Below are 144,179 nucleotides of genomic sequence, written 5' to 3'. Positions count from 1 at the left end.
GTTCCTAGGAACCGTGTGATATTATTGGTCACATGGTCAGTATGGGCCAATCAGACGTGAGAACCATAGCCAGGAAATTGGCTGCTATCCCTGTAATTTGGCAAAATGAGCGAGAGTCTCCGTGAGAGATAGGGCCTGATTTTAACCATAATTCTTGGTCGAGACTGGCCAGGTCAAAATGGCGGCCACCAGGGTCACGCTTACGGACTGAATGGAGACATTCCGCAAAGTGGTCACACATCATCCCTGTGCTCACTTGACCTACATTGGCCCTCAATTAAGCAACTTCTCCATTTAAAAATTGTCATCCTTGTTTTTAAATCCCACCATGGCCTGGTCTCTCCCATCCCCTGGAATGTCCTGAAGCTCCTAGCCTTCCTCTAATTTTGGCCTGTTGAAGATTCCTGATTTTAATCGCTCCACCATTGGTGGCCGTGCCTTCGGCTGCCTGGGGCCTAAGTACTGGATTAACCCCACCCTAAACCTCTCCAGCTCTCTCTCTCCTCCTTTAAGGTGCTCCTTAAGACCCACTCTTCAACCAAACGTTTGGCCATCTGACCTAACGTATCCCATTGGTTTGGTGTTTATAATGCCTCTGTGAAGCGCCTTGGGACATTTACGTGAAAGATGCTACGTAAATGTTGTTGAATGCTGTTGCTGAATATATCAAAAGAGGAAATTAAATCCTCAATTGAACAATACATTAGTCTTGAGCAGTGTACCTTACTCTGAAACGAAAAGGTTTAGGTAAGGATCACCCTGAAGGATTCTAAGTCAGTTTCTGTTACCATATTTGGAACTGAACAGTGAAAACCACTCCAGTTGCTTGCCTCATTAGAGATTGAGCAATTTTTGCTTTAGGTTTACTTTAAAGGTGTATTCTAGGACCGTAAACCAATAGGCTGACGCATTTCAAATGTTGGCTGAGTACCAACTCTCAGATGCTTCTTCCTTCCTACCCCTGGTTTGTCCCCCTTGTCCTCACTTTCCACCACACCCGATTCAAAGGATCATCTGCCACTATCTCCACCACCTCCAGTGTGATGCCACTACCCTACTACCAAACACATCTTCCCCTCACCTCACCTCCCCTGTCAGCATTCTGAAGGGACCCTTCCCGCTGCGACACCCTGGTCCACTCCTCTATCACCACCAACACCAAACATCAAGCCATTGTTTCCAGGACTGTCACTGACCTCATCTCCTCTGAAGATCTTTCCTATATTGCCCCCAACCTCATTGTCCCCCAACCTCGCAAAACCCCCTTCTACCTCCTTCCCAAAATCCAAAAATTGGGCTGACCTGGTAGACCCATCATTTCAGCCTTTTCCTGCCCCACCGAACTTATTTCTTTCTATTTTGACTCTATTTTCCCTCCCTTTGTCCAATCTCTTCCCACTCACATTGGGGATTCTCCTGAAGCCCTACGTCATCTTAACAATTTCCAGTTTCCCAACCCTAAACACCTCCTCATCACTGTGGACATCCAATCTCTCTGCACCCCCATCCCCCACTGGGATGGTCTGAGGGCTCTCCACTCCTTCCTCGAATGGAGGCCTGAGCAGTCTCCATCCACCACCACCTTCCTTTGCCTGGCTGAACTTGTTCTCTCTCATTGAACAATTTTTCGTTTAACTTGTCTTAATTCCTCCAAATAAATGTTGTTGCTATAGATACCCACATGGGCCCTAGTTATACCTGTCTTTTTGTGGGGTATGTGGAGTGTTCCTACTCAGGCCCCCTCCCAAATCAAGAACAAGAAATAAAAAAATCCCTATTTCTGGTACATCAATGACTGCATCGATGCTGCTTTCTGCTCTCGCCTGGAACTGGAAAAATTGATCAATTTTGCTTTCAATTTCCACCCTTCTCTCACCTTCACATGGTCCATCTCTGACACTTCACTTCATTGACTTCTCTGTCTCCATTTATGGGGATAGCTGTCTACTAATATTCATTATAAGCCCACGGACTCCCAAGCTACATTGATTATACCTCCTGACAACCTGTTTCCCGTAAGGATTCCATTCTCTTCTCCCAGTTTCTCCCTATCTGTTGCATCTGTACTGATGATGCTACCTTTCACAACAGTGCTCCTGACATGTCTTCCATTTTACTCAACCGAGGAATTTCCCCCCCGCCCCACCCCACTGCTACCCCGGTACTGTGGTTGACAGGGCTCTCACTGGACTTTTCCTCTGACCCCTTCCCTTCCTTCCCAGAATCACGATAGGGTTCCCCTTATCCTCACTTTCCACCCCACCAGCCTCCACATTTAAAGGATCATCCTCCGTCATTTCCACCACCTCCAGCTTGATGCCACTGCCAAACACACCTTCCCCTCACATCGCCTGTCAGCATTCCGGAGGGACCATTCCCTCCCCGACAGCCTGGTCCACTCTTCTATCATTGCCAACACCTCATCCCCTTCCAACGACACCTTCCCATACAATCGCAGGAGGTGTAACAACTGCCCTTTTACCCCCTCTCTCTTCACTGTCCAAGGCCCCAAACACTCCTTCCAGGTGAAGCCGCCATTTACCTGTACTTCTTTCAATTTAGTCTATTGTATTCACACCTCGCAATGATGTCTCTTCTACAGTGGGGAGACCAAATAGAGACTGGGTGACAGCTTTGTGGAATACACAATCACAAGCATGACTCCAACCTTCCAGTTGCTTGCCATCATCTTGCCCTCACGCTCGTATTTCTGTCCTCAGCCTGCTGCAACGTTCCAGTGAAGCCTAACGCAAGCTCGAGGAACAACAGTTCATCTTCCGACTGGGTGCTTTTTACAGCCTTCTGGACTCAACGTTGAATGCAACAAGTGCAGACTGTGAACTCTGACCTTCATTTTGATTTTATTTTTTGCAAGTGCCAGTCTCTATCTTGTTTTCTGTTTTGCTTTCACGTAGAGTTGTACTTCATGCTGCCATTAACACTTACTTTGGACCAATGCTTTGTTTCCATATTGCAACCATTTTCACTCTTTTTGCCTTTTGGTCTATGACATCTTTGTAATTTAATCTCTCCCTCCCTTGAACCTATCCCTGACTTTCCCTTTGTTCTAACTTGTCCTCCCCCCTTTCTGAACAGCGTCAAACCCCCTCACATTTCTGCCTCTCTTCAGTTTTGAAGAAGAGTCATATTCGACTCAAAACGTTAACCCTGTTTCCCTCTCCACAGATGCTGCTTAGTTTGTCCAGCACTTTGTTTTTATTAACAATAATCATGTCATGAGTTAGGATTAATTTTATATCAAAGATATGTACGAAACTAATGATGCCTCGTTCCAATTTTTCTCATTCGGGTACGATTGCCACTTCTAATTCATTTCCAGACCTCCACAAATCATTATAATGTGGTCTTTCATGGTCATGTCAAGGTAGCTGATGACATCAGCCATGTGGTTTCTTGGATACAGGAGCAAACAGAGAAATTTAGCAAGAGGAAGAGAGGTTGCAAGTAGTGGTTATAGTCCTTTGAAGTATGTCAATATAAAACTGAAAAGTAAAATAACCTTTTTTGGAAATCTTATGTAGAAAAGTGAGTGCATTGAGCGTTGTATTTTGAGTGTTGCTACTACATAGAACTGTATAGAATTTACAGCCTAAAAGAGGCTGTTCATTCCGACGGGTCCATGCTTTGCTTATACTCCAGACGAACCTTCTCCCGGCCCTTTTCCTGAACACTATCAGCTATTGAGCTAATTAGTCCCTAGGAACCATGTGATATTATTGGTCACATGGCTACTATGGACCAATCAGAAGTGAGAGCCATAGCAAGGAAATCGACCACTATCCCTGTATTTTTGGCAAAATGAGAGAGCGTCTCAGTGAGAGATAGGGCCTGATTTTAACCATAACTCTTGGTGGAGACTGGCCAGGTAAAAATGAGGGTTACCCTCTCAGGATTCAACCCTTTCCCAATGTCTCCCATATTCTACAGATGCGGGGAGTGCCTGCCTAAATGTAGAAGGGAGCCTCCTAACTCACCAATTAGGGCCCCGATGGCATTTTACCTGGCGCCTGAGCGGGGAAGTCACAGTGGCTTTACTGCCAGTCTGAAGAATGTCAGTAGCTTGTATGGAGGCCAAAGAAACATCCAAAGATTTTCTTTGTGATGCCCAGGAGGGAGGAGGAATGCTCCTTCACTCCCCACAAGGAAAGCTGGGACCTCTCCTGCTTTGGACTCCCTACCTTGAGATCTGCCCAAAAACCTCTTACTGCCACCTACGCGAAGGTCGGTGGGCTGCCAAAGGAGGCCCAATATTGCTCTGCACCCTCTTGCCATCCTGGTGGCAAGTGACCTGGTAGAACTTAAATAAAATCTGGTAGCCATCTGGTAGCCTGTGGCAGGAGAGAAAGTAAGTTGCCGATTTTCTTTCCTTTATTCGTTCTTGGGATATGGGCATTGCTGGTTACCTAGTTGCCTTGAGAAAGTGGCGTTGAGCTGCCTTCTTGAACCGCAGCAGTCCAGGTGGTGTAGGTACACCCACAGTGCTGTTAGATATAATATTCTTGGTCTTGCTGTGCTAAAACAGAGTCTGCTGAGGTAAAGAAAACACTAACCTTATTGAGAAACATCTTTCAGTGGCTTCATTTTGCCATGAAGTTTGCAAGAGAGAGCAAGGTGTGTTGCATCACTTCCTGTGATGATGTATACTGTCTCATTTGCATATCACATGGTTAGAATTAACCCTTTATACTACACTAGGGAGGGAGTTTAACCCAGTGACTGTGAAGGAACGACGATATAGTTCCTTCAAGTGGCTTGGAGGGGAATTGCAGGTGGTGGTGTTCCCATGCATCTGCTGCCCTTGTCCTTCTAGCTGGTAGAGGTCATGGGTTTGGAAGGTGCTGTTGAAGGAACCTTGTTGAGTTGCTCCAGTGCATCTTGTAGATGGTACACACTGCTGCTACTGTGCGTCAATGGTGGAAGGAACGAATTTTTGTGGATGGGGTGCCAATCAAGTGGGCTGCTTTGTCCTGGATGGTGTTGAGCTTCTTGAGTGTTGTTGGGGCTGCACTCATCCAGGCAAGTGGGGAGTATTCCATCACACTCCCGGCTTGTGCCTTGTAGGTGGTGGACAGGCTTTGGGGAGCCAGGAGATGAGTAACTCTCTGCAAAATCCCCAGCCTCTGACCTGCTCTTGTAGCCACAGTATTTACATGGCTTAGTCCAGTTCAGTTTCTGGTCAATGGTAACCCCCAGGATGTTGATAGTGTGGGATTCAGCGATGACAATGCCATTGAATGTCAAGGGGGTAATGGTTAGATTCTCTCACACTCCTGACTTGTGCCTTGTAGATGGTGAACAGGTTTTGGGGAGTCGGGAGGTGAGTTACTCACCTGTTGGAAACCTCTGCTGTTAGGTCCACCCCATAGATATAGAAAGAACGAAGGATAAAGGGAAAGATGAATGACTAGAAAGTGTGAGACTAGAAAATTAAGTTTAAATAGAGATCAGTCATGATTTAATTAAATGACAGAGTAGGATCGAGTGGCCAAATGGCCTAATCCTGTTTTGATTATTGAGTCATATTAGGTCAGTTCACAATTAGCACAGAGCCTTGTCAGCCTTATCCCAACCACTGTTAGGGAGACTCTGCCCTGACAACTGTGCTGCCACCATAGCACTGATTCACATCCCAAAGCAAGGTGGCCGGGTCTTAGTGTCGCCAACACTGGTTGGATGTATCCCTGGAGATTTCATCACATGACCTCCCCCTTCAACTGCCATTGGTCACCCAACATGTCAATCTTCACAGTCCTTCACCATTACCCGAAAGCATCAATTCTGACTGTTTGCCAAACAGCTTTAAATTTTCAATCTACAGCACTTTACAGCTGATAAATGAAAGTAGTCAAAGTAACTTAGTCAAGCACCATTTTCTTCAGAGCCCCTACGATCTTTCTTCTTGGTTTTGCTCACTGCAGTGTCCTGGACATTAATCTTCAGTTTCTGAAGACTCAGGACAACCCCAGCGGCATGGCAACTCTATAATACTCGGGCACTCTTTCAGCTTTGCGTTACTGACGGCGCTGACTGTTACTGACACTCACTCTCCATCCTCATCGGAAATACAGGCATTTGCTGCATGCAATTTTCTGACCATTAATTTACAAGGCCCCCCCCACCATGGCTGGTGTGACCTTCAATATTACCCCTTAAAGCTGTGCACTGATAGTCAGAAAATGCCTCTGAAAAATATGCATCAGTGCGCCGCTAGGTCCCAGGGCTTATTAACTAACAGAGACCCATGAAACATTGTCAGTGAAATTAGGACCTTTCTGGCAAAACGAAGTTCATTAAGTCGGCATCCCATGCCATTCTATCCTACCCCTGCCATCCCCTCTTGCCACACTCATGCCATCCCTCTCACATCATCCCCATCCCTCATTCTACTCCTCCCTGCATCCCCCCCCTCCCATGCTGTACTCCCCCCATGCTGTCACCCTCCTCCCATGCCGCTCCCCCATGTTGTCACCTCCCTCCCATGCATTCCCCCCTATGCCATCCACCCCATGCTGTCACCCCTCCCCCTCCCATGCCACTTCCGCATGCCACCACCACTGCGCTGTCCTCCCAAGATGCCAACCCCTCCCCCACCACCCCGGTACACCCCTCCCCCTCTCTTGTAGTGTTTGTTGAGGTTGTTATGAAAGGTTTTGTGCCTGTGGGATAACAGTTGATTAATTAGATATATTAAAACTTTTATTGTAACATTTGGGGGCCTAGTATACCTAGACACCAGCAACAAATGCACCCCCTAAAATTTTTTTTCCTTATTCTTTCATGAGATGTGGTCGTCGCTGGCAAAGCCAGCATTGGGTGCCCATCCCTAATTGCCCTTGAACTCAAGGGGGCTTCTCAGCCATTTCAGGGGGTCAAACCACATAGTTGTGGGTCTGCAATCAAATGTAGGCCAGAGCAGGTAAGGATGGGCAGATTTCCCTCGCTAAAGGACCTGGGCCAGATGGGGGTTTTGAACAACAATCGATGATGGTTGCTATGGTAACCATTACTGAGACCAGCTTTATATCCCAGAGTTATTCATCGAGTTTAAATTCCACCGGCAGCCGTTGTGGGGTTTGAACCCGTGTCACCAGAGAATTAGCCTGGGCCTCTGTATTACTCATCTAGTGACATGACATGACCAATCAAAACAGTCCAGACAGACAAAAACTGAGCACTGTTATGAGTATTATTATAGATTGTAGACGTCTCCACCTTGCTTGTACAAACACAACTATACACCCGGACTAGGAAACCTTTCATTCAGAACAAAAACCCGCCAACTAAAGTGGCCCTCGAAAAAAATGCAGCCTTTGTGGGAGAGGTCACAGTGGTTAGCTGGTTAACTTCCAATTGCTTACAAGTGGTGCAGTAAGACAGTACGTGAGCCTTTTAATTGGAAATTCGATAAACCCCTCAGGTAAAATGTGAACTGCCTGGAAAATGCAGGATGGAAAAGCATTCAGCGAACGCCCGGCAGCTCTGATGCTAAGATTAGACGCGTGTGAATCACACGGTGAGAGGGACTGACTTTCCTATAGAAGCAGTGAGATGTCAGCGCTCCCCTTCATTTCCTAACCAGAAGTGGCAAAGGGGGAATGTGTTTAAAAATGATATATCTTTAAAAGAAAAAATGATCAGTCTCAATGAAACAGAAAGCCTGGGGTGGGCGGGGGGTGGGGAAGACTCCAGCAGGAATTTTCCAGCCCCTCCCCCACCGCGGTGGGGCCAGCGAGGGGCCGGAAGATCCCGCCGGTGTGAAGGGCTTGGAAAATTCCCGATTTCCAACTTTGCAGAGGACAATCGAGCGATAGCGGGAGAGAAAAGGTAGTGATTAAGCGACACTAAAGTCGACTTTTGAAAGTGTGTCGATTGTCGGAGGGGCGATTTATCCCCAGGGCTGACTGAATAAGAATGGATAACCTTTGGACGTTTTGTTTACAACTCGAGCACTATCTGGTATGAATTCAGCCAGTCTCAAAGATTGCCTTATTGGAGTCATTTTGTTGGTGATAAGGGAGATAAGAAGATGAATGTGCACTTACATCACATCTTTGGCTTGCCAAAGTGGTTTACAACCAGTCGATTACTTTTTTATTAATGCAATTATTGCTCTGTAGTATAATAGAGGAACCAACCTGCACATAGGAATCAAATGGATGATGCGGTTTGGAGGAAGGAATGTTGGCCACAATGCCAAGACCCCACCCCACATGTATAGAAAATGCAAGCCTTTTCGATCAAACTCCCTGCTCATCTTTAAGCAGCACTTTGGGGTCTTTCCTGACCAGCAAGTGAAGAAAGGATGATAGAAGAACATTTATATAGGGCCTTTCACAACAGGACAACCTGAAACTGTCGACAGCCAATGAGGTATTTTTTGTCACTGCTATAGTTTCAACCACTGACTGTGAGCAAGGCCATTAGCAGTGTACTAATTACAGCAAATGTTTTGATTGTGCTTTTTAATAGACTGAAAGCCATGGACTAGCACATTTAACACTACCTGTGCGTAGTGTGCCATGGGAATGAAAACCACTATCAAAAGTTAAATGGAAACATTGTCAGGGTGAAATTTTTGTGTCTTACATTTCGCCATTGCTGATTTTAGTCTTTGGAAAAATCTGTTCAGAATCAGACTCTCCTCTTTCTTCCTGGGGCACTCTTGCCCTCTTTCCCAAATACTAGTCCTGCTTGTTCAGCTGGGGTCGGTGTTGCTGGGGTGTGTACATGGTTCTTTGCCAAATTCCTCAGCTTAGGCAGCAGGCAACCTGCATTTCCACTACAAACCTGAATCCCCTCGGGTCAATACGTTACAGCTGAATAAATACTGCCAAGCTTTAGTGTCGCTGTTTAGTTTGTAATGTAACACGATCAGGGATATGTTACAGAGATGCAGCTAATGGTTTTCTCTCACATGCATATGTGGCATTGTTACTGAACCATTACTGGAATAGACTCCCACTCGGGGACCTAGACTCGTAGTATCTTATTTTAATCGGCCTTAAATCTTTTTTGGGTCAGCCATGCACAGAATCCATCACTGCATTCAGCATTCCCTGAACCCCAAGAGCCCTGGTAACTTGCCGGTGAATCGACAAAGGAGAGAGTGTTACCATGGCTCTGGGGGTTGGATTATGAGGAGAGATTGCATACATTGGGCTTGTATTCCCTGGAATATTGAAGATTTAGGAATGATTTGGTTGAGGTTTGTAGGATTTTTGAAAATAATTGATTAATTAGATTGGGAAAAACTTTTTCCACTGGTTGATGGGTATGGAATATTTCCATACAGAAAGCCAGGCAGTGAAGGATGTCACTGTAGGTAATCAATACACACTTAAGCTTCTTATTCATAGAGATACACATTCCCTCCATGAGTGTTCTAACTGACCAACCCTAGTTTCATTTTGCTCCTATTTATAGAAGCATAAGTGAATCCTCAGTTAATGCCCACCACCTCTAAACAATTAAACGCAATTAATAAACCGCTAGCAAAGGAGAGAGGGCTACTGACCATGCCGTAGCTGACACACTATAGGAGTAGTTTTCAAAAAGGAATTGGATAAATTCTTGAAGGTGAAAGCTTTTAAGGGCTATGGGGAAAGAGGAAGTAAGAGTTGGGGAACCCTTTCAAAGAGTTAGCACTGTAGTAAAAAGGGTTAACCTTAAATATGCAAATATATAGTCTACATCATCAGTGACATAAGATCACATGACAACAGAGCATGGAGAGAGAGAGAGAGAGATAGCTCTATATAGAGCCTCGTGCTAAATCTGAATTGTACGTAGTGTTCTGGACAGGAGGGGAGGATGAATTTAAACAGCCCTGATTTCTCCTCTCACTACCCGTTTTTAATTTCTGATTCCCCCCTTTATAAATGGTGGCTTGATTTCCACAGCCCTTCAGTTTGGAGTGATCCAATCCTTTATTAGTGGAATAAGGGAAAGAAGGGGTGCAGGGCAAGACCATGATAAAAATAAGAGTTACGGTTTCACGTGAGTCTAGAGTCCAGAATCAAAATTCCGGTGGCGTATTCCTTCAGAGGTTAGCAGGCTGAAACTGTTGCAGGGTGATCCGATTTTCCAGAAGCCAGGAGTTCCATGATGGGAGAAGGCACTTGGAGATGCATTTGTCTTGAAGGCACAGATGCAGAAGCTCCAATGCTCTAGTAGTTCACAGTTCCAGATGAGGGCCAGACGCTTTACCCGGACGGGGCTCTTTCTGCTGCTACCTGTTAGATGATGAAATGATAGACAACCTGGGTTCAGTTCCACACAGCAATATTACAGATTTGAGCAGCTTGGCGGGGTGGGGGGGGCGGGGGGGGGAGGTCATGTGACAAACCTCCCACTTCTTCTCCTGGGTGTTGGACAAAGGATGTATTTTCCCATGTCTGGAATCTTGAGGTGCTTATTAGAGGAGCCAGGGTCTCTCTTGTCCTTTGCAGACTTACCATCTCCTTTGGCTGGTGCTCTGCCTTAGAAATGCAAAGGGTGTGGGTGCATTTCTTTGGAATTTGATTGTCGGCAGTCACAGAGCGCATTAGCACTTCTTTAAAGATAATGAGGTCTCTGCTGGTTCCTGAAGGTTAGAAATTCCTCTGGTATGAGTCATGGTTAGTCAGCCTTGTCTATTTTTAAAATAAGAGTAATAATTTTATAAAGTGGCCAGGTTGATGTGTATCATATATATATTATATATCTTCCTTCCTGTCTTCTGGTCGGGATAGTAGTGTTATGTTCAGGTTGAGTTTACCAACAGCCTTGCTTTGTCTGTAAATGCAGACAATGAACAGCTCCATCTAAGAGTGACAGTGATGATAATGGGACACAGGCAATGTGAGCTAAATGGCCAACTTTTGAAGTGTCAGTCTGTGATTTTATAAACAGTTACGTTCAGAGCTGTGCATTTTGCTTCCTGACCATAACATAACACAGTTCTTGTACATAATCACTAAATCTAGTAGCTTGTCATACGTGGTCACATTGCCTCAGGAGTCACCTAATCAGAAACACTTTCAAAGAACAACGTCAGCATTTTTAAGAAAATTTATGCTTTGCCAAGTTTTATTCAATTTAACCTTCTCCCTACAATTCCAACTCAATGTTGACATAATGTGAATTCAAATCAGTAACCATACAGCACCAAAAGAGGCCATTCAGCCCATCGTGTCCAAGCTGATTTTAGTGCTATCCAATTAGTCCCACTCCCCTCTTCTGTCCCTGAAATTTTTTTCCTCTTCAAACATTTATCCAATTCGCTTTTGAAAGTTACCATTGAATCAGCTTCTATCACTTTTTCAGGGAGTGGACTGAGAACCCAACAAACTAATGGAGGGATTGCAACATCAAAACTTGGATGCGTTTGGTCAGGTGAGCGGTTAAACTGTTAAAAGCCTGAATGCAAATCCCAGCAACCCCCCTCCCACCCAAAGCACCCACGTCCGGTTTTAATGGAGGTGGGACAGTGGGCAGGCGACCAAACCATCCCAAGGGGACGGGTTAAAACTTTAAATATTATAATTAAGCTGAGAACTGGATCCAACTTGTCTGCCTGGGAAACTCTCTGTTGTTGGGTACCAATCCTCCACCCTACTGATCTCCACCTCCAACCATCTCCCTGAGGTCTACGATTCCCCCAATCCCCTAAATCCCCCCCAGGCCTCCCTCCCCACCACAGGACTCTGATGTTCCCTCACCTCTGGGCCATGATTCCAAATCCCACCCAGGCCTTGGATCCCCCCCACCAGGCTTGTCATCCAACCCATATGCCTCAGATCCGCCCCCCACAAACTCCTGGACCGTGGGATCTGACCAGCACCCCCCTCAACCCTGAGACCTCAGGATTGCTTCCCCCATTTCAGAGTTGGCCCCCTGTTGTGGAATTGGTCCCCAGTGGGGGTCAATCTTCTCTTCCTTTTCCCTCCCCACCTCCCAACCTGATGGTTGTCCCCATTCCCTTGGCACTGTGGTCCTAGCTGGACCTCCAGCCTCCTATGCCTGCTACCCGCTTGACTAGATGTCGCGACTAGACTGATTAACAGGCTGGATTCTGGGTTGGAAAACCATTCAGTGGTGTTAAAATCCCACAGTCTGCAGGGGGTCCCCCAGCTTCTGGGTTCCCCCATGCCTTAAAGATGTTCCCCGTTTCAGCCCAACCCCCCCACCCAGCCCACTCCTGGCGGGTAAGATGAGTCCAAAATTCAGCCCAATGAATTTAAAGGAGAGATTGTCATTAAGGCAATGTCTAGTACGCTAGATACAGAGTAAGGGTTGATCTACTTTGCCCTAACAATGCCCCATCCCCCTACCCAACTCCAAAACTTTACAAGTGGGAATGGTTTGAATTTTCCCTGTCCGGGTGAAGAATCAGAGCAAAAGATTTCTTCAGCCTTTTAAGAGCCTCCCTCATTAGCTTTGACTCAGATTTGTTAGCAGGCTCTTTGCAGGCGGCATTGCATTGGCCAACTCTCCAGGAATATCCTGGCGCCCGATGATTAATCTCATTCCAGCAACAGGCGAGAGAAAGATAGGAACATTAGCAATGTATTTTTTTCACTTTCTCCCATACAGGGATGATAGCTTTGTGATAATGTTACTGGGTTAATAATCTAGAGACCTGTATTAGTGCCCTAGAGATATGAGTTCAAATTCCAAAAGCATAATCATCATGAAACTAATGGATTGTTGTTTTAAAACCCATTTGTTTCGCTAATGCCCTTTAGGGGAGGAAACCTGTCGTTCTTACCTGGTCTGCTCGGGCCTACACGGGAATCCAGAGCCACAACAATGTGATTGGCTTTGACATGGCCTAGCAAGTCGCTTGGCTACTACAGACAAAAGCACTCACCGTGGGTGTACCGACGCCAAATGAACTGAGCTGTGGTTCAAGAAGATGGCAGCTCCTTACCACTTTCTCAAGGGCAATAGGGGATGGGCAATTAATACTAGTCTTGCCAGTGATGTCAACAAGTAGGAAAAGAACATTTTTGTTTGCTGGTTATAAAAATATGGAATGGTGGGGTGTGGTGGGGTGGGTGTGAGTGGAGATGGGAATGTGGTGTAGGAGGTGAATATGTGTTTCACTGACAGTCAGTGATCATCCAGTCAGGTGATGTTGAGTCTGTTTACTTTCAAAGTGGCTAGGGAAGGTGGTAGAAAAGATGTATGTGATGGCCGACCAATGGTGGGAGTGTGGGGCAAAATTCCCTCCAATGGTGGGAGTGTGGGGCATTGTTCCCTCCAATGGGGGGAGTGTGTGGAAATGTTCCCTCCAATGGGGGGAGTGTGGGGCAATGTTCCCTCCAATGGGGGGGAGTGTGGGGCAATGTTCCCTCCAATGGGGGGAGTGTGGGGCAATGTTCCCTCCAATGGGGGGAGTGTGGGGCAATGTTCCGTCCAATGGGGGGAGTGTGGGGCAATGTTCCGTCCAATGGGGGGAGTGTGCAGCAAAGTTCCCTCCAATGGGGGGAGTATGTGGCAATCTTCCCTCCAATGGAGGGAGTGTGGGGCAAAGTTCCCTCCAATGGGGGGAGTGTGGGGCAAAGTTCCCTCCAATGGGGGGAGTGTGGGGCAATGTTCCCTCCAATGGGGGGAGTGTGGGGCAATGTTCCCTCCAATGGGGGGAGTGTGGGGCAAAGTTCCCTCCAATGGTGGGAGTGTGGGGCAATGTTCCCTCCAATGGGGGGAGTGTGGGGCATTGTTCCCTCCAATGGTGGGAGTGTGGGGCAATGTTCCCTCCAATGGGGGGAGTGTGGGGCAATGTTCCCTCCAATGGGGGGAGTGTGGGGCAAAGTTCCCTCCAATGGGGGGAGTGTGGGGCAATGTTTCCTCCAATGGGGGGAGTGTGGGGCAATGTTCCCTCCAATGGGGGGAGTGTGGGGCAAAGTTTCCTCCAATGGGGGGAGTGTGTGGCAATGTTCCCTCCAATAGGGGGAGTGTGCAGCAAAGTTCCCTCCAATGGGGGGAGTGTGGGGCAAAGTTCCCTCCAATGGGGGGAGTGTGGGGCAATGTTCCCTCCAATGGGGGGAGTGTGGGGCAAAGTTTCCTCCAATGGGGGGAGTGTGTGGCAATGTTCCCTCCAATAGGGGGAGTGTGCAGCAAAGTTCCCTCCAATGGGGGGAGTGTGGGGCAAAGTTCCCTCCAATGGGGGGAGTGTGGGGCAAAGTTCCCTCCAATGGGGGGAGTGTGGGGCAATGTTTCCTCCAATGGGGGGAGTGTGGGGCAAAGTTCCCTCCAATGGGGGGAGTGTGGGGCAATGTTCCCTCCAATGGGGGGAGTGTGCAGCAAAGTTCCCTCCAATGGGGGGAGTGTGGGGCAAAGTTCCCTCCAATGAGGGGAGTGTGGGGCAATGTTCCCTCCAATGGGGGGAATGTGGGGCAATGTTCCCTCCAATGGGGGGAGTGTGGGGCAATGTTCCCTCCAATGGAGGGAGTGTGGGGCAAAGTTCCCTCCAATGGGGGGAGTGTGGGGCAATGTTCCCTCCAATGGGGGGAGTGTGGGGTAAAGTTTCCTCCAATGGGGGGAGTGTGTGGCAAAGTTCCCTCCAATGGTGGGAGTGTGGGGCAATGTTCCCTCCAATGGGGGGAGTGTGGGGCAATGTTCCCTCCAATGGAGGGAGTGTGGGGCAAAGTTCCCTCCAATGGTGGGAGTGTGGGGCAAAGTTCCCTCCAATGGGGGGAGTGTGGGGCAAAGTTCCCTCCAATGGGGGGAGTGTGGGGCAATGTTCCCTCCAATGGGGGGAGTGCGCAGCAATGTTCCCTCCAATGGGGGGAGTGTGGGGCAATGTTCCCTCCAATGGTGGGAGTGTGGGGCAATGTTCCCTCCAATGGGGGGAGTGTGGGGCAATGTTCCCTCCAATGGGGGGAGTGTGGGGCAATGTTCCCTCCAATGGGGGGAGTGTGGGGCAATGTTCCCTCCAATGGGGGGAGTGTGGGGCAAAGTTCCCTCTAATGAGGGGAGTGTGGGGCAATGTTCCCTCCAATGGGGGGAAGTGTGCAGCAAAGTTCCCTCCAATGGGGGGAGTGTGGGGCAATGTTCCCTCCAATGGGGGGAGTGTGGGGCAATTTTCCCTCCAATGGGGGGAAGTGTGCAGCAAAGTTCCCTCCAATGGGGGGAGTGTGGGGCAATGTTCCCTCCAATGGGGGGAGTGTGGGGCAATGTTCCCTCCAATGGCGGGAGTGTGGGGCAATGTTCCCTCCGATGGGGGGAGTGTGGGGCAATGTTCCCTCCGATGGGGGGAGTGTGGGGCAAAGTTCCCTCCAATGGCGGGAGTGTGGGGCAATGTTCCCTCCAATGGGGGGAGTGTGGGGCAATGTTCCCTCCAATGGGGGGAGTGTGGGGCAATGTTCCCTCCGATGGGGGGAGTGTGGGGCAATGTTCCCTCCGATGGCGGGAGTGTGGGGCAATGTTCCCTCCGATGGGGGGAGTGTGGGGCAATGTTCCCTCCAATGGGGGGAGTGTGGGGCAATGTTCCCTCCAATGGCGGGAGTGTGGGGCAATGTTCCCTCCAATGGCGGAAGTGTGGGGCAATGTTTCCTCTAATAATTTTCTTCCGTATGCAGAATGTGTTTTATTTGGGGCACCAGTATCCAGGTATTGTGTGGATGTGCATCACCTGTAGAATCAAAAAACCTATAATGTATATTTTTAATATTTATTTTTAAAAAGTCACCATAGGTATTAAAACAAGTAATAATTAACAAAGTTCACTGCTAAGGATGTTAATTCGATATGAAATCGAATAAGAAGAAAATGAACATTGTGAAATTTTCAGTAGCCTTTAAGAATTGTACATGGAGGCATAAAACAAAATGATCCATTTTCTTGACCTAGGAAGCAAAATGGCGGGGATTTTCCATGCCCATCGGCACGGGAATATGGTGCGATCAGTTTCACGATGGCGTGAAACCAGATTGTGATGGTCTGCTCAGCTTGCTGCTGGTGGGCCACACTCTCTGCCATCGGACGCCGGGAACCTCACTGTAATACGTCAGCATGTCAATATTGGGCCAGCCTTCTGGAATTGTCCCCTCCCAATGGATCGTCTGCCCACGTCGGCGGGAAACCACACCAACGTGTTTCACAACAGCACATAAGCGACGTGCACCTGCTGGGCTGCACTTCACTCGGGACTTCAAGGTATGTTTTTTTTTTCATTCACCGGATGTGGGCTTTGCTGGCCAAGCCAGCATTTATTGCCCATCCCTAATTGCCCCTTGAGAAGGCTGCCTTCTTGAACTGCTGCAGCCCCTGTGGTGTAGGTACACCCGCAGTGCTGTTAGGAAGGGAGTCCCAGGATTTTGACCCAGCGACAGTGAAGGAACGGCGATATATTTCCAAGTCAGGATGGTGTGTGGCTTGGAGGGGAACTTCCAGGTGGTGTTGTTCCGTGTGTCTGCTGCTCTTGTCCTTCTAGGTGGTAACGGTCTGGGGTTTGGAAGGTGCTGCCTAAGGCTGTGAGTCAGGCCGTTGCTTGACTAGTCTGTGAGACAGCTCTCCCAGTTTTGGCACCAGCCCCCTAGATGTTAGTAAGGAGGGCTCTGAGGGTTGACAGGGCTGAGTTTGCCGTTGTCGTTTCCGGTGCCTAGGTTGATGCCGGGTGGTCCATCTGGTTTTGTTCCTTTTTTGAGACTTTGTAGTGGTTCGATACAACTGAGTGGCTTGCTCGACAATTTCAGAGGGCATTTAAGAGTCAACCACATTACTGTGGGTCTGGAGTCATATGTAGGCCAGACCAGGTTAAGGATGAGAGATTTCCTCCCCTAAAGGATATTGGTGAACCAGATGGGTTTTTACAACAATCGACAATGGTTTCGTGGTCATCATCAGACTTTTAATTCTAGATTTTTACTGAATTCAAATTCCACCATTGGAACCCAGGTCCCCTGAGCATTACCCGGGGTTTCTGGGTTACTAGTCCAGCCACAATACTGCCATCGCCTCCCTCTGCACAGAGAAAGAGGGGAGAGGCGGTGAGTGGGGGAGGCGGTGAGTGGGGGAGGCGGTGAGCGGGGGAGGCGGTGAGTGGTGGAGGCGGTGAGTGGGAGGGTTGCTAACGACGGCAAGGCTGGAGGATATTGGTGAGATGGGAGAGGCAGCGAATGACAGGGTTGGCAAGTCGGGTGAGCCCTGGCTCACCACTTCCCTCCCCTTTCCTACCGCTTGATATCTTTCTGGAGCCCAGCTGATTCCGAATGCTTAAAAATACCAACTCTTAACTTAGCAACTGTCAATAACTTACCTCTTGCCCGCCTTCAGCTCATCGCCTCTCCTAACTCACCTGAACCCTCTCACTCACAGTTTCCCTCCACTTGCTCCCTCCATTCTCGTGTTCTGGGTCCACACTGGATCCTTACCAGCCACATCTCCGCTGGGATAACATCACTCGAACCCGGAACTGCGCCTCAGAAACTAATATTTGCCCCCCCAAAACTCGCTGTTCCTCAGAAACTACTCACCGGTTTGCAGCGAGTAACACAAACTCCTCGAATGGTGGCGCCTTTTCTCTACCATCTCCAGTTTCTAGAGCTCTCTGTCCCCCTTCAAGGGCGTGTAAAAAACAATTTATAGGGGCCACGCACTTAAAACAAATTTACTGTGCCCTCCAAAATCAAAATTAGAGAGAACATTGGGTTTAAGTTCCACTCTAGAAGCCTCAATATGAAATCTAGGCCGGCACTCCCAGCGCAGCGCTGAGGGAGTGCTACCCTGTCAGTAGATGTGGTCTTTCACATGAGATGTCAAACTGGGGCCCTGTCTGCTCTCAGGTAGGCATAAGAGATCCCGTGGCACTATTTAATAGTGGCACTATTTGCTCTCATGGCACTATTTGATAGAGGAGCCAATATTTATTCTTCAGCCTACATCACTTAAAAAACCCCCCAGATATATTGTCACTATCTCACTGATGATAGTGGGAGATGGCGGTGCACAAATTGGCTGTCATATTTCCTATGTTACAGCATGTTCCTATGTTCCACGACGCTTTTGACCCAAAGTGCAGAAGACGTCATCTACACTGAGGTCTGGGATGTGTTCCAGTTCTGAAGAAGACTCATATTGGCCTTGAAACGTTAGCTCTGTTTCTCTCTCCACGGGATGCTGCCAGACCTGCTGAGTTTTTCCAGCATTTTCTGCTTTTATTATCTGGTATGTGTGGTTTGGTTGTGGAACCATCAGCTGTAGAGGGTTTCACCCCCTTGGCATTTTGTACCCAACTGCTTGGCTATGCAGAGCCTGCAATGGTGCAGTGAAACAGAGGAGACGGATTGCCATCAGTTTGGCAGTATTAATAGGAACGTTGTTTGGCAAGGTACCCGGGGCTGACAATTTAGGTTTACCTCCAGCGCTCACAATCGCTAACATGACTGAGATTTACACTGAGAACATGCTGGACATGTAACACAGGCAATTGTCACAGATCCAGGTATCCGTTAATGTAAATGAAGGGATTGGTAGCCAGGATATTTTATTGCTGCACTCCTTGAATTTCTGGGAAATTGGGCGCAATTCCCTGTGACCTTCCAACCATCCATTTTAATGGCAGCAAAAATAGCCAAGGGGTTGTGCAGTCTCCTGAGGCCTTGGCGTCCAGCAGGAACAATGAAGGGGGATATCCAGCTTTCCTCTTGGTTATGGGCCCTCTGGTTTTGCATAGAATGATCAGCTAATCATTTGTCCCTTCACCGGGGCTTACCTGACAATGGCGTAAGTCACAAAGTAACCCATCATTGTGCCACTTAAGCAGAAAATGATCGTGTTTGCTTCCCTTCTAGGCTTGTCCTATTCATGTCCTATTCAGACCGTGATTGTCTTAAATCGTTATCCGATATCGACTAAAAAGACAATGTGAACTAACCAACCACCCCTTGCCAATTGGAAATCAGATGAGTGGGATGGTAGTGAAGACTGAGATTTTTAAAAACTAATTTATTGGATGTGATTGTCGCTGGCTAGGCCAGCATTTTTTACCCACCCCTAATTACCCTTGAGAAGGTGGTGGTGAGCCACCTTCTTGAACCACTGCAGTCCATGCAGTGTAGGTACACCCACAGCACTGTTTGGAAGGGAGTTCAAGGATTTTGAGTTCTGCCTCAGTGAATAAACAGCAATATAGTTCCAAGTCTTGGCTTGGAGGGGAACTTGCAGGTGATGGTGTTCCCATGCACTTGTTGCCCTTGTCCATTCTAGATGGTAGAGGTTGTGGGTTTGGGAGGTGCTGTTGAAGGAGCCTTGATGAGTTGCTGCAGTGCATATTGTAGATGGTACACACTGCTGCTACTGTGTGTCATTGGTGGAGGGAGTGAATGCTAAGGCGGTAGATAAGTGATCGAGTGGGTTGCTTTGTCCTAGATGGTGTCGAGCTTCTTGAGTGTTGTTGGAGCTGCAATCATCCAGGCAAGTGGAGGGTATTCCATCTTGTGCCTTGTAGATGGTGGACAGGCTTTGGGGAATCAGGAGATGATTTACGTGCCACAGAATCCCCAGCCTCTGAACTGCTCTTGTAGTAAATATGTAGTGTATGATCGGTCCAGTTCAATTTCTGGTCAATGGTGACTCCCAGGATGTTAATGGTAGGGGAAGGAGTGATGGTAATGTCATTGAATGTCAATTAAAGGGACACTGATAGATTCTCTCTTGTTGGAGATGGTCATTTCTTAGCACTTGTGTGGCACAAATGTTACTTGCCACTTATCAGTCCAAGCCTGGATATTGGCCAGGTCTAACTGCACGCAGGCATTCAGATTTCTTCTCTCCTTTCCGACCTCATGTTGACTACTTTCCATTTGAATTTGCAGGCAATAAGGACATGGATTCTTAAGCCGAGGAGGAGATTTTTGGAGGCGGGACCACAAGCTTGTTTTAAAGAGTTGGGATTTAAGGGCGCAACTTAAAAAAGAAACAAAGAGATGGGGGGAGGGGGAGGGAAAGGTGGGGGGGTGGGAGGGAAGGAATCCCAGAGTGTAGGCCAGGAAACTGAAGACTCGGCCACTACAGCTGGTACAAAGGGAGGAGTGATGGAGGTGACTTCTCCGGAGGCTGGAGTCAAGAGGATGTAAATAAATAAGTAAACGGTTCACTGGAAATTTAGCTCCTAATTTAAACTGAATTAATGGTAATATTTTCTGGAGCCCCTTATTTAGGCACTATTGAATCTCAGTGAAAATAATTGTGGGCCAATCTGCCTCAAGGCAGCCCCTTTTAGTCTTTCTAATGACACGTTATCCTCTGGTTGGGATAATCAGGCCCTATCATGTCTTGTTATTTAAACTATCAATTAAATTGTGATTTATGGCGCATGATCTCTGTTGGAGTCCTCCAATTGCCGGAAGGCTCTGTGCCTGCATTATTTTTAAGCTCTGTTTACTACTTCCCATTAAAGGAATACTGACATCGATACAGAATATATTACTGTGCCAGGTCCGAAAACAATAATGCAGTTGGCGATGTATTCTTACTCTTGGCTGCGACTGTCCCTATAACAGTATTTAAGAATAAACAGCCTCCCTCAGCCCAATTTACAGAAAGATAAACCCGCTGCCATGGGAATTTGTTCTGACAGGCAATACCCTTAGCCGAACGTTCAGTGTGGCCTATTTTCTCTCTTGCGATTCCCCCCTAGGAAGCCTTGACACAGATACCCGAGGAACTTTATTCTTCCGGTTGTGATGCTCTGGCTGTAGAATGCTCAGACGGCTGTCTCATGAACACTCGCCTCAGTGATACGCTCCTGCCGCTGAGTCAGAAGGCTTGAGCATGCAGCAGCTCCACTTAAGCTTGGCACCAAAAGTAGGCACGTTATCCTTTGTTGGGGAAGGATCCTGACCGCCAACGGAAGCAAAGTCAGTGTGGAGTAGTCAACCTGTGTGCTGCGGGCGGGCTAATTGTGGGGCAGTGTGACCTCCGCCCCCTCGCTGGGGAGGACCTCTGATGCCCTGGGCATCAGAGCCAAAAGCGCATTGGTGGGTGATGCCAGGACGCGAGGAGGAGGAAGAAGGCCAATGGATCTCGGAACCAGGTAGGCCTGGGATCTTGGGCAGGGTGGACTTGGGCAGTTTAGGGAAGGGGGCAGGGGGTGGGGCGGAGTGTTTTAACTCTTTTGGAGTCAACCAAATAAACTAAAATAACAAAATGAAGGACAAAATAAACGCAGCCCCTAAATTAGGGTAGTGGCAAAACCAAAGACAAAATTTGAAGAAAGGGCGGAGTGTTTTATGGAATAGGTGGGTAGGAAGAAAGGGGGTACTATCTTAGTTGGGGAGGGCGGGGGTCAGCCCCCTGGATCCACGAAGGGCAACCCCCAAAGATAGTAGCCCCCCCATTCCTTCCCACCCTTTGAAAAAGGTTTTTAGAAAACTGACCAGTCCACTCTGTCCGTATTATGGTGCGGGCAGCGTATTATCAGGGGTAATTGTCTTGGTAAAAAGCTCAATTGACCCTTGATTAGTTATTTAAATATGGCTGGCTGGCTGCCTATTTCCCTGTGTTATTGGGGGTGAGCTCTATCTATGGGACCTGGCCCCCCCCATATCCACAAAGCGCAGGGTGGGGTGGTGGGGTGGACATCTGCATCATTTTATGTGCACACCCACCCCACCCCCACCCTCCCCCCGGCTAAAAACACGGGGGGGCACGTAAAAGGCAGCCCATTGGCTAGAATGGTCCTCTGCCCTCTGGGGTTCAGGCGATCTCATTACAGGTAAAATTCTGAGAGACCTTGACAGGGTAGATGCTGAAGGAGTGTTTTCCTCTGGCTGGAGTCTACAATTTGGGGCATAGTTTCAGGGTAAAAGGTCAGCCATTTAGGACTGAGATGAGGAGAAATTTCCTCACTCAGAGGGTTGTGAACCTTTGGAATTCTCTAGCGGTAACACCACTGGGCGAGTAATCCAGAGTAATCCAGACTGATGCTCTGGGGAAATGGGTTCAAATCCCACCACGACAGCTGGTGGAATTTAAATTCAATCAATAAATCTGGAATTGAAAGCCAGTCTCAGTAATGGCGACCATGAAACTATCATTGATTATTGTAAAAACCCATTTGGTTCACTAACACCCTTTAGGGAAGGAAATCTGCCGTCCTTACCTGGTCTAGCCTACATGTGACTCCAGACCCACAGCAATGTGGTTGACTCTGTATTGCCCTAGGAAGCCACTCAGCTCAAGGGTAGTTAGGGATGGGCAACAAATACTGGCCTTGCCAGCGACCCCCACATCCCAAGAAAGAATAAAAGAAAATAGCACCTCTGGTTCTCTCAAAGCACTTTAAAGCTAATGTTGTACCTTTGAAGTGTAGTCATTATTGTAAATGTTGGAATTGGGCAGATAATTTGCATGTCCAGACACAGCGCTGTTATAAAGGCAGGTTTTAGTACTGTTGGTGAAGGATATATTTTAGCTGCAATCTTCTGTTCTGGAGGCTAAGTTCGGTGCCAGTTGTGGAACTGGGTGGACAATCCTGCACTGGACAGTTCATTACATAAGCACCGCGAGGAGCTCACCGATTCCCATGGCGGGGGTGGGCAGGAAGTCGCCATCCCCACCGTTACCTCATGTGGTCGAAGGTCAAGGTGCCATATTTAAAGCACACCCGGACAGCCCTCACTCCCCCTCCCCGGACACCCCTCACTATCCCTCCCCATCTGCCTGGCCATTGCTCCACCTTTCCCTGTCAGTCCTTCCTCCCTTCCTGGGCCAATGCCCATGCAGCTTGCACTGTCACCACCCGGTTTTAAGTGTAGGCTGGCATTTACAGACGCTCCCCAAAGGGGACAATGCGGCTGCAACTCACCATTAACTGTGGAAGAGGTCAGTCTTGCCAGGCACACGCGCCTTATGTGCAGACGTGAAAATAAATGTTCGAATTTGTCGTTGGCGGGGAGCTTAATTTGGAAGGGGGGCGTAATTCTGGCCAGCTGGTCTTTTAATGAGCATGTGTGACTTGCTAAGGCAGGGAAAAGGGCTTCCTGACATTGTTCACTGGGAAGCTCGACTCACCTATAACCCCACCTTTAAAGTCCCGAGAACATCATTCCTAAAGTTCATCCCGCAGTCGGGAAACTGATTTTTGGGCTCACACCAAATGAAGCTTCCCCCGCTCACCAAGCTTCTCGTTTCTGGAAGATTCTGCCCATTGTCTGGAACATCGGGGATACATCCACTGCTATCCTGTGAAATGGTGCCTTGGGAACACTTATGTCCACCTGAGAGGGTAGATATAGCCTTCGTTGGCACCTCTAGCACAATCTCAACGCTGCCCCCTAGGGTTTTTCAGCCTAGGTTTTGAGATCAAGTCTCTAGAGTGAGGTTTGGACCAACAGCATAAAGGACCAAGGGAGGTGTGCCAGGGCAATTGGATGAATGGATGGTGGATGAATGCCAACACTCACCCTTACGCCATGTGCAAGTCTGAGGGCACTTGGGATGGTGATGGAGGAAAACTGTCTCCGCAGGTTCAGGTTTAGCGGGGGGGGGGCGGCGGCAGTGCCTTCAGCTGCTAGGAGACTTGGGGCCAACTTCCACCATAAGCACCATGCTGCCCCTACTGCCCCTACTGCCCCTGCTGCCCCTACTGCCCCTGCTGCCCCTGCTGCCCCTGCTAGTGAGGGCTACCCTCACCCTTGTCCTTTAGGCTGTTACTGAGAACTGTCCTTTCCTTTCCTACAGATTAGCAACAGAATTTAGAGCTCTCTAACATTTTTCAGTTCTGACTTGAAACATTAACCCTGCTTCTCTCTCCATAGGTGTTGTCAGACCTACTGAGTATTTTCAGACATTTTGCATTTCACTATCCGTTCTCCAGCGACTGCAGTATTTTGCTTCCCTCAGCCTTCAATTCTAATCTCTGCTGAACACCCTAAAGCCCAGTTTATGGTTGGAGGCTAAATTTGGTTACCTGTATCTTCCCTTGAGATTTTCCTACCAAGCTCCAACTTTATCCAGCCTTCCTCTCCTCGCTATATCTTGCGCCTCGGGAGTATTGAGTATATATATTGAGTATCCACTTCTTATTCTAAGTGTCTCTCATCCGATGTCCTCTTGGGATTGTGGAATATTTACAGCGTAGAAGGAGGCCTTTTGACCCATCATGCAAGAGAAACTTAGCTAGTCTGACTCCCCTGCCTTTTCCCCGAGACCTACAAACCTTTTTTCCTCAGATAATTGGCCAATTCCCATTTTGAAAGCCACCATTGAATCTGCCTCTACCACACACTCAGGCAGCGCAGTCCAGACCCCAACCACTTGCTTCTGGTTCTTTTTTGTCTATCCCCTTAACTCGGTGTCCTCTGGCTCTTGACCCTTCTGCCAATGGGAACAGTTTCTCCCTTCCCACTCTGACTAGGCCCCTCATCATTTTGAACACCTCCCTCAAATCTCCCCTCGACCTTCTTTTCTCTAAGGAGATCAGTCCCAGCTTCTCCAATCTATCAAAAAGTACCTGGATGAGCACTTGGCACGTCATAACATTCAAGGCTATGGGCCAAGTGCTGGCGAATGGGATCAGATGTTTCTCACGTGTCGGTGCAGACTCGATGGGCCGAAGGGCCTCTTCTGCACTGTGTGGTTCTGTGATATCCACACGACCGAGGTCTCTCATCCATGCACCCATTCCCGTAAAACATTCCTGTGCATTTCCTGGGAGGAACTCCTGCTCTGTGGCCAGAAGGTCACTGGGAAGAACGGTGGAAATCCTGTTTACACGTGGAGCTTCTGGTAAAGTCACGACAATGGATCTGAGGCAATTCACGGTCCTTTTATCACTGATCTATATTCTCTGCCTTCACTTTGATGTCGCGCAGTTTTATCAGTAGCCTTGCATTTTAGAAATCCCATTGGGGATTTCAGGAGGAACTTGAGAAACTTCTCTCAAGAGAATGCGGAACTTGCTACCACATGGAGTAGTTGAGAAGAATAGCATTTAAGGGAAGTTAGTAGCAGATGAGGGAGAAAAAAATATAGTTATAAGGATATAGAATGGAGTTTTAAAAATTTATTCTTTCATGGGATGTGGGCAACACAGGAAAGGCCCGCATTTGTTGTCCAGCCCTAATAGAACTGAGTGGTTTGCTAGGCCATTTCAGAGGGCAGTTAAGAGTCAACCACACTGCTGTGTGTCTGGAGTCAAATGTAGGCCAGACTGGGTAAGGGTAGCAAATTTCCTTCCCTAAAAGTGGAGCAGATGGGTTTTTACAACAATCAATGATAGTTTCAGTTACCATTACCGACTAGCTTTCAATTCCAGATTTGTTAATTGAATTTATTTCCACCAGCTGCCATGGTGGGATTTGAACCCTTGCCCCTAGAGCATTAGCCTGGGTGTCTAGGTCACTAGTCCAGCGACATTACCAGTACACCATCGCCTCCCCATGGAGTAAAGTGCGAGGAAGCTCGTATGGAGCACAAACACTGAATAGACTCGTTGGGCCAAATGGTCATGTTTCTCCACTGTAAAATTTGATGTAATTTGTGCTCCAGATGATGACAAAGTTTTGGTCTTTGGACCTTCTGCACAATCTTACTATTAAATCCTTCAACAATGTGTATGAGTTACCTCTGACTTCCAAGAACACTGTGTAATTTTTGCACTATTTGCGTTAGCAAAATCAAATTACCTCAAAACCGAGGCCAACATGATCAAAGTGCAAAACAAAAATTGCGCAATGATACGCACTCAGTGTTGCCTTGACAGATCTGGAGACATTGGAAGCAATGGCTTCCTTCCAAGTTTCCAATCATTTTTTTCTTGGGAAGTGGATGACACGGGCTTTTACTCATCCCCAGCTACAAGCAAATGAAATAATACTCCTGGAAAGAAAGAGAAAAGACACTTATGTTGAATGCGGTCCTTCATTGACTTCCTCATCAAATAACTAAATTAAGGAAAAGCGTTTAGGATGTGTGGACAAATAACTAATAAATATCGATGTTGCTGCTTAATTACAACAACTGCAACTTGTGTTTATATAATGCCAATCGCCAGAGATACTTTGCAGGAGAATTATCTAAACAAAATTTGACAGGTGACTAAAAGCTCGGTCAAAGAAGTTGGTTTTAAGTAAAAGCAAAATACCGCGGATGCTGGAAATCTGAAATAAAAACAGAAAGCGCTGGAAAAACTCGGCAGGTCTGGCAGCATCTGTGGAGAGAGAAACAAAGTTAAGGGCTCGAACTTTCCAGCTTCCCCTCTGTGACGGGTTCTCCTGTGGCGGGACCGGACGATCTTGCCGGAGTGAGGAGCCGGAAAATCCTGACCAATGTTTCGAGTCCAATATGACTCTTCTTCAGTCCTGAAGAAGTCATACTGGACTGGAAATGTTAACTCTGTCTCTCTCACTCCACAGAAGTTGGTCTTAAAGATTGGTCTTAAAGGAGGAGGGGGGCGTGGGGGCGCGGAGAGGTTTAGGAAGGAAATCCTAGGGTTTGGGGCCTAGGCAGCCGAGGGCACAGCCTCTAGTGGAAGGAACGATAAAAATCAGGGATGTGCGAGAGGCCAGAATTGGAGGAGCGCAGAGATCCCATATGTGTGTGTGGGGCAGGAGGAGGTTATGGAGCTAGGGAGAGATGGGGCCATAGGGGAGTTTGAAAAGCTCAGGAAGCAGACTGGGCACACAACGTGGGTTAAAGTAAGTGATAAATATTGACTGTTGCTGATTGCTACTTATCATTCTGACATTCGAATGCAGGCTTATCAGAAAATCCTAATGTACTCAAACCTACAGTTCTTTCAAGGCCAACTTCAGCCTCTGCGTGTATTGTGTTCACCAAACTTATTGCTATTTGTGGAAGTCCTACTACAATAACATATATCAGTATGAGCTTACTGAGGGAAACAGATTATTTGATTGCGTAACTAATGTTGATTTTAACAATTCCTGTATACTCACTTACTGGTTAAATGTAACGAAACAAGGAATCTGAAAGAAGCCAGTCAGAGGACAAAAGGGAAGATTTATATTTATACAAAACTTCTCACAACTTCAGGCAGTCCTAAAGCATTTTAAATATTTTTGAGGTGCAAATATTATTGTAACATAGGAAACTTGGCAGCCAACTTGTGCACAAACTCAATGTCATCATGACCAGATAACCTGGTGAGGTTGGTAGAACTTTACATTCAGAAATGTAAATGTGCGGAAGCAGTTTATATACAGTTATCATCTTGACGGGGGTGTTGAGGGAGGGTTGGTGGGGTGGTGTTGAATGCCTGTGATTACTAACCCATTTGAAGAGAGGTCCTTTAACCAAAGTAAGATGAGAATCACTGGCCTAAATTATGTGCTCAGGTCTCCGGAGTGGGATATGAACCCATATCCTTTCCAACAGTTCTTTCACTGACAAGGCCAAACAAGCACCTCTATCTATAACAACACTAAGTGTTGTGGGGAACTTCAGGGGATGCTGCTTCCTTCTTAACTGTTAAGCTCCGAGGCAGGATTTAATAGCATTGGAAGTGTAGCCTTTCAGACCAGTTGTAGTGAACCTTGAACTTCCCCACCTCCCAACTGGGATTCATCAACTTCCCACAGCCCAGGTATCGAGCCTCTAGCCTTATTGATTTGCATCACTTGGTCATCATGAGAGGCACAGATTAAGTTCATGTCCATGTAAATTGGAAATGCTTCTTTCGCAAACTGCCTCATTGTTCAGGTAGTGGTTCAAAGTTCAACATGCCATAGACAGTGGTTCAAAGGTCAATGCATCAGAGGGCAGCAGACAGATGGGAATGCCACCATCTGGAAGTCCCCCTCCAAGTCACTCACCATCCTGACTTGGAAATATATTGCCATTCCTTCACTGCCATTGGGGCAAAATCCTGGAACTCCCTCCCTAACAGCACTGTGGGTGTACCTACACCACATGGACTGCAGCGGTTCAAGAAGGCAGCTCACCACCACCTTCTCAAGGGCAATTAGGGATGGGCAATAAATGCTGGCCTAGCCAGTGGAGCTCACATCCCATGAACGAATAATAGAAAAAAACCATTGACAATGGTTCAAAGTTCAACATGTCATAGACAGTGGTTCAAAGGTCTGCACCATTGACAATGGTTCAAAGTTCAATATGCCAGACAGTGGTTCAAAGGTCAATGCACCACTGACAGTGGTTCAAAGTTCAACACACCATAGACAATGGTTCAAAGGTCAATGTAACATTGACAATGGTTCAAAGTTCAAAGCGCCAAAAACAGTTTTAAAAAACACACCTGTTCAAAAATGAATGTGGGGCAATCATATTTTAACTTGATGCTGTTTTTGTAAGACTTGATAAGGTGAATCAGGAAGGACTACGTCCACTAGTCAATGGGTTGGACATCAGAGGGCATCAATCCAAGATCACCACCAAAAGAACAGTGAAGAGGCTGTTAGGAATGGTTAGGACATGGAATGCCCGATCAGGAACAATGGTTGATGTGGAATCTATAACAACTTTGAAAAAAGAGGCGGATAAATATTTGAACTAGAAATTTTCAAACACTACAGAGAAAGGAAAGGAGAATGGGGCTTAGAGCTAGCAGAGACTTGATGGGCTGAAGGGCACTGTGAAAATTTAAGGGCTTGAAACTGCAGCTGACAAAAGGTCTTCAGCATCGAAAGGAGCAAAAGCCTAGCCTCCGAGGAGCATTGGGCCCAATGTGGAGGAATCCCCAACAAGCCTTCTTGACATGGTGGGGAGGGTGGATTGAAGACTCACACCCTACCTTGCTCACCCCACGCCTCCCCCACTCCAACCCCTGAGCTTCTTGGCGGGTGCAACAAGAGTCGTTCCCACGTTCCAGTCTCCCGCTGAGCGATCCAGCTGCCCTTGGCCTTCTCTGGTCACCTGGAATTTTGGGACCTGTAAAGATTCCCTTATTCCCCGGAGAAAGAAAGACTTGCATTTGTGTCAGCAGTTGGGGACACAGAGCAGAAAAAAAAGTATTTTAAAATTGAAAATAAAAGCATGGGCGTCTCAAAAAAAGATAAAACATTTCGATCGGCTTAAAGTTAATTGCTTCAAAGTTGCACCATCAATACATTTGGACTTGTGGTTGAACCCTTAAGAAAATCCAAGTGTTGTGTACTGGCTGTGACACATTTCAGATTGTCCTGGCTTCCTCTACCCTGCTGTGAAATGTTATTTAAATGTTATTGATGCAATCTGTTTCCTGGCAATGTCAATTCTTTTGTGTCTGGTTATTTTTTGCATCAAACTCGCACTGCAAATTCAGAAACAAGTGTTCAGAAGCAAAGACAGAAACCTCCCTTTGGGTGCGGACCGTATTTTCAAGGTCTTTCTCTAGAGCAGGTGTAAAATAGAGCTGGACACAGAAAGACAGACTTAGAATCATGGAATCAAATAGTGCAGAATGAGGCCATTTGGCCCATCGTGCCCATGCCAGCTCTTTTAAGCTTTCTCTAAAGGGATGGCCATTGCGTTGCCAATCACCCAACAAGGCAGCATCACAGGTTGTCCTGCGTTTTACCAAGTTGGCTGGGAAGTGAAGGATGGAGGTAGAGCCAAATTTTTACACACCAATCAGCTCTTACTTACAGAGCTGTTGAAAACGTGTATCTCCAAACCCAACAACTACAGTTTCAGGTCTGCTCCACAAGGATACCTCTTTTATAAACCAATTTAGTCCCTCAGTTGAGAGAGACGCGCCTGTCCTCTTGTAACAAAAAGAAATGAATGGATGCAAACTTTAAAGGAAACGTAATAACTTGAATTAAAATGTCATTCCCAGTGTCTGTAGTAATTATAGTCCTAATAGACATAAGACTGTAGCTTTAAGAATAATCCTGTGTTGTAAGATCACATGATCTGTGTAAACCAATGAGTTAGCAGTACAGGGAACCTCGACTAGAGAGTTCATCTTTAGTTATAGAGCTTGATGCACGTGTGTAGTTGCTGCTGCTTTCTTGTAAATAAAGTTAAGTGTGTCCACTAAGAAAAGTTGTCTGGAAGATCAACTCTGTAACAAACTGGCGACGAGGATAAATCAGATTCGGTGCTGTACCTCACCCAGTGATTGTAAGTATCTAAGTTCATTAAAAAGAAAAGAAGATATACTCATCCAAAATGCCAAAGTTTGGCAGAATCGATCCCTTTGAGCCAGCCACAAGTGACTGGTCTCAATATATAGAACGTTTTACATTCTACTTTCAAGCAAATGAAATATGGGGGGTTGGGGGGGGGGGTGGGGGGTGTGGGTAAAGGAGAACGATTCTCCTGTGTATTTATGGGAGCAAGACCTACAGTCTAATTCAAAGCTTGACAGCCCCCCAGTGCCCTAGATTCGAAGACCTTCAGTCAATTAGTGGACCTCGTTAAGGGGCATTTTCAACTCAAGCCCTCAGTCACAATGCAGAGGTTCAGGTTCAATTCATGGAATAGAGCCCCAGGGGAGACCCTTGCTACCTATGTGGTGAAATTAAAACAACCAGCAGAATATTGTGATTTCGGTGAAATCCTGAATGACTTGATCGGGGATCGTTTGGCCTGTGGCGTGCGGGAGGTTGCTGTTCAGCGAAGATTGCTGGCTGAAGTGGATCTTGGTTTTAAGAAAGTTATTTAGAAATAGCGCTTGCGATGGAAAGTGCTGTAAGGGATTCAAAAGTGCTTCAAGGTGCGCGAAATGGCGTCATTCTCCTAGTTGGGTGGGAACAGTCAGCTGAAAGCGGCGTGAAAAGCTGGGAGGCCGCCACGAAGCGGGAAACATCCCAAAATTGAGAGGAAACAGCTTAGCAGCGAATTTGAAAACTAATTTTTATCAACTCGGAAACAGTCATGCTCCTAACGATTGGCAATTTTAAAAAGTAGAATGTTATTTTTGTCACGGAAATGGGCACATAATGAGATGGCGCAAAGCGAGATTTCAACAGGCTTCCAAACAATAATCGAAGTCCAATGAAGTCTATAGTGTGGAAGAGCCAGAAGCAACCAATTCTGACATTTATTCATTATTCAACAAGAAAGCTGGGAAGACAGAGGCAATAGTTGTCACAGTGCATGTGAATGGTAAACCCTTAAAAATGGAAATAGACATGGGTGCTTCTACCACTGTAGTAGGAGAACACACTTTCAGATATTTAAATAAAGGTGATCATCAATTAAATTTGGAACAATCATCTGCCAAGTTGAAAACGTACACAGGTGGAGAAATCCAGGTAAAAGGTATCACCAGAGTAACTGTTCATTATAGACACCAATCGGCACAGCTCCCAGTGATGGTGGTAGAAGGTGAAGGGCCAAGCCTTCTAGGTTGAAAGAGATTAAATTAAGCTGGTCCGAAATCTCCCAGTTGCGAGCAGGGGGACTGCCAGAGCTGCTGAAAAAATACGACACCCTCTTCAAGGATGAACTGGGAAAATCCAAGGCCTACAGGGCAAGATTTACCTGGACCCAGAAGCAACTCCTCACTCCTTGAAAGCAAGATGGGCACCATACGCCCTGGGAGAGAAGGTTGACGCTGAGTTGAACCAGCTAGAGAGGCTGGGGGTCATAAAAGCGGTTCAGTTCTCAGAGTGGGCAGCACCCATAGCCCCAGTCCTAAAACAGACCAGACCATCCGGATCTGTGGGGACTATAAACTAACGGTCAACAAAGCAACCAAACTGGACAGGTACCCTATTCCCAAGACTGAAGACCTCCATGCCAAACTAGCAGGAGGGACAACGTATACAAAGCTTGACGTGAGTCACGCATATCAGCAACTTGTGATCATAAACACCTACAAAGGATTATATCAATACACACGCCTGCCCTCGGTGTTTCCTTGGCCTGTACCAGTTTCCAGAGGATGATGGAGAGCTTGTTACAGGGACCTCAAGTTATGGTCTACCTGGACGATGTACTAATAACTGGATTGACAGAAAAGAAACACTTGGCTAATCTAGAGGAAGTCCTGAAACGATTTTTAGAAGCAGGAGTGCGCCTAAAGAAGGAAAAATACACTTTTCAGGCAAATGAAGTTATTTATTTGGGCCACTGGGTATGTGCCCAAGGGTTACACCCGGTTGACGAGAAGGTTAAAGCAATCAGAGAGGCACCTGCACCTAAGGACGCCTCTGAACTTAAATCATTTTTAGGTTTGGTAAATTATTATGGCCGATTTCTACCAAATTTACCAACAGTTCTAGCCCCTCTACACTCACTGCTAAAGAAAAACCAGCGCTGGGTTTGAAAGTCACCCCATGAAAGTCAAAAAGCTCTTACACTCTTCAAATTTGTTAGTGCATTATGACCAGATGAAGGAATTGGTGCTAATCTGCGATGCGTCCCGCTATGGAATGGGAGCGGTACTATCTCACAAAATGGACGATGGTACAGAGAGGCCGACAGGATATGTATCCAGGATATTTACCGATAAAGGATATTCTCAGATCGAAAAGGAAGGTCTGTCGATTACTTTTGGTGTAAAAAAATTTCCACCAATACGCGCAAGGGCAACACTTCACAATAGCATCAGACCACAAACCACTTTTGGGTCTGTTTAACGAGGAAAAGGCAATACACACATACATAACCCATAGCTTCTGCACGAATTCAAAGATGGGCCCTAATTTTGGTAGCACATGAATACACCTTTGTTCATAGACCAGGGATTCATATAGCCAATGCCAATGCCCTAAGTCACCTTCCTTTTCAAGAGAACAATGACCATGTCCCAAGAGCTCATGTTAGTGATGAATTTCCTGGATTCTTCACCAGTCTGTGCCAGGCAGATAAGAAACCGGACGAATCATGATCCAGTCCTGTCTCGAGTGAGAGACCAAGTGTTAATGGATGGTCCCAGGAACCAGTCTCTGATGAATTGAAGCCATTTTTCAACTGAAGACACGAAATGAGCAGTCAAGATGGTATTCTATTATGGGGTGCACGAGTAGTAGTTCCTTCACAAGGAAGGGAACCACTCTTAGTAGAGTTACACAGTGCCCATCCGGGAAGCTCATGAATGAAGACGATAGCGCGAAGTTATATTTGGTGGCCGGGAATGGATGGCGATATTGAGAAGGTGGTTAAACACTGTGTGCAATGTCAACAGCTACAGAAGTTGCCGGTGGCAGCCCCATTACACCCATGGGAGTGGCCTGGTAGACCCCGGGTGAGATTGGCACATAGATTACGTTGGCTCTTTCCTTGGAACCATGTTTCTACTGATTATAGATGCTCATTCCAAGTGGTTAGATGTTTATGAGGTAAAGTTGGCAATGTCAGGCGCTACTATAGAAAAACTACACCAGAGCTTTGCCACTTATGGATTGCCAGAGGTAATCGTCTCTGATAATGGTACTGCGTTTACTAGCGCTGAGTTTCAAAGATTTGACAGCATCACTGGTACCAACCATGTGAAGACTGGACCGTACCATCCGCCATCTAACGGACTGGCGGAAAGAGCAGGACAAACTTTTAAGGCGGGAATGAAAAAGTTAACAGGTGAATGGTTGGAAACTAAACTTGCTCATTTCCTATTTCACTACAGAACAACCACCCCCCCCCATCTCCCCTCACACTACGACAGGCGCAACACCTGCAGAATTAATGATGAGGCACTGTCTTCGAACAAGACTAAGCCTGATACTTCCCAATTTGGAGGGGAAGGTGGAGAAAAGTCAAGGGAGCCAAAAAGCGACTCAGGATTTGTATAGTTGTGAGCGACAATTTCCTGTCGGAGAAGCAGTATATGTAAGGAATTCCGGTGGAGGAACGAAGTGGTTACCTGGTAAAGTAAGCTCTGTGACCGGACCATTGTCCTATCACGTGGAAGTGGAAGGCCGGATCACCCATATGCATGTGGATCGTTTAAGAAGAAGGGAGATACCCCAACAAAATGATGTTCCACCTGTAACCATTGCTGAACCTGTGATTCCTGTTGAAGTTGCTCAGTCAAGGATAGACATGCCCGATGTCTCTGTCGGAGTGGAAGACACTGAACTGTCTGTGCCTAATGATGTATCTGATGTTAACGCGGTTCCAGAGAACATGGTTCCTGCCAAAGAATCGGAAGTCATGGAGCTGCGACATTCCACACGGATCAGGAAACCCCCTGAAAGACTGAACTTGTAATTTTGTGACCTGTGTAAATATTGTAATGTCATGAGATAAATATCCTTGTAAATACAAACTGTACAGAAAAGTTAAAGGGGGAGGAATGTAGTAATTATAGCTCTGATAAACGTAAGACTGTAACTTTAAGGATAATCCTGTGTTGTAAGATCACGTGATCTGTGTAAACCAATGGGTTAGAAGCGCGGGAAACTCTAGTAGAGAGTTCATCTTTAGTTATAGAGTTTGATGCACACGTGTTGTTGCTGCTGCTGCCTTGTAAGTAAAGTTAAATGTGTCCACTAAGAAAAGTCTAGAAGATCAACTCTATAACAATGACACCGCAGTCCTCCTGGTGCTCAGCAGTCACAGAAGGCCTCAAATGTATTAATGGATACCACATACTTTCTCACCACTGGGTCCAGATGTAACTGAGTGAGTCAGTCAGTCAGCTGTTCCTATTTACACCTTTGAGTACCAAATGAACAAAAAAGTTAAGTAAAGGACCATCCCAGAAAGGGGTGCTGTAAAAATAAACTTCAATGGTAACTTAATAAAATGTCATTATGGGTGAAGATGATGCACTCGAGGCCCTGTAGTGTCCACCAGTCGCGGAAGGCTTTAAGTGTACCGGTGGACACCGCATGCCCCCTCTCCAGGGATACCCGGGCGTGGATGTAACCACGGAAGAGAGAGGCAGACAGTCGGGTCTAATGACCCCCCTCAACTGCTCCTGCTAATGGCCACTTTAGCCAGGCACAGGCGCAGGTTAAGCTGCTCCTATACAATCTCTTTGGGAAACCAATCAAGCAAAAGATAAGCTAATTAAAGTGACAGCCCCCTTAAAGGGACACTGTGACAAAAAGACAAAAATTTAAAGGAGCCTCAAGTAACTAAATTAAAATGTCGGGTTTGGATGCTGATGAAGCTCTTCTGGCTAAGCTGCTCCTATAAATTGGGGCATAAGTGAACCCCCCAGTTAGTGGCCACCAAGCTCAACCACAATTGAACACTCATTAATACGCAATAAACATCCTGGTGTCTGTCTTTCTGAAATTGGAAAGCATCAAGGCAGGTTCAGCTATCCTGGGAGATGCAGTTACTGAGAGGCGCTGGCAGAGAGAATTCCCAGGTTAATAGGAGGACAGCAGAGGAGCAGGAACCGGGTGCCATCTTTAATCATGTTCACTGTTGTAGAACCCCGCTGTTTGGCAGTGTTCTCCGCCCAGTCCTACTTCTGGAAAAGTGGCGATTGTGTTATAAGTAACTGCGCTAAGTATTGTCGCCTGTGACGCGCCATGGCTCAAGAAAGTCCATAAAGCTTACTAAGCCGAATAAAACAAAGTCACTAACTCGTTGATATGTTTATTTCACATATGGGGCTGAGTTTTTAGGCCCTTGCTGAGGATGGGTATGGAGGCAGAAATTCCTAATAAACCAGTCGGCGTGCTGGTTCCCCTGGCTCCGTTCCACCCCACCCCCCCACCCCGGGTCATTTTCCTGGAGGCGGGATGGGATGGCATGGGATAGGATGGGGGGAGGGGGTGTGGTAGGGGCAGTGGCAGGGTTACCCACCTGCCAGCGGCTGGTGGCCAACTCACTGTCATTGACCACTTAGGGCCAAGTGTTGGAAGCCCAACTTGGTTTTTCCATGATGGTGGTCTGGTTGCTTGATTTGTTTTTATTTTAAATTTAACAAAGTTGGAAGGAGGACGCTGCCATCTTGGGGCACCCTCTTCCTCACTTACCTGCCATGGCAACCTGCTGCCTCCCTGATACCCTCCCTCCACGGGATCCACCTCCTGCTGTGTTGACCCAATCCCTATTAAATTGTTGACCACTCAACTTTCCTTTGCCGGCCTCATGATAGCTGACGTTATAAATGGTCTGTCTCCTCACACGTGCCCTCTCCCTTTCAAAACTGTGTGGTCATCCCCATCTTGGTCAGAAAACCCAACCTTGCCCAGTGTCACCCATATCCAGAGAACTCAAAAGGGTAATCGAGATCGCATGAGAAAGATCTAAATCTCTGTGTTAGGCATCAGCCCTGGTTCAATGTGCAATGGCCCATGGCTCCATTGTTGCAGTCTCACCTCTGAGGCAGAAGATTGAGGGAGGCTGCACTGTTAGAAATGCTGTCTTTTCGGGTGAGGTGTTAAACTGAGGTCCCATTGTCCTTTCAGGTGAATGCAGTATACTGAAGGAGAGCAGGGGAGCTCTCCCCAGTGTCCTGGCCAATGTTTAACCCTCAGCTAACATCACTAAAAACAAATGGCCTGGCTGTTACCTCATTTCTGAGTGGGACCTTGCTGTTAGTATACCGGATGGCACGTTTTCAGCATTATAGCATTGGATATTCTTTGAAAAGTACTTCAGTGGCTGTCGAACACTTTGGGGCATCTTGAAGTTGTGAAAGGTTCTATATAAATGCAAGTCCTTTATGTATTAATTAGCTGGTCCAATTTGTTTGTTTGGAATGTTACAACCCTGTCCTTGATCACACTAAATAACACCCAGCTGGAAGTGATTCGCAAATTCTGCTGCCTTGGACAGACTGCCTGGCTCTTGACACAGAACTACACGTGTACACACACACCACACACACCACACACACACACTGCACACACTGCACACATTACACACTACACACACCACACCACACACACTGCACACACTGTACACATCACACCACACACACTGCACACATCACACACATCACACCACACACACTGCACACATCACACACATCACACCACACACACCACACTACACACACCACACTACACACACCACACACACCACACACACACCGCACACATCACACACATCACACACACACCGCACACACCACACCCACCACACCGCACACACTGTACACATCACACACTACACACACCACACACACCATACACACCACACTACACACACCACACTACACACACCACACACACCATACACACCACACCACATACACCACACACACCACACACACCACACCACACACACCATACACACCACACCACATACACCACACACACCATACACACCACACCACACACACCACACACACCATACACACCACACCACACACACCACACACACCATACTCACCACACCACACACACCACACCACACACACCACACACACCATACACACCACACCACACACACCACACACACCATACTCACCACACCACACACACCATACCACACACACCACACACACCATACACACCACACCATGCACACCACACCACATACACCACACAGAACACACCACACACACCACACACACCATACACACCACACCACACACACCACACACACCACACACACCACACCACACACACCACACCACACACACCACACACACCACACCACACACACCACACCACACACACCACACACACCACACACACCATACACACCACACCATACACACCACACCACATACACCACACAGAACACACCACACACACCACACCACACACACCACACACACCATACACACCACACCATACACACCACACCACATACACCACACAGAACACACCACACACACCACACACACCACACCACACACACCATACACACCACACCATACACACCACACCACATACACCACACACACCACACCATACACACCACACCACACACACCACACCACACACACCACACACACCACATACACCATACACACCACACCACACACACCACACCACACACACCACATACACCACACCACACACACCACACCACACACACCACACACACCACACACACCATACACACCACACCATACACACCACACCACATACACCACACAGAACACACCACACACACCACACCACACACACCACACCACACACACCACACACACCACACCACACACACCACACACACCACACACACCATACACACCACACCACATACACCACACACACCACACAGAACACACCACACACACCATACACACCACACCACACACACCACACCACACACACCATACACACCACACCACACACACCACACACACCACACACACCATACACACCACACCACACACACCACACCACACACACCACACACACCATACACACCACACACACACACACCACACACACCATACACACCACACCACATACACCACACACACCACACACACCACACCACACACACCATACACACCACACCACACACACCACACCACACACACCACACACACCATACACACCACACACACACACACCACACACACCACACACCACACCACACACACCACACCACACACACCACACACACCACACCGCACACACCATATACACCACACGTACACATACACAAAGGAGCTACCATCATTGGCTGACCCACGAAATGTGCCTGACTCACAGGACCAGTGTACTGGCCTATGACACCTGTATTCTCAGTACCTTGTTGTATGGCTGTGAAACGTGGGTGACTCACAGCTATCAAGAGAGGAAGCTCAATAACTTTGCTGCCTGGGGCACGTTCTGGGAATCTCATGAAAATCATTGATGTGGCAGCCCTCTCAAAGGGCGGAGCTCCCAAATATGTTGGCAGTCACCGAGCAGAGGCGACTTTGCTGGATCACACGTTGGAGGATTGGAAAACAGTTACATACTGAACGATTTCCTGTATGCTGAGATGGTCAGAGCCAGCCAACCAGTAGAACACAAAAAAGCTCCGGTTCAAGGGTGCTTGCATTAGTGAAGGCCGTAAGCATTGATTTTCACACCTAGGAGGCGTTAGCTGATGATAGAGGTAAAGGGGAACATCAACCATGTGTTGCCATGGCGATCAGTGCCTCGAAAACAGGCGTCAACACTGAAAACAACCATCCTCACTGGCACCCGGTAACCACTGTGGCAGAACCTGCATCTCAATGATTGGCCTCTTAAACCATCCGCAGAAATGGACCATATGGTAGCCAATCTCCAATGACTATGGTTTGCTTCATGTCCACCAGCTTATGCAGATGGAAGGATGTGGCTGACTGAAACTCAAGAACACAAGAGATAGGAGCAGGAGGCCCATGGAGCCTGCTCCACCAGTCGATACAATCATGGCTGATCTTGGGCTCCAACTCCACTTTCCCGCCCGCTCCCCCTATATTCTTTAACTCCCTGAGAACCCAAGGATCTGTTTATCCCGGCCTTAAATGTGTTCAACGATGGAGCATCAACAACCCTCTTGGGGTAGCGAATTCCAAAGATTGACAACCCTTTGAGTGATGAAATTTCTCCTCATCTCAGTCCCCTTATCCTGAGACTATGCTCCTGTGTGTTCCAAGGCATTAGTGTTGACCTGAACACTGACGTTACTTTAAAGCTCCCCACCGACCCCCCACCCCCACCGCCACAGTTAGCTGTGTTGGGAAGCCTATTTTATTAAATGGCAAACACAATGAGCGGTTCAGCACAGGATGAGCTGTACTCAGCTGTACCGTGGCCATGACCCCAGAGGCCTGAAAGCTGATTATACAGCTATCTCACTGGTATCCTTTTACGCAAATGGATTGAGGCTGTTTTAAGCCTCGAAAGAGATCTGGGAGCCTTGTGAAGCAAGCGCTTGTCATGCCCGATTACAGTGCACATTGTCAAAGCCCTACAGAGGGACAAATTTAAATAACGATGGAAAGCAGTGCTAAGTAGACAGTGGGGTCAGAAGATGCAGAAAGTAATGCATTTATATAATGCCTCCCATGACCTCAGAACAACCTGAAGTACTTTACAACCAATCAAATACTTTTGAAGTGTTATTATGGTTGGCCTGTGACATTGTAACACAGGCCTCATTTGATTAAGATTGGCGTAAGGAATACAATGACCTGGCCAGCGCAGTTGAGATAAGTATCTTATTTTTATCCCTCTTACTCTCTGCTTTGCCCTGTACTACCTGGGGCCTGAGCACTCAAAAGTCACTCACTTCCCATCAGTTAATTTCCCCAAACACAGCAACACATTTCAGTGAAATCTCCCTCCGTTGCCACTGGTGTGACTCTGCCCATCCACACAATTACTCCCCTCACTTCTGCACCCCTATGTAATCTGTCACGCACTAGCCCATGGTGTAAGGCCTTCTCCCACTCTCCCGCTCCTTCACTCTCCTCTCTCAAACGCTCTCCCCATTGCAGCTCTCTCTCTCATTATCCAGTCCCAATGGGAGGCGGAGCAACACGACCAGAAGTTCACCAATGATGCGTTGAGGCCCCTGTACCGATATCGCACTTAAAACCCCAGTCGCTGGGCTAACCATAGCAACCAAGAGAATGGCCTGAAAAAGGCTAACTAGCAGCGTACCTGAATGCAAGTCTGGATCCCCTTAAATCATTCTGATGCAGACTCCTGGCTATTGGAGGCAACATTTTCTGGGCGGGTTTGAGGATCAAACTCGAGGAAAGGGTTCTTCAAGAGGCTATACTTGATAAAGGGCCCCGTTGTTTTGAACTGGATCTCTGGACTGACCCCGACATCTGATTCAATATGGCAGCTGGCACACCTCTGAGGGAGGCTGACTACAGGAGATGGTGACCCAGAAGTCAGCTCCCTAACATTCATTTCACACCCACAAATTGGTCACCGCTAGACTGGATTTTTCCACCAAGTCTCCACGTTAGGAGGCCCAGGAGGAAAAGTGACCTCAGTTGGAACAATTTCACTTCCAAGCTATTGCTTCAGGTTCTGCTGGAATGACCTAAATGCCCCTCGGGAAAGGGAAACTGCCCCTACTTGGTCTGGTCTACCCATGACTCCAGTCCTACATGGTTGATGTTTAGATGCCCTCTGGGAAAGGCTGAGATGAACAATACATCTTGCCTTACCAGGAAAAAGAATACAGCATCCATCCTCACAGGAGTGTCTGTCTTTCATCCATCCTTGTTCCGAGGGTTGGCTGCACTAGGAACAATCTTTCTCCACTTCTCCGCCGCCCTCATTCCTGTCCCATAGAGAGGCCAGCCCACATTCCGAAATTATCCAGGCCATCTTGGGTCTCGCTTATGCACGTTTTCCAGATGTTTTGCCTTGCGCTATCTCTTTTTCCAAACACTTTTACATTTGTAAAAATGACTTGTTCTCTGGCAAGATCAACATTTAATGCCCCATCCCTAATTGCCCCTTGAGAAAGTGGTGGTTGATAGCTGCCTTCTTGAGCCGCTGCAGTCCATGTGGTGTAGGTACACCCACAGTGCTGTTAGGGAGGGAGTTCCAGGATTTTGACCCAGCGACAGTGAAGGAACGGCGATATATTTCCAAGTCAGGATGGTGAGTGGCTTGGAGGGGAACTTCCAGGTGGTGGTGTTCCCATGTACCTACTGCCCTTGTCCTTCTAGGCGGTAGAGGTTGTGGGTTTGGAGGACACTGACTAAGGAGGCTTGGTGAGTTGCTGCAGTGCATCTTGTAGACGGTACACACACTGCTGCTACTGTGCGTCGGTGGTGGTGGGAGTGAAGGTTTAAGGTGGTGAATGAGGTGTTGCTCAAGCAGGCTGCCTTCTCCTGGATAGTGTTGAGTTTCTTGAGTGTTGTTGGAGCTGTACTCAACCAGGAAATTGGAGAGTATTCCTTAGTACTCCTGACTTGTGTCATTGTACATACTTACGACCATATGGACATGCAAATTAGGAACAGGAGTAGGCCATTCGGCCCCTTGAGCCTGCTCCACCATTTGATAAGATGGTGGCTGATTTGATTGTGGCCTCTACTTTCTTGTCTACCCCCTGGTAGCCTTTGACTCCCTTGTCAATCAAGAATCTATTTAGCTTAGCCTTAAAAATATTCAAGGATCCAGCCTCTACTGCTCTCTGGGGCACAGAATTCCACAGATCCTCTGAGAGAAAAAAAATTCTCATCTCCATCTTAAATGGGAGACCCCTTATTTTTAAACTGCATCCCCTAGTTCTGGTCTCTCCCACAAGGGGAAACATCCTCTCAGCATCCATCCTGTCCAGTCTCCTCAGGATTTTATATGTTTCGATAAGATCAACTCTCCATCTTCTAAACTCTAATGGATACAGGCCCAGCCTGACCAACCTTTCCTCGTAAGATAATCACAGAATCACACAGTGCAGAAGAGGCCCTTCGCCCATCGAGTCTGCACCGACACGTGAGAAACACCTGACCTACCCTACCTAATCCCATTGACCAGCACTTGGCCCATAGCCTTGAATGTTATGACGTGCCAAGTGCTCATCCAGGTACTTTTTAAAGGATGTGAGGCAACCCACGTCCACCACCCTCCCAGGCAGCGCATTCCAGACCGTCACCACCCTCTGGGTTAAAAAGTTTTTCCTCACATCCGCCCTAAACCTCCTGCCCCTCACCTTGAACTTGTGTCCCCTTGTGGCTGAGTAATACCTTCAATTCAGGCATCAGCCGAACAAACATTCTCTGAACAGCTTCCGATTCTGTTATATCCTTTCTTAAGTAAGGAGGCCAAAGCTGTTCACAGTACTCCAGATGTGGGGTGGAATTTTCCACCCCTCCAACAGTGGGAGACGTGGCAGGCGAGGTGGAGGAGGGGGGAGCAAGATTTGGCGGGAGGCCAAAAATCGGGTTTCCCGATGTTGGGAAACTCTCGGCTTTCATGGTGGCTAAGAGACCAGCCAAGTGTCCTGCAGATTGTCGGGGACCCCATGGCGCTCATTAAAAGCCCAGCACATGGGAATCTCCAAATTTAGCGTCCCGCCGGCAGGAATCTAGAACGTTCCGTTTCACGACCGTACTCCTGGTGAGGTAGGCGCCTTCCCGGGCTTTCAGGTCACCGGGCACTGCTTACCACAGGACATAAGAGCAGAAGTGAGGCCATTCGGCCCATCGAGCCTGCTCCGCCATTCAAATCATGGCTGACAAGTTTCTCAGCCCCGTTCTCCTGCCTTCTCCCCGTAACCTTACGCCTTCCTTTCACGCGGTCGCTGAGAGATATCGACTGCCTGCGCCAAGGCTGGGCACGGGGGAGGGGTGAACCTGAGCCGGGAGTGTGGGTGGGGGGTGGGGGGTAGGTAGGGTCAAGGAGCAGAGTGGAAGAGTGAATGGCTGTCCGCTTAAACATGGCGGCCGGACATTGGGGGCCTGTGAGGTGGCGACGGGGCGGCCACTTCCTGCCCCGGACCCCGCCACGAGATCCCACGTGCCCCCTCGCGGCTGCATGATCGACGCGCTGAGTGGTGCCAGGCTCTCTCGCACGCGCTCAGCCGCCTGGCTGCCCTGCTGGGGGTGGGGGGCGGGGTCACTCCGGCCGTCGCTTACGCCCTTCCGGCCCTGGGACCTCCAGGGCCCGAAAACCCTGCCCGCCGCCGTCAACCGGGCAACAACTGCGGCGGCGTTTACACCCCTATCCCCCCCCCCACCTCGCGTTAAAACGGCGACTTCCCGCCTGCCCTTCCGAACCGCCGCAAACTTAAAACCTTCCGCGACGCGCGCGTCACGCCGGCCGTTAACCCTTTCGTCGCCTCGCTCAATCCCGCTCCAGCTTCGGAAGGCAGCCAGGAACAGTAAGAGAGAGCATTGTGGACTGTGCCGAGGTGAATAAAAATAGAACGACCGTCTGGGAATAAGTGTTGATCGCTGGGAATGTCATAATTCAACCCTTTCCCTCGCAGAGAAACGGGCTGAACAATGATTTCTTGTTTGTCGTTGATTGAATTCAGAGGGCGGAGTCTTGGTGCCTCTCCGACCTGGGCTATGTTGTTTGACAATGTTTCGACATTTCCAGGACAACTTCTTAATTTTTTTTTAAACACATCCTGTTGCGATTCTTTTTTTAATCTTTTTATTCCTGCATCTCAGATATTCTCACCAACGTTCCTCGTGGGCTATTTCCGAACACTCCCACCATTTCAGGCATTCTTATTTTCGTTTTTTCCCAGGCTAATCCTCCCCAAAGGGTTCCCACTCTTCCCACGTCTGGAGCGGAAAGCGAGCCATCATCCCCCACCCCCCCACCACCGAGTGACTCATTCGGGACGAGGTCACGGAGAGTCAGCTCAAACAGGGCCGCTTGGAGCCATCCCCGAGTCCAGCCGGCTCCCCGGGGCCGGAAAATGACGTTTGCCTCTTCCTGAGAGATTCCCGCGTTCCTTTTCCCAAGGCCCCTGCAAAAAGAACAGTGCCGAGGTGACGCGGAGGGGAGCAAGCGACCGTTCCCCCAGCCGGGACTCCGTCTTGCAAAGCGAGCCGACGGGGGACAGAACTGCAAAGACCATTGACAAAAAACCCGTGCGTCCAATCTCACTCCACCCCTGATGGCCCGAGCCCGTGTCTCCGCGGGACTCCATGTCTCCGCTGGTGGAAGGAGTCAGTTGTTACTGGGCATGTATTCTTATACCATCTAATGGACTGGATCTCATGGGTGTTGGGGGTAGAGGGTGGGGGTGGAGAACATGTTGCGCATTGCTCACCCCTACCCTCCCCAACCCCTACCCTCCCCAACCCCTACCCTCCCCAACCCCTACCCTCCCCAACCACTACCCTCCCCAACCCCTACCCTCCCCAACCCCTACCCTCCCCAACCCCTACCCTCCCCAACCCCTACCCTCCCCAACCACTACCCTCCCCAACCACTACCCTCCCCAACCCCTACCCTCCCCAACCCTAACCCTCCCCAACCCCTACCCTCCCCAACTCCTACCTTCCCCAACCCTAACCCTCCCCAACCCCTACCCTCCCCAACTCCTACCCTCCCCAACCCCTACCCTCCCCAACCCCTACCCTCCCCAACCACTACCCTCCCCAACCACTACCCTCCCCAACCCCTACCCTCCCCAACGCCTACCCTCCCCAACCCCTACCCTCCCCAACCCTAACTCTCCCCAACCCCTACCCTCCCCAACCCCTACCTTCCCCAACCCTAACCCTCCCCAACCCCTACCCTCCCCAACTCCTACCCTCCCCAACCCCTACCCTCCCCAACCCCTACCCTCCCCAACCCCTACCCTCCCCAACCCGTACCCTCCCCAACCCCTACCCTCCCCAACACCTACCATCCCCAACACCTACCATCCCCAACCCCTACCCTCCACAACCCCTACCCTCCACAACCCCTACCCTCCCCAACCCCTACCCTCCCCAACCCTAACCCTCCCCAACCCCTAACCCTCCCCAACCCCTACCCTCCCCAACCCCTACCCTCCCCAACCCCTACCCTCCCCAACCCCTACCCTCCCCAACCCGTACCCTCCCCAACCCCTACCCTCCCCAACACCTACCATCCCCAACACCTACCATCCCCAACCCCTACCCTCCACAACCCCTACCCTCCACAACCCCTACCCTCCCCAACCCCTACCCTCCCCAACCCTAACCCTCCCCAACCCCTAACCCTCCCCAACCCCTACCCTCCCCAACCCCTACCCTCCCCAACCCCTACCCTCCCCAACCCCTGCCCTCCCCAACGCCTACCCTCCACAAATCCTACCCTCCACAACCCCTACTCTCCCCAACCCCTACCCTCCCCAACCCCTACCCTCCCCAACCCTAACCCTCCCCAACCCCTACCCTCCCCAACCCCTACCCTCTCCAACCCTAATTCTCCCCAACCCCTACCCTCCCCAACCCCTAACCTCCCCAACCCCTACCCTCCCCAACCCCTACCCTCCCCAACCCCTACCCACCCCAACCCCTACCCACCCCAACCCCTACCCTCCCCAACCCTAACCCTCCCCAACCCTAACCCTCCCCAACCCCTACCCTCCCCAACCCCTACCCTCCCCAACCCCTATCCTCCCCAACCCCTACCCTCCCCAACTCCTACACTGCCCAACCCCTATCCTCCCCAACTCCTACTCTCCCCAACCCCTACCCTCCCCAACCCCTACCCTCCGCAACCCCTACCATCCCCAACCCTAATTCTCCCTAACTCCTACCCTCCCCAACCCCTACCCTCCCCAACCCCTACCCTCCCCAACTCCTACCCTCCCCAACCCTAACCCTCCCCAACCCCTACCCTCCCCAACCCCTACCCTCCCCAACCCTCCCCAACCCCAACCCTAACCCTCCCCAACTCCTACCCTCCCCAACCCCTACCCTCCCCAACCCTAACCCTCCCCAACTCCTACCCTCCCCAACCCCTACCCTCCCCAACCCCAACCCTCCCCAACCCCTACCCTCCCCAACTCCTACCCTCTCCAACCCCTACTCTCCCCAACCCCTACCCTCCCCAAACCCTACCCTCCCCAACCCCTACCCTCCCCAACCCTAACCTTCCCCAACCCCTACCCTCCCCAACCCTAACCTTCCCCAACCCCTACCCTCCCCAACCCCGTTGCAAGGGTCGCCTGGCAGCTGACGCACCAAAAAGATGCCCGCCCTGCAACCAAAACCCGCTGCCGGGGGGGTCAGACAGGCTGAGGGCGGAATTTCACCGCCCCCCCGCCTCCTCCCGGCAGGATTTTCCAGTCCTGCCGAAGTCCAATGGGATTCCGAACGGCTCCCCCGCATTTTACGGACCCCGCCCCGCCATGACGGGACCGTACAAATCCCGCCCTGAGCGTGGGACGTCCACCCCCTCAGCGGGGAGGAAGTCCCGCCTTCGAGTGCTCCCGGTTGGCCGGTAGCTCTACCCGTCTCGGCAGCGCCTGAGCTGAGCCGTGGGCGCTGCTTGGGCTGCAAACTGGCCCGTGAGGCCATGGCGTCTTGGACTCAGGTCAGTCGGGGATGGGGAGGGATGTGGCAGCCTTGGGGGTGGTGGAGTGGGGGGGGGTGGTGGGGGGGAGGGGCAGAGTGGGATGGCCCTTTTTGGAGGCCAGGATGGGATGGACAATGGCTGGGGTGGATGGGGAGGGGTTGACAAAGATCTGATGCAGATAGGGAAAGAAAAAACAGAAATAAGATCGGAAAATGTAAACCCGACACTGAAGTGCAAGGAACTGGTGGAAGGAAGAGGTTTGGATGTCTCAGACGCACCATTGAGCTGAATGAAAAGCTTCGCACGTTTGCAAAATGGTTTGAAAATTAAACAGCAAACAAATGTTTAGCTGAGGTGCTGAAACAAGTGGAATCTGTGAAACGTATACATCCAACAAGAAAATGGCAGACACCAGGGAGGCCGAAAATTCGAGCCCGCTCTAGGAATGAACGGAATTCACGTTCCCCACAGGAGGAGCAGGACAAACGCACAGCGCGGAATCGTCCCAGATTTGCACTAACTGTGGTTTAGCGGGCGGGAAAAGAACACTTTTCCCGTCGGCCGCAGCGTTGGGGGTTTTCGCGCCGCATCGTCCCAATCCCACCTCATTAATCACGCATTCCCGGGAAACACGGCGTTTCAATAGCGGGCAGACTCTTGCTCACCCGCCACGCCATCACCTTGCTGCTTCCTCACCCCGGGCGCCATGTTTAAAGTGTAGCCGCTTCCAGCCCAGGGCTGCTGCAAGGAAGACATGGCCCCAAAAGGCAAGAAGACTGCAGCCCCCAGGTTCAATGACGTGTCCCTCGAGCGCCTTTTGGACACCGTGGAGGCCCCGCTGTGATGCCCTCTACCCCCATTCTGGCTGCAGGAGGGGCAGCGGCATCACCAGTCCAGCTTAGGAGACAGTGTCAGTGCCAGTGCCCTGTAAAAGAGGACAGCCACCCAGTGCCGCTACAGGGTGAATGGTCTCATCCGTTCTGCCAGGGTAAGTCACTCCTCTCATCTCTCTCAACTCACACACAATCACAAACCCATCTCACATCCACAGGGATCTCACACCCCAAGGGACAACACCACTAACTCTCACACACACCCTCACATCTCCATCAGGCTCATACCCTCTGGAGCTCACATCCTGTCCATGTCTCCGCTCACCACACAAACATTCCACCCAGTGCCATGTGTCCTGCTCACACTCTCTCCATCTGTTTCCATGCAGGAGAAGCTGGCTCACATCAGTAGGAAGTGATCCCAGACCGGGGGGGTGTGGAGTGGCCAACATTAGGCCCCTCACTCACTTTGAGGAGTGTGCCATCGTGCTGACCGGTGAGGATGTGGACCGTGCCTGCGGTGATGGTGAGTTCAGCGGCGAACACCCTCGTGAGGATCCTGCACCACATCATCCCTCTCTTCCTTTGGGTGCACGAGGGCCCAGGCCTGACTCCTTGAGGGGGAGGAGCACCTGGAGGGACTGCTGGGGAAGAGGCATCTATGAGGCCTGGGTCAGATGACGACTCTCTGGATTTGGCCTTCCAACTCATCCTGGAGAGTCAGCAGAAGGCGGGGGAACATCACCCAGAGCTGTTGGAAGCCCTCAACAGAGTGGCACGGAGGAATGTGTCTGCCTGCTCTCTGATGAAGCGGTGCCCACATGTGCACACATGGAGGTCTCCATGGGGAGAATAGTGGTGGACACCATGGAGACCCCGGTCTATCAGAACATGGTGGTGTGTGCGGACCTGCAGTGCATCCGGGTAGCCATGGGTGAGTTCCTGCAGTGGTGATGCGAGAGGGAGACGGGGCACCTCAATGTCCCTTTGCCTGTGACCCCCTCAACCTTGTCCTCAATCATGACAGAGGGAACAGGTGGCCCACAGGACAACAGCCAAAGCAAGCCGGGGCCCCCCAAGGCCTCGACTCGCCAGAGGACGCACACCGAAGTCAACAGGGGCACAGGGCCAACTATTGCTCAGGCTTTCTCCACTCCTGCTGCGGATGTCAGGGCAGCACCTAGTAGAGGTGGTAGGCCTAGAAAAGTTAAGAATTTCTGATCTCAAGTGGTTGCACAGGTGAACACATTGTGTCACTTTATAACCTGGAAATATATTCACTTTCACTGAATAACGTGTAATGGTGTTTTTGAGCTTCATTGACAGGCTTCACAAGTCCTCCCACTGCATCCACCCCCACTAGCGGTTCAGCTTCATGCAGCCGGCCCATGAGTGATTCTGGGGGCAGGAGAGTGTGTGAGGCAGGTGTTACGATCGGGATGGGAGGAGTGCACAAATTCTCAAGCCCCACTTCTCCGCAGGCTGTACCATTAATTTAAATGTTTAATTTTCTCACCAAAATGTCCTATTGTGTACCTGTAGCTCTCCTGTACCCAGGAGAAAAGAGACTCTGGGCCAGGCTTCTTTCAAAAAACTCAGAACGATTAATTTATTTTAAAACAAGACTTCTTTTAACAAGTTGCCAGGACTGGTTAACACACAATTGTAATCGGGAAGTATAACCCATCTATCTCTTCCTAAACAACATTCCTCCAGCGCACACACAGATAAACAAAGGACAAACAGATAAGAGTCTCTCTGCACAGATGGGCTTTGGAGGATGGGCGTTAGAAAATAAAGGATAAAGTCCGCTGGGTCTCGACCTTGAGTTCTCTTGTGTGAAGATGCCTGTACATTCTCACCACTGGTCTCAGCTTTGCAGCTCCAAATGCAGACTGGTTACACTCAGACGAGGGTTCCCTGGCTACAGGTTGATAGCCCCACACAATTTTAGGCAAGGTAGAGAGAGAGAAAAAAACTTACCTTCCAAACAAGCAGGTTCACGACTTCAGATTTTTTCCCTCTCTCCCACGTTTCTGCCTTTTTTTGGTCTCCCAGCTTTTCATTAATTAAAGCGTTTTGCAGCTCAACACAAACAAACACCACCTCCTTCTCGAGCACCACGCAGGTCAGCTGATTTTTTTTTGGGAAGAAGCCGGCTTGTTTACAGCTCCAAGGTGAACTTATGACTTTCTTAGAGAAAAAAAATCCCAGGTTAGCATCCAGGTCATGCCACGTGCTTCCATTTTGTAAAAAAAAACCTTCAGTCTTGAGAGACATCATCTTCATGCTAACAATCTCCAACACATGTGGATCCTTCCTGCATCTGTCCAGATGCATTTTCAATGCTGCCCGCTGGGGTTCTCTGTCTGTTGTCCGTCTGAGCTGACCCGCATCTCCGCCCACCCACTGACCTCACCCCCATGCAGCACCTGATCTCACCCACCACCAATCTCATTTCACTTTCAGGTTTGGACAGCCTGGTGCGTCTAACATTCTTCTTCAGCCCCCCTTCTTTCCCCTCCCCCAGTCACCGACTTCCTTTCCCCCATCACTGTTGACCCCCGCCCCCGGCATCATCTTCCACCTCCCCGCCATCGCCTACCAGCCACTACCCTTTTCCTTCGGGGATGTCCGGGTGAACGTGCATGTTCCCTTCCTTCCCGAAAATCCCACCCCCACCCACATTCACCTCCCCAACCTCCTCCTTCACACCCCCAGGGTCTGTGCCTGCCTCCAAATCCCCGCCAACCACCCTCACCCTCCCTTGCTACTGCCTCACTCTGTCCTTGATCAATCTCACCGTTCCCTCCTACCACACCCACCCTCAGTTCGCTCCCCAGCAGGCAGTCATGGGCTCAACAGGCCCCTCCTTGACATTCCCCCATCCGGACTCCTTCACCCCTTGGAACTCCTACCCCCACTGACCTTGGAACTCTTTCCCACCCCACACCCCCCCGCCCCCACCCCACCTCCCCAGTTTCCCCCCACTTAGTCCTTCCCCCTTCCTAACTCCTTCCTCCACCCCTACACCTTCACCCTTCCTGACTCCTTGCTCCAGTCTTACTCCTTCCCTGTTCCCAACTCCTTCCTCCAGTCTTACTTCTTCTTTGACCCTTATTCCTTCCCATCTCTGGACTCCTTCCTCTCCCTGGACTCCTTTGCCTCTTTGAACTCCTTCCCTTACACCTTCCTCCCCATTACACCTACCTCCTCCCTTACACCTACCTCCCCAGCTGTCATCTTCTCCCCTGTTACCTCCCTCTCCCCATTGCCCCTCCCACCAACCCCACTCACCCCGACAGAGTGGAGGAAGGAGTAAGGGTGGAGGAAGGAGTCAGGAAGAGGGAAGGGCAGAGGGGCCGGTGGGGGGGATGTTGGGGAGGGTGAGTCCGGGGGAGGGGATGGGGGTGGGAAAGTGTTCCACGGTCGGGGAGGGGGGGAGGAGATCCAAGGGGTGAAGGAGTCTGGAGGGGGGAATGTCCGAGAGAATGTGCAAGGGAGGGGGTCTGTTGAGCCCATGGCTGCCTCCTGGGGAGCGAACTGAGGGTGGGCATGAGGGAATGGTGAGAATGATCGAGGGCAGAGTGAGGCAGTAGGGTGGGAGGGTGAGGGCGCAATGGTATCAGTAGAAGGGCTGGTGAGGGTGGTTGGCGGGGATTTGGAGGCAGACACGGACCCTGGGGGTGGGAAGGAGGAGGTTGGGGAGGTGAATGTGGGTGGAGGAGTGGGATTTTCAGGAAGGAAGGGAACGTGCACGTTCACCTGGATGTCCCTGAAGGAAAAGGGTTGTGGCTGGCAGGTCATGGAGGGGAGGTGGAAGATGATGCCAGGGGCGGGGGTCAACAGTGATGGGGGAAAGGAAGTCAGTGACTGGGGGAGGGGAAAGGTCAAGGAAGCTGAAGAAGAATGTTAGACGCACCAGGCTTGCAAACCTGAAAGGAGAATCGTGGTGGGTGAGAACAGGTGCCCCCCTCCCAGCCTCACCCCCACCCCGACACCTTCATTCCCCCCTCAACCTCACCCTCCCCCGACACACCTTCCTCTCCCAGTCGGTCCTAGACCTTCCTCTCCCACCCCCCGGTACATCTTCCTGTCCCAAACACAGCTGGACCTTCCTTTCCACCCCCTCGATCGTCGTCCCTTGTGAGCAGGACCTTCAACGGTAACTTTCCACCTTCTGTGAGCTGCTTCGCGGTGGAGCCTTGTCCATGAGAATCCGCCCAGATTCCTCCAGGGTCCCAGTGCTGTTGGGCACTGATTTTTGGCCTTCTTGCCATATTGCATGCTCATGCCCCTGAACACGCCCAACACCAGCGGGCACGGAAGATTACACCCACAGTGTCTGAAAAAAGAGTTATTAATGAAGGGAAATGCAACCCAAAGGAGTGCCGAAAATGAATCAAATGGAGATAGCCAAGAACCAGAAACACAGAGCACTACTACCATTCCTCCAAATGTGACAGACTGTGATGTGATCTGTCAAGCTTCAGGGCTGTCTGAATTTATAAAGTCAGAGACTTGAGGTGGGGGAGAAGGGAGAGCAAGTAAAGGTTGTATTATAACGCTCCATTGGAAAGGAGAGAAGTTTTCTTTGGAGAAGAAAGGGAGATGTTGTATGATGTTGTATGTGCCTTTGTAACATAAAGGTGCTCGGCAGATCAAAGGTTAATGTGGGACTGGAGAATAACACCACCCACGGTATGATGTATAGAGTCACATGGTAATAGGCTCAGAGAGAATAGACTAGAAAAAACACTCTGGAAGCAGCTTGCATGAAGGTAACAGCACCATGCATGACAGTAACCTGGGATCTGTAAATAGTTAAAGACTAACAATAAACAGTTCATGTTTAAATATAGAAGTCTACACCATAATACAACATGCTTGGTGCTAACACCAAACTGCAGCAACAGAAAACTGATCCAGTGAAGTTGACTTTCCTCCTGAGACAGTCCTTGCTACTTTTCAGGTCGCGTTCCATTGTTGAACATCTACTCTATTCAGCTGGGGATTAGCAGCCTGCAATGCCCCGTGGCAGCAGTGTGTACCATCTACAAGATGCAAAAACTTGCCAAGATTTCTTCGACCGCGCTTTCCAAACCTGTGATTTCTACTACCTAGAAGGACAAGGAGGAGTGGCGCTTGGGAGTGCTACCGGCTCCAAGCTTCCCATCAAGTCTCACGCCATCCTAACTTGGAATTATACTGCCATTCCTTCATCGCTGCTGGGCCAAATTCCTGCAAATCCCTACCCAACCGTACTGTGGGTGCATCTATACTACACGGACAACAGCGGCTTAAGAACTTCTCAAGGCAGTTAGCGAGAGGCAATAGATTGCTGGCCTTGCCAACAATGCCCCGACAATGAATTTTAAAGAATTGACACGTGATTAATAGGCTCCATTACTTATTGATAGAGAGCTTCAACTTGAAGAAGGAACAAAGAGTAGGATTTTCCAACCCTGCCAGCGGCAGACATTGGCATGGACAGGAAAGTTTGGAGAGTGAATTCAATTGGCTTTTGACTGCTCTCCAAATTTTCCCGTCCTGCCAGCGATGGGGCCAGAAAATCCCGGCCGTACATTTATAAAGCCCCTTTCACGTCCCCAGGACACTCCAGGGCGTCTCGCAGTCAGTGGATCAACTTTGAAGATGAGCCACTGAGGTTAAACCCAGCAGCTAATTTGTGCACCGTGAAGAGCAATAGAAACTTTAAGACAGGGCACAAACTGAGCTCTCAAATGCCGTCAGGGTCAAAATAGAAAATTAACTGCGTTCGTGCACAAGGCTCCCTTTGCTGGAAGGTGACCCAGCCTGAATTAGGATTAGGCCAAATATCGATAGCCACACTGAAATGAATTCAGGGTTTGAATGTGACCTGGTTTAAAATTCCTCATCCCTGTTTACAAGTCCCTTCAAGTCCTCCAAATAAAATGCCTTCAATGCCGTACGCTGTCCCTAAAATACAGGAGCAATCTCTTCCAAAATTTTGACACTGAGTCACATAAGGAGGTGTCAGGTCAGATGACCAGAAGCTCGGCTAAAGGGACGGACTTTAAGAAGCTTCCTTAAGGAGGAAAGCGAGACTTGAGAGACTGAGATGTGGAGGCAATTTCAGAGCTTATTGGACTTAGGCTCGCCTGAAGGCACAGCCGCCAATGATGGAGTGATTGAAATCAGGGGTGCAGGCGAGATCTCGGAGAGTTGGGGCTGGATGAGTTTGAGAAACAAGAGGACACACTGGCTTCCTTAACCTTCGACCAGGCAGATAGTACGCTCTTTGCCAGCAAATGGTGCAGGGAGACAATTATAAAGCTGTTACAACACTGTCACATTCCCACGGACAAAACCAGTCTGAAGCCAAGCAGATATCTGACCTACACCACATGGACTGCAGCGGTTCAGGGAGGCAGCTCACCACCACCTTCTCAAGGGGCAATTAGGGATGGGCAAAAAAAATGCTGGCCCAGCCAGCGAAGCCCGCACCCCGTGAATGAATTAAAAAAAGAAACACTCTGGTCAAAATGGCACCTCTGCTTCAGGTGACCAAGTTGATTCAGGTTGAGACAGGTAGAACCCGGAGAGCAGTGAGTGGTGAAAGAGTTAATGGACTGAATTGTATATGGAACGCATACAGCTAAATGTCACAATTCAGCCTTCCTGTTTAACCTGCCCGCAGTTCCTCAAAGAGCAATTGCCCATCAGTCAGGCAAACTTGACTTACAAATGACAGGGTTTTGTCTATGAATCATGAGAGGAATTGGAATTCAGTCTTGCCTTCAAGGTGAAGGGCACTAATTTACCCCTCAGGACTGCGCAATTTTCAAAAGCGCATTTTGATTTTGCCTTTTCTGGATTAACATGTTGCACAGAAGTTGCTGTTGAAACTCACTCCTCGCTATCTGTGAGCGGTATTCACTCCGAGCTTTAGCATCCAGATTAAATGTGAAGTTCCCCCAAGAGCAGGTTGTGCTGTGCGTTGTGAATGCAAGCTGAGTCTGTGCCGTCTATCCTCAGGGAAAAGTTCACTGGAGCTCAATTCCCAGCTCAGTTCCTTCCAGTTCTCTGTAAACTATGTCGCTGTGAAAGGAACAGACAATGGCGTATCATCGGAAAACAAATCCCGCACTGTCCTGCTAGATTTTGTCCCTGTCTTTATTTCAGCAGGTATAGTCTAGCCTTACTTCTCGGCAGTCAGTTATGATGAATGAAACCGCATTTTGTTTACTTGGTTGATTCTTTGGGCCTCTGCTTTTGGATAGTAGGCCAGATGGTAAAGATAAACAAATCTGTTTTGGATTAAACTGTTGTCATCCAGCTCTGTGCTCACTGCCTCTCCCTCTTCCTATTCCCTATGCAGTTCGGCATCCATCCGGTTTCCCATGTTGTTTTCAGTCATGTGGCACCCTGGCCTTTGAGCCTGTAAGCTGTGGGCTTATGCCTTGCTCTGGAGGTTTTGAGTACAAAAGTCTTTGCTGCCTTGTTGCCGATGTTGTCCTTCAGTTTCAATGTTAAACTGTGGGGGCTTCATTCCCCTTCTATAGATGCCGTGTACTCGAAACTGAGAACAACAGACTTCTGAACAGCCAGGGATATGGAGATAGGACATGGAAGGGAGGATGGAGCTGATCTTATTGAATGATAGATGGAGGATCCATTTGGCCTATTCTTGCTGGAGTTTGTTACCTCCAGGTCACCCTAGGTTTATATGATGCCACAGATGTTGCCCATTGTGGCAGTGTGGATTCTAAACGACGCTGTTGTCCGCTGGTGGAGCGTGCGGCGATGGTAACAGTTTGGAGCAGCCAACAGAGGTGGCTTTTGGTGTTCATGCCACTCACGACTCCAACCTTGTGTATCCATCCAGAAGGTCATCAGTGGAATGCAAGCTGGAGATTCACGCGCTAATCCTTAAAGAAGAAAGAAAGACTTGCATTTATATAGCCCCATTCACGACCTCAGGAAATCTCAAAGTGCTTTACAGCCAATGACGCCCTTTTGAAGGATAGTCACTGTTGTTAAGTAGGAAGTGTGGCAGTCAGTTTGTGCTTCTTTGGTTGTGTGTATGGTGTCTCGATGGGCTTCTTTGGGACATGTCTATTCCCCCAAAGTAAACTGCTCAAGTCTGTAGTTTCTTAAAACCGTTGCTCTTTATTTACAGATGGTATTTACACATTTGGACCTCTGCATGAGGTTGGAACTTCTCCTCCTTCTGGATCTCTCTTACCTCTCAGTCATGTGATCTGACATCATTTATTACATCAGCATCATGTCTGCTTCTGATGTTAACCCTTTACCGTTTGCAGACAGGAAGATCCCACAAACCGCAATATAATAATGAGCTGAAAACATGTACTAGCGATGTCGGTTGGGGGATAAATATTGGTGAGGACAATGGGGGAGAATCCCTGGTCCTTCCATGAAATAGTGTCCTGGGATCTTTTATATTCACCTGGGAGAGCTCCCTGTACAGGTCACTCTGAAGGTATAGTCAACTGAGCCACTGTGTGCACAAGGGAAGAGTTGCTTACTGTGGATGTTACCGGGTTAGTAATCCAGGGGCTGAGACTAACAATCCACAGACATGACATCAAATCCCATTGCAGCATTTGTAGAATATGCATTCAGTTAATAAATTAACCTGGAATTAAAAAGCAAGTGTTTCTTTCTCTCTTTGGTTTGGACCAATTAGTTTTGTCATACCTCTGGCACAAGGGAACATTAGAAACAGGAGGAGGCCATTCAACCCCCCGGGCCTGCTTCACCATTCAACTCGATCATGATTGACCTGTACCTCAATTCCATTTAATGGCCTTTTCTCCAGACCTTGTGTTCGATACTCTGCAAAGGGTTATAGATAGAGGAAGTGAGTGCACAAAGATTTGGAAGATGGAGTGTAATGTAGGAAAATGTGAGGATCCCCACTTTGGTAGGAAGAATAGAAAGGCAGGTTATTATTTGAATGGAGAGAGAGAGAGAGCGAGAGAGAGACAGAGCGAGAGAGAGACAGCAGAATGCTGTGGTACAGAGGGATCTGGGTGTCCTTGTGTAACAAGAAGTTATCATTCAGGTACAGCAAATAATTAGGAAGGCAACCGGAATGTGGGCCTTTAGTGCGAGGGGGATGGAGTAAAATGGAGGGAAGCCTTGTTACTATTGCATTGTGTTTTGGTGAGACTGCACCTGGAGTATTGTGTACAATTTTGGTCTCCTTATTTATGCTTGCATTGGAAGCAGTTTAGAGATGGTTCACTAGGCTGATTCCTGGGATGAAGGGATTGGTTTATGAGGATAGGTTGAGCAGGTTGGGCCTATACCCATTGAAGTTTAGAAGGCCTGATTGAAAGGTTTTGAGGGGGTCTGACAGGGTAGATGCTGAGAGGATGTTTCCCTTCGTGGGGGAATCTAGAAGTACGGGGCACATTTTCAGAATAAGATGAAGATGAGGAAGAATTTCTTCTCTCTGAGGGTTGTGATGTTTTGGAGCTCTCTACCTCAGGGAGCCGCTGAGGCTAGGGCATTGAATATATTCAAGGCCGAGATGGGCAGATACTTGAATTTTAAGAGATTGGGAAGAGGCAGGTAAGTGGAGTTGAGGCCACAATCAGATCAACCACGATCTTGTCGAATGGTGGAGGAGACTTGAGGGGCCGAATGGCCTACTCCTGCTCCTAATTCTCATGCTCGCCGATGAAAACTCTGTCAATGTCAGAATTGAAAATTTGCAGAGGGGAGTATTTCTGCTGTCTACGACCCCGAGAAGCACCTTGGGGTTTTTAATCAGTGTTTTAGGTTTAAACCTGTGACGTTGTGTGGGAACTCCAGCGTTAGATTTTGCATTGTGTTACTCTTCAATATTGAGTACAAGCTGGTGCTCCAATGGTTTTACAGTGGTTCTTCCGAGCTGCTTTGCCTCTGATCCATGCTGAGTGTGTATAAGAGGAAGGATAAGGATCGTGGGAACTAGCCAGATAGCTTTTGAGTAACGCCACACACACACTGTTTAATAAGGTCAACCAGATGAAAAACAAATAAAGCAATTAAGGAAGTGCAGTTTACCACTTTAGAACAATGAAATCTCAGGATTGTCACAAAGTTGGAGATTTGTAGGAATATTGAAAGCATGGGAATGGAAGTGCTGAAATAAGTACACAGTCGAATGGGGTTTAATCTTCTTACACAGGCTGAGTAGAGCTTTCCTCCATTTAATGTTCCCATTCAACAAGGCTGGAGAGGTTAGGCTTATATCTACCGGAGTTTAGAAGAGTAAGAGGCGACTTGATTGAAACCTTTAAGATCCTGCGGGGTCTTGACAGGGTGGATGTGGAGAGGATGTTTCCCCTTGTGGGAGAACCTAGAACTAGGGGGTCACTGTTAAAAAATAAGGGGTCGTCCACTTAAGACAGAGGTGAGGAGAAATGTTTTCTCTCAGAGGGTTGAGTGTCTTTGGAACTCTCTTCCCCAAAAGGCAGTGGAAGCAGAGCCTTTGAATATTTTAAGTGGAAGCAGAGCCTTTGAATATTTTAAGTGGAAGCAGAGCCTTTGAATATTTTAAGGTGGAGCTAGACAGATCCTTGATAAGCCAGGGGTTAAAAGTTATCAAGGGTAGGCAGGAATGTAGGGTTGAGGTTACAATCAGATCAACCATGATCTTATTGAATGCTGGAGCAGGCTCGAGGGGCCGAGTGGCCTCCTCCTGCTCCTAATTTGTATGTTTGTGTGTTTGTATGCAATATTCAAGTTAATAATGAGAGAACAGAATCGGTTGGCTTTCTTTGTCCATAGCAGCTGCCTATGAGGATTTTAAATTAACATTGGCATTGAACAATTAATGTGTACAGAATCGGAGAATCAAACAGAAGGAGGCCATTTGGCCCATCTTCCTTGGGTTGGCTCTTTGAAAGAGCTATTCAATTAGTTCCACAGCCTTGCTCTTCCCCCATAGCCCTGCAAGTGATTATCCAATTTGTTTTAGAAGGTTACAGTTGAATCTACTTCCGCCAACCTTTCAGACAGAGTTCTCCACTTCTTAATAATTCATTATGTAAAAATATCCCTCTTCATTTCCCCCTGGGCTTTTTTGCCAATTATCTTAAATCTGTGTCCTCTCATTAACTACCGTCCTGTCAACGGAAGCAGTTTCTCCCTTTGTACTCTTATCACAGCCTCACATAAAAATTTCAACACGTCTACTTAATCTCTCCTTAACCTTCTCTTTTCTCAAAAGAACAGTCCCAGGTTCTCTAGCCTCCCCACCAGGGATATCATTCTGCTGTTTGCTACTCGAACAGGTAGCAGTAAAAACCTTTAAACTGAACTAGAAGCTACTTGCGTTAAAATTGTGGACAGAGGGATTTGTATGTAAACAGATTAGGTATTGGGATAATATTTGTGCAAGGCCATCTCAGCATCAGTGTTATCCATGATAGGCCAGGTATTCTCCCTGTAGCTGTTTTATTCTCTGCACTCGTTGATGCAGTGGTCAGAATTCATTAAAGAAACAAAGACACACACACACATACACACACATATATATATATAAGCTCCCACAAGCAGCAGTGGGATAACAGCCATACATCAGTTTATATGATGTTGATTGAACAATAAATATTGGCCAGGAGACAGCTAAACATTTACCAGTTGGGAACAAAGATTCAGGGAGTCTTCTGAGCCACCATTGGCTTATTCTGCATTACTTTCTAACCTAAGCCTGTAATGAATGGAAGGTTTTTTTTTTCATTTATTTCACAGGACATGGGCGTCACTGGCTAGGCCAACATTTTTATTCCCTATTCCTGGTTGCCCTTGAGAAGGTGGTGGTGAGCTGCCTTCTTGAGCTGCTGCAGTTTATCAGGTGTAGGAACACCCCACAGTGCTGATAGGGAGGGAGCTCCAGGATTTTGATCCAGCGACACTATAGGAATGGCCGATATATTTCCAAGTCAGGATGGTGAGTGGCTTGGAGGGGAACTTTCAGGTGGTGGTGCTCCCATGTGTCTGCTGCCCCGGTCCTTCTAGGTGGTGGTAGCTGTGGGTTTGGAAGGGGCTGTTGAATGAGCCTTGGTGAGTTGCTGTAGCGCATCTTGTAGAGGGTACACTATGGGAACAGACTGGGTCCTCTTGTTTTTACTATACTCCGACAATATAAGCTCTTTGTGTGATGCAAATAGATTCAGATAACACATGGTTCATTGGGCCTTCTGGAGCAGTCTCCAGACGAAGGAGTGGGGTTTGCGGGGGGGGGGATGCAGGTGGGGTGTGGGGCAGGAGCTTTTCCAGTGTTCTTTTCCCTTGAATTGCCTTGGGGGGGGGCGTTTTGCTACCTTAAAGGTGCTATTTGAATGCAAGTTGTTGTTGTTGTTGTCACAATGGCTCTGGAGTGTTCTGTCCTTTGCCTCTCTCCCAGGAGATTACTGCCTGCAGGGATTTGGAGGGTGGGGTGCGGTGTTAGGAAGTGTCTGGTGGTGATGTCTCAGCCAGCTTTGACCCACAGGTCCTTTCCTTCCTGGGAGTATTTGTATGTTTTGAGTGCATCGTGCGATGTGACCAGGCCTCGAACCATCAGCTGTGAAGTGTAAAATGTCAGCTCTGGTGATTTTGTTTGTGTTGTGTCCAAGTAGCAGATGATGCACGTGGGCACTATTCAAGCCAAAAGCAATTATGGACATTGGGTTTGTACTGGTGGAAAGACAAACTTGCCTTTATATCAGTCATTTCACAATCTCAGGACTTCCCTGAGCGTTTAACAGCTGATGAAGTGCTTTTTGAAGTGGAATCACTGTGACAATGGGGGATATGTGGCAGCCATTTTGCACACAGCAAGCTCCCACAAACAGTGTGGTAATGTTTTGAATAATCATCTGCCTTTTATGATGTCGATTGAGGGATAAATATTGACCAGGACATCGGGGATAATCCCTGGCCCTTCTTCAGAATAGTGCCATGGGATCTCATGAGCGAGTAGGTGGGGCCTTGGTTTGATATCTCACCTGAAAGGCAGCACCTCCAACAGTGCAGCACTCCCTCAGTACTGCACTGGAGCATCAGCCTTGATTTTAGGCTCAAGTTTCTGCAGTGGGGGGTTGAACCCATAGCCTTCTGACTCAGAGGTAGCACTGAACCAACCTGACAGGATAGCTGCACCTTGGAAGGAATAGCCAATCCTCAAGGTTTACTGGCGTTATGTAATTTTGCAAGGGTACATTGCAGTGCAACGTCTTCAGGATTTCCATTGAACAAAGCCTTATTATGTAGGAGGGACACCCTGGTTCAGTTGGTAGGCCCCTTGCCAATGAACCAGGAGACCTTTGAAGTTCTAACAACTTTGACAGTTCGATGCAGCACTGAAGGAGTGCTATACTGGTGGAAGCCCTCTGGATGAGATGCTAAACAGCGGTTCTGAAGCCTACGTGAAGGTTAAAACTCCCCATGGATGCTCTAAGTTCGAAGGTGGATCCAGCATCCATTCCTCAACAAGTATCACCAGAAACAGATGAACTGGCCAGTTGTCAGGGTGACTGGGATCATGCTGCGAGTAAATTGACAATGACAATGATGCCTGCGTTTCAAAGTATTGTTGCACGTGATACACTTCCATGTGATATGATGAGATGATACAAAGGTGAGGTTTCATTAAGGAAGATGGGATGTGTAGACTGGCGGTGGCTGTGAGGGTTACGCCATGGAGTTTCAATGCTCTCAAGGGCCAACACCTCCCAGGCCCTAGTGAAGCAAATAGCCTCTTAGGCGACAAATAACAGCCAGGACGAAGGCCTAAGCACATTGACTTTCTGCTGTTCCCATAGTAACTGCAGAAAAGAACATGGCTGCCACCTTGGGTGTTGCTGACAGCTATCATCTATGCAAACGATTGTCACGGTTACCAAAGCATGGAGACCTCTGAACGATTGCAATGATTGTGAGCGCAGATGTGAATGTTAATTTTCATAATTTACCTCAGCAAATTTGAAAAATGAGGGAGGTGGCACCAGGAAGAGCAGCTGGTTGGCTGCTGGTTGCCAGGGTCCATTCTGGAGATGAATTAATGTCCATAACTTGTTTCTCTTGTTTTCTGCTTGAGGCGATTACTGAGCCTGTGGCTCATGACTTCCTGTGAAGCATTTCCAACCTACCTGGTGCATGATAAGTGCTCTAATCACACGGATTCAGAGCCATACATGTGACAATAGGAAAATGAGGTTTGAGAGGGGTTTGCATTTAGATAGATCTTTTAACACGGTAAAAAATTCTCAAGGCCTTTCACTGTCCGGAGTGTTAAGAGCGTTGGGAGACAGCAATGGGAAGAAGAGCTGCTATTAGGGCAGGCAACTAAGCTCGGTCAAAGAGGCAGGTTTTACAGAGTGAATTAAATGGGGAGAGAGGGGTGAGGATGTTTTAGTGAGGGCATTCCAGAGCTCAGGCCCGTGCACCAATGTTCAGTGATGAAAATCGGGGATGTGCAAGAGGCCAGTATTGGAGGAGGGCAGAGGCCTCAGGTGGTTGTGGGGCACAGGGTTAGGGAGAGGTGAGGTTATGGATGAGAATTGAAAAATCAGGGCCTTGATGGATTGGTTCCCAATGTAGGTCAGCAAGCACAGGGGTGATGGGTGAATGGGACTCGGTGCGAGTTAGGATACAGACAGCAGAACTTCAGATGAGCTCAAGTTTATGGAGGGTGGAAGCAACAAAATGCAGTGCCTAATTTTGGATTTTCGTTATTGCTGACTGCATGTGACTACGCTGATGGGATGTTGCATTATAATTAGGAGTAGTACCAAACGGAAGTAAAGCATACTGTGCAGGTCAACGAGCACAGAGGACATGGCTGAATGGGATGGTGTATTACAGCTTGCATCATTTAGGCTACTATTGTACCTATGGGGTGCTGGTTCCACTTATGATGAATTGTCTGTCACTTAAACCTCCTCTGTAGATCTTGTGAATCCTTCACCATAATTACTTGCCATTCTTCCAACACTTCACAATCCTGTGTTTACAAAGTCTGCTCCTGTTCCTTGCCTTTCATTCGCTTTCTTGGGCAGGGCGAAGCCAATCTGCCACTTTCCACAACATCTTCCAGCACAAGCAATGCCTCATGTTGGTTCCTGACAAAGATCTATCAACAAGCATTAGGATGTCATTGGAGCAAACAAAGCTCAAAACTTAACAGAGGCAGCGCTGCACTGGTGTCGCGTTAGACCATTAAACCCCTGACTGCCCTCTTGGATGCCAGTGACCCGATAGCGCTAGTTTTGAGAAGAGTAGGAGAGTTCTCCCAGTGTCCTGGTTAACATTTACCCCTCAACCGAAATCGCTGAAACAATTGTTTATCCGTTCATTTAGCTCACTGCTGCTTTTGGGATCTTGCTGTGCATAAATAGGCTGCATTGCCTTGGTCCAGCTCAGGCCAGAGTTGTCTATCACAGTTGTCCTCTGAATGATTAGTCTTAGCCTGATGCTGCGTATGTCTGCATGCTATTGGAATGTAAAGGTGCTCAGCAGACTAAGGGTTAACGTGGGACTGGAGAATAGCACTGCCCATGGTATGATGTATGGAGTCACATGGTAATAGACTGAGAGAACAATCTGGAGAGAACACTCTAGAAGCAGAATACCAGTATGGAAACAGCAGCACCATGCATGACAGTAACCTGGTATCTGTACATAGTTAAAGATGAACAATAAATGGTTCATGTTTAAATATACAGGTCTCAAGATCTCATCATTGAGACACCACAGCTCCCATAACACAACAGGGTGATCAGCGGTGATAACAATACTATTGGCAAGTTAAACAGGGAGAAGCAAAGTGCTCCTGCACCTTTTTTGGCCAGAATATTGTGCCCGACCCCCTCCCCTCCCCCGGGGGATGGGGTGGGATGGCAGGCAGGGGGAGGCTGTAAAATTGGATGCCACGGCAGTTAAAGGCCAAATATGGGCCTCCTCCTGCCCCCACGGGGCTTTACCCTGGTTGCGAAGGCTGCTGCCAAGTGCCCAGGTAAAATCGGCTGGGCTGGTTGGGTGATTAGGCAAGTGGGAAGATGCCTCCTTTTCAGGCCACCTGAGACCACTGGAGGCCCTCCAAGGTATTCCCCTCCCTGTGTCTCCTTGCCTTGTCCACCCCGCCACCTCCCTCCCCCTCAATGGGGCCTGCCAGTCTGGCCCAGTGAGACCCCGGGCTTACCTGTAAATCTGGGTCCATGGCACCTCTTCCTCTGGACTGTCTGCAATCCTAGCAGTGGCCACGGTGAGGGTGGGGGTGAGGCAGCCCAAGTGGGCACAGGTTCACCCTTAACCTTTACACCAGGAGGTCGGAGACCCGGCACCCCCCCCAACCCCCTCGAGTGTAAAATTCAGCCCTTGGGGCCTGAGCTTTAGGCCCTGATGGATGCGGGATCGGAGGTGGATGGACACAAAGAGTAGCAGCACCAGCGCCTCCTGATGGTTCTCCAGCTCCATCCCATGCCATGGGATTGGGGGTAGGGGGTTTAGCTGCCTGCGAGCGGCAGGTAGCTGATCAGGCTCATTAACAGCCTCGTGGGGGGGGTGCCAATTGAAGGAGGAAGGAGGCCATTTTGGATTTCCCAGCAGCCTCCAGGTTCCCAGACGCGGTGGGGGCCAGCGTAACTGCTTGAGGGCAGCCTCCTGGAGGCCAACCAGTTGGTGGGGGGACGGGTTAGGGGAGCACCCCCAGGCAGGGCTTAGAGGACCTCCCTCCCTGCGTGGGTGCTGCAGCAGCCCCAGGTCACCCTGTAGAAGGCTGTCCTCACCCTGCCCGACAGCGGGGACCTGGCTGCAAAGGCGCTTTTGAATCAAAATTTAAAAAAAATAATAATCTGGCGATACGATGACTCCATTTTGATGCGCCCTCTCACTCGCTCACCTCCCAGGGCATCGCGCTGCTCCACACAGAGAGGGCCTACCGGAGTGAATTGGGCCAGAGCGGTGCAGGGAAATCCAGTCCCTGTGTCTAATCCCCAATCCTTCAGAGGGAGAGACTGGGAATACCGGACTGAAGCCCGGAACCGTACCCGTTAAACAACCCTAACCCAATCGCAACTATAACCAGGTATGACTGCCGGGCGCTTTGGTAGAAAGCGGTACTTGTCTCCCCTCCTCTTCTTTGAAGTGGGAACCACGGAATATTTTTCTCCTCCCGACCTATTGTGTCGGAGCAGACTCGATGGGCCGAAGGGCCTCTCCTGCGCGGTGTGATCCGGCGATACCGGAGAGGGCAGGCGGCTTAACGACTCATCCGGGAGACAGCGGAGCTTCCAGCTGGATTATCCACTGGAGTCCCTGGAGTGGGGCGTGAACTTTCGACATTCCCGAGGGAATAAGTGCTCGCGTTGAGCCAAGGCTGATTCCTGTTAAAGCGTTAGCCGAGGTCAAATGGTCGCGTAGCTTCCCACGATGCGTGTTAGCATCGAGGGCACAGTCCGACGAGATGGTCAATGTTTACTTTAAGGTAACAAAACCTCGTGTAACCACCAAAGTCCATTATTCGTGACCTTGACCCTCAGCTACAGGAAACGCTGTCGAGAATGAATATCTTTAAAAACCCAAAACTGTGCCGGAAAATTTCTATCAACTAAATTAAGCAAAACAATTGGGTTAAATAACATGTGGAATAATCTATTAATAGGAAGAGGTGTGATTAGAAAATAAATCCGACATTAAATAACTGCAAACATGTGAATACTTAACCCTAACTTAGTATTCCTGTGCCATTGGGAGCCGCAGTGACACAGTTAATTTGCTGCATCCAAATCGTAACCACCTCGAACCCTCCAAACGCATAAAAATGATGTGATGGATTGTAATACCGTGTTGTGGATTTAAACAATCTTAATGCAAGGGTAGGTTTTCCACCCAGGCACTCCCAGTACTTATCGGAGAGCAGAATTCAGTGAATTACATCTTCCTAGCCCATAATCTTCAGCCCCTTTCTTTCAATGAATGAAAAAATAAATCATAGTCCGGGACTGTAAAATCTCCAGAATTTGTGCCATCTTGGAAAACCTCCTCCACAATGTGAGTTACTGAAACAGTCCATGTCCAAATGCAGCAAGACCTGGACAATATCCAGGCTTGGACTGACAAGTGCCAAGTAACATTCACGCCACACAAATGACCATCTCCAACAAGTGAGACCCTAACCATCACCCTATGAAGTTCAATGACATTACCATTGCTGAATCCCCCACTATCAACATCCTGGGGGTCACCATTGACCAGAAACTGAACTGGACTGCCGAAGGGTCATGAAGACTCGAAACGTTAACTGATTTCTTCTCCACCGATGCTGCCAGACCTGCAGAGTTTTTCCAGGTAATTCTATTTTTGTTTTAGCCATATAAATACTATGGCTACAAGAGCAGGTCAGAGTCTAGGAATCCAGTGACGAGTAACTCACCTCCTGACTCCCCAAAGCCTGTCCACTATCTACAAGGTACAAGTCAGGAGTGTGATGGAATACTCCCCACTTGCCTGGATGAGTGCAGCTCCCACAACACTTAAGAAGCTCAACGCCATCCAGGACAAAGCAGCCCGCTTGATTGGCACCACATCCACAAACATTCACTCCCTCCACCACTGACGCACAGTAGCAGCAGTGTGTACCACCTACAAGATGCACTGCAGGAACTCACCAAAGCTCCTTCGGCAGAACCTTCCAAACCCACAGCCACTGCCATCTAGAAGGACAAGGACAGCAGATAGATGGGAACACCATCACCTGGAAGTTCCCCTCCAAGTCACTCACCATCCTGACTTGGAAATATATCGCCGTTCCTTCACTGTCACTGGGTCAAAATGCTGGAACTCCCTCCCTAACAGCGCTGTGGGTGTACCTACACCACATGGACTGCAGTGGTTCAAGAAGGCAGCTCACCACCACCTTCTCAAGGGCAATTAGGGATGGGCAATAAATGCTGGCCCAGCCAGCGATGCCCACATCCCGTGAATGAATAAAACAAAGTTTGAGGTGCCAGGTGTAAAGGGATTGCCAATGATTTGTGACATCCTGAAGTGTGGAGAAGCATAAATTAATAATTTTGTCAATATCCTATTTAAAAGATGAACTTATCAGCTAAACAAAATAGGCAGCAGCCATTCTCTGATTCATTCCCCAGGGAAACCCCTTGACCAATCAGAGTCAACCTGCCTGGTTTGAATTTAAATAAAGCTTGGCAGTTAACTGTCATCCATCAGTTAACTGGTGCATTCTCCATGGCAATGCCTCTCCCAGTCAGAGCCCCCTTGCCAACCAATAAGCCCTCTCTTCTCATGCAGTATAAATTGTTGTTCCCTTTACATTTGGCATTCTCGCGAATTGTCCTGATGAGCGCAAGATGAAAACCTTCGGCAGCATGTCTCTTTTTTTCAGCAATAACCAAGACGAACTTAATGAGCAGGGCTTACTTCACTTACTTTAATCGTGGTCCGGGGAAATCGATGTGAATGCCAGTGCGGAGAAAAACTAGACAACAGGCGTTGAATGTCAGGTCCACACCTGAGGCCTGGTTGTACAATCCGTCACTGCTTTTGGGTCTCTTTATCATGGCTTTGGACTCTCTCTAAGGAACTGCAAGGAGGACTGGGAGGCTCTGGGTGGGTGAAGTTTGTAATAAATAGGACATGTGAGGCCTTTATCACAGTGATTCTGCCACACACCCTGTCCGCTGTCAGCACTGACCAGCCCAATAGGAAAGCATCAGGATGTGGGAGCCCAGCCTGATCACCATGGGTGTAAAATTGACACAGACCGGCCACATCTAATCCAATCGCCCAAAGAAACCAACTGGCTAATTCCAGATGGTCAACCAGGAGCTGGGGAAATTATAGTGTAAAAATTCCTACCTATCCTGTGACTGTGTCAATGTTTCTGAACCTCGATTGTTAATCTTATTTCCACAAATTCAAAATTTGGTTGAGAGGGTCAGATTTTATTTTATTAATTCGTTCGTGGGACATGGGCATCGCTGGCTGGGCCAGCATTTATTGCCCATCCCTAGTTGCCCTTGAGAAGGTGGGGGTGAGCTGCCTTCTTGAACCGCTGCAGTCCCTGTGGTGTAGGTACACCCACAGTGCTGTTAGGGAGGGAGCTTCAGGATTTTGACCCAGCGGCAGTGAAGGAACGGCCGATATATTTCCAAGTCAGGATGGTGAGTGGCTTGGAGGGGAACTTGCCAGGTTTCCCTGTTGGTGAGCTTCACTGGCTTCTATGCTGAATATAATAACATTAGGAAATCCAGTCAGTTTTTAACATCATTTTTAGGCATTTGGCATGAGAGACTTGAACCTGAAATTCATAATGCGAATGTTTTATTCGCTTATCATTTAATAAAAGAAAGACTTGCATTTATATAGTGCCTTTCATGACCTCAGGATGTCCCAAATGCTTTACTGTGCCAAGACAGTACTTTTTTAAAGTGCGGACCCTGTTATAATGTGGGAAATGTGCAGTCAATTTGTGCACAGCAAGCTCCCAGAAACGTGCAGGTGGTGGTGTTCCCATGTATCTGCTGCCCTGGTCCTTCTAGACGGTAGAGGTCGTGGGTTTGGAAGGTGCTGTCGAAGGAGCCTTGGCGAGTTGCTGCAGCGCATCTTGTAGATGGTACACACACTGCTGCCGCTGTGTGTCTGTGGTGGAGGGAGTGAATGTTTAAGGTGGTGGATGGGGTGCCGATCAAGCGGCTGCTTTGTCCTGGGTGGTGTCGAACCTCTTGAGTGTTATTGGAGATTGACTCATCCATGTTTCAGTGCAACCCCATCAAAATAACCGTGTTATTAAACTCTCTTTTAAGAAAGTGCGCCAAGTTTATTCAAACTAGATTCACCTGAGGGGGACAGGACATGGGCATTGTTCACTAGCCATTGGATGGCACTCATTAAATCAGTAATTAAAGCGAATGATGCCCCTGATGTCAGTGTAACTGGGCCTTGCCCCAGGTTTCCACTCCCTCCTTCACCCCTGACATGTCCTCCAAGGCCCCGTGAGCATGAACCTTTCCGTTGGACAACAACATATCCCCAGCCCACAATGTAAAGCACTTCCATTCGAGCAGTGGCAAAAATATACAAACACTGCCACCTGGAGGCCGCCTTTGTTCTTTGCAGTTTAAAGTTATTTAATCTTTCAGTTCAAAAGAACTTCAGGCTTCTGCTGAAATCGCCCACAGATATTTCTTTTGTAACGAGGTTTTAGAATCTGGAGATACAAATAGAAATTATTCCCTACTTGCACTGTTAAGGAGTTTCAGCAAAAACCCATTAAATGGCACCGATGTCTGGATTGCACACAACATTAGATAGCCTGGGGCGATGGATTTGAGCGGGGGTTTAAATTGGTTTTGTGCCAGAACCCATAACAGGGGATCGACAGCTCAGCTTATGCTGCATATGATCCCCTTTGCCATTGACCTGGATGACATTCAGGCTTGGGCTGATAAGTGGCAAGTAACATTCACGCCACACAAGTGTCAGGCAATGACCATCTCCAACAAGAGAGAATCCAACCATCGCCCCTTGACATTCAATGGCATTACCATCACTGAATCCCCCACTATCAACATCCTGGGGGTTACCATTGACCAGAAATTGAACTGGACTAGCCATATAAATACTGTGGCTATAAGAGCAGCTCAAGAGCCTGGGAATGCTACAGCGAGTAACTCACCTCCTGACTCCCCAAATTCTGTCCACCACCTACAAGGCACAAGTCAGGAGTGTGATGGAATATTCTCCACTTGCCTGGATGAGTGCAGCTCCCACAACACTCCAGAAGCTCAACACCATCCAGGATGAAGCAAGACAATCTATTGGTACCCCATCCACCACCTTAAACATCCACTCCCTCCACCACTGACGCACAGTGGCAGCAGTGTGTACCATCTACAAGATGCACTGCAGGAACTCACCAAGGTTCCTTCAACAGTACCTTCCAAACCTGGAACCTCGACCACCTAGAAGGACAAGGGCAGCTGAACATGGGAGCACCACCACCTGGAGGTTCCCCTCCAAGCCACACACCATCCTGACTTAGAAATATATCACCGTTCCTTCACTGTCGTTAGGTCAAAATCCTGGAACTCCCTCCCTAACAGCACTGTGGGTGTACCTACACCACATGGACTGCAGCGGTTCAAGAAGGCAGCTCACCACCACCTTCTCAAGGGCAACTAGGGATGGGCAATTAAATAAAAATGAATATGTAACAGGGTATCGACAATTAGCAGCTTGGCTGATGCCGCAGAGGGTCCCCTTTGCCATTGTAGAACAGGTTGCCAACCCAGGTCCAATTTTACCCTCTGGGTGTTTCTCTATGTGAGAGTTTCTGATAACCCAGGGAAGTAAGATCGTTCATGCGGCAATTTTGTAAACCAAGAAATTCTCTTTGCTCAAATGTTTGCAGTGATAAAATGAAAATGTTACAAAAGTTCTGTAATTGAACATAAACAAAAATACCTGGAAAAACTCAGCAGGTCTGGCAGCATCTGCGGAGAGGAGCACAGTTAACGTTTCGAGCCCGAATGACCCTTCAACAGAACTAAGTAAAAATAGAAGAGAGGTGAAATATAAGCTGGTTTAAGGGGTGGGGGGTGGTGGGACAGGTAGAGCTGGATAGAGGACCAGTGATAGGTGGAGATAACCAAAAGATGTCACAGACAAAAGGTCAAAGAGGTGTTGAAGGTGGTGATATTATCTAAGGGAATGTGCTAATTAAGAGTAGAAAGCAGGACGAGCAAGGTACAGATAGCCCTAGTGGGGGTGGGGTGAAGGGAAGGAATCGAAATAGGCTAAAAGGTAGAGATGAAACAATGGATGGAAATACATTTAAAAATAATGGAAATAGGTGGGAAAAGAAAAATTTATATAAATTATTGGGAAAACAAAATAAAAAGGGGGGGATCGGAAAGGGGGTGGGGATGGAGGAGAGAGTTCATGATCTAAAGTTGTTGAACTCAATATTCAGTCCAGAAGGCTGTAAAGTGCCTAGTCGGAAGATGAGATGCTGTTCCTTCAGTTTGCGTTGGGCTTCACTGGAACAATGCAGCAGGCCAAGGACGGACATGTAGGCATGAGAGCAGGGTGGAGTGTTGAAATGGCAAGCGACAGGGAGGTCTGGGTAATGCTTGCGGACAGACCGAAGGTGTTCTGCAAAGCGGTCACCCAGTCTGCGTTTGGTCTCGCCAATGTAGAGGAAACCGCATTGGGAGCAACGAATGCAGTAGACTAAATTGAGGGAAGTGCAAGTGAAATGCTGCTTCACTTGAAAGGAGTGTTTGGGCCCATGGACGGTGAGGAGGGGGGAAGTAAAGGGGCAGGTGTTGCACCTTCTGCGGTTGCATGGGAAGGTGCCGTGGGAGGGGGTTGAGGAGTATGGGGTGATGGAGGAGTGGACCAGGGTATCCTGGAGGGAACGATCCCTGTGGAATGCCGTCGGGGGGGGTGAAGGGAAGATGTGTTTGGTGGTGGCATCATGCTGGAGTTGGCGGAAATGGTGGAGGATGATCCTTTGAATGCGGAGGCTGGTGGGGTGATAAGTGAGGACAAGAGGGACCCTATCATGTTTCTGGGAGGGAGAGGAAGGTGTGAGGGCGGATGTGCGGGAGATGGGCCGGACACGGTTGAGGGCCCTGTCAACCACCGTGGGTGGAAAACCTTGGTGTAATTGAACACGTTTGATCAAGAAAGTGATTGTTTTACTTCCAGGGGCCCACTAGATGGCGAGCTTCACTCACTCATAAACCGAATATAAAAGTATTTGGAAACCCATTCAGATTTTTAAATCATTTTTAGACATTTTGCATGAGGGACTTGAACCTGGAATTTGAAATGCCAATGTTTTATTCCCTTGTCACTTAATAAAAGAAAGACTTGCATTTATATGGTGCCTTTCACGACCCCAGGATGTCCCAAACGCTTTATTATGCCAGGACAGTACTTTTTAAAAGTGCAGACCCTGTTATAATGTGGAAACATGCAGCCAAATTGTGCACAGCAAGATCCCATAAACACTAGTGTGATGATGAACAGATAATCCTTTTTTTTTGGAGGGTCTTTGGCATAAAAATCAAGGCTGACACTCCAGTGCAGTAGGAGGGAGGTGCTGCACTGTTGGTACAGCCGGTTTTTGGATGAACTGTTAAACCAAGGGCCCCACCCACTCTCTCAGGTGGATTGGAAAAGATCCCATGGCGCTATGTCAAAGGAGAGCAGGGGGAGTTCTCCCCAGTGTCCGGGCCGATGTTATCCCCTCAGCCAGTGAGAGAGCAGATCACCTTGTCATTACCACACCACTGTTTGTGGGATCTTGCTGTGCGCAAATTGGCTGCTGCATTCCCTGCATTTTAACAATGACTAAGCTTCAAAAGTATCGATTGGCTGCAAAGCACTTTGTGACACCTGGCGGCTGAGAAAAGCGCTATATAAATGCAGGTTTTGGCTGAAGGATAAATTTTGGTCAGGACCGAATGCTAAGGGGACACCAGATGGGACTGTCCTGCACAGCAAGACACTCTTCCCATAAAATATCCACTGACCCGGAAGCATTCTCCCATTAAAATCAAACCGGGGACCATCTGACCTGCTCAGAGGTCCAGGTCATAAAATTCCTTCCCCTGCGCCCCCCCTCCCCCCAACCAGGCTGAACCAGTTTGACCCGGGGTGGGGAGGATGTTAACATTTTATGTAAATTCTGGAAGATTTGTACCGCTTGTCAACTTTATCTTCAAAACTGTTGAGAGATGCAGACAGCGAACACTCAGCGCAAAGGCAGGCAAGGGATAAACTCCCTGGCTGCACTCAGTACGTGGGAGATGAAAAGATGCATTTGGAAAGGGCTGAAAAATTCGTGACAATGGGATTCTTTTTAACATTCTCAACTCTTGTGTGTACTTTCTTCGGAGATTGCTCTCAATGGAATCTCTTGCGCTGACTTTTAATAAACAACCATCCTTAAATAGGTAAAGAATCTATAGTCGATTAACTCCGCAGTGATCATGCCTAAAAATGGTCTTCCTGATTAGTGATGTGATCGAGTAGTGCCGGAGTAATTTAACTAACAGATATTTTACCTTACATGGGTGCAAAGGCATCATTCTTTTCTTATTTCTTGATCGGACCTTTGGAAACACACACTTGTGTTACCCAGCCTTTCAGAAATGGCCAAGACTTTGCTACTCATGCAGGTTGTTCCAGTTCTCTTTATGTTAACCAAAGAGTTGAGTTTTCGTGTGGGAACTCTCTCTCTCTCTCTCTCTCTCTCTCTCCTGCAAAAGGCTGGAGAACAATCGGTGCTTCTCAAACTGAGATCATTCATTCATTGGATGTGGGCGTCACTGGCTAGGCCAGCATTTATTGCCACATTGTTATGTTGTTTGGAGTCACATGTAGGCCAGGCCAGGTAAGGAGGGCAGATTTCCTCCCCTAAAGGGGCATTAGTGAACCAGATGGGTTTTTACAACAATTGGGCAATGGCTCAAAGACAAAAATAGCTGGAAAAACTCAGCAGGTCTGACAGCATCTGCGGAGAGGAACACAGTTAACGTTTCGAGTCCGTATGACTCTTCATCAGAGCTCTTCTGATTTTTGTTTCAGATTTCCAGCATCCGCAGTATTTTGTTTTTATGTAATTGGCAATGGTTTCCTGGTCATCTTCACCAGCAGACTGTTAATTCCAGATTTTTATTGAATTCAAATTTCACCATGTGTCATGGTGAGATTCGAACCTAGGTCTCCAGAGCATTATCCTGGGCCTCTGGAATACTAGCCTAGTGAGAATACCGCTCCCTGTTATATGTAGCGTATCAGGTGTGCCTCTATCGGTAGCACTCTTGTCTCTGAGTTGCAAGGTTCTGGGTTCAAGTCATGCTTGAGCACAAAAATCAAGGCTGACACTCCAGTGCAGAACTGAGGGAGTTAGGAGCTGTGCATTTGCGGTACCGAGGGAGTGCTGCACTGTCAGAGTTAAGGTGTTAAACCAAGGCCCATCAGCCTGCTGGGAAATGTAAATGACTCTTTGGCACTATTTTCAATGGAGATCAGGGAAGTTATACCTGGTGTTCTGACCAATATTTATTCCCTCAATCAACACCTCAGAAAGCAGATTATCTGGTCATTATCACATTGGTGTGTGTGTGGGCACTTGCTGTGTACAAATTGGCTGCTTAGACTACAACAGTGACTACACTTCATTGGCTGTAAAACAATTTAGGATGTCCTGAGGTTGTGAATGGAGCTACATAAATGCAAATCTTTTTTGTAAGGTGTTGAGAGATATGAAAGTAAGGGAGCTTAAATGGAGTTAAGGTGCAGAACAGCCAAGACCTAATTGAATGTGTATTTAAGACCGAGATAGATAGGTTCTTGATTGGTAAGGGGATCAAAGGTTACCGGGAGAAGGCGGGAGAATGGGGTTGAGGAACTTAACAGCCATGATTGAATGGCGGAGCAGACTCGATGGGCTGAATGGCCTAATTTCTGCTCCTATGTCTTATGGTCTTATGAATGACTTGTTTATTGCATAAACTAAGGTTAACTGTCTACAGATGGAAGGCAGTCGTGGATAATTACTCGCGTAACTATGAAGCGACACTCATTGAGACCGGTGGTGCCTTGTGGAGTTAGGAGCTGTCCATTTGTAATGATTCACTTTGCAGATAAGCCTGAAGTGGATTAAAGATTGGTGCCCATCATCACTGACCGACTGTCAGAGGCTTAACATGGCAGCAGACAATGGACGCACTACAGGTGAAGGTCGGAAACGAAGAAATGCCCTTTTAAGACGGAAGATTGCAGCCCGAGCCACTTTGGTGAAGAGTAGCTCAAAGCGAGTGTAAATTGTTAGGGTCTGATTGCCCGTCGAGGTTCTGAGTGTCTGGACCTTATGTCCGGTGGGAGAATGAAGCGGACGTGGGGAAACAGGGTCACGTCCCGGCCAAAGAGGGAACCAGCTCCGGCCTTGGTATTGTCGCTTCTTCACAAAAGTAAAACCAGAGGCAAAGTGCTTTGTGAGCTGGGTGCCCGTCAGCTGGACTCTGAGGGAGGTTTGGCTCTTTCTGTAAGGAGTTACACCAGGGAGGTGACATAATGATATACCCACGACTTCAACAGATATCGAAAATTCCATGGAGGAACAAATCAGTGACTTTAACAGACTGTATAAAAGATGGCGGAGATTCAATTTGGACATTCCTTGTTCAGCGCTCAAACTTAAGTTCCTGGATTGTGCTACAGTCTTAGAAAGGGGCAGGCAGCCTGGTCTCGACTAGTCCCCAGTTGTTGGAAAGGGGCCCACTTTTGGAGCAGATGTCTGCTGCCAAGAGAAAGGTCCTGGTGGAGCAGACATTTTCAGCCAAGATGGCCGGTACGAATGGGACATTCCGCTGTGTCGCAAAGGATTGAGGTCGCGATGATTGTGGCATTTCGAGATCATCCAGATACTGGAGACAGGTGCTGGTACAAAGGAAGAGTTACAGGCAGAAGGAATGAGGATGAAAGCAATTTTGGTGATGACAGGATTGGAGCAGCAGTAGTAGACAAATGGACCCCAGAAATGTACGGACAACAGTTAACAGGTGCTTTAGGTATGACTCAAAATATCATTACGTGATGAACTGTCCAAAATGGGACAGCAGAGTTTGCGAAGTGATGCACGAGGCAGGGAATTCTGAGGCTGAATATGATAATGATCGATCTGAAGGAATTATACTAGTTACAAGAGGCTTTAATCAGGTGATGAATGTATTATTTGTGGATTCATTTAACAGTGCGGTGCTCGATAGTGGTTGCACCTCGACAGTGGAACAGGTTGGCTAAAATGTTATCTAGGTTCACTGGTAGTGAGGATCAATGTAAGATCTGGGAGTAGGAAAATTCTTGTTTGAGGTTCAGAGATGACAAATGAGTCAAAAAGGAGTGGTGATTCCGTGCAAAATAGTAGGAGTAAACCACTTTATTAGTAGTGATGTAGCCTCTAGTGAGACACCTTTGCTGTTAAGTAAGCCTTCCATGATAAATGCGTAAATGGAACTGGACATGGAGCATGATAAAGCAATTATTTTTGGAAAGTCAGTGGACCTATGGTTTACCCAAGCAAGGGAAAATTGTATTCCCTTAAAAACAACTGATGTTTCTATTCAGATTGTTAGGGAAGTATACAATGGCATAGGGTGTTAAAAATCAGAGGGAAAATATGCACATTGTCTTAAAGCTGCAGAGACCATGTGCTCACCCTTCCTGTCAAAGATTAAAAATCCTAAAGGATGCAGGTGAGATTGATGAGCATCAAAGAGATGAGTGCAAAATGTGAAACATGTAAAAAGTATTGGAGAAGGATAGCACCACATCCTATTGTAAAGTCTTGGTTGGCACATTAACGAGGTAGTTGCCGAGGATCTTTAGGTATGGGACAAAGCCAGAAATATCTTAATTTTACACCTGAGAGATATGGCAAACAGATTTCCGCTTTCTACAGTAATGTATGGCAGGGACAAAAGGGTGATTGTAGATGAAGCTATGGAGAAATGGATCTGGACTGGACAGGAGGCGCTAAGTAAACTCCATAGTGGCATTGTCACTGGGCTGGTAGCCCAGAGACCCCGGGTGATGCTCTGGGGACCCGGGTTCGAATCCCACCATGGCAGAGGGTGAAATGTGAATTCATTAAAAGTCTAATGATGACCGTGAAGCCACTGTCGATTACTGTAAAAACCCATCTGGTTCACTAATGTCCTTTGGGGAAGGAAATCTGTCGTCCTTACCTGGTCTGGCCTACATGTGACTCCAGACCTACAGCAATGTGGTTGACTCTTAAATGTCCTCTGAACGAGGGCAATTAGGGATGGGCAATAGATGCTGACCCAACCAGTGACACCCACTTCCCACGAGGGAATAGAAAATAAATTCTGACTGATAATGAAGGGGAATTTATGAATGATGGGGTTAGTGACATGTGTGAAAACACGAACATTGCGGCTATGGATACCACAGCTGAATATCCTTTCAGTAACAGACTGTGTGAAAAAAATTACAAGAGTTTTTAAAATTCATTCATGGGATGTGGGTGTCACTGGCTGGGCCAGCATTTATTGCCCATCCCTAATTGCCCTTGAGAAGGTGGTGGTGAGCTGCCTTCTTGAGCCGCTGCAGTCCATGTGGTGTAGGTACATCCACAGTGCTGTTAGGAAGGGAGTTCCAGGATTTTGACCCAGTGACAGTGAAGGAACAGTGATACATTTCAGGATGGTGAGTGGCTTGGAGGGGAACTCCCAGGTGGTGGTGCTCCCATCTATCTGCTGCCCTTGTCCTTCTAGATGGTAGTGGTCATGGGTTTGGAAGGTGCTGTCTAAGGAGCCTTGATGAATTCCTGCAGTGCAACTTGTAGATGGTACACACTGCTGCTACTGTGCGTCGGTGATGGAGGGAGTGAATGTTTGTGGATGTGGTGCCAGTCAAGCAGATTGCTTTGTCCTGGACGGTGTCAAGCTTCTTGAGTGTTGTGGGAGCAAGCGGAGAGTATTCCATCACACTCCTGACTTGTGCCTTGTAGATGGTGGACAGGCTTTGGGGAGTCAGGAGGTGAGTTATTTGTTGCACTATTCCTAGCCTCTGACCTGCTCTTGTAGCCGCAGTATTTATATGGCTAGTCCAGTTCAGTTTCTGGTCAATGGTAACCCCCAGGATGTTGATAGTGGGGGATTCAGTGATGATAATGCCATTGAACATCAAGGGGTGATGGTTTGATTCTCTCTTGTTGGAGATGGTCATTGCCTGACACTTGTGTGGTGTGAATGTTACTTGCCACTTGTCAGCCCAAGCCTGAATATTATCCAGGTCTTGCTGTATTTGGACATGGACTGCTTCAGTATCTGAGGAGTCGCGAATGGTGCTGAACATTGTGCAATCATCAGCGAACATCCCCACTTCTGATCTTATGATGGAAGGAAGTTCATTGATGAAGTAGCTGAAGATGTTTGGGCCGAGGACACTACCCTGAGGAACTCCTGCAGTGATGTCCTGGAGCTGAGATGACTGACCTCCAACAACCACAACCATCTTCCTTTGTGCTCGGTATGACTCCAACCAATGGAGAGCTTTCCCCCTGATTTCCATTGACTCCAGTTTTGCTAGGGCTCCTTGATGCCACACCCGGTCAAATGTAGCCTTGATGTCAAGGACAGTCACTCTCACCTCACCTCGGGAGTTCAGCTCTTTTGTCCATGTTTGAACCAAGGCTGTAATGAGGTCAGGAGCTGAGTGACCCTGGCGGAACCCAAACTGGGTGTCAGTGAGCAGGTTATTGCTAAGCAAGTGCCGCTTGATAGCACTGTTGATGACCCCTTCCATTACTTTACTGATGATCGAGAGTAGACTGATGGGTGGTAATTGACCGGGTTGGATTTGTCCTGCTTTTTGTGTACAGGACATACCTGGGTAATTTTCCACATAGCCGGGTAGATGTCAGTATTGTAGCTGTATGGGAACAGCTTGGCTAGGGGCATGGCAAGTTCTGGAGCACAAGTCTTCAGTACTATTGACGGAACATTGTCAGGTCCCATAGCCTTTGCAGTATCCAGTGCCTTCAGCTGTTTCTTGATATCACGTGGAGTGAATCTAATTGGCTGAAGACTGGCATCTGTGATGCTGGGGACCTCCAGAGGAGGCCGAGATGGATCATCCACTCAGCACGTCTGGCTGAAGATTGTAGCAAATGCTTCAGCCTTATCTTTTGCACTGATGTGCTGGGCTCCTCCATCATTGAGGATGGGATATTGGTGGAGCCTCCTCCTCCAGTGAGTTGTTTAATTGTCCACCACCATTCACGACTGGATGTGGCAGGACTGCAGAGCTTAGATCTGATCCGTTGGTTGTGGAATCACTTAGCTCTGTCTATCACTTGCTGCTTATGCTGTTTGGCACACAAGTGGTCCTGTGTTATAGCTTCACCAGGTCTCATTTTTAGGTATGCCTGGTGCTGCTCCTGGCATGCCCTCCTGTATCTTCATTGAACCAGGGTTTATCCCCTGGCTTGATGGTAATGGTAGAGTGGAGGATATGCTGGGCCATGAGGTTACAGATTGTGTTCGAGTACAATTCTGCTGCTGCTGATGGCCCACAGCGCCTCATGGATGTCCAGTCTTGAGTTGCTAGATCTGTTCGAAATTTATCCCATTTAGCACGGTGTGGTAGTGCCACACAACACGATGGAGAGTATCCTCAATGTGAAGGCAGGACTTCGTCTCCACAACAACAGTGTGGTGATCACTCCTACTGATACTGTCATGGACAGATGCATCTGCGGAAGGCAGGTTGGTGAGGATGAGGTCAAGTATATTTTTACCTCTTGTTGGTTCCCTCACCACTTGTCAGTGTAGCAGCTATGTTCTTTAGGACTTGGCCAGCTTGGTCAGTAGTGGTGCTACCGAGCCACTCTTGGTGATGGACATTGAAGTCCCCCACCCAGAGTACATTCTGTGCCCTTGCCACCCTCAGTGCTTCCTCCAAGTGGTGTTCAACATGGAGGGGTACTGATTCATCAGCTGAGGGAGGGTGGTACGTGGTAATCAGCAGGAGGTTTCCTTGCCCATGATGCCATGAGACTTCATGGGTCCGGAGTCAACTTCCCCCTGACTGTATATCACTGTGCCGGTGAGACAGGACATACCCAGGGATGGTGATGGTGGTGTCTGGGACATTATCTGTAAGCTATGTTTCTGTGAGGATGACTATGTCAGGCTGCTGCTTGACTTGTCTGGGAGACAGCTCTCCTAATTTTAGCCATAGCCCCCAGATGTTAGTAAGGAGGATTTTGCAGGGTCAACAGGACTGAGATTGCCATTGTTATTTCCAGTGCCTGGGACAGTTTCATTCCTTTTTTGTGACTTTGTAGTTGTTTGTTACAACTGAGTGGCTTGCTAGGCCATTTCAGAGTCAACCACATTGCTGTGGGTCTGGAGTCACATGTAGGCCAGACCAGGAAAGGACAGCAGATTTCCTTCCCCAAAGGACATTAGTGAACCAGATGGGTTTTTACAACAATCACCAATAGTTCCATGGTCATCATTAGACTTTTAATTCCAGATTTTTATTGAATTCAAATTCCATCATCTGCTCTGGCCGGATTCAAACTCAGGCCCCCAGAGCATTACCCTGGGTCACTGGATCACTAGTCCAGTGACAATACCACTACACCATCGCCTCCCCAATAATAGATGATCGATGAAGGACACATAAAATTTTAGCAACCAAACTGCAAGTTGACAACAAGCGGGGTGGTTCATGTGAAGAGTTCACTTCAGATGGTTGGTGGGTATAGTTCCTATCAATTGGTCTAGGGGAGAAATCTGAAATTACCTTCGGTGCTGGGCAATAGACCCCTCCAGGTCCGGGGGACTATGATTGGATCCATTTATTCTGCATGCTTTGTACGCGTGGAGAAGGGCTTTTATCAAGGCTGAGGTGTCGGAGAAATTTCGAAGGGCTCCAAGGCATCATATAAGATTGCCTGGGATAGACTTAGACTTTAATCCTGGGGACATTGGCCCAAATCCTCCGATCAGTGTTGGAGCTGCTGGGAGTGAGGCTGATGTGTCAGAATACTGCGCACTTCCCCTGGTTATGTTTAAAAGATCCCGACTTCTGATGCAGCCGCCAGGAAGACTCGTTGGGTGCAGGAACCCACACACAGAGCAGTGACGAGATTGAGCCCTGAAAACACGCTCCCCTTTTTACGGCACTAACTGCCGTAAGGTAGGCTTAAATGCCCAGAGTGAATGTTGGTGGGTGGGTGAGTGGATGAGTGAGTGAATGGGTAGGGCAGATGGTTGGGTGAGGTAAGCGGGTAGGGTGGCAGCTGGATGAGGTGTCGGGTGGGTCAGGTGGGTCAGGGGCATAGTCGGGTTCTGTCGGGAAGGGTAGTCAGGCCAGGGGCTAGACAGGTCTGGCCAGGGGTTAGTCGGATGTTCGGGGGTCAGTGTGGTTGGGAGGGAGAGTTGGGTTGGATCGGGGAGGTATAGTCGGGTGGTGGGGTTAGTCAGGTCTAATTGGGGTGATCGTTTGGGGAGGGCGGGGGTCAGTTGGGGTAGTCAGGGGTGTTGAGAAGGGAGTTGGTGGGACTGGGGTCAGTCTGCAGTTACCCAGGAGTTACACTAGGATATTTCTGTTCAACATTTCCTGGGTAACTATCCAGTTAAGTATGTGGAACTGTTTGGAATCTCTGAATCTAACTCAGAATCGGAGACATTCTCAAAGGGTCCCAGGGAGCAGGGGGATTTCCCATCTGAAGTTTAAAATTCCCACGGAGATCAGTGTATTGAGACTCCCTCAGGACCCTGGGGTCTTGGATTGTATGTTCAGTCTCTGACGATGTCAGTACTGGAAGATCTGGGCCACTGTGTTTGATGAAAGAGAGGGTCACAAGGTATGGAAAAGAGCTGGTAAGGTATGATGGTAACTCACTGGTTATCCAATAGGGTAGTCAAACTATTACAGCTCATTCCTCATGGTTAATCGGGGTTGATTATAAACTCTCAGAATCTGAGCAGCTGGTAGAAGCTGATAAGGAACCCTGTACCTCACATACTCATGTGTCTCTCTATGACATTCCTGAGAAACAGAATACAAAAGATCAGGGGCTGAATGATGCTGGGCCATCGATTACAGGACAGGCCTATCACATCCAAAGGCCAATTGCCTAAAGTGGGTACTTGGGTGGCAAATCTTCCAGAAGGATCCAGTAACTGGAGGGATGCAACTATTGTGGGATGCGCAGGAAAAACTACAGCAAGTTTAAATGTTCAAGATGACGGCCAAGGAGTGAGGTCCTTGGACTGGCAGAATGGGGGTGAACAAAAATGGAAAGTATGAATATATAAACAAATGAGTTAGGAGCAGGAGTAGGCCATTCGGCCCCTCAAGCCTGCTCAGCCATTCAATAAGATCATGGTTGATCTGATTGTAACCTCAACCCCACATTCCTGCCTACCCCCGATAACCTTTCACCCCCTTGCTCACCAAGAATCTATCCACCTCTGCCTTAATAACATTCAAAGACTCTGCTTCCACCGCCTTTTGAGGAAGGGAGTTCCAAAGAATCACCATACCCAGAGAAAAACATTCTCCTTATCTCTGTCTTAAATGAGCGCCCCCTTATTTTTAAACAGTGACCCCTAGTTCTAGATTCTCCCACAAGAGGAAACATTCTCTCCACATCCACCCTGTCAAGACCCCTCAGGACTTTAAAGGTTTCAATCAAGCTTTCAAAGCTCTTTGGTTCTTTTACTGTTGTTGCCCGCAGTTATAAGTCTTCCTCTTTTGTATGCCCCTCTTACTGTATATAAATGTGTGTGTGTGTGTCTGTGTGTGTGTGTGTGTCTGTCTCTGTGTGTGTGTGTCTGTGTGTGTGTGTGTGTGTCTGTCTCTGTGTGTGTGTGTCTGTGTGTGTGTGTGTGTGTGTCTGTCTCTGTGTGTGTGTCTGTCTCTGTGTGTGTGTGTCTGTGTGTGTGTGTATGAGGTTGCGAACACTCCTCCTCTGTGTTTGAATGTGTATAAACTAAAATTCTGAGTTAACCATATTGTGAGATTGCTGTGATTTATTTTTAAATTGGATCAAACAAACGGAGGGTTTGGGGAAACAGGCTACTTTAAAAATAACTCAAAAACGCCCCTGCTTACGGACAGATGGGGAGGAGGTAAAGAAGTCCATTTTCTCTCTCTCTCCTGTTCGTAACAGCCACATATTCATGGGAGTGTAGATCGATTGACATAAAAGCCGTGTTTCTGCAGGGTGAAATATTTCACAGCAAAGTATTTCTGAAACTGCCTAAAGAGTTAAGCGATGCAGAAGGGAAACTATAGGAACTAAACAAATGCCTTTATTGGTGATAAAAGAGACATATTGTCAAAGTTTTTTTGTCTTGCACACGAATGCCAAATTTCACAGAGAGCAACAATTTAGGCTGCATGAGAAAAGGGTGTTGATCGGTTGGCAAGTCAACTCTGATTGGCCGGTGTGTTGCCATGGAAGATGCACCAGGGAAATATTGCCCCCCACCCACAATGCTTCTGTTTAATTTAAAAAAGGTACAATGCCTGGACATGTTCCTTTTGTCTGCAGAGGACAGGTCCCTGTGTATGAACATGTGTAGCTTCTAGCAAGCATAAGTGAGCCATGTTGTGAACCTTGGGGCATCTCCATGATGCATGTTGATGATTTCTAACGGGGTGGCACTATAGAATTTGAGAAGCGTGACATTAATAAGATTAAGGTGGAATTTAAGACTGGAAGCCAGGCTTCAGGGGCTTTTAAATACATTGGTTTAGAAATTAAGCAGAATATGTTTGGAGTAACTTTGAATCAGAAATCCTATTTAGAGAGTTACTCCAATCCCAGTTAATCATGTTAGCTCATCATAGAAAGACGATGTAAAGAAAAAACAGTGAAGTGGAGCAGCTTGATTGGTCAGTTGAATTGGTTATGCATTTGGATAAGACCAGATGCTAATTTTGATGTCTTAGAATTAAGTACTATGGTAAAGTACAATAAAGTTGAGGATGTTTCAAGGGAAAATTAAAACATTAAAAAATAAATATGGAGGAATGCTTACTCAAGTTTCCACCCTCGAGTGACCAAAAGAACATGAAATTAGTTATTTTTTTGTGACGCTTCACATGCCACTCTTCCTGATGGGTATTTAAGTGCAGCAGATTTCATAATATTTTTGTTGGGTGAAATGCTGCCCCTTACCCTGGGAAGATTAGAAAATAGAAAGGGTCATTAAAAGTACTTTAGCTGCAGAAACGCTGCCTCTCATGGAAGCGTAGGATACGGGATTCAATTTGTCAAATATTTTAGGAGAAATTCTATACACTGAAAACATATTGCCCATTGAATGTTATATTGATAATCGTCCCTTGTGGGATAAGGTTCACTCGACAAAAAGCATAAGTGAAATAAAAGAATAAGGATTGTCCGTGAAACAAACGTTAGAAAGGAAATTGCCGGGATCAGCTGGGCTGATGCAAGTCATCAATCATGTGATCATTTTACGAAAGGGAGTGTTTGTGTCAAAAGATTATTGGGGGTTCCTGGAAGAGGGGCATTTTGTAGTGTAATGTTTTATAAAGAATATAGAAAATCACTTTGCTCTTTTGCAGTTTGTTTTGAAATATTTTTGGTGAATATTATTTTTAAGTTTTATACAACTGTTAATTGTGTAAACTAAGGTTAAATGTCTTACAGGTAGAGGGCACTTGGTGGATAATTACTTGTGCCCATATTAAGAGGCACTTATTGATGCTGGCGATGGGCTATAACTAGAGTTAGGAACTATACATTTGTAACTTTGTGAATAAATATAAAATTGAGTAAAGATTAACTTCTGGTCTCCTCCTTTCACCAACTGGCTGTAAGATGTTTAACATGGGCTGAGCAGGCTTTGATTGGTTGAGTGATTACATCTGTTCCCCATGAGGTGCTCAAAGTAGGTAGAGCCCTGAAGGTGGCTTCACTGCTGGTCACCATCCTAACATGAACTCCATTCGCCTTTGCTGGGAAAGTTCAACAACTTCTTAGCTGGGCTATTAAAACTTTGTGATACCTCAAAGCTCCATCTATGGGGAAGAAGGATGGATATGCAACCAGGGTGAACCTTGGCACACAACCTTCTGAGAGCCTAATCCTCGGACCATGAGCATCGCCCTCTCCCAGCTGGTGGAGACAGTGGAGACCAAGGGCCAGATTTTCCAGAATGGCTGAAGGACATCGGGTGGGCTTTAAAAATGGCCGCCGGGGCCTAGATCCAGGATTCACGCCCCCATCTCTGGCGCTGGAAATGTTCATCGATGTGGGATAGGGGGACGGTCGGGAGCCTGTGCACTGCTGTCTTCACATTACGTCACTAAGTTATATGGTGCTGTGATTTGAATTGTAAGTGACCATGAAATAATATGGTTGCCAGTTTGTTACTTCTGACAACTGGCAGGCTGTCTAGGGAAAGGACAGCACTGTGAAAGTAGGAAAAAAACCTCCTGAAGAGTATAATTGTTTTTAGGTGGCTATTCAAATAATGTTTATTTATTTGGACAGAGTGATGAGTTTCTGAAGAAGATAATGGTAGTTTGAGTGCTTATTTGAGAGGGGCGAGGGGGGGGATTAGGGGCATGAGGGTTACAGGAGGCCTCACATTGAGCCTCATAGCTGGGCTGATGTCTCTGCCAACAGAAGCGGGTCTTTTAACCTGGCCATGTTCAGAATCGGCTCTCCTCTGTCTCTGCCTCGGGCCTGCCCAACCCTGTTCTCTGCCCAGCTCAGCTCTGCTGGGTGAAAGTCCTGCTAGCAGGGCACCCCCCTACCATCCCCCCCCCCCATCCCCGGGTAGGGGACAACATCGTGACGCCGGGAATGTTCCCGACTCCTGATTCCTGTCTCAAACGTGAAAATCCGGCCCTTAACTCTGTAAAGCATTGTGGGGGGGGGGTGGTGGAGGGGTGAGGGGAGGCGGGGTAGATTTCTGTAGTTTTTTTCCCCCTAGGCGTTAAGCGTGACCTGAAGGGATCGCAGAGAGGAATATCCGGAATGGGGGAATGTACATTCACATCAGGAAGAAAATCCAGAAATCTGGCAAAGGTCCATTGTGAGAAGGAGTCAGAGTCCCTCCACAAGTGAAGTCATTGAGATATTTATGAACTAACAATATTAATGGTAATTAATCCTTGTTTTCAAATCCCTTCATGGCCTCGTCCCCTCCCGATTTCTAATCTCTTTCATCCCCACAGCCCTCTGTGTTATCTGTGTTACTCCAATTCAGGTGTTTTGAGCATCCTGTGTTTTCATTGCCCCATCATTGGTGCTTATGCCTTCACTCGCTTCCTTTAAGATGATTCTTAAAGTCTACCTCCGTTGATCAAGCTTTTGGTCACCTGTCCTAATATCCCCAATATCAAATATTGTCTGATTGTGCCCCTGTGAAGTACCGTGGGATGTTTTACTACTATAAAGGTGCTATATGAAAGCAAGTTGTTCTATTTCTACATACTTGATTGAAAAATTGATTGGCACCCCATCCACCACCTTCAACATTCACTCCCTCCGACGCACAGTAGCAGTGTGTGTACCATCTACAAGATGCACTGGAGCAACTCACCAAGCCTCCTTCAACAGCATCTTCCAAACCCACGACCTCTACCACGTAGAAAGACAAGGGCAGTAGACACAAGGGAACACCACCACCTGGAAGTTCCCCTCCAGTCACTCACCACCCTGACTTGGAAATATATCGCCGTTCCTTCACTGTCGCTGGGTCAAAATCCTGGAACTCCCTCCCTAACAGCACTGTGGGTGTACCTACACCACAGGGGCTGCAGCGGTTCAAGAAGGCAGCTCACCACCACCTCCTCAAGGGCAATTAGGGATGGGCAACAAATGTTGGCCCAGCCAGCGATGCCCGCATCTCATGAATGAATTTAAAAAAACTTCATAGGTTGAAAATTCTGTGGAAAATAAAGGGCAGCAATTTTAAAAAAATCATTCATGGAACATGGGCATCACTAGCAAGGCCAGCAATTATTATCCATCCCTAATTGCCCATGGCGGAATAGCTTGATGGCCATTTTGGAGGGCAGATAAGTTAAGACAGCACCTCCAACAATGCAGCTGCACTGTACTGGAGCGCCAGCCTAGATTTTGTGTCCATGTCGCTGGAGTGGGGCTTGAACCCACAACCTTCTGATTCAGAAGAGTCAGTGCTACCCACTGAAGCATGACACTGCGAGAAACATCAATAGCGCCTGGTCACCAACTCCAAGCCAGCATTCTCAATGCGACTTTTCAGAGCCTGAATTTACCATTTTAAATAGGGTGTGTCTTCCTTCACCTCAATCACAAGGACATCTCAACCACAGATGAGTTGACTTTGGATAGAATGATGTGCTGTACAGGTGGCACCACTCCACCATTTCTTATTTTACAGTGTTATGCTCTTTTATGTCCCTGTACAATGAGTGGGATCGATATTCTACAGCCAAATAGGGCTTTTGTTTCTGGTACTAAGCTTCTGCCCACCTCCAAGTATTGAGTGAGATTAAAAGGCAATTCACATAGACCCTAGACATTTCTAGTATCTGACGTTTTAACTCTTTGAACATCGCTCTGTCTAGAATAACACAGCTTCCATTCTGATCTTTAGCACATGAACAGGAGAAATGCTCAAAGACATCTGATTTAGTAGTTTAAGTTTTGGCGTAAGCCTCCGAATATTACATCATGATCTGCTGCTCTCTAGTCACGCCAGACTCCATATTGACCTTTAGTCACCCAGGACATCTGCCTGAACCCGGCACGGTGACTCTTTTAATGTGCAAATCGATGTCCTAGGCTGGTTGTAGTCGAATGACTGCCAAATTGTAGTTACAGATGGGTGGAGCTTGCTACGCTATGCTGAGTTATACCAGCTGAATGTCCTAATCGGTCGCTTTTAATGGACCACAGTTATGAACATACAGACCAGGAGCAGGAGTAGGCCCCTCGGCCCCTCGACCCCTCGACCTTGCTCCGACATTTAATAAGATCATGGCTGATCTGAACCTCAACTCTACATCCCCACCTACTCCCGATAACCTTTTGCTACCTTGTTAATCAAGAATCTATCCACCTCTACCTTAAAATTACTCAAAGACCCTGCTTCCACCACCTTTTGAGGAAGAGTTTCAAAGACTCCCTACCCTCTGAGAGAAAGAATCTCTCCTGATCTCTGTCTTCAATGGGTGACCCCTTATTTTTAAATAGTGACCCCTGGTTCTAGATTGTCCCACAAGAGGAAACATCCTCTCCACATCCAACCTGCCAAGACCCCTCAGGATCTTAAATGTTTCAATCAAGTCGTCTCTTACTCTTTTAAACTCCAGTGAATCCAAATCTAACCTGTCCACTCTTTCCTCATACAACAGCTTGCCTGTTTCAGGTATTAGTCTAGCAAACCTTCTCTGAACTGCTTCCAATGCACTTACATCCTTCCTTAAATAAGGAGACCAGTACGGTACACAATACTCCAGATGTAGTCTCACCAGTGCCCTGAACAACTGAAGCATAACCTCCCTACTTTTGTATTCAATTCCCCTCACAATAAACAATAACATTCTATTAGCTTTCCTAATTATTTGCTGTACTTTTGCGATTCATGCATTAGAACACCTAGATCCCTCTGCATCTCAGAGCTCTGCAATCTCTCACCTTTTAGATAATATGCTTCTTTGTTATTTTTCCTGCCAAGATGGATAATTTCACATTTTCTCACATTATACTCCATTTGCCAGAACTTTGCCCACTCACCTAAACTATCTGTATCCTTTTGAAGCCTCCTTATGTCCTCTTGACATCCTATATTCCTTTGTCATCAGCATTTAGCAACCATACCTTCGGTCCCTTCATCCAAGTCATTTATATAAATTGTAAAAAGTTGAGGCCCCAGCGCTGATCCCTGTAGCACACCACTTGTTACATCTTGCCAACCAGAAAAATACCCATTTATGCCTACCCTCTGTTTCCTGTTAGCTAGCCAATCTTCTATCCATGCCAATATGTTACCCCCTACATCATGAGCGTTTATATTTTGCAATAACCTTTGATGTGGCACTTTATCAAATGCCTTCTGGAAATCTAACTACAGTACATCCACTGGTTCCCCTTTATCCACAGGACATGTTACTTCTTCAAAGAACTCCAGTAAATTGGTCAAACATGATTTCCCTTTCACAAAACCATGTTGACTTTGCCTGATTACCTTTAATTTATCTAAGTGCCCTACTATGACGTCTTTAATAATAGCTTCTGACATTTGCCCTGCGATAGATGTTAAGCTAACTGGCCTGTAGTTCCCTGCTTTCTGTCTCCCTCCCTTTTTGAATAAAGGAGTTACATTAGCTTTTTTACAATCTAACGGAACCTTCCCCGAACCTAGGGAATTTTGGAAAATTAAACTGCATCAACTATCTCACTAGCCACTTCTTTTAAAACTCTAGGGTGAAGTCCATCCGGACCTGGGGTCTTGTCAGCCCGCAGCCCCAACAATCTGTTCAGTGCCATTTCCCTGGTGATTGTAATTTTCTTAAGTACCTCCCTCCCTTCCATTTCCTGATTTACAGCTATTTCTGGGATTTTACTTATATCCTCTACAGTGAAGACTGATACAAAATACCTGTTCAATTCATCTGCCTTCTCCTTATTTTCCATTATTAATTTCCCAGAATCACTTTCTATAGGACCAATGTTCACTTTGTTAACTCTTCCTTTTCAGATATCTATAGAAACTCTTACTGTCTATCTTTATATTTCTAGCTAGCTTCCTCTTGTACTCTAACTTTTCCTTACTTATCAATCTTTTAGTCAGTCTTTGCTGTTCTTTATATTCTGTCCAGTCTTCTGACCTGCCACCCATCTTTGCGCAATCATATGCTTTTTCTTTAAGTTTGATGCTATCTTTAACTTTATTCGTTAACCACAGATGGTGGTATCCGCCTCCTGATTTTTTTCTTTCTCGTTATATTCTGTGTATCCTGAAATGTCTGCCACTGCGTCTCTATGTACTTACCCCTTAACCGAATTTGCCTTGTTTTCATGCCCTCATAATTGCCCTTATTTAAGTTTAAAATACTAGTCTTAGTCCCACTCTTCTCTCCTTCAAACTGAAGGTAAAACACAATCATATTATGATTGCTGCTACCTAGAGGGTCTTCGTTATGAGGTAATTAATTAATCCTATCTCGTTGCACAATACCGGGTCTAGTATAGCCTGTTCTCTGGTTGGTGCCAGAGCGTGCTGTTAGAACCATAGAGCCAGAGAAAAGTTATGGCACAGAAGGAGGCCATTCAGCCCATGCTGAACCAGCATGGTTCAGGTGTAGACTGTCCCAATGGTACAGCTCCTACTTCCCCCATTGGTGCAAGTGCCCCAGGAACTTCTCCCACACCAGTCTTTGAGCTGCATTCATCTCTCTAATTTTATCTACCCTATGCCAATTTGCACGAGGCTCAGGTAATAATCCAGAGATTATTACCTTTGAGGTTCTGCTTCTTAATTTAGTGCCTAACTCCTCATTCTGTCTCTGCAGAACCTCTTTCCTTGTCCTGCCTATGCCATTGGTATCTACATGGACCACAACAACTGGGCCCTCCCCCTCTCACTGCAAGTTCCTCTCCAGCCCTGAGCAGATGTTCCGAACCCTGACACTGGGCAGGCAACACAGCCAACTCTGGTTGGAGGTGTTCCTGGAGGTTTAATCCATATGACCCCCTGCTTCCCATCCCCGTCCAGTAAAACAGCCACACTTTCCCCCTCCAATATTTTGTATAACGGATCAATGAAAGTGGTCAAAGAACGTTATAAATTTATTTGCCTCTCTGGATCACTTCCTTCCACTCCAGACCATTAGTAGAAAGGTTTTAATCCTCGTTTCTCAGCTGTAATGAAAGAATGCTCTGGGGTTCCTTTCCATGATCCTTCATCTTATGGATGAATGTTTCTTTTAATCTTTGCTTGGATAATGTTGGAATGTACATCCCGGCAGGATTTGTAAGGGTGGGGAAGATCAGATGAGGATATCTTTCCACATATACTGGCTAACCATCACTGTGATAATCCAATGCCTGTACTGTGCACGCAAATAGCCAATCGAGGGATAATTTAGGGTCATGCACTGGGCGTTTCCTCAGTGATGTGATTGCCAAGTCCTCACTGGTGTTCCGTTTGGCGTTGTCATCCTTACTTTGTAAGGTCGGTAATAAGCATCACTGCAGTTTATTTCAACAAGCCTCTCTTTCTCATCTTTCTCCCATTTCTCCTCCATTGGCAATTTTTCCGGACATTTGCCCACCTCCGAGATACAAGGTGCACAAAGTCACAGGAGTTCAAAGCCAAGCTGTGAGAAAACAAACATATTCAGCCCTGAGAATCAAATGTTCTATAAAAGAAACTTAAGGTAATAAACTTGGTGTTACCGGACAGGTTTCTTACTTGAAACAGTTAACTTTATTTGCAGAGATCTTGATGAAACTACATGCTTGAACCAGGCCCATGACTAGAAAGCTCGGCCTCTAAGATTACCTGCACTTAGGGCTGATTCATCAGTACAGTCCCTTAAATAGTAGGAAAGGTTTTACTTACAATTACTACATTCCTCCCCTTTTAATTTTTTTTACATTTCTTATTTACAAGAATATCTTAATCCGTAACATATACATATATACACAGGTCATGCGATTATAGGTTAAGTCTCTGAGGCGGTTTTCTAATTTGGTTAGAGTGATGCATCTCTATGACTTGAGATTCTACCACTGGATCGACATGATCAGGAGCTGCAGCATTAGGGACATCCTTAGATGATGGCAGTTCAGAATTATTTACTTCAACAGAGACATCAGGTATGTCTATTCTATGTTGATCTGGCAGCTTATGGATTAAAGGTTCAACATTAATTTCTGGTGGAATAACTGGTTGTTGGATTGTCTCTCTACTTCTTAGATGATTCACATGTTTTTGAACAATTTGGTTTTCCGCTTCCACTTGGAATGACAAATGTCCAGTTTCAGAGGCAATTATACCAGGAACCAAACTAGATTCATTCCCAAAACTTTTGCACAAAAACTGTATCTCCCACAGTAAATTTTCGAGCTTTGCTATGAATATCATGATTCACTTTCTGACTATTCTGGTACTTCTCTACCTTTCCATCTAAGTTTGGAAACACCAGACATAACCTTGTACGAAGGTGGTGTTTCATCAGTAATTCAGACAGTGTTGACCCCGTAGCTGCACGAGGAGTTGTATCGTAATTGAGGAGAAAATGTGAAATTCGAGTTTCTAAAGTTCCTTCGGATAACTTCTTCATTCCTGATTTGAAAGTTTGCACTGCTCTCTCCGCCAACCCATTGGTTGAGGGATGATATGGTGCTATTTTAATATGTTTAATTCCATTTAAACTTGGCAATCTCTGGAATTTTGTACTTGTGAAGGCAGTATCGTTATCCCAAACAATGACTTCTGGTAGGCCATGTGCACTAAAACATTGGTGCAGCTTTTCAATAATTGCACACGATGTCGGTGATCTAACCTCATACACATCCATCCGCTTAGAATGCACATTGATGATCAATAGAAATGTGGTACTAAAAATGGACCTACATAATCTATATGTCGTCTAACCCAGGGTCGACCAGACCACTCCCACTGATGCAGTGGAGCTGAAATGGGGAACTTCTGTTGTTGCTGAAACTGGAGACAGTGCTTAACCCTTTTTTCTATATCACTGTCTATACCCGGCCACCAGGCATATCTTCACACAGGCGTCTTCATCTTCCAAATGTCTGGGTGCCCGCTGTGAAGCTCTGTCAAGAGTGGTTCTCTTCCTTGCAAAGGAACGATGACTCTTGCTCCCCACGACCAGATTCCATCTTGCCGACTTAATTCAGTTTTACGGGGATGGAATGGTCTCATCTCTTCGGAGACTGGTGCATTTGACCACACTTGCAATACCTGTTCTTGGACTTTTGATAAAATTGGATCCTGGTTTGTCCAATTCCTTATTTGCTTCATACAGACTGGCAAAGAGCCCAATAAATTCAGCACAAGCACAGCTTCTTGTGGCTCTGGAGCATGTACAATGCTACCTGGCAACAGAGGATGACTAAGTGCGTCTGCATTTGCAATATGCACACCCGGACGGTGCATAAAGATGTACTCATATGCCGACAAAATCAAAGCCCAATGTTGAATTCTGGATGAGGCTATCGGTGGAATGGCTTTACCTTCACTAAATAAACCCATTAGTGGTTTATGATCCGACACTATGGTGAAATGTTGACCGTGCTGATATTGATGGAATTTCTTGACTCCAAATATTATGGATAAACCTTCTTTTTCAAGTTGTGAGTAACCCTTCTCGCCTGCAGGGAGCGCTCTGGAGACACAGCCGATTGGCCTTTCGGGTTTGATTTCCATCTTTTCCTCTCATGTTTGCCACAGAGTTTTGCCTCGTCCTTCGTTTTGATTTCACAGGTCGGCCAAGTTTACCTCTGGTGAAATTTTAACTCGGTTCAGTTCGGTGGTCGAACTCCCCTTGGCTTCGCTACGCACTCGCATCTTGGAAAGTTCCACGGCTTTTCCTTCTAATGCCCCTTTTGTTTTACTCAGCTGATTCTTCACTTCCTGTGTTTCCTTTCTGTATCTTTTGGCTTCCTCCGGGAGTATTGAGCATTGTTGAGTTTCTTCTGCCAACTGTTTCTTCTGTTGGTTCAGAGTGGCACAGTATTCGTTTCGCTTCCTTTCATGATTTTCCTGTGGAAACTCTGACCTGAGGGATCTTTGATTCCTGTGAAGGTCCTTCGGTTCTCTGATCTCACTCTAAAAGACACGGTCATATTCTCCTTATCAACTCAGGGTCTCTTCCTGTCTACACTTGAAAAATTTCTGACCAGTTGAGATAAATTTCTTTTAACCAATCCTGGCCCAGGAGATCTGGTCCTTCACCTGTCACTGTGATCACTGGAAGCTGGGCTGTCTGTTGCCTGTAGGACACAGGTACAGAGACGATGCCTTTCACCTGTATTGACTCTCCAATGTTTGTCTCCAGTTGAGCCACGGTTTGCTCCAGATTCGGTGGCTGGCTACCTTCATGTAGGTATTTAAGTGCGTGTTCTCTCACAACTATGGTCGATGCTCCTGTGTCAACCTCCATGACTAGAGGTTCCCCATTCACTTGAAGGGTGATGGTGATTGGTTCAGTTTTTACTGCTTTGACATTGTATAGGGAATAGATATCAGGATCAGCAGCTTCTGGTTCAGTGATATTGTCCTGGTCCGGTGTCTGATTGGCTGTCTCGATTTTACCCCGCATTGCCTTATAACATGCCCTTTTTTGTGACAGTAGTGGCATTCTGCCTCTTTAAATCTGCAGGTTTCTAGGACATGGTTACCCCCATATCGGTAACAGATTAATTTCTGAATCGCTGCTGGGATGCTTCCAGTATCCCTTTTCGTTTAACGTGCAGTAGAGACTGCTTCCTGTTTTGTCGTTGTCTCTCTCTGGTTTTCGCGCCATGCCCGGCGGTAGGTTCCTGCTCCAAGTGAAGAACGGCGCCATGTTGCACACTCTGCAAATCCTGTGAGTCCCTCGCAGCACTCTCCATTGCTAGCGCTATTTCCATGGCGCGCGTCAAATCAATATTAACTTCTGCAAGTAAACGGCGCTGAATGGCATCATCGTGTACGCCACAAACCAACCGGCCCCGCAACAATGTCGCTGAGCGTATCTCCGAAGTCGCAGTGCTCAGTCAACTGTTTCAACTTCGCAATATAAGTTGTGATTGACTCACCCGGGGCCCTTACTCTGGAGCTGAACTTACATCTTTGCATAATCACTGATGGCTTAGGCTGATAATGTGTCTTCATGTGGTTTACCAGTTCATTAGAAGATTTGGAATTGGGCACATTCAAGGCCGTCAGACTGTGGATGAGGTTATATTTCTCCCTCCCACAGAGACTTAAAAGAGTTGCTTTCTGCTTCTCCTCCGCTGTTATTTCATTCACCAGAAATAAAAACCTAGGTGCTCTACGTACTGGCTCCATTCCTCCATGCTGAGTCACAAGGATCAATTCTGCCGACGAGTGGCATGACTGGAAAGTACACTTTTCTTTCATTCCTTAAAAATGGATATACTCACATTCACAAGGTGAGGTGCAGCGTGGGAGCTATTTATCCTCGTCGCCAATTGTAATAAACTTGATGTATCGGACAGGTTTGTTACTTGAAACAGATAATTTTATTTACAGAGCTCTCGATGAGGCTACGCACTTGAACAAGGTCCATGACTAGGAAGATCCGCCTCTAAGATTACCCACGCTTAGGGCTGATTCATCATTACAGTCACGTGATCCCTTAAACAGTAAGAAAGGTTTTATTTACAATTACTGCACTTAACCTCCAGCAGCCTCCTTAAGGACCTTGGGTTAGTTTGCACGTCTATCCGGAGGGCAGGACCTCAGGTAACTATTTTCAGGGTAGCTCGGTTTTAGTAAGAGGGCTTCCCAAATAGAGCCCCTTATTTGCATCAGCAGCTATTTCAGGCATGGTTCCTGAAGCCTTACCAATATGGTGGGCAGCGAACCAATCGTGGCTCAGGAGACCTGGTCCCTCACCTGTTACAATGACCACTGGACACTGGGCTGTCTGTTGCCTGTAAGACACAGGTACTGTGGTGATGCCTTTTACCTGCATTGACTCTCCCGGGTACATCTTCAGCTGAGCAGTGGTTTGCTCCAGACTCAGTGGCTGGCTACCTTCACTTAGGTATTTAAATGTGTGTTTTCCCTCCACTGATGTTGATGCTCCCATGTCTACCTCAATGACCAGAGGGATCCCGTCATATTGAACACTTAAGCACCCATTTTATGCCTGTAAAATATCAGCACCGTCAATGAATTTCTAGGCCAACATCTCTTGATTGTATCAGTAGCTTTATACTTAAAACTTATATAAAATAATTACCTTATATGGTATTATGAAGCTCTGGCTAACCAGAAGTGATATCCCTTAGTGAGGGAAACTCTTTAAACCATCACTCACTCTCCTTTAACTGTGTGAAACCCTCCACAGAACCATTTAGAGACCAGACACAGTTAGGTCCAAATCTAATTATTGACAATTGAGTAACTTCCCTGGGCTGCAGTCCACGATATACAGATGAGAAAAAAGGACCACACACCTCAAAACAGACTGTGTTATATCACTCAAGGGGGTGTGCAACAGTCACACAATTTAATCTCCTGCTGTCCCTCAGATGAACTCGTAGGGGTTGGCAATGTTTAGCCGACACTAAATTTTCATTTACTACCATAAGCTAAGCCCTTCCTTCACTGGCTTGTGCTAATATCGAGAGTACTAAAGGTTTTACAGACAGCCCTCTAGGAACTGGCCACGGAACAAACACTTTTCAGCGTTCCTCCAATATGCTTTGTGCTTTATCTCACAGAGGGCGTCTCAGTGACAGCAGTTTCTCTGGAAGGCTGCTCTCAAAGTCCAGGGAAAATAATGGAACATCTTTCGGGCGAAACTATTCATGTATATACAGTGCGTTCCCCTCTTTCTCCCCTTGTCAGCAAGTATTGGAAGTAAAGTGACCATCTAAAGACCTTCAGAGATATTGCATTGGAAATTATTCCCGGCAGATGGAGCGGAGGCCATTCAGCCACTCGAGGCTGGCCCCTCAACTCCGCTTTCCTGCCTTGGCTTCATATCCTTTGATACGCTGGTCGAACAAAAACCTCCCCATCCCAGCACTGAGGGTCCCAGATGTCCCCCAGCATCCACACTCTTTTGGAGGAGAGAGCTCTGCGTTTTCTATAAAAGAGGCTTGCATTCATGTAGCACCATCCACAACCACTGGACTCTCAAAGCGCTTTACAGCCGTGGGGCACCTTTTTTTTAAAGTGTTGTCACTGCTGCAATGTGGGAAACGCAGCAACTAATTTGCACACAGCAAGATCCCACAAACCGACAATGTGATAATGACCAGATAATCCGTTTCCGCGATGGGAACTGAGGGATACAATTCCCTGGTTTTTTTCAAAGTACTGCCTTGGCATCTTTTACATCCACTTGAGCAGGGACATGGAACCTCAGTTTAACATTTTATCCAAATGGTGGCACCTCCAACAGTGCAGCACTCCCTCAGCATTGCACCGGACTGTCTGCCTTGGTTTTTGTACTCAAGCCCTGAGGTGGGTTTAAACCTGGAGCCTTGTGACTCAAGAAGGGAGTGTTACCAACTGAACTACAGCTGACACATGTATTGTCACCTTTCCTATTGGTTTAATTTTTGGGAAAATAGGGCACACACAACTTTGCTTGTTTTTTTTTAATGTATTGCTATCTATTTTCGGGGTTTATTGTGTTATATCTGTTGTATTGGGAGAAATTTTAATATCTTGGCATGCTGGGAGAAGGGGTTTTAACTCCTTGGTGTGTGTCTTCCCCCCTCTCCCACCTCAGCCTGATTGATAGGCCTAGTTTCTAATTGGACGGGAAGAAATTTTACCGGGAGAGGCAGCCACGATCTTTGATCCTGGGGAGGGGCTGATCCCAAAGGTTGTATGTGTGGGGAGGGGTGCGTGAGGTGGGGGGTCTGATCTCAGTGCTGGTGGTTGGAGGATGCTCCTGATCCTGGGGGTGGGGTCAGATCCTGGGCTTGGGTGGTCCGTGCAAGGACATTCAAAATAGGATCAGGAGTAGGTCAATCTACCCTGCAAGCCTCCTCCGCCATTCAATAAGATCATGGCTGATTTGACCATGGCCTCATCTCCACTTTCCCGGCTGTTCCTCATAACCTTTGACTCCCCTTTGGCTCAAAAATCGGTCTAACTCAGCCTTGAATATAGGTAGAGAATTCCAAGGATTAATGACCCTCTGAGAGAAGAAATTCCTCCTCACCTCCATCTTAAACCCCTTATTTTAAAACCCATAGTTCTAGATCCCCCCTCAAAAGGTGAGATATCCTCTCAGCATCTACCCTGTCAAGCTCCCTCAGAATGTTATAAGTTTCAATAAGGTCACCTCTCATTCTTCTAAACCCCAATGGATACAGGCCCAACCTAGTCAACCTTTCCTCATTAGACAGCCCCTTCATCCCAGGAATCAACCTAGTGAATCTTCTCTGAACTGCCTTCAATGCAACTAGCTTCTTCCTTAAATAAGGAGACCCAAAATGTACGCTGTATGTGTGTGTGTGTGAGAGAGTAGGGTGGGGTGGGGTGGTGGGGGAGATTCTGATAGTGGAAGACCTTGGGGGCGTTGGGGAAAGGTGAGGTTAAATGTAAGGGCCCCGGCCTCATTAGCATATTTAAATTGCTAACCGGCCTTCTGAGAGCGGGTTGGTTGGTTGCCCACCCCCTGTTACGCCTTTGTCAAACCCAGATGGTGGCAAACTGAATTTCCAAAGCACTCCTTTTTTTTTTTGCCCATTTAACCCTTCACCCACACCCAATCCTGCCCACTCGCCCGTGCTAAAAATCCCCCTCCCCGTTGACTATATTCCTCCAAAAAGTGTTTCAGTGTTACATAGAAATACAGAGCATACAGAGCATAGAAACAGGCCCATGCTGTGTTTACACTCCACACGAGCCTCACCCCACTCCTTCACATCTCACCCGGTCAACACAACCTTCTATTACTTTCTCCGTCATGGGCTTATCGAGCTTCCCCTTTGAATGCATCGACGCTAATCACCTCACTAATCCTTGTAGCAGCGAGTTCCTCATTCCTCTGTGTACCTTTTAATATCAATTGGAGCTATGTTAGTGAGAATGAGGACAGCTGGACTTACTTCCATAGCCCAGTGTACAGGGACCAAGAGGCTAAGGAAGATCAAGGAAACACAGGAAAGCTAATGTTATCACAGAAAGGGACAGGAGCGACCGGGGCTATTTCAGAACAGACAACAACGGAGTGAATTCATTCAGCTCCATCATTGCTAGTGAGCTGATAGGCAGGAATTTAGTGCTGAATTAAAGAATTGCACAGCACAGAAGGAGTCCATTCAGCTCATCAAGGCTGTGATGGCTGTTTGGTAGAGCTATCCAATTAGTCCCACTCACCCTGCTCTTTCCCCACACACAGTCCGTCAAATTTTTCCTTTACCACAGGGGTGGGGAACCTTCCAGAACCTACCTGACCGGATCCGGCCAGTTGCTCAATTTCATCTGGCCTGCAGCAAGATTTCTAAAAATATAAACCTTTGACAGTCCAGCCTTCAAAATAGCATTTATCATCATCATTATGAGTTTACTTTGGATAAAAGCGTCAGCTAAATTACTATAATAATATTCAACAATGATAATATTCAATCATATTCACATACCATCTCCAACTAGAGAGAATCGAACCATTGCCCCTTGACATTCAATGGCATTACCATTGCTGATTCCCCCACTATCAACATCCTGGAGGTTACCATTGACCAGAAACTGAACTGGACTAGCCATATAAATACTGTGGCTACAAGAGCAGGTCAGAGGCTAGGAATCCTGTGGCGCGTAACTCACCTCCTGGCTCCCCAAAGCCTGTCTACCATCTACAAGGTACAAGTCAGGAGTGTGATGGAATATTCCCCACTTGCCTGGATGAGTGCAGCTCCCACAACACTCAAGAAGCTTGACACCATCCAGGACAAAGCAGCCCCGCTTGATCGGCACCCCATCCACAAACATTCACTCCCTCCACTATCGACGCACAGTGTGTACCATCTACAAGATGCATTGCAGGAATTTCACCAAGGCTTCTTAGACAGCACCTTCCAAACCCACGATCACTACCATCTAGAAGGACAAGAGCAGCAGGCACATGGGAACACCACCACCTGGAAGTTCCCCTCCAAGCCACTCACCATCTTGACTTGGAAATATATCACCTTCACTGTCGCTGGGTCAAAATCCTGGAACTCCCTCCCTAACAGCACTGTGGGTGTACTTACACCACATGGACTGCAGCGGTTCAAGAAGGCAGCTCACCACCACCTTCTCAAGGGTAATTAGGGATGGACAACAAATGCTGGCTCAGCCAGTGAAACCCACATCCCGTGAATGAATAAATTAAAAAAAAATTCAGCCATCGCATTAGAAAAGTGGGTGAGTTAAACATTTCTGTATTCTCTCTAAACAAACTAAATTAATTTGCATTCTGTGTGTGTGTGTGTGCGTGCATGTGTGTGTGTGTGTGTGTGCGCGCGCATGTGTGTGTGTGTGTGTGTGCGTGCGTGCGTATGTGCATGTGCATGCACATGTGTGTGTGCGTGCACGCGTGCATGTGTGCGCGTGTGTGCGCGTGTGTGTGTGCATGTGTGTGTGCGCATGTGCGTGTGTGCGTGTGTGTGTGGGTGTGCGCGCATGTTTGTGTGTGTGTGCATGTGTGAGTCCGTGTGTGCGCGCGCATGTGTGTGTGTGTGTGTATGCGCGCGTGTGTGTGTGTGTGTATGCGCGCGTGTGTGTGTGTGCGTGTGTGTGTGCGTGTGTGTGTGCGTGTGTGTATGCGTGTGCGTGTGCGTGTGTGTGTGTGTGTGCGCATGTGTGTGTGTGTGGCCCGTGAATGATTTGGTCTATGTGTGAATGGCCTGTGATAAGCAAAGGCTCCCCACCCCCTGCTGTACAATTACTTATCCCATTCCCTTTTGAAAGCTACACTTGAGCCTGTTTTCTCCAGTCTTTTGGGCAATGCATTTTGGATCATAATTTGCTGGGTTAAAAAAAAATTCTCATCTCCTCTCCGGTTCTTTTGCTAATTATCTTCACTCTGTGCCCTCTGGTTATCTGGGTCCTCCACCCAGTGGGAACAGTTTTGCCTCATTTACACTATGAAAACCGCTCGGGATTTTGAGCCCCTCAATTAAATCACCTTCTCTACTCTAAGGAAAACAATTCGAGTCTCTCCGGCTGGTAGGAATGTGCTGATGTGTTAGGCTGGAGCTATGGCTACTCAATGTTCACCTGCCTTGTCTCAGCTTAAGACAATTGTAGTTAATGGACATGTGTGTTCCTGTGCAAACTTATAAGCTCCACGTGTGGCCCCTCCCTTTCCTGGAGGGAAGTCATTAATACAGTAATTGCATTAGGTCTGGATCTCATGCCAAGTACCTCTGGCCTGTGAAATGGACCGTTCATGCTAATGGGCTGAATGAGGAAGCAGGTTAAACTGTAACAGCTGACCCAACAGGAAAACGCCTGAAAGGAAATCAGTGGTTCTGAAGAATTTAATACCTGCGACATGGACTGCTTCACTGAGGCCGAGGCCCCGGTAATACGCTCGAAGCTGTCTTACAGAGCATGGGGAAAGGGTTTCTAGATGGCGGTTTAAGATTAGCCCTCTTGTATTGGCTCGCCTCATTTAGTGCATTGGATCAAACGATATTTTAAAAAGCCGTCAGTTTGTTGCTCTTTTATGATATTTGAGCCAATCAGGTGTGAGTCCCGGTATGTGTTTGGCAAGTGCTTGGAGACGTGGTGGCGTAGTGGTAATGTCACTGGACTGGTATCCCAGGGGCTCTCAGGCTAATACTCGGGGGGTTTGAGGGTTCAAATCTCACCATAGCAGCTGGTGGAATTTAAATTCAATTAATAAATCTGGAATTGAAAGCCAGTCTCAGTAATGGTGACCATAACATCATTGCCAATTGTTGTAAAAACACATCTGGTTCACTAATGTCCTTTAGGGAAGGAAATCTGCCATTCTTACCTGGTCTGGCCTACATGTGACTCCAGACCCACAGCAATGTGGTTGACTCTTAACTGCCCCTCTGAAATGGTGTGGCAAGCCACTTGGGTCAAGGGCCATTAGGGATGGACAATGAATGCTGGTCTTGCCAGTGATGCCCACATCCCATGAAAGAATAAATAAAATAAAATGTTACACTTCAAAGTGTTTGTTTTCTCACAGGTAATGGATAAAACCACCTTCGCGATAAGCTGGAGATATGAAACTACTGTTATATGTATTAGCAAAAGCAAAAATATAGATCTAGATAGCTAGCAAATTACACAATACCAGCCCCTTCCAAATTCGCAACCTCTACCATCTAGAGGGACAAGGGCAGCAGACGCATGGGGAACACCGCCACTTGGAAGTTCTCTTCCCAAGCCACTCACCATCCTGACTTGGAATGACGGTCTGGATTTTCACTCCCCACCCCCCCCACCCCGAGTCGGGTGTGCAGAGTTGGGAAATCTCCCGACTCCCCGACCAGGCTCGGGAGAAACTTCCCGGAACGGCAGGATTTTGGGTCTGTGGTGGGGCTGGTGCATGATAAGAGTCGGGCTTGCTGACTCCGGGAGCAGTACAGGTGCGGCGGCAGGTCCAGTGGGAGTGACACAGCTCAGTCGGGGTATGAGAGGAGAGCCTGTGAGTAGTTCCCGCTGTAGGGCAGGGAGCGGATACAAGTGTCGCTGTTGCTCGGAGGAGACGTCAATCAAGAGCCAGGCGAGGGCTAGCTGGAATAGTTGTCCAACGATTTGCTGACACCAGAAGAGATGGTCCATCATGGGCTTCTGCTGGAAAGTCTAATCATTCCTGCTGCCTGTCCACATTGTAATGAAAGGGGCAACTCTACAAAGCAAAGAGCCATGGAGATGACAGCATTTTGGCACCGTCAGCTGCTCATGATATTCCGTGTTGACTCAGATTAGTACAATGCTTCTGGGGAAGAATGATACATACCTCCCCCACCTCCATTTGCCAGGAACCTTTGCCCTTCCACCTACCACCTCTCAGGCTGTGCTCATGCAATTGAGTCTTGAGCAGGAATAAGAACAGAAAATGCTGGAAAAGCTCAGCAGCATCTGTGGAGAGCGAAACAGAGTTGACTCTTCTTAAAAAAAAAACTTCTTAAACTCCCGTATCAACCACAGGATTTTAACAGCACACAAGGAGGCCATTCGGCCCATCGTGTCTGCACTGACTCTCCATTATGACCTAGTGCCATTGCCCTGCCTTTTCCCCGTACCCCTGCACATTTTTTCTATTCAAATTATCATCTCATGCCCTCTTGAATGCCTCGGTTGAACCTGTCTCCACCACACTTCCAGGCCGTGCATTCCAGACCCGGACCACTTGCTGTGTGAAAAAGTTTTTTCCTCACATCACATTCAATCTGCGCCCCTCTCGTTCTTGATCCTTTTACGAGCGGGAACAGTTTCTCCCTATCTACTCTGTCCAGCCCCCTCATGGTTTTGATCATTTCTATCAAATCTCCTCTCAGCCGCCTTCTCTCCAAGTTGGACAGTCCCAACCTCTCCAATCTATCCTCATCGCTGGAGTTTCTCAACCCTGGAACCATTCTTGTAAGTTTAAGAAGCTTTCTTAACAAGAGCCATACGGACTTGAAACGTCCACTCTGTTTCTCTCTCCACAGATGTTGCCGGATTTGCTGAGTTTTTCTGGCATTTTATGTCTTTATTTCAGATTCCCAGCATTTTGATTTTATCTTAGAGCCTTGACCAGGACCTTCTCAGCTGCCCGCTGTCCTGACAGAACAGCGAGACTCAGAGGGAGCAGGCCATTCGTTCGTGTTCGGGAGCGCAACTTGCTATTTGTTAGTGACAGGAAGATAAGCCAAGCCCCAGGCCACCCTGCAGTCACCCAGCCCCATTTCACCAGCCTCCAACCCCACCCCACCCCACAACACCAACGTAGGCATTAATGAGGTGGAGAATGCGGTTTGTGTATGTAAACAGACAATTGCGTGTGAGAGCGTTTGAAGCTGGAAGACTGACGTTCTTTGTCTTTTTCCCTTTCTCGTGCCAAAATGTCACAAAGCAGGGCAAGTAGGGAATGAGGGAGAGGGGCTGTGCCCTGCTTCATTGACCAGGACCTCCAGATCCTGGTCGAGGGCGTCCAGAGACGCGCACCACCTTATATCCCAGTGGTTGGTGGAAGCCGCCCACAGTGACCAATGGGACACGGCAGGCGATAGCCCCTACCCTCAGCACAGCAGGGGACCATGTCCGATCGTGGATTCAATGTAGGACCTGCTGTGCTCCAGCAAGGTGAGTTGCTTGGCACCAGCACACAGAGCGATGGTTCACATCGGGATGGTGGGAGACCTGGCACATACCTCTTCGACAGCATGGAGGCCTGTGTGCCCAGGCCGCTACCGTAGGTGCACATGTTAAAGATGTGAATGTACACTGGGAATCATCTCGGGCGGGATGGAAAATTTGACGGAACAGCCAAAGGTGCTATGACTTTGGTGCCCCTGAGAATTATGGGCCCTCTTGCCCTCTTGCCCTGCAGATACAAGGCCCAGAGTGATGTTAGCCTAACATATAGGCCGGGATTTTCCAGTTCTCGCGCGCCGCAGGACTGGAGCCCCTGAGGCTCGGTGGAGCCCCTGGTGGAGCTCATCACGTCATGGACTCTTCCAGTCGCAGTGTGTGAGCTCTCATTACTTCAGGGTGTCTGCCAGATGTCCACACATCTGCTTCTGATGTTCCAAATACAGTGCCCCATAAGGGTCTCTGACTCCGACACCTGCTCCTGCACTCTGGGAACTTCGGGTCCTGGGGCGCATGAGAACTGGAAAATCCCGGCCTATATGTTAGGCTTACATCATTCTGGACCTTGTATCTGCAGGGCAAGAGGGCAAGAGGGCCCATAATGCTAGGGAGATGGCCTGGACTTGGGGTGGGGGCCGCGCATTCACGGGTGACCAGGAATTTGGGGGATTCAGCCATGGAGGTAGCTAGGGTACCTGCCCAGCTGGTTGTCGGGGATGGAGAGTCACTTGTAGCAGGTGGTAAAGGCGGCAATAGAGGTAGAACATGGTGCTAATGGTGGAGGTGATGTTGATAGTTCACTAAACAGAGGGGGATGTTGGCGTGTGAGTGAGTGTGAATGTTGGGCTGCATGTTAAGGGTGCCACAGTTATGGCTAGAGGCTAAAGGCAAAGATGTGTATCAGAGCGAGCTCCCACAATGCAGAGAGCTACACCTCATTACCCCCTTTTGTGTCTCACACAGGTCCCAGTGCCACTCGCGCACCCTCCCACCCCAGGCCATCTCATCCCTCGTGCATCAGGAGGAGGAAGAGGTGTCTGAGGAGGCTGTGTCACATCTGACTAGCCCACACTCTGCCAGCAAAGATATCAGCACATTGGAAGGATGTGGCGTGCGCGTAGACTGAAGGGCACTGCACCAGAGTGCAGGAGCAGGTGTCGGAGTCAGAGACCCTTATGGGGCGCATCAGAAGCAGATGTGTGGAGATCTGGCAGACACCCCTGAGGTAATGAGAGCTCTCGCACTGCGAGTGGAGGAGTCCATGACGGTGATCAGCTCCACCAGGGGCTCCACCGAGCCTCAGGGGCTTGACCACCCCTGAGCTTCAGTCAAGAGAGAATGGCCAATCTCGTGGAGAGGTACATGCAGCATCACTCAGAGTGGATGCAAGAGCAACATGACTACCTGCAAAAGGGTCAAGGTTCCATTCCACAGCTTCTTTATCTGCCCCATATCTGGCACAGACTCCTTGATCCCATCTGGATGCCGGAGTCAGGAGGGCCAAATATAAATGTCCTTCCAAGGCCTCCAAATCCCTTGGGTGTCAGCCACACATCTGTGTTTGAAATCATTAAAGTTCTGTGGCACTTGCTGAAACCTTTTAAGCTCTCCAAGTGGGAGCTGACCTCTTCAAATGGCTACCTGACCTCTCCAAGCCGGTACCTGACCTCTCCAAATGGATACCTGACCTCTCCAATCAGGTATCTGACCTCTCCAAACGGGTACCTGACCTCTCCAAAGGGGCACCTGACCTCTCTAAAGGGGCACCTGACCTCTCCAAATGGGTACCTGACCTCTCCAAATGGGTATCTGACCTCTCCAAATGGGTATCTGACCTCTCCAAAGGGGTACCTGACCTCTCCAAAGGGTTCCTGACCTCTCCAAAGAACTCCACTAGGTTTAGACCACTTGCTGAAAGTCCCAGTGTTAGGAACTAGAGTTTAAGTAAGTTATATTTGTATTTGTGGGTGTTAGGAATGAGTTTTAGCTTCAATGTTTAAGTTTAATTTGTATTTCTGTATTTTGTCTGTTAAGAAAGGGAGAACTTGAGTCTTAGTTTAACTTTAAAAGACACCAGCATTTTAATGAGGTTTACGACACTTGAAGGGGAGTTACAACAAACAAACAAAGTAGAAAAAAACTGTGCTGTTGCCTAGCAACAAGGGTCCAGAGAGAGAGAGAGAGGCCCCACACAGACAAAGAAAGTGAAAGCAGTTTGAGTTCAGTTGGTCACTCTGCTCTAAGGAGCAGTTTGAAGTGTCTCTCTAGCAGAAATGCTGAGGGGGATAAGTCGAAGGGTGGAATTTTCTGTGCCCGCTGGTGTGGGGCTCGCTTGGTGGCGTGAGCGGGCAATATGGCGGGAAGGCCAGAAGCCAGTTCACCATCATCCACTCAGCCTGTCGACGGCAGGCCGTGTTTCCCGCCATCGGACATCAGGAACCTCGTTGTAATACATCATCCCATCATTATAAGGCCAGCCTGCCGGACCCATTCCCCCACCCCACCCCCACTCCCGCTGGATTGTCCGCCCAACAGGCGGGAAAACACGTCAGTGCAGAGCACATCTTGACAAGTGTGACGTGCAGAAGTCGGGACTTACCGCCAGGGTCTTGCTCACATCATGGATGTCCGAGGAGCAGAAGATGTTGGAGCCCGGCAGCAATGGGATCCTGCAGGAACGTCCATGACCCGCTGGGTGGATTCTCATGGACAAGGCTCCACCGGGAAGCAGCTTACGGAAGTTGGAAAGTCACCGTTGAGGTCCTGCTCACAATGGATGACGGTCGAAGGGGGTGGAGAGGTAGGTCCAGCTGCGTTTTGGAGAGGAGGATGTACCGCGGGGTGGGAGAGGAAGGTCTAGGACCGGCTGGGAGAGGAAGAGGTGTCGGGGGGGAGGTTGGGAGGGGAGGGACAGAGGTGTCGGGGGTGGGGTTGGGAGGGGAGGGACAGAGGTGTCGGGGGTGGGGTTGGGAGGGGAGGGACAGAGGTGTCGGGGGTGGGGTTGGGAGGGGAGGAACAGAGGTGTCGGGGGTGGGGTGGTTAGTGTTGTGGGTGATAAAAGGTGTCAAGGGGAAGGTTGTGGGGGGAGGGAGTATGGAAGGAGGTGGGGATCCAGGAGAGAAGAGATTCTGGGAGGGGGGGAAGGAATTCTGGGGGGAAGGGGTTTGGAGGGGGGGATGTCCAGGTGAATATGCAAGGGAAGGCTCCGATGAGTCCATGACTGCCTCCTGGGGAGCGAACTGAGGGTCGGTGATGTATGAGGGAATGGTGAGAATGACCGAGGGCACTGTGAGGTGGTAGGGTGGGAGGGTGAGGGTTCGACGGTATGGTAGAAGGGACGGCGAGGGTGGTTGGTGGGGACTCGGAGACAGACACGGACCCTGGGGGTGGGAAGGAGGAGGTCGGGGAGGTGAATGTGGGTGGGGGGGGTGGGATTTTCGGGAAGGAAGGGAATGTGCACGTTCACCCGGACATCCCCGAAGGAAAAGGGTTGTGGCTGGTAGGTCACGGAGAGGAGATGGAAAGTGATGCCGGGGGTCAACGGTGACTGGGGACAGGAAATGGGTGTGGGGGAGGGGAAAGGATGGGGAATCAAACGTGTGTGTGGTACAGCCTTTCGGAGTCTCAATAATGTCTAAATCTGAAAGTGAAATGAGATTCGTGGTGGGTGAGATCAGGTGCTGCATGGGGGTGGGGTCAGTGGGTGGGCGGAGATGCAGATCAGCTCAGACGGACAACAGACAGAGAACCCCAGCGGGCAGCGTTCAAAACGCTCAGGACATTGAGGTTAGAATGATACGTGAAGGATTTGTGTGCGAGGGAGAGGCTTGCACGAGGCTCCGAAAGGCCCTGCCACACTCACACTTCTCCCTCCGGAATCACTCGGTGCCCCAGCTGCTCCCTCTGTGGTGACAGAGGATGAGGTTGAGGGACTCACAGGCAAAGGGGACTCGGAGGGAGTAGACAGCCCCTGAGATTCTTGAGTGAGTGACCCAGGGGTGTCCAGCTGCCTCTCCTCCTCCCTTCGGGTGCCCGGGGGCCCCAGCCTCACTCCTTGACTGTGAACCCGAGCCTGCTCTAGATCTAGGTCCCACCGAGGTGTGTGTCTCTGCGCTGGGGGAGGGTGTGGGTAAGCGCTGTGACGGGTCTTCCAGGCTGCTTATTTCCAGCTCTTCAATGGGGGAGGTGTCCTCTTGGCTGGAGGTGAGGATGTGGATGGAGCTGAGGGACTGGCTGGCTGAGGGTGTCGGTCGCTTGGCAAAGCTCCCTGTGAACCAAAGTAGAGATAATTAGTGCAGGGCAGCAGAGTCAGAAGCAGGAGAGAGAGACACTCACAGTTGTGTTGAGAGAGGGATGATGTGGTGCAGGATCCTCACGTGGGTGTTCACCGCTGACCTCACCCTCACCGCAGGCACGGTCCACAACCTCACCAGTCAGCGCAATGGCACACTCCTCAAAGTGAGTGAGGGGTTTAATGTGGGTCACTCCACGCCCGGTCTGGGACCTCTCCCTGCTGTTGTGAGCCAGCTTCTCCTGCATGGAAACAGATGGAGAGAGTGTGAGCAGGACACATGGCGCTGGGTGGAATGTTTGTGTGGTGAGCGGAGACATGGACGGCAATGAAGAGCTCCAGAGGATATGAGCCTGATGGTGATGTGAGGGTGAGTGTGAGAGTTAGTGGTGTTGTCCCTTGAGGTGTGAGACCCCTGTGGATGTGTGATGGGTTTGTGAGTGTGTGAGTTGAGAGTGATGAGAGGAGTGAGTTACCCTGGCGGAACGGATGAGACCATTCACCCTGTAGCGGTACTGGGTGGCTGTCCTCTTTTGCAGGGCATTGGCACTGACACTGCCTCCCAAGCTGGGTTGGTGATGTTGATGCCCCTCCTGCGGGCAGAGCGGGCGTAGAGGGCATCGCAGCGAGACTCCACGGTGTCCAGAAGGCGCTTGAGGGACACGTCACTGAACCTGGGGGGTGGGTGGGGGTTGCAGTCTTTTTGCCTTTTGGTGTCATCCTGTTTTCTGTGCAGCAGCTGTGGGCTGTCCTGTCCTGTCCTGTCCTGTCCTGTCCTGGGCTGGAAGCACTGAGAGGTGTGTGTGTGGCTGCACTTTCAATGTGGTGCCTGGCATGATGAAGTGGCGAGGTGATGGTGTGGCGGGCGGCTGAGTCTACGATTTGTTGCGCTCTGGAAGGGTGAGGGCCATGTTGGTGTTGGGCATTTAACCCAGTAGGTAGCCTTAGCCTTTGAGGCCCCCCACCCAAGTCTTACTGTCGTGACTGCATTGAATCATGTTGGGCATTTCCCGTACGCTGGGTGGGTAAGCAGATAGTGCCCATGCTTAGATCAGCCTGAGTGGTTAATGAGGAGATGAGTTCTCCCCTGCACCATGTGTTGCTCTTAGTCGCACATGACTAGTCTGGGGGTGACCTGCAGGAGATGCAGCCAGGCGCATACTCACAACTCCGACACATGTCCTGTTCATGGTGATGAGATTGTGGAAGGGGAGCCTCAAGGTCTCGTGGCCAAGAGCCATCTGCTGCCCTCGACGCTGCACATTGTTGTGCCTCCTTGCTATGGGAGTAAAGACCGTGTGTTTCCTAGAGTGATGGACACAGAATGTGTCCAAGTGACCATTTTGCGGGGGGTTGGGAGCAGGCGCACTATCTTTGTGTGATTGATCAGCAGTAGCGTGGAGAGGAGGCACTGGAGGCCTGATATGGGCCACTGTGGTTGGGGTGCGGTGTGCGCGTGCAGAGTCCATGTGCGATTAGCCGCAATGAATGGTCTTCTCTGTTTCTCAGGTGAAGAATGCTCATAATGCGTCGGAAAATTCGAGGACTGGAGGTGCCAGGCTCACCTCATGATGTTAAGCCGCTTCGAACAGGAGGCCCTGGAGCTTGAGAGGCGCCATGCGCCCAGATCCTCTGGTGTCAGTGAGGCTGGGGTGGAACAGCCAGGTATTTGAGGTCAACAGTGAGATCCGCAACATCCTCCCAACATCCACAGCGCTGATGATTGTTTGAATCATTATTGTTGCAACATTGCTCGGTCACAGAGTGATAGAGTCAGAGGTGTGGGTCAGAGACAAAGGTCCCTCAGCCCTTCGAGGATGCGCGTGTCTAGCACCTTCCAAAGTCTCCTAATCCCGTTTCCCACCACTATCCCCATGATCTTGTATGCCACGGCATCGCAACTGTACATCCAAATACTTATTACATGTTAGGACGGTTTCTGCGTCCACCACCCTGTCAGACAGTGTGCTCCATATTCCCAAAACCCTCTGTGTGCAAAAGTTGTTCATCACATCACCTGTCAACCTCATGCCCCTTACCTTAAATCTATGCCACCTGGTTACTGATCCCTCCGCCAAGGGGAAAAGTTCCTTTCTGTCGACCCTATCTATGCCCCTCATAATGTTATAAAGCTCAATAATGTCACCCCTCAATCTCCTCTGCTCCAGGGGAAATAACCCCAGTCTATGCTATATCTCCTCATAAGTCAAACTCTCCAGCCCAGCTGGGCGGGCGTGGGTCACACTTCATCGCGCGCCCGCCCAGCGAAATATCGTGATGGCGCGCGGTGACTTCGGGACACTCGCCCGACATCACCGCCCGTTATTTTACGCACTGACTCGTGGGGCCCACACGTCAAACAGAAAATTCCGCCCATAGTTTGTCTTTTCTTGTTTAATAAACATTTTATTCTTTTGTTAAAAGTTCATCAGCTGACTCCTGTGACTCTGCTCAGTCGCTGCCCTCCACGTTTCTAAACAAAAAAAATAAAAGTTAGGATCTATCAAGCCGGGTTCCGCCTTGGGATCTGGCTTGTCCAGTAGTAACATCAGCTGGGATCATAACACCACGAATCATGTTCTGGAACTTTCTCCGATGAAAATCGCTCCGACTGAAGGCAGCTGCGCTTTTAAATGTGCCTCTCTGAACTGTGCCTGTGTGAAATTCCTCCCGCCCCCCACCTTTCCCCACCCTCCCTCCCCCAGCAAAAAGTGGTGGGTGCCAGATATGGGGGTGGGGCCCCCCGATTTGGGGCTCCTGTGCCATTTTGGACAAGGTGAGGAACTGTTCCACCTCCACGAAAATCCGGGCGTTGATCTCCTCTCCTTCACTGTCAAAAAACCCGGACCTCCCTCCCTAACAGCACTGTGGGTGTACCTACACCACAGGGACTGCAGCGGCTCAAGAAGGCAGCTCACCACCGCCTTCTCAAGGGGCAATTAGGGATGGGCAATAAATGCTGGCCCAGCCAGCAAAGCCCACATCCCGTGAAAGAATTTAAAAAAAGGTGGCTCACCACCGCCTCCTCAAGGGCGATTAGGATTGAGCAGGCTGACCTTGTTACTGCGCTTGGTGCCAGTGGCGCAGCCAAGGCCGGGCAGGCACGCCCGATTCTGTCGCTCCCTCACGTCCTGGCGAGCGATGGCGTCGCCAGCGGCCAGGACCAAAAATGGCGCCGCTCAAATGATCACAGCTGTGTTTTCCCCCCTTGTTTTGGCAGCAGCCCCTCCTTTTAAACTGGGCACGTCATTGCACGGAGGTGTCATTTAAGCACAAATTTAACAGCAGGCTTGGAGCCCAAAAATAAGGGGTGTTTCACGCAACGTATTTCAATGGTTCTTGATCAGCTAAATAACATTCGAAGCCCCCCATGTGCCATTATGGCTTGATTTGGGTCCTTGTGGTTTTGTACGACTTCTGTGTAGGCCGGGTCTCCACGGGGAAGATTTTAACCATGAGAGATTGGGGTTCCGCCTCTCCGGCCTGGAAGGCGTGATACAATAGTCAGAGATAGCACACAGTGCACCAGGGCACCCTATTAGTACTGAGCTTGGCTGGCTCAACATTGGCATTCGGAAGGATACCAGCCGCTAATTAATTAATGAGCAGCTTTATTGTTCTTCAGGCTAAACCTAAAACTTCCAAACATACTCCTTGCAGGTAGTGTGTCCATACAGACATAAACGCTTTCCACACGTGCGTTGGAGCTGTACGGACAGGCTGCGGAATGACATCGTTGGCGTTCTGCGCAAGGGCAGGCCGGCCATTTCCCATTGGCAGGGGTTACAATGGTTCACGATGCCCACATCCAGAGAACCGATAAGAAAACAAAGTAGTTTTCCACATGTACAACTGGATCGACGCCTTAAAGGGACAAGCTACCCTTTGTGCTCCTCCAACGACTCTCGGAATGACGTGGAAATCGGAAACCGCTCGCCAATGGGATTTGATAAACCTGAACGCACCACGGGCCTCCTGGAGCTGCTGAAGGGATCGTCTGTTTTATTCAGAGATTTCACTGCCAGTCACACGTGGTCAGTGGCCGCTGATTCCCACTTTTAAATCGTTGTCTGGAATGTGAGCTGTTTTTGCGTACATCAGCCACGTCATCTCACATTAACTAATCGGCCTCTTTGTACACCGTGTGGGTCTCTTTGAAATGTTGAGTGTCCCTTGAAAACCTGGGACAAGATCAATGAATCCTGGCATGGTCAGCTCCTTCAGAAATAGAAGAATATCAATAATCCCTCCTACTCAATCACAAACTATCCCCCCACAACATATGTCCCTCCACCCACCCCCACCATGCCCCACCTCCTCTCCCCCACCCCAAGGAGATTGAAGAACATCAGGTATTGGGCGTAGACAGGAAAGTGGAGTTGAGGCCACGATCAGATCAGCCATGATCTTATTGAATGGCAGAGCAGACTCGAGGGGCCGAATGGCCTACTCCTGCTCCTAATTACGAATGTACGAATTAGGAGCAGGATTGGGCCACTCGACCCCTTGAGCCTGCTCTGCCATTCAGTTAGATCATAACTGATCTGATTGTGACTTCCCACCTAACCCTCTTAACCTTTCGCCCCCTTGCTTATCAAGAATCTCTCTACCTCTGCCTTAAAAATACTTAAAGGCTCTGCCTCAACCACCTTTTGAGGAAGAGAGTTCCAAAGACTCACTACCTTCTGAGAGAAAAAAATTCTCCTTATCTCTGTTTTAAATGGTGTCTTAAACAGTGACCCCTAATTCTAGATTGTCCCACAGGAGAAAATATCCTCTCCACATCCACCCTGTCAAGACCCCTCAGGATCTTATATGTTTCAATCAAGTCACCTCTTACTCTTCTAAACTCCAGCAGATACAAGCCTAGTCTGTCCAACCTTTCCTCATAAGACAACCTGCCCATTCCAAGTATTAGTCTAGTAAACCTTCTCTGAACTGCTTCCAATGCATTTACATACTTCCTTAATAAGAAGACCAATATGGTACACAGTACTCCAGATGTGGTCTCACCAATGCCCAGCATAACTGAAGCATAACCTCGCTGCTCTTGTATTCAATTCCCCTCCCAATTAACAATAACATTCAATTAGCTTTCCGAAATAATTGCTGTACCTACATATTAACCTTTTGTGATTCATGCACTAGGACACCCAGATCCCTCTGCATCTCAGAGCTCTAATTCGTATGTCCATATGTTGATCAGGTGCAAAATAATAAACCTTTCTGTAACTGATACAATGAGTACAGTTGACAGATCATCTACCTGAACTGTAGCATTGAGGGTGATCTATTTGAGGTGTTTAAAATGCTAAAGGGGTTTGATAGAGTGGATACAGAAGGCAGGATTTTTGCCCACAGGCCCAAGTACGGAGACAGATGGAAAACAGTGAAAATTTGGTACAAAAACAAAACTAGCTGGAAAAACTCAGCAGGTCTGACAGTATCTGTTGAAGAGTCATACGGACTCGAAACGTTAACTGTGTTCCTCTCCGCAGGAGGGTTACTAATTGAGATAGGTTGATTAATCAATATTAGCCATTTTCGGAGGCTGAGTGGAAATTTTCAGCTGGTCTGCAGGATCTCCAAGGATCCCGAGACTAGGCCAGCTGCCTGGAGGCACCCTCGCAGTGGCAGACCGGGGGACCAGCATGCCAGTCAGGCTTTGAGGCCCTCCCATCCTCCTATTAGCCCTTCATCTTCAAGAGACCGTCCGCCATCCTCAATTGGATGGCCACCAATTGGTCAATTCTGGGAAAATCACCGCCAGGTGAATGTGGGGTTGTGACCCTACCCTCCCACTTCCCCCCCCCCCCCCCCACCCCCTGTACTTGACCCCGATGTCAGGGTCCCGACCCAAAAGGCAAAATCCTGCCCAGAGAAACTATTTCCTCTTGTGGGAAATTCTTCCACACAGAGGGGAGTGCATGGAAATCTTCAACTCAGTCCCCCAAAAAGCTGGGGGGCTGCTGGTGGGGTCGGCTGAAACTTTCAAGATGGAGGTGGATAACATTTTGTTAGGGTAAGGGTCATGGAGCAAAGGCAAAATGGAGTTAAGCTGCCAATCAGTCCTGATTGGATGGTGGAGCAGGTTCGAGAGGCTATGTGGCCTCCTCCTGTTCCTAATGCCCGTACGTTCCTGCATCTATTAAAGATGTAAATGGGTCAACTCCAGTAATGAAGTAACAAGGTATAGAACAAAAACAAAGTTACATGATTTGGACATCACCCTCAGTGGATGTGGAAGTGACCACTGGACTGGACCTTGAAGCCACTGTCAGCTTCCAATACCACTTTGAGTCTTTGGTTTGTAGCTGGGGGAACAGATGCTAATTCTCCCACACGTTAGAATATTTCAAACATAACAGTGACATGGAACACTCACGTTGCCTTTTTGCATTTGCAATCAGCGTCTTCCCATTCGTCAACAGAAATGCTCCCTCAGTCTTTCGGGTGGCCCCATAAACAGCGGCCACCACACCGATTTAATACTCGTGACTGGGGGACAGTGAAGGACTCACCAATGAGAGAGGATAGTCGGCACTTTGGCCTCTGAGAAACATGGGTCTTCTGCCCCAAAGGCGCTTGGCGACGCTTCCGTGAAACTCCCCAGACCTCACAAGCAAAGCGTTGACAGAAGCACATCGCACGACGGAATAAAAAAACGGATCTTCTGGATCACAGGATCACAGAGTTGTTACAGCGCAGGATTAGGACATTCAGCCCATCATGTCTGCACCAGCTCTCCAAATAAGCACTTCTCTTAGTGCCGCTCCCCCGCCTTCTCCCCCTAACCCCGCCTTGCTGTTCCTTTTCAAGCAATAGCCTTTTGAAAGCCTCGATTGAACCTGCCCCCACCACAATCTCAGGCAGTGCATTCCAGACCTTAACCACTCGCTGCGTGAAAAAGCTTTTTTCACATTGCTTTTGCCGCTTTTGCCAATTACTTGCAGTCTGTGCCCTCTCGTTCTCGTTCCTTTCACGAGTGGGAACATTTTCTCCCTATCTACTCTGTGCAGGCCCCTCATGATTTTGAATGCCTCTGTCAAATCTCCTCTCAACCTTCTTTTCTCCGAGGAAAACAGTCCCAACTTCTCCAATCTATCTTCATAACGGAGATCCCTGGGACCATTCTCCTGAACTCTTTTCTGCGCTATCTCCAACGCCTTCACACCTCTGCCAAAATGCAGTGCCCGGAACTGGGCGCAATACACCAGCTGAGGCCGAACTAGGGTCTTGTACAAGCTCTGGAATGTTTCTGATGTGAGGTATAACTGAGACAGATTGCGTGCTAGGCAATGCTGCCACGATAAGAGGCATGTAACTGCCTGCAGGAAGAGAGCCCCACTATCAGGGGGCAGGTAGAAGGGAGCATGAATCTCATGCAGGGTATCTGCCAGGGCCTTAAGTGTCAAGGACGCACTGGGCATTAATAATTTTGTCTTCTTGACACCTACACCATTTGAACTTTACAGTTCAATTTTGACTACAATTACTGAGCTGTTTTGTGGTGCCAACTATAAGTGCTTCTTTTGTTCCCCATTGTCTTGTGAAAGCTATTTTATTTACACTTACTCTGTTAATAGGTGCTGACTCCAAACCTTATGGTGTTCAACATCTGCTCTGTTTAATAGCACATGCCAGCCATATGTTTAATCTCATTCACTGCTCTGCTGTTCCCCTTGTGATTTATGCACCAGGGCATCGTGATTTATTTCATGTGCCTTGTTGCCTTCCCCTCACTGCAGTGAGAAGGTGTGGATGTGTCCCTGGGAATTCTCATGGAGTCCCGACCCCCCTCCCAAAGCAAGGTACCAGCTGTGAGTCAGCAAGTGGCACACTGGCCTGAGTTTTTGTGGAAGACGGAGAGACTCTCCGTCGTTACGAAAATGCCAGCGGATGCCCGAAACCCAAAGTCCTGCCCCCCACCTCCCCACCCCCCGAATATGGCACCTACCATTTTCACAATGGGGGAGGTGGGGTTGGGCTCTAAGTTGCACATCTGTGGTTCATGGAGGAGATTGCACACGTTTAAATGCAGCTGACCTGATTTTCGCTAGTGGGATATCCAAAGCGAGATTTGTGAACTTCGGACCTGGTAGGGGAATGACTAAAGCCGCTGGAGTTATTTGGAGGGGTAGGGTACCCTTTTGGGTATGGGCCCCTGAGCATACACACCATCCTGACTTGGAAATATATCGGCCGTTCCTTCACTGTCGCTGGGTCAAAATCCCCGAACTCCCTCCCTAACAGCACTGTGGGTGTACCTACACCACATGGACTGCAGCGGTTCAAGAAGGCAGCTCACCACCGCCTTCTCAAGGGCAATTAGGGATGGGCAATAAATGCTGACCTGGGCAGCGATGCCCACATCCCATGAATGAATTTAAAAAAAGGCTTCGGGAGAGGTCAGGTGCATTTTGAGATTGTTAAAAGTAGACACAAATGTGCATAAAAAGTGCAGAAACTCATTGGAACTGCTAAGGGACCTGTCAACAGAGCTGCCAAAAGGAGATGTGAGGCGGGGCTGCCAAAGAGAGCTGTCAAGGCATTTAAAACTCCTGCCAATAAATATTTGCAAAAAACTGTCTGCAGTGTTAAAAAAATCAGTGCTTGCCATTTCACTCTGTCGACATAAGCCTACGGGCTATCTTTACAGTATTAGTGCTGAATGACTGATTTCACAACCTTTCATTATCGCAGTGAGGTGCCTGTCAGTTCACAGTTTGATTGACAGCTCCAAGTGGTTATAAACTCTTTGAAGTAGCGCTATGAATTCCAATGCTTGTTTTTATAAGGGATTGAAGGAAGATAAATGTAGTGAATGGGTTTTATCCATGACATTTTAAAAAAATAATAGTGAATTTATTAATAGACACTTAAGATGGACCCTGAGGTCTGCCCATGGTGGATACTGGGTGAGTTCACTTGCTATGTGTAAGGGAAAAGGTTGCTGGTTGGGGGTGCATGGGTTGATATGAATTGGCACCATGTTGTCGTGGGGGTAATAATGGGTCATGGGGTAGTAAGAGGGGCATAGGCACGGTGGCTGTGATGGGCCATGGGGGTGGGTAGAAGTTAGAATGTAAATGTTTCTGCTTTTCATGCAGGCTGACAGCTGACAGTAAGTTTAACCAGCCAATCGAATTTCTCTGACTTCATTTATCAAAAAATAAAATACATGTTCCTTAAAAGCTATCGATTTGATCAAGCTTTTGTCACCTGTCCTAATACTGCTTTCCGTGGCTCAGTGTGTTTCTTGATATGGCTCTTGTGCAGCACCCTGGGGTGCTTTAATTACCTCAAACGTGCCACATAAATGCAAGTTGTTGTTGTTCTTTCTATTTCAAAATTGCTGACTTCATCTTTGCCAACGAAGGGAGATTAGGTTCCGCTGTGGGAAGATGGGGGAAAATAACTTTAGAGGTTTCACCTCCAGGCCGACAGCCCCCCACAAGGTACCTGCACTCCGCCGATTCTGGTCTCTTGAGCATCCCTGATCTCCTTCACTCCGCCATTGGCTGCCGGGCCTTCAGAGGAGGCTCTGGGATTCGCTCCCCAAACCTCTCTTTCACTCCTCCCTCCTTTAAGACGCTCCTTAAAACCGACAACATTTTCGCCACCCTGCCCTAACATGGGGCTCGGTGGCAAAACCTTGCTTGGTAAAGGCTCTGTGGAGCACCTTTAAGGTGTTGACTATGATTAAGGTGCTGAGTCGTTGGACGAAGATACCCGCAGTGGGGAGTGAGTTGTAGTCTGTTCGCTATCTCGGAACAGACACTGCTATCTTTAGCACTGAGTAACTCAGACCTGTGCCTCAGCGTGGAGAGGGCCCTGTCTGTGATTTACTATCACTAGGCCTGACAGACTGGCTTGTTTACAATGGGCTGTTCTTCTCCTTTAACGGGATTATCTTGAGTGCTCCTGCCCGTTGACGTCATCGTGCTCCACTTGCCTGCACTTATCTGATCGCGGAAAGTTCTGGAATGCCCGGGATTTATTGCCTGAACTGCAGAGAGGGCCATTAATGTGGGTGCGCAGGTGGTGTTCATCACAGCAAAAAAAAAAGCAGAAGTTTCCATTTTCAAATGAATCCAAACAATCACTTCTCCTGACCTTTCACAGAACCTCTCAGTGTCGAAACTGAAAACTGCTGAATGTTCAGAATGTTAACTGTTTTGGGACCGTTTGACTCCTGATATGGTGAAGATTCTCCCCTTTCCTTCATCTTTTTTGGGTGTTTTTTTATTTGGTTTGTTGTGCTCATTTAAGTGCGGGGAGTGGACAGTTTGAGCCTGGTTTTAGCTCGAGGTGAATGGGGTTTTGAGTGAGTTAAAATCAGACAGAGATGTGAGCAGCCTGCCTCCACCTTCTCTGTGGCAACATGATGTAAGAGTGGAATTACCTGGAAAAACTCAGCAAGTCTGGCAGCATCGGTGGAGAAGAAATCAGTCAACGTTTCGAGCCCTCATGGCCCTTCAGCAGAACCCACTGCAATGTGGTTGACTCATAAATGTCTTCTGGGCAATAGGTGCTGTCCTAGCCAGTGACCCCCACACCTGATGAATAAATTTGTTTAAAAAGTCACATCATTGCTCCTGGTGAAGCCATGTCAAGATGCAACTTAGTAAGTCACCCTCAATATCACTGGCAAGAAGTGACTTCACATTTTTTTCATTCCTTTTGCTGAAGGGCCATGAGGGCTCGAAACGTTGACTGATTTCTTCTCCACCGATGCTGCCAGACTTGCTGAGTTTTTCCAGGTAATTCTGTTTTTATTTTGTTTTGGATTTCCAGCATCCGCAGTAGCTTTTAGCTTTTTGTTTTTATATTATGATGTAAGAGTGTGTGCAAATACAGAATGCCGGCTTGCACAGAGCACTAATGGCTTCACTGTGGTTATACTTGGTTGCACGTTGGTCCTGTAACATTTGAGCACTTGTTGAATATATTTCTTTTCACTTCTACATGACTTGGTATGTGTGTTTGTGTGTGTGTCTGTGTGAGTGTGAGTGTGTCTGTATATGAGTGTGTGTGTCTGTGTGTGTGTGTGAGTGTGTGTGTGTGTCAGTGTGTGAGTGTCTGTGTGTCAGTGTGTGAGTGTCTGTGTGTCAGCGTGAGAGAGACAATAGAGGGCTCAAAAGGAATGAAAAAAATGTGAAGTCACTTCTTGCCAGTGATATTGAGGGTGACTTACTAAGTTGCATCTTGACATGGCTTCACCAGGAGCAATGATGTGACTTTTTAAACAAATTTATTCATCAGGTGTGGGGGTCACTGGCTAGGACAGCACCTATTGCCCAGAAGACATTTATGAGTCAACCACATTGCAGTGGGTCTGCAGTTACATGTAGGCCAGACCAGGCAAGGCAAGGCCAGCAGGTTTCCCCTCCTAAAGGGAATTAGTGAACCAGATGGGTATTTACAACAATGGCTTCAGGGTCACCTTCAGACTTTTAATTCCAGATTTTTATTGAATTCAAATTCCACCATCTGCCTTGGTGGGATTCAAACCTGGGCCCCCAGAGCGTTACCCTGGGCCTCAGGAATACTAGTCCAGTGACTATACCACTGCACCACCACCTCACATGAGTGGTGAGGTATATGAGAGCTTCTTCCTTCTCTGCTGTATCACATAAGACTCCAGTGGTCAAATGCTCAGACACTAAGATGCTCATTGTATCCTTCAGTTTCTATCTAAGCATGGCTTAGGGGTAGGTTTAATGGTTTGACTCCACGGGATGTAGAATCCTGCCCCGGGTGTGTTTGAAAGGTGATGGGTGGAATTTTTTCACCAGTGGGACTTTACAGCGCCCGCCAAAGTCAATGAGCTTTTTGAATGGCTGGCTGCATTTCACACCCCCCCACCCCTCCCTCCCCCTCCCCACCGCGACGGGGCCATAAGATTCTGCCCGAAGATGACCATATTCATGACGGAGAAGGTAGCTGCAGTTTGAATCTGACTGAAGCAAACTCTCTGATGTTCATTTGCTGCCTCTTCAGGGATGGGCAGCCCCTTGAGTGACTGTGGTGTCCAGGCACAAGGATCTTTATGTGGACGTAAGTCACCAGGGGCTGTCTGATGGCAGTTGTTGTTGCTAAAGGACCTTATGAGAATCTAGGACAGCATCTGCGGAGAGGAGCACAGTTAATGTTTCCAGTCCGTATGACTCTTCATCAGGTATTTTGATGAAGAGTCATATGGACTCGAAACGTTAACTGTGCTCCTCTCCGCAGATGCTGTCAGACCTGCTGAGCTTTTCCAGCTATTTTTGTTTTTGTTTCAGATTTCCAGCATCCGCAGTATTTTGCTTTTATCTTATGGGAATCTATTTTGTACAAGGACCAGTCCGACGATCCCCATGTACACGGTGTTAGCCCTGGCTGTGTGGCTCTGCCATTGGCAGGCTCCTCATCCTCATCCATTTCAGCATGGACTGAATGTAGAGGGGCTTCCTCCTCCTTATTGCCCTCATCTCCTTCCTCCTCAGCTCTGCCCCTGGCCTTGTTGTCATCTATTTGGAGGCCCCTCCACTGTGCAATGCTGTGCAGCGCGCAGCAGCGCACGGCTATTCTTGAAACCCTTGCTGGACCATGTTGTAGAACTCCAGCTGAGCGATCGAGGCATCGGAATCTCACCTCTACGATGGCTAACGTCCTGCTCGATGGGCGCTCCTGGCCAGGATGTGGCTGCTTGTTGTAGTTGACTTCTGCCCTGGATTGTGGGTTCCTACAGGGAGGGGTCAGCAGCCAAGTTCTTAGGGGGTAGCCCTTCTCCCCCAGGAGCTATCCCTGGATCTGTGTCAGTGGCTGAGATAGATTGGGGAGCTGTGAATTACTCAGTTTGATGGCAGCTGTCCGGGAATTTTTTTCATACACGAGGAAAGGCCTCATTGTGGTCACAAACCACCTGGACATGCATTGAGTGAAAGGGCTTGTGTCTCATGAAGGTGCCTGCACGCTGACTTCGGGCCTTTATCACAACCTGGGCGGAGTCAGTGACATCCAGCGCCTGAGAGAAGCCTACAATTTGGGCAAAGGCCGTGGGTCCCTGAGTCTGAGATGCCAGGTCTATAGGGAAACTCGCCCGCCCGAGTAAACAGGGCATTCGCCACTGTCTTAATGCGTCTGTGTGCTTCTGACTGGAATATACCAGCCGGGTCTCCTTATGAATCCTGGAAAGAGCCTGAGAAGTTCGGCGTGCTGGTTACCTTCACCGCCACCAGCAGGGCCCGGTGTCGATGGACTGTGGCTCCAGCTGCTGCTGCGCCAAGCGACAAACACCTGCCACAACATCGCGGCTCAGCCCGTCTCCTCCGGCACTGGCTGTCTGTCATGTCGAGGTAGGACGTCGTCGGCCTGTACACCCCTCCCCCAACAGGGTGGAGCCTGGCCGCCCTCCCTCTCCTCCTCCCCCCTCCTCCTGGCGCTGAGGCTGCAGCCTCTCCCTCCTGACCTTCAGCCCTCCCTCTGGGCCCCGGCAGCTCACGTCCTACTGCCTCTGAGTGAGAGGGTGCCAGGCACACCCTCTGTGCTCCCTCGGACTCGCCTCCCACACTCCTAAAGCACAAATTTCCTCCTTGCGCCAGCGTGGGAGGGCAACCAAAAATTGCCCCGGCAAACCCACCCTCCCCCTCACCCTTGGGGTACAAGAAGACAGCGGGAGTTAAGTTCTTGACACTTCAGGGCCCAGTAAATACAAACTTTGTCGAGGCACCTCAACCCTCCAAAGGGGGGGGTATCCTGACTATCCGAGGAAATGCACAACGAACAGACCTGCCCCGTCCCGCACGCTTCGGGCTCCAATAAACAAGGGAGGCAAAATCCGATTTCAGCGGGGGCAGCTGAAGATAGAAGTAGCCAGCGGAACTCCGCTAGGCCCGCCCGTGTGAAACTCCGCCTGCTTCCAATCCCGCCACTGCCCACCACCCCCCCCACCCCACCAACTCCGTGAAAGCGGGAAACGCCAATGTTTGGGGCCGGGGCTTAGGATTCGCCAACGCCTCCGACATTGGCGGGGCTCTCCGCCGGGGGCGAAAATCCGGGCCTTAAGCCGTTGCCCTGTTATCGGGCGCCAGTTCCCGTGAGGTAACAGCCTTGACAGGAAAAGCGTCGCCAGTCGGGGTCCCTGCTCCTCTAAGCAACTGGGCCAACAAAGCCCTCGCTTTAAAGTTAATCCAAGAACTGCTTTCGAGAGAGAGAGAGAGAGAGAGAAAGAAAAACAGGTCCACATAATCTCAGCTGAATTCAAATGACTTAACAAAAAAGCAAGCCTTCCACAGAAGCTAATGGTATTTTTATTTTTGCTCCATCAACTCTGCATAATCGAGTTTTCCTATCGCCATTCATAATTTATTGTGGTGAGCAGATTGCTACTCTCTGAAGGCACAGGTCCATGTTTTCCTGTTCCCAGACATGCTACAGAATGCCTCAATTCCATGAATATTTCATGTGCAGCCATTAATAAAACATGTCATGTTAAAAGAGAATCAAATTAAAAATAGGACTGTGGCAGCTCACCACTGTTAACCCTGATGGTGGAGTAGGGCCCAAGCCAAGACTGATGGATTCGGCCTAGTCAGGCCTGGCCCAGCCAGGAGTCCAGTGACTGGTCAATGAAGGGGTCTTGGATCTGGCCAATTATTCCCCCCATCGGGTCAAACGGAGGTGTAGGGACGGCTTTCTTGCCCCATGATTCCTCGGCTGTGAGTGTTGCCTCTCATTGGGTGCTGTCCCAGGATCCTGCCCTCCCTCTTAATGCCAGCTCTTCGCATCGCTTGGCTCAGTAGGTGGCACACTTCAGCCTGCGAATCGGGAAGGCTGTGGGCTGAAGTCCCACTCCAAAGACTTTGCCACATCACCCAGACTAAAATCTGGTGTGGTACTGAGGGAGTGCTGCATAATTGGAAGTGCCATCTTTCAGAGGAGATGTTAAATGGAAGCTCCATCTCTTGTTTTAGTCGTTCACAGAATATAAACATCGCTGGCTGGGCCCAGCATGTATTGCCCATCCCTAATTGCCCTTGAGAAGGTGGTGATGAGCCAACTTCTTGAACTGCTGCAGTCCATTTGGTGTAGGTACACCCACAGTGCCGTTAGGGAGGGAGTTCCAGGATTTTGACCCAGCGACAGTGAAGGAACGGCCGATATATTTCCAAGTCAGGATGGTGAGTGACTTGGAGGGGAACTTCCAGGTGGTGGGGTTCCCATGTATCTGCTGCCCTTGTCCTTCTGGATGGTAGTGGTCGTGGGTTTGGAAGGTCCTGTCGAAGGAGCCTTGGCAAGTTTCTGCGGTGCATCTTATAGATGGTACACACTGCTGCTACTGTGTGTCGGTGGTGGAGGGGGTGAATGTTTATGGATGGGGTGCCAAACAAATGGCTTCTTTTGTATCGGCTTCTTGAGTGTTGTTGGAGTTGCACTCATCCAGGCAAGTGGAGAGTATCCCATCACATTCCTGACTTGTGCCTTGTAGGTGGTGGACAGGCTTTGGGGAGTCAGGAGGTGAGCTACTCGCCGCAGGATTCCCAGCTGCTGATCTGCTTTCGTATTTATATGTCTGGTCCAGTTCAGTTTCTGTCCTCTTGTATGCGATGTAAATGATCCCTTAGCAATAAGGGACCAGGGGAATTTTTCCTGATATCATGGCCAATATTTACCTTTGAAGCAACATCACTAAAAAACTTGTTTGGTAGTACCAAACTTGAGCATTGCTGAAAAGAAGAGACATCTATCGAAACTTTTCATCTTGCACTCATCAGGACAGTTCGCAAGCAAATACCAACAGTAAAGGGAACAACAATTTACACTGCATGAGAAGAGAATGCTGATTAGTTGGCAAGCGGTCTTTGATTCATGGAAACATTGCCATGGAGAATGCACCAGGGAACAGTTAACTGCCAAGCTTTTGTTCAAATTCAAATCAGACAGATTGACTCTGATTGGTCAAGGCATTGCCATGGGGAATGAACCAAAGAATGGCTGATTCCCCAAGCTTTTGTTTAGTTGAAAAAGGCACAATAAGTGGATATGCTCCTTCTGTCTGCAAAGAACAGGGGCTTGTGTGTGAATATATGTAGCTTCTAGTATGTATAAGTGAGCCACACTGCGAGCCTGATTTAAACTTATTATCTGGTTATAATCACATTGTTGTTTGTGGGAGCTTGCTGTGCGCAAATTGGCTGGTTTGTTTCCCTGCGTTAGAACAGTGGCTAGACTACAAAACTAGTAAATTGACTGTAAAATGCGTTGGGAAATCGGCAGGCTATAAAAGGCGCTATGTTAATACAAGCTCATTTTTTTTTTCCAAACACTGAATGTTTCTTCCCCTTTAGCTTTCAAACGGCGCCGGTGCCTGTAAATATTGGCGCCGCCGCAGGGTCAATATCGGGAAGGCGCGCTCCTGTTGCACACCTGGAAGACACTTCAGGAACTCAGCTGCGGTATTCGGTGGACCTTGCTATCAGCCTATCCATTTTAAGGAATGGTCTTCCAGTAACCAATGCAGCCTTGCACCTTGCCATGACCTGAGTGCTGAATTCCACCTTTGGTGCCGAAAGGGGCCATTGCTTCTTTCTCTAATTTAGCTTAAAAATCTGTCTTAAATTCCCTCCCCCCTAAGTTGTTCTATTTTCCCTGAACGGCAGCTGGTCTAGGTTCTCTTGTGTGGGTTGTAGGCAGTACCTCAGCATGTATGTATGTATGTGAATGGCAGCATAGATGTCACCGGCAGCAGTGTATTCCGCAATGTGCCAGCAATGGTTGACAGGGTGGTTTATAACAGGTTCCAGGGCACCCAGGTGACCCTTGTAACTTATAGAATCATGGAATGGTACTGCCAAAAGGAGGCCGCTCAGCCTATCGGGTCTGGGCTGACTCTTTCGAAGAACAATCCAGTCACTCCCACTCCTCTTCCCCCATATCCCGGCAGTTTCTTTCTCCTTTACGTAGTTACCTCCTTTAGAAACCTACCACTGAATTTGTATCCACCATCCTATCAGGCTGTACTTTCCAAATCCCAACCCACTCGTTGGGTAAAAATAAAAATGTTTTCCCCTTATGGAAAAAACTCTTAAATCCGTGTCCTCTGGTTACAATCAGGCATTGGAAGCAGTTTCTCTTTATTTACTCTGTCTAGACCATTGTTCGCTTTAAACACCTCTAGCAAACCTCCTCTTACCTTTCTCTGCTCGATGGAGAACGACCCCAGCTTCTCCAGTCAACTGACGTAACTCAGCCCTGGCACTTGGCTCCAATAACCATTAGAAATTGAGCTAGAGAATGGTGGGTGCCTTGTTGGCGATTACAAGGTCAGGTCAGCCGTGAACCAATGGCCATCGCTCCCATCTCCAAGTGAAAGGGCGCAATCTTGGAACATGGGCGTCAGGCAGGACCATTTCCGGGTCGCGACCCCACTCTGACTGTCAGGGCACCTGCCTGTGAGCTCATCTCTGAGGCGGCCAATTAGGAGGCTGCCTTCGGCTGCTCATACGGGGAAAGGTCTTGAATGTCAGACAAGGCAAATCAAAGATGGCGGCGGCAGAACCCTGAGGTTTCAGGCCCAATCAGAGGATCTGAAATTCCTCCCAGTCTGACCTTGAACCCCTTCCCTCCAAGCCAGGGGACTGGGAGGATTGTGCCCTGAAGGTTGTGGGTTCAAGTCCCACTCCAGAGACTTTTGAGCACAAAAACACTTGCTGACACTCCAGTGCTGAATTGTGGGAGTGCTGCACAATTGGAAGTGACATCTTGTGGATGAGATTCTAAACTGAGGCCCTGCCTTCCCTTCTAGTTTAGTGTAAAAGATCCTCATGGCAACATTTCAAATTGCAGGGAAGCTACCCCTGGTGCTGTGGCCAATATTTATCCCACAATCAACATCACCAAAAGCAGATTAGCTGCTCATTATCACATTGCTGTTTGCTATTTGTAAAATTGGCTGAAGTTGTAAACACCTCTATAAAATGAAAGCCTTTCAAGGTGATAATCTGTTCTAAAGTTTCCGGTTACTCTTAAATGTTGCAACTTGACCTGTTTCCATCCAACGTTCAGCACCTCACTTGTGGAATGAACTGAGTTTCTCTTACTCTTCCTCACTTTGTAGCTTTGGCTGGTCACAAATAGAAAGCTTCAGATTGTCACACTAATGTTAGACCCATCAACAAACCGCAGCTAAAGCCTATTGATTGGAATCTCTCTCTCTCCAGGTACCAGGTCCTAAGAGGGTTTGGGTGACCATGGATCTGGTGGTGCTCTACAGGTGTGGATCATCTTTGTTGGTGGCACATTCATCAAGTTTGCAAGGCTTGTTAGAAAGGTAGTTTATTGTCTACCTCAATGTCTTTTACCATCGATCTTTCCCATCAGCATCAGGCTTTCTAAGTCATGACTCCTTATTGCTTGCTCAAGAAATTCCGACTGCCTCTTCTTGACCTTGGTCACCAGTGCTCTTTTGGGCTCAGATGTTTTTCTTTATTCATGGGACGTGGGCTTCGCTGGCTAGGCCAGCATTTATTGCCCATCCCTAATTGCCCTTGAGAAGGTGGTGGTGAGCTGCCTTCTTGAACCGCTGCAGTCCATGTGGTGTAAGTACACCCACAGTGCTGTTAGGGAGTTGAGTTCCAGGATTTTGACCCAGCAACAGTGAAGGAACGGCGATATATTTCCAAGTCAGGATGGTGAGTGGCTTGGAGGGGAACTTCCAGGTGGTGGTGTTCCCATGTGTCTGCTGCCCTTGTCTTGCTAGATGGTAGTGGCCATGGGTTTGGAAGGTGCTGCCCAAGGAGCCTTGGTGAGTTCCTGCAGTGCATCTTGTGGATGGTACACACTGCTGCTACTGTGCATCAGCGGTGGAGGGAGCGAATGTTTGTGGATGTGATGCCAATCAAGCGGGCTGCTTTGTCCTGGACGGACAATGAAGAGGGCATTGCTGTGGGTCTGGAGTCACATGACCAGACCAGGTAAGGATGGCAGATTTCCTTCCTTAGATGGGTTTTTTACAGCAATCGACAATGGTTCACGGTCATCATCAGACTTTTAATTCCAGATTTTAATTGAATTCAAATTCCACCATTTGCCATGGTGGGATTCGAACCTGGGTCCCCAGGACCCTGTGTCTCTGGAATACCAGCCCAATGACAATGCCACTATCCGCTACGCCACCACCTCCCCTGACCTCACCAGCACCCCTTCATTGATTGGAATACCTTGGCGGAATAGCAGGTCAGAAGGGGGCAGTTGGGGCCTTTAACTGGGAATGGGTTTGGGCCAGGTGAGGGGCAGGGAGATCAACAAACCCCACTCAAGATCATCAGTTGGAGCCTTGGGCTATTTTAACTCCTAGGTCTTATTTGTATCTCGCCAGCCAACTGCCCACTGGGAATGGGCAGTGAGGAGCTGGTCACAGTTGCTTTCCCGGAACTTGCTAATTGCCAACAAGGGTGGTTGAGAGGGGGAGGGGAAGCCCAGGACAACAGATATGCCCAAACTCTTTGGTGAGGTTCACAGGAACACTCTTGTCCCAGTAAAGTAAGCTTGCGACTTACCTTAAGTGCATCTTCTTCCTTGCTAGCTGGTTTTGCCGAGCACAACTGCCCATTAAAATGCCACTGAGGTTATCATGACATCATCCTGATGAGGTGCCTGCCTAAATCAGGCAGATGCCTTAGCCACCTAAAAATAAAGAGGTCAATTAATGCGGCGCTGGCTGAGCCTTGAATGTTTTTTCTTGACACAGGCATTTAAGCTGCAAAAAAAAAACAAGAGCTGGTGTAGACTCGAAGGGCTGGAAGGTCCTTCTATGGTCATAATTCCCAGTGTTTCCTCGGTGACAACTGATTTTTAAGAACAGAAATGTTAAATTCAAGAAAGGATCCTTATCAATTGTAAAGCCATTTAACCAGAACAAGCAGACGATGAGGCAGGTGTCTGATGTGTTAGGGCCTGTGTGTTATTGCATTCACCCGCTGAAAATCGCAAAGTCTTGGCTATTTTTTGCTAATGTCGCTATTGAAGTGTATCAGGCTCCATCACAAAACCAGGAAAGGGAGCACTTTGGTTGCGAGAGAAGATCGTGAGACTACATGACCTCCCTGTACAGGGAAATGACTTGAACACCAGATAAGGCGAATCACGAGATGGATTTTGATCCTTGGCGCAATGGTAGTGGGTCTGCCATTGGCCAAGTGTTTTGTCTGCCCCGTTCTGGCCTCATTAGTCACATGCATCATGGTTTTGCCACGGGATATGTAGGCTGAGCGAACTCGTCTGCTATTCCGCTGTTGTAGAAAAGCATTAACCCTTAACCAAAATAGCAGAGAACACATTGGGCCTATTTTCTACTTTGGCTGGTGGCGTTAAACAGGATGTAACAAATCAGACACTTGTTCCAAACTCTGCCTGATTTTCCTCTCCATTGGCTTCAAGGTTAAAATCAGGCCCAAATAACAGAGTTGCCAACTCTAGTTGGATGTATCCCTGGAGGTTTCATCAGGTGATCTCACACCTCCAATTTTTAAAAACTAATAAGCGGGTCTTTGAAACAAAAAACGCTCACTTTATAATTCCCTTGACATTTTTTTCCCCGGGAGGTTAATAATGAAATCCTGCAGCCCCCTGGCGAACGCTGGAGGGTTGGCAACTCTACCAAATGGGGAAGCTCCATCGAGTGAGTTACTCATTGGAGCCCGATTTGCAATTGTTCTGGGTTCCTCCCTGATCTGGACTGTGTTTAAGATATTGTCGGCACCTTTGATGATGGTGCCTGACTAATCCTGTGTGGCAACCTTTCCAGAAAAGTTTATCGTAAGCGCATCTCACCTGCAATGTTGGGTGACGGCGTTCTTTCTGAAATTGTTGGAGGAAAGTGAGCTATCCCACTACGAAAAATAGCCCAGGCACTGCCAGGAGCTGGAGCGAGCTGCAAGATCGCAGGAATACACCAGAGACCATGCCTTATGGATTCACCCATCACATTCAATAATGCACACTTACTGTGAGTGGTACTTAGGCTTGTTAATATTTCATTAAATGAGTTTAGTCCCATTGGACATCGCTGTTACTTGCTTTCATTGCTGACTCTCATCGTTCCATTTCTGCCTCTCCGGTATCGTTGCTTTCCTTTCTTTACCCTTTGCTTCCAGTTGATCTTTTCTCTCTGATTTCCAGAGACTTTCCTGCCCTCTTCCCCCTGTCTTTTCTCTCATTCCTGTCGCCCTACTCTCCCTCTACTTTGTGGCCTCGATTGATAGCCACATTCCACATTCTCGCCGAGCCGCCCTGAGTAACCCTGCCTGGGTGGAGGGCACATGGGGTAGGGGGGTGGGGGGAACATGAAGCAGCTTTTACACTCCTGGCTTGGAGCCAAACTCGAGTGGCGCGTAGGTCGGACGCGGAGCTGGGGGCGCCAACTTTCGCCACCTGCGTTATTCGCCAGAATTTTCACGCCCCCCCCGCCCCCCCGCCATGGGCGGGCGTGTGCCCGACCCCCGAACGGACGTGAAATAGCGCGAGGTGACGTCAGGCGAGCCTCCCGACATCATCGCGCACTCGTGCGATACTTTGCTTGGCGGAAGCACGCGGCAGTCAGGAGCCAATGAAGTGGGCGATTAGGCCCATTGACGACGCGGTCAACGCCGATTTTACTTGACCCGTCCAGATTTAGGGTTGGCGGATGGGCCATTCTCCCAGACGCCCTTCACAATTTTTGCCCCAAACCTCGACCCGGGGCTGGATGAAATCTCCGCGGGGAAATAAAATAAGAAATGTGTGGGTACTGGTTTTATTTTTTAACCAGGTTCGCTTTCAGGTGCTTGATTGTGCTGCACGGACATATTGTGCAGCGTTTTTGTCGCGTCCTTCAGTCTGCGGAGGTCCTCAGCTCCCTGGGGCAGCTCTCTCGCAGCGCTCGCCCCCCACCTCCCTCGGTTACGTTGGTGCCTGTCCACTTCCCCTACCCTCCCACCCTGGCAGTGCTGAGCATGTCAGTGCGCGTTTCACATTGGCTGCCCATTAATTGTCGTGAAATAGTGGTCAGGGGGGCCGATCGCCACGGGTGGCCCATTTCATGCCCGCTCTCGGGCCCACTGCTCGATGACCGAAATATTCAGCTTCACAACAAAACCCTGCCTTTTACCACTTCCTCGTTCGCATATTGGGTTACCCGCGCCAAAGCCTTCGTACCATTGCAGACCCAATGGTTCACTTGCCGCAGGTCTGACGGTTAAAATAGAGGCCAACTTCAGAAAATGCTGAAAAAAGGATTTACCCTGGAAATAAAGACTGCCCTTGCAGCCCCGTAGCTTGCTCTAAATTCTTTACCCCATCGGGCTCAATCTTAATCAACACGTCCCCCTTTAAATGGGTTGGAACTGCTCCATTTTCACTTGGATTAAATGTGCACTTTAATTGCCGGGCAGGCCAGTCTGACCACAGACTGTCGCTGTACCTGAGGTTAGAGATTTAAGTTTGGCCCTTTCTTACTGAAGACACCATTAAAGTAACAAATTCTGTCCAGGTTGAGCAGCTATGTTCCTCCTTACACACCGGTGAGAATGAGTGCCGGCTTTGCAAAGGTGATTGTACTAGTTCTGTGCTGAGCCCATATGTACACTGCTGTTATGCACAGGTACTTCACAAACACATCGGGTAGAACTTTACGACAGTGGGATTTTACGTTCCCGCTGAAGTCAATGGGGTTTAGAATGTCTCGCCGCATTTCACGGCCCCCTCCCCTCCGAAAGGGGGCCATAAAATTCTGCCCATCAGGTACAAATGACTAGCATGGTAAAAAATGAGAATTGAAGGCCGGGCTGTTGTGGTCAACAGAAAGTAACGGCACAAGCCCATGCTACACACGCAGTCACACAATCACAGAATCACACAGGGCAGGACAGGCCCTTCGGCCCATCGAGTCTGCACCGACACGTGAGAAACACCTGACCTACCTACCTAATCCCATTTACCAGCACTTGGCCCATAGCCTTGAATGTTATGACGTGCCAAGTGCTCATCCAGGTACTTTTTAAAGGATGTGAGCAACCAGCCTCCCAGGCAGCGCATTCCAGACCGTCACCACCCTCTGGGTAAAAAAGTTTTTCCTCACATCCCTCCTAAACCTCCTGCCCCTCACCTTGAACTTGTGTCCCCTCGTGACTGACCCTTCGACTAAGGGGAACAGCTGCTCCCTATCCACCCTGTCCATGCCCCTCATAATCTTGCACACCTCGATCAGGTCGCCCCTCAGTCTTCTCTGCTCCAACGAAAACAACCCAAGTCTATCCAACCTCTCTTCATAACTTAAATGTTTCATCCCAGGCAACATCCTGATGAATCTCCTCTGCACCCCCTCCAGTGCAATCACATCCTTCCTATAATGTGGCGACCAGAACTGCACACAGTACTCTAGCTGTGGCCTCACCAAGGTTCTGTACAACTCCAACATGACCTCCCTACTTTTGTAATCTATGCCTCGATTGATAAAGGCAAGTGTCCCATATGCCTTTCTCACCACCCCATTGCTGGAACCTATAGAATTGGCTCCCATTGTAAAGCACATTCATCGTTGGTGATTCCGCTATTTGTGAATTTTTGTGGGAATGTAACCCCCGCCAACAGCTGTATTGTCCCCCTCTTTTTTGTAATACTTGAAGGGAAAACATTTGCCGGGTTATGGGGGATGAGGGGTGGCTAATTGGATACTTCTACCAAAGGGCCAACACAGGTCCGATGGGCTGAATAGCCACCGTATGTGCTGTATGATTTTAGTCTATAGGCTGGAGCACGCCCGGCCTGATCGGGAGTAAAATAGCGCGAGAAGATGTCAGGCGAGCGTCCTGGCGTCACCCCGCATTCAGGCAATCTTCAGGTCAGCGGGCGTGTGCGTGGGGTTTGGGGCTGCGTCCGCCATCAGCTAAGAGGCCACTTAAGGTCATTAAAAATCCAACTGAACCCGGTTTCACGTTGCCCGTGCGATTTTGCGCTTGTCGCACAGGCAAAACGGGCAGACGGGCAGTCCCCGTTTGGCGAAACCTCATCCAAGGGTGGGATAAAGAGGGTCAGCAGCATTGCCTGTGTGAGTGGTGAGGAGTTTAGGAGATAGTTTGCTGCTGGTTGCTATTTGAACTTGACAGCTCCATCTCTGTGCTGAGCTTCATTCTTAGCATCTCTAGGCTTCTTTTCAAGGGCTCATTGGTCTCTCCAAGGCCACCGGAGGGTTTTGACCGTGTGGACCCTTCCAGTTATCAGACAGCCCTCTGTTACCCTGGTAATGGGGTTTGTGCTGTCTGCTGGAGGCACCTCCTCTGAGGAGGGAGGGCCAGAAGGGAGAGGAGGCCAAGTGTCCCAATGCAGCCTCCAGGGGAGTGACCTGTGGGAGGAGAGGCGCAGGCACAAGGGGCGCAGGGCCAGCAGGTAGTCCAAGGCGGAAGGGGCTGCAGAAGACGCCACTATCCTGCTGCCAGGGTTTACAGGCGGCAATGCAGCTACCTCAATATGTCTGAGGTGCAATGCCAAAGGAGGGTCCACCTCTCCAGGGAGACAGTGACCTCCATTTATCAGATGATTGGGCCTGAGATCACCTCCAACTGTGTGGGCGGACACCCCATGCCAGTGGCTCCTAAGGTCACAGTGGACCTCAACTTCTATGCCATGCCCTCACCACTGTGCTCCAACATTCTAGCTGAAGATCTAATGCCCACCGAGGTGCTGGTATCTGTGCTGGTGCCTGGTTCAGAGAGCGGGTGTGACGCAGGTGCTTCTGGAGCCTGGTGGTCCTCTGGTGTCAGGGGTGGCCCTTTGGGGTCCCGCGATTAAGTGTGTGGACTTAAAGGAGAACAGCACATGTCATTAGTTTAAGTCATCGCACTGTCACTGTGCATGCCAGGCACCCTGGTGAGACAACGGAGATCTACATCATGGTGCCATCGTCTTTCAATGATCAATGAGGAATCCAATTTTGAGGCTCCCATCAATGATGAGACTACACAAGAATGTTTGCACCATCTGAAACTCTCACCTCTGTGCACTGCACTCTTATCTTTGTCTGACACACCAGGCTCTCCGCGGCCGGTTGACCGAAGTGCATGGGGCCTCTCCAGCTCCAGGGCGTCCTGCTCGTATCTGGTTAGGATTAGGAGGTTTGGGGGGCCTCTACCTTTCCACAACCTTTCAATACTGTTATGGGCCGTCTCCTCCTGAAAGGACAGAGGAGCATGGGTTAGTCCACTCTTTACCTGCAGCGCCATTGCAGACTGGCCAACCCCACCTGAGGAGCACCTCGCAGGGCACATCTGAGTCATGGCCCTCGAGGCGCAAGGCACTCAGTCCAAGCAGCCAGGGCTCACCCCCTTGGCCAGCTCCGGCGTCATTGACAGTTGGCACTCAGACTCTAACACCCCTGAGCTCCACGGGGGGAACGGCCCAGACCTCAACACTTCAGCACACTGATCCACACCAATACGGTACTCACCCTTCCCGAGCACCAGCAGGTCATTAAACCTTTTGTGGCACTGCGCCCCATGTGCGCCGCACAACCTCGTGGCTGCTGACCTGAGCCGCCACCTCCTCCCAAGCTCTTTTTGTCAGGTGCAGTGGGCCTCCTCCTTTAACCCCTGGGGACAAGGGTGTCCCTCCTGGCAGCCGTCACCTCCGGCGAGTCACTTGTCCAAAAACTGGGGCGGTCCGAGTGGCCCAACCAACCTGCCCTCCCGCCTGGCGTCTCCAAGCCGCACTTGGGGTCATAACCTCGGCGTTCAGCACGCTGCAAGTATGTTCTTCCCTGGCAGCCTTCGAGGAGCTGCCTGTGCTGTTTTTAAACCAGCCGCTGGATCACCATTGGACCCAATGGCTGATAGGCCCTCGCCTGGCCCTTCCCGGCCATTGGGAGGACGCATTTCACACCTTAATTGGCCAGCCAGAGTGAATTCGCAGTCGGGGGCTGATTGTGGGCTCAGGCCCATTTCCTGACCAGGCCCTAAGGGTAAAATCCAGGCCTCTGGTTCTCCCCTCCTTCCCTGAAGCTATGTGAGAGGCTAGGATCAGAAAGTGCTGACTATCCCTCCGAAACACAATAACAGGTCCAACCTTTTAAGTTTTGTTAAATTAGTAATGCAGTGTCAGATTTAAAAAAAAAATTTGGGCATTAATCTGAAAAGAAATAATAATCTATGCTGCAGGCCAAACTATAAACTGACAGGGCCAAGGGATTGTTAAATTCGATTACACATAAAGGAATTGAGGGGCTGAATGGTCCGGTCTGGGGGACTCTATGGGGAACAGAGGAACATAGAAATGGGGAAGAGGCCATCCAGCCCCTTGAACCTGTTACTCCATTTAATGAGATCATGGCTGATGTGTGGCCTAACTCCCTATTCTCTCCTTTGTCCCCATTCCCTTCACGCCTTTGGATAACAAAATTCCCAGGTTTAAAATTTACAATTGATCTTGCATCAATTGGTAGTTGTGGAAGAGAGTTTCACACTCCTGCCATCCTTTGTGTGTAAAAGTGTTTCTTAATTTCACTCCTGAAAGGTCTGTCTTTAATATTTAAACTACATCCCCTTAGTCCTCGATATGCTAACCAGTGGATATAGCTTCTCCTTATCTACCCTATCGGATTCCCCTTAATATCTTGAAAACTTTGATTATAAAATTTGTTTACGGGATGTGGGCGTTGCTGGCTAGGCCAGCATTTATTGCCCATCCCTAATTGCCCCTTGAGAAGGTGGTGGTGAGCTGCCTTCTTGATCTGCTGCAGTCCCTGTGGTGTAGGTACATCCACAGTGCTGTTAGGGAGGGAGTTCCAGGGTTCTGACCCAGCGACAGTGAAGGAACGACGATATATTTCCAAGTCAGGATGGTGAGTGGCTTGGAGGGGAACTTCCAGATGGTGGTGTTCCCATCTATCTGCTGCCCTTGTCCTTCTAGATGGTAGTGGTCGTGTGTTTGGATGGTGCTTCCTAAGGAGCCTTGGTGAGTTTCTACAGTGCATCTTGTAGATGGTACACACTGCTGCTACTGTGTGTTGGCGGTGGAGGGAGTGAATGTTTATGGATGTGGTGCCAATCAAGTGGGCTGCTTTGTCCTGGATAGTGTCATTGAGCCTTGTTGGAGCTGCACTCATCCAGGCAACTGGGGAATATTTCATCACACTCCTGCCTGTCCGTACTCACGGGATCCTGCCTTCCCAAGCCAATCGAAAATTTGGTACAAGAATACAAGGTGTTAAATTTAATGATGCAGGTTAAGAAGGCCTGGAGTTAATTATTTTTTATTTATTCTGTCATGGGCTGTGGGTGTCACTGGCAAGGCCAACATTTGTTGCCCATCCCTAATTGCCCTTGCACTGAGTGGCTCACTAGGCCATTTCAGAGGGCAGTTAAGAGTCAACCACATTGCTGTGGGTCTGGAGTCACATGTAGGCCAGACTGGGTAAGGATGGCAGATTTCCTTACCTAAAGAACATTAGTGAACCAGATGTTTTTTTTTAACGACAATGGACAATAGTTTCACAGTCACTGTGACAGAGACTAGCTTTTTTGAATTCCAGATTTTATCGATTGAATTTAAATTCCAGCAGCTGCTCTGGTGGGATTTGAATCCCTGTCCTCAGAGCTTTAGTCTGGGCCTCTGGATTAGCAACATAGGAGCTGGTGTAGGCCATTTGGCCCATCGAGCCTGCTCTGCCATTCAGTTAGATCATCTCCCTCAACATCACTTTTCTGTGCTATCCTCGCGTTCCTTGATGTCATTAGTGTCCACAAACCTATCGATTCCTGTCTTGAGTATGCTCAGTGACGGAGCTCCCACAGCCCTCTGGGGTAGAGAATTCCAAAGATTCATCGCCCTCGGAATGAATGAATTCCCCCTCATTTCAGTGGTAAATGGCCTACCCTTTATTCTGAGACTCACCAGGCAGGGGAAAACACCCTATCTATATCCATCTTGTCACGTCCTGTAAGAATTTTGTAAGTTTTAATGAGATCGCATCTCATTCTTCGAAACTCTGGAGAATCCAGACGAGATTCCAGAGATTACTAGTCCATTGACACTACCGCTACATCACCGTCCCCCCTTCTAGAGGAATAACTTTGCAAAGCAGAGCGGTTATGATAAATTTGTGCAGAACCTTGGTTAGACTGCACTTGAAGTGCTGTGAACAGTTTTGGTCTCCATTTTATAATAAATTTAGAAGCACTGGACGAGGTGCAGAAAATGGTCTTATTGAATGGTGGAGCAGGACTGAGGGGCCGAATGGCCTACTCCTGCTCCTATCTCTTATGTTAAGGTCTGCTAAAATGATACAAGAACTGAGAGGTTATACCTACCAGTAGATTCTTATCCCTAGAGAAGAGAAGGCTGGATGGTGACTCGATAGGTATCTTTAAGATGATGAAAGGTATTGCTGGGATAGACTTAGGGAAGATATTTCCACTTGGAGAGGGGGGCGACACCAGGACTAGCGGCTGTAAGGGTAAGATGGTCAGTAAGATATCCAATAGGGATAATGTTTTACCAAAAGGGGGATGATGGAACTCGGAACAAAGAGTAGTTGAGGTGAAGGGGAAGCTAAGCATGGGCATGAAGAGAAGAATATGTTGACAGGGTTAGATAGGGTGAGAGGACACTTATAGAGAGCAGAAATGCCAGCACAGACCAGTAAGGCCGAATGGCCTGTTCCTGTGCTGCAAATTCTAAAATTCCACGTAAAGATCAGGCTGCATTTGCCGAGAAGCATGAATCACTCAGTCACGGGTTTCAGGTCTGAGACCCTTCACCTGGACTGACCTGCTAACTGTTTCCAATTGCATGTCCTGAGTTGGTTTATTAAGAATGGGTCACTGATTGACACAAGGTAGTTTTGATCGATTTGGGGTTTTGAAAAGTTGAATTTTAATGTGATACGCCGGACTATGAAGGCTTACCTGCTCACTTGGTGCGACTCTGCTGGAAGAGCCAGGAAACTCTGGAAAATTGGGATAGAAACAGCCCGTGGCCCTTCCGATGGGCATGCCAGATAAGAAGGAAAATCCATCCAGAAATAGGGAGCGGGCTCAAGAGGTGGAAGGTGGTGGTGTAGTGGTGATGTTGTTGGCCTAGTAATCCAGAGGCCTAGGCTAAAGCTGTGGGTCAAGGGTCCAAATCCCACTACAGCAGCTGGTGGAATTTAAATTCAATTAATAAATCCGGGATCGAAAGCTGCTCTTAGTAATGGTGACTATGACAACTATCATTGATTGCTGTAAAAACCCATCTGGTTCACTAATGCCCTAAAGGAAATCTGCTGTGCTTTACCTGGTCTGGCCTACATATGACTCCAGGCCCAATGCAATGTGATTGACTCTTAACTGTCCCCTGAAATGGCCCAGTAAAACCGGGATGGGCAACAAATGCAGGCCTTGCCAGTGATGTCCACATAAATAAAAATTCACCTATGGTAGATGTTTTTGTTAATGTCTGTTCCTGTTCTCCCATCAACACGAAGGTTTGAGGCAAATTCTGCTAATCTTTCATGAAGGAAATTGTGATATTGGTTGTTTTAGAGTCATAGAGTTATACACCACAGAAACAGGCCCTTCAGCCCATCGTGCTGAGCTGAGGTTGCTTGGCAACCTTCAGAGCTGAGCTCTGAAGAAGGGTCATACAGACTCAAAACGTTAACTCTGTTTTTCTCCCCACAGATGCTGATTAAAATCAGGGATGCGCAAGAGGCCAGAATCAGAAAGCGCAGCGATCTTGAATGCTTCTAAGATTAGAGGAGGCAACAGAGGGAGAGAAGGAGGGGCGAGGCCATGGGAGGATTTGAAAACAAGAGTGAGAATTATAAAACTGAGCCATTGCTAATTCAAATTGAGAAAACTGGAACAGAGGAACCAAAAGCTTGGTCAAAGCGATGGGCTTCAAAAATTGTCCTAAAGGAGGGGGGAGGGGAGAGAGAGAGAGATAGAGAGGCAGAGAGGTGGAATGGTTTAGGGATAGAATTCCACAGAGGAGAAATTGTGAGTTCAAATTTTGTAACGGCAAGTGGTCAATACTTTCCAGTGACCAACAAATCCTTAAAAACAAATGGGGAGAAGAAGCAATTTGTACAACCAACACAGGCCTGAGGGTTGGGCCTAGGGTGGTCAATGCTTCAAGGCTGAGTGGGGTCTCCAGGATAAGATTAACCTCCAGAGCACTGCTGCAAGTAACTTGGGTGAAAAATCATTAAAATTTATAATACTTTCTTCGAACGCTTTGTTTAATAGTTATAAAAATATCGGAAATGGGAGGAAAGAATTCTTCAACTAGCAGTCAACAATCATCCAATTCTGAGAAAATCCTGAAGGAGAGAATCTATCTCCACTTGGAGAGGCAAGGTTTGATCAGGGATAGTCAGCATGGCTTTGTCAGAGGGAGGCCATGCCTAACAAATTTGATTGAATTTTTTGAGGAAGTGACCAGGTGTGTAGATGAGGGTAGTGCAGTTGATGTAGTTTATATGGATTTCAGCAAAGCCTTTGACAAGGTCCCAAATGGGAGACTTATAAAGAAGGCAAATGCACATGGGATACAGGGTAATTTGATGAGGTGGGTTCAAAATTGGCTTAGTTGTAGGAGACAGAGTGTGATGACAGAAGGATGTGTTAGTGACTAGAAGCCAGTGTCCAGTGGCGTACCACAGGGATCTGTGCTGGGTCCCCTATTATTCGTCATTTATATAAACGACATAGATGACTATGTGGGGGGTAGGATTAGTAAGTTTGCGGATGACACAAAGATTGGCTGGGTGGTTAATAGTGAGGTTGAGTGTCTTGGGCTACAGGAAGATATAAACGGGATGGTCAAATGGGCAGATAAGTGGCAGATGGAATTTAACCCTGGAAAGTGTGAGGTGATACACTTTGGAAGGAATAATTTGACAAGGAAGTATTCAATGAACGGCATGACACTAGGAAGTTCTGAGGAACAAAGGGACCTTGGCTTGTGTGTCCATAGATCTCTGAAGGCGGAGGGGTATGTTAGTGGGGTGGTGAAAAAGGCATATGGTGCACTCGCCTTTATCAATCGAGGCATAGATTACAAAAGTAAGGAGGTCATGTTGGAGTTGTATAGAACCTTGGTGAGGCCACAGCTGGAGTACTGTGTGCAGTTCTGGTCACCACATTATAGGAAGGATGTGATTGCACTGGAGGGGGTGCAGAGGAGATTCACCAGGATGTTGCGTGGGATGAAACATTTAAGTTATGAAGAGAGGTTGGATAGACTTGGGTTGTTTTCGTTGGAGCAGAGAAGACTGAGGGGCGACCTGATCGAGGTGTACAAGATTATGAAGGACATGGACAGGGTGGATAGGGAGCAGCTGTTCCCCTTAGTTGAAGGGTCAGTCACGAGGGGACACAAGTTCAAGGTGAGGGGCAGGAGGTTTAGGGGGGATGTGAGGAAAAACTTTTTTACCCAGAGGGTGGTGACGGTCTGGAATGCATTGCCTGGAAGGGTGGTGGAGGCGGGTTGCCTCACATCCTTTAAAAAGTACCTGGATGAGCACTTGGCACATCATAACATTCAAGGCTATATGGTAAATGGGATTAGGTAGGTAGGTCAGGTGTTTCTCACATGTCGGTGCAGACTCGATGGGCCGAAGGGCCTCTTCTGCACTGTGTGATTCTGTGATCCAATCAGGGTAAAGAAGTGAATGTTTGCTTTCTAAATGAGATAAACATGCAGCCCAGGGATGGATGTGTTAAAGTGACCAATTGCAGGAGTGTGGGGTGGGGAGGAAGGTTGACAGTGGGAAACCATACGATTAAACCCCCTGGGATTCATCCAAGCCAACCTGCCAAACTTAATTGTGCCTGACAGGAGATTTTTAACCCTTTTATCTTCTGCTTCTCGGTGCAGCAGCTGATTGAGTCAATGCTGCTCCCAAGCCGAGATGGCCCAGGAGATCAGCCCATGTGACTGTTGGCTGTATTCCTCCTTGCCCGTTTGGCTCTGGTGGCTTAACAGGGCTCAGGACCGGAGACTTTGAATCAGGGAGACTGGCGATTGGGCATCTGCAAAATGTAAAGAAAGAACAACAGCGCGTAGTATTAGTGTAGAACATCTGGGAATCGACAGGAGGGATTTGCAAATTAAACATGAAGTAGAAACAGCTGCTAATATCAGAACAATGTCACGGAGCAGATTCCACTTACCTCCAAGATGGTGCTTTCGTGTGAAGCCAAAGTGGATAGAGATACTTATTGATGACATGAGAGGTTGCAGTGGGGTTGGTGGGACATCAGGTGAGCTAATGCAGTGCAGTGCATTCCTGTATAGCGTTTCACTGCTTTCCATCACTTGACAAACAGAGAGGGGAGTTTTTATGGGGCCCGCAAGAGCGGGAAAGGTGACAGGATGTAAAATTTTGATTTCCCGATGTGGGCTCAGATGCATGGAGGAAGTCAGAAGTATGTTGGAGGCGTACTGAGCATTGGGTTGCCACTTGTGGCACCGCGGTACTGTTCACAGAATCACAGAATCACACAGTGCAGAAGAGGCCCTTCGGCCCATCGAGTCTGCACCGACACGTGAGAAACACCTGACCTACCTACCTAATCCCATTTACCAGCACTTGGCCCATAGCCTATTGCTAGACTAGTAATCCAGAGACTCAGGTTAATGCTCTGGGGATCTGGGTACTAATCCCATCATGAAATATGGTGAAATTTGAATTCAATAAAATAAAAATCTGGAATTAAAACTCTGATGATGACCATGAAACCATCACCTATTGTCATGAAAGCCCATCTGGTTCACTGATGTCCTTTAGGGAAGGAAATCTGCCATTCTTACCTGGTCTGGCCTGCAAGTGACTCCAGACCCACAACAAGTGGTTGACTCTTAAAAGACCCTCTGAACAAGGGCATTTAGGGATGGGTAATAAATGTTGGGCTAGCCAGCGATGCCCACATCTCATGAATGAATAAAAAGGTTTGCATGCCATGAATGTCCATTAGTGTAAAACTTAAAAAAAATCACGTCCTGCCCTCAAGATAAGGCCCACAGCACATGAGAGTTACATTAAGGTGATGTGTACCGGTTGGCTTTGTGTGTAAGGTCAGTGGTTTTCCTTGTTTAACTCCACAGCACGAGGGATGGGAGCAGGGAACGGAGGCTCAGGGCCAGCATGGGTGAGTCAGTGCTGAGGGGGGTTCGTGAAGTGGGGCTGAGGGCGAGGAAGAGTGGAAGAGGGGTCCAGGGAAGGACAGAAGGTGGGGCCCGGGGGGGCATGGAGCAGTGAAGTGGGGAAACCTGGTGTCCTGGGTGTAGTGGGGACAGTCCATCATGGGAAGAAAATAAGGGCCTGAAAGGCAGTGTCAGTGCTGCCCAGATGTAGGTCCATCTTAGGGTGTTGGCTGCACTGATAAGAGTCCTTAAAGGGCTTTGAGTTCACCTCAGCTGAGCCTGCAAGTTCAACCATACCTCACAGTGGTGAGTTCAACACTGGACACTAACGTGAAGATGCAATAAAGAGCAAATGCGAAAACACAACATTGTTTCTTCCACAATAGAGGAAATGTCTCCAACTCCTCTCTCGCCTTCAATGTGTGCCAACCATGAGTGTGCCAGTACATTTAGTTCTCTGGCTAAACCAGTCTCAACATACATAAGAGCCAATCTCACCTTTAAGATCTTTTATGATGCCATGACATCACAGATATTTTCAGGTGTCTGAACTAAATTTTATGCAGTAGATAAGGGTCTGCTCTACAAACATCAAGAGTTCTAAAGAAGACGCTACAGTATTGCTGGTGGTAATATTGGACCCATAAAAAGCAACTGGGGAGCAAATCAACAATTTACTCCAAACTCCACCCAGTGTCCAATGGGTGTCCAAAAGAGAGCCATGGAAGGCTTCTCTTATCCTGTGGAGATGACAGGAATCAGCATTCAGTGGGGACATCTATATGCTCAAAGCCTACAGAGAACAGCATAGAGCAGAGATGGACCTACTGACATACTCTTATGGCACTTGTAATGGGAATATCATTAGAGATAGTGGATACTCTTCATGATGCACACATGAATGAAGTGAAACCAATGTGATGTGAAACCTTTACAAGGGAAATTTAATGTTGAAGAACACCTCTGGTGCTCTCACGTCTCATGTTAGTGACAGGAAAGTTGTGACGGTGATGCAGACCCTCCCTGTATGACCAGGAGACTCTGTTATAGGCCGCCTGTAGGTGCAGCATTGTTAGCTGATGGTGGGCTTTACCAGTGAGAAGCTTCCTCCACTGCAAAGTTGAATGTGTTTTGCACCAACGCCTCTGGCACTTTGAATTTTATCTATAATCACGTGGGAAACGGCTAAAAGAGCGAAAGTGGAAGTGGCACCCAGCTCTGCTTCCAAAGTCGGGAATGTCACGCCGTTGACAAAATCCTGGCCTTGGAATTTTAATCGCAATTGCGAGGGAAACGGCAAGAAGAGAGTGCGTGAAAGTGGTGCCCGGCTCCGGTTACTAGGTCAGGAATGGCATGCATTGTCGGCAAAATCCCAGCCAGGATTTCTGGTCACGTGTCCCATCGCTGCTTGCGGGATTTTGCCGTGTGAGAAATGGCAGCTGCGTTTTCCTACATCACAGCGGCGGCTACGCTCTCGTGGCCTTCAACAGAGAATTGGATATCATTACCTGAAGAGAAAAGATTTGCAGGGCTATGGGGAAAAGGCAGGGGAGTAAGACTAGATGAGTTGCTCTAGCTGAGAGCTGGCATGGACACAATGGGCTGAATGGCCTCGTTCAGTACTGTAACCATCCTATGATTCCACGACTCAGCACTTTAAAAGTGTTTTATTGGTTGTAAAGTGCCTCAGGACATCCTGAGTTTGCGAAAGGACCTGTATAAATGCAAACCTTTCCTTTCTCATTCCTTCCTTCTCTGGGACTATATATATAGGTGGAAACTTTATCAGCTCAAAATCTGATCTTTGAATGTCAAGAGCTGATTTAAGGGCATGTATACAGGAGGCCAGAAGCACCATGGGATTATCCACCCAATTAACCCTAGAATTTGATGCCGCATTTATTACACAATGAGAGACAATTCAACTTGTGGCAAGTCTTACCAGCTTCTGTAGCACAGGGTTGGACTTTACCAGCCCTCTGGGGAGGGGCTGAGAGGCCTGGCAGGAAGGAGTTGGGGGGGTTGGGGGGGGGTTGTATAAAATGGTGAGGGAAGGTGGGCGGGTGGTGACCCCCATCGTCTTGCCGTTGCCACGTCATCTTGGTAGCGGCTGGATAGGTGGCAGAGGGCTCTCCCGGCCAACTGAGCCGCCCAAGTGGCAAATGAATTGGCTGCCGCTGGCAAGATGCCATCCTGGATCTCGCCGACCACTGAGGTGGGATTGCCCTCACCCCTGCTTTCCTGACCATCGACCGGACCCCGGCTACCATCACTAAACCCTGGCCAAACTTCCCTGGAAAACTCCTGTTTGTAATTTTTATTCTTACCAAAGATGGCAGTTCTGGTGAACGTATATCCATGTTGTGCCACCCAGGTTCAGCTTTAAATATCTTAGCACAGGTGAGTCAGGGCCCAATGCAGTGTAAAAATCCTTCTACCCGAGCACTACTTGTTCTGATGAGGCATCACCCGATGCGGAGTGGAGCTTCTCCCCTCCATCTCAGCAACCCAACCCCCACCAGCGGAAAGAACGATGGACTTGCATTTATGTAGGGTCTCTCGCAACCTCGGCAAGTGCCCTTTATACCCCATGAAGTACTTTTGAAATGTAGCCACTATTGTAATGTAGAAAACTTGACAGCCAATTTGTGCACAGCAAGCTCCCACAGTAATGTGATAATGACCAGATAATATCTTTCGCTGGTGTTGGTTGAGGAGACTCAGTCTAGTCTTGTGCACTCCATAGAACACCCAGTGCATCAGTGAGACATTTCCATTCCACAATTCAGCCACCCTTTGAGCCCGAGTGCCTGAGAATACCAAATTGAGGGTCCAGTTTGTGTTGTTTTCATAACTTCGAGTGAATTACCCCCAGTCTCAGCTCATCTGCTGCTGAAGCTCTCATTCATGCCGGTGTTACCTTTAGACTTCACAATTCCAAAGCGCTCCTGGCTGGTTTTCCACAAGTTACCCTCTGTAAACTTACACCCAAAACTCTGCTGCCCATGGCTTGACTCGCACAAAGTCCTGTTCCCCCATCTCCCCTGTACTTGCTGACCTACATTGCTTCTTGGTTAAGCAATTCCTCCATTTAAAAATCCTCATTCTTGTTTTCCAACCCTTCCACGGCCTCACATCTTCCTGTCTCTGTAACCTGCTTCAAAACCCACAGCTCTCTGAGACCTGTACACTCCTCCAGTTCTGGTCTCTTGTGCATCACTGATTTCCCATCGCTCCACCATTGGTGACCGTGTCTTTGGCTGCCTGGGCCTTGAGCCATGGGATTCGCTCCCTAAACCTCTCAACCTCCCTTCATTATGTGGCTTGTTGTCAAATTGTTTTTGATAATGCTCCTCTGAAGTGCCTTAGGACACTAAATTGTTGTTGTTGGTGTTGCTGTTGGTGTTGTTGCTGTTGTTGGTGGTGGTGTTGGTGGTGGTGATGGTGTTGCAGGTGTTGGTGCTGGTGGTAGTGCTGGTGGTGTTGGTGCTGGCATTGGTGATGGCCTCATTGTTGCTGTTGTTGTTGTTGGTGCTGGTGGTGTTGGTGCTGGTGGTGTTGGTGATGGTGGTGGTGGCGCTGGTGTTGGTGGTGGCCTCATTGTTGCTGTTGTTGTTGTTGGTGCTTGTGGTGT

The sequence above is a fragment of the Cetorhinus maximus genome, chromosome 30 (assembly GCF_964194155.1).
Source record: "Cetorhinus maximus chromosome 30, sCetMax3.hap1.1, whole genome shotgun sequence".
Classification (NCBI taxonomy): domain Eukaryota; kingdom Metazoa; phylum Chordata; class Chondrichthyes; order Lamniformes; family Cetorhinidae; genus Cetorhinus; species Cetorhinus maximus.
Note: the sequence above shows the minus strand (reverse complement) of the source record.